This window comes from Scardinius erythrophthalmus, assembly GCF_964197995.2.
Source record: "Scardinius erythrophthalmus genome assembly, chromosome: 4".
NCBI lineage: Eukaryota > Metazoa > Chordata > Actinopteri > Cypriniformes > Leuciscidae > Scardinius > Scardinius erythrophthalmus.
Window position 1 is genome coordinate 35,298,281 of NC_138224.1, and position 144,179 is coordinate 35,442,459.

The following is a 144,179-nucleotide window of genomic DNA, read 5'->3' on the forward strand; positions in this document are numbered from 1 at the left end:
CATCTTGGATGGCACTGGGGTGAGTAAATTATCAGAAAATTTTCATTTTGAGGTGAACTAATCCTTTAAGCCTTTTGTGGCATCACAAATGGAAGGGAATCCAAAGAGCTCGTTTTCAGGCACAGCTCCTTAATGCAGGCAGTGCGTGTTTGTCTGACAATTGACAGTGTTGACACTTAGACGGTAAGTACATAGCCCCTTAGACCTTCGTTATGATGACAAAAGCCAGGAGATTTTGATTTTAACAATATGGGACCTTTAAAATGTTACATTACGATTCATTTTGTCCATTACTTGTACATATGTTACTGAATAAGTACAGGTTTATACACTAATTCACTTGTCTACCCTTGTGGGGTCCAAATATCAATATGGGGTGGTACATGCCTTCTAGATTTCTGAATTCCTATTCATTTTGTTGTTGTAACCTCAAATAATACTTTCAAATGCAGTCTCTTGTAATGCCAAAACATATTTTATCCATAACTTGATCATACTGTATCCTATGTTAGAGTAAAAGTACAGGTTTATACAAACACACTGGTCTACCTTTGTGGGATCCACAGATGAACATGGCTGATTAATATATTCTAGAATGTTATAGAAGGAGGGAAAATTCCAGAGTAAATAAAACATTTTTAATATAGTATTTAAATCTTACCCTAGGGCCTAGACTGATTAATGTCATATACAGTACTTTTTCTGCCATTTTTTCCGGAAACAGACGAGATTACAGTTCGGGCGATACTATACCGGATTTCAGTTGAATACTACAAGGTCCAGAATTCAATGTGAACTTTGCGCCTGTGCCCTGCGAGTCACTTCGTTGACACTGACTTTAGCGTAAGCTAGTAAGAAACTAAACTACTAGCTAGTCATAATAATACAAAACTTTTAACATTTACAACCTGTCACAATATAGTTCGAGAGCTAGCCTATGTGTACACTTTGGCATCAGCATGTACAGACTTAACCATAATCTGTCACAGTTACATTTTAAAATGAAGAAAACAAGACATGCTCACAAGCTTAGTTGATATGAGCTATAATATGCCCTTCAGTGGGAACTGTACAGATTTAACCATAATTTCGAAATGTATCGGTGAGAGATTAAGTTAAGAGGTAGTTTAGCCCTTGGTAATTCACAGATGAACATGGCTGATGAATATCTTCTAGAATGTGAAATTCCTTCTGTACAAAATCAACAATAGTGTTGAATTTGTTCAAAAGACAAGTAACAACAATGTTACTTTTCTTTTCCAGTGGTCTACACTTGTGGGGTCCAAATAACAATATGGCTGATAAAAGTCTTCTAGAATTGTGAATTCCTATTCATTTTGTCTTTGTAACAAGAAACATTCTGTTTAATTGGAGTTTCTTTTGGTAATGACAAAAACAGAGTTCATCCATCACTTGGTCATACTGTATATAAGTGCCAAAGTACAGGTTTATACACGCATACACTGGTCTACCCTTGTGGGGTCCAAATTTCAATATGGTTGATAAAAGTCTTATACATTTCTTATTTCCTATGCATTTTGTCATTGTAACATGAAACAATCCTTTTAATTGGAGTTTCTTTTGGTAATGACAAAAACAGATTTCATCCATCACTTGGTCATATGTTAGTGTATAAGTACATGTTTATACACACATACACTGGTCTACCCTTGTGGGGTCCAAATATCAATTCTAGAAATTCTGAATTCCTATTAATTTTGTCATTGTAACAAGAAACATTCATTTTAATTGGAGTTGCTTTTGGTAATGACAGAGCTCATCCATCACTTGGTCATACTGTATATTAGTGCCAAAGTACAGGTTTATACATGCATACACTGGTCTACCCTTGTGGGGTCCAAATATCACTATGGCTGATAAGTCTTCTAAAATTCTGAATTCCTATTCATTTTGTCATTGTAACATGAAACAATCCTTTTTATTGGAGTTTCTTTTGGTAATGACAAAAACAGAGTTCATCCATCACTTGGTCATACTTTATATTAGTGCAAAAGTATGTGTTTATACACACATACACTTTTCTACCCTTGTGGGGTCCAAATATCAATATGGCTGATAAAAACCTTTTAGAATGTTTAATTCCTTCAGTTCAAAATCAACAATGCATGTAATGTAATGTCTTGATGATTAAACAAAAGAGTTTGCATATGAATTTGTCATGTGTGTTTTAATGAGTACAAACATGTTGTTCATGAGTTTACTGCTGTAGGGTTCTTTTTCACAATTATTAAATGTAATTCATATTACAGGTTGATGGTGGACATTCTACCAATGTGGCCTTTGAAAACAGCAACAAGGAACTGGTGGAAAGTTCCAACACAAGGGTACAAGACATCAATGAGGTTTCCCCTTCAATTCTGAAGGTGAGTCTCAGGGCTCTACACTAACCTTTTCCACTGGTGTTACTTAGAGCTACTAACTTTTTTAATTACTGGCTCAAAAACATGATTTGGTGTCACAAAGGTTTTCGCTGCGTGCCTATGACCTAACTTCAAATTCCATGAGTGTCATTGCTGGTTGTTACTGACAGCATAGGGGATTTTCTATTAAGAGATTTTCTATTACTCTAGCTCTATATTTTTATTTGTAATTTATTCATGATTTCACCAAACAGTTTTATTTATCAGCCACTGACACGTTGTAGTGTTTTGTAAGAAAATAGCACAATTATTCCTCAGAATCTGTGAAATTTTAACATTTAATTCATTGTTTTTAAGATGGAGGAGACTCTTAATTGGTCTGAAGAGCTTTTTGACAGTCCAGATGAAGAAAATATTCAAACGATTGTGCCACAATTTAAGCGGACAAGAAAAAGTTTTGACTCAAGTACAGATGAGGAGGAAGATAACGTTGTAAATCAAATTGTGCCAAGACTTAGGAAATCAAGAAGCATTTTGGTAAGTACCCACAGTGCAAGGCATGATGTGTAAAAATGTACGTTCCTTGATAAGTAGTGTTGTTTCTGAAAATCTACAATGTTACTATGAAAATGTTTTATAATGTGCATTACCCATGATCAGTGCAACAAATTGCATTAATGAGTAGGTTAAGTATTTTTGCCAGTAAATCCTTAAATGGCAAGTAAACAAGCCTTTTTATTCTGCCAATACTCAGGGCTTGAAACAAGGGGCTCTATCTTGCAACCGGCGCAGTGCAGCACAAAGCCCAACGCAAGCTACTATAAGACCAATGCAGTTGTCAATTTCCCGTCAGGCACTCACGTCGTTAAAATAGCAAATCGCCCTGCGCTCATTTTTCCGGTCATGGGCGTGCTGGTCTTACAGGGAAGTGTGTTCAGGATAATTCTTGGCGTATTGCTATCTTAATACATCGGAAAGTGATCGCGCCATTGACCCACAAAAACCTGGTCTAAAGTCAATAGCGTGCATTCTAGTATTATTTTAACAGCGCATCAGTGAAATGCGCCTCTAGGAGAGAACAACCGCAGACGATTGAGCTGCTTCATCTGTAGCCTGGTAAGAAAGCTCAGTGTGTATGTAAAAGTGCATTTATGTGGATATTTAATCACATTGCATTTTACCTATGTTTTTTTTCTTTTTTTACATTGATGCAAGCTAGGGGATTCGTTTTGCCTTTATGGTGAAAACACTTGAACTGTTACTTCATTATAGAATAAAACAAAACCAAGGACAACAAAAACGTTCTTGTGTTTCTGTTTTTATTTTGAATTCTTAAAGTGGTGTCGGCCTTCTACCAACTCGGTTTCACAGGCGGGGAAGACAACGGGTCATCCAAATCTTTCCTGACTGCTTAGCAAATCCGCCATCATAATAGCAATATGCCATGGTACAAACGTGCCTGGCTCTTAAAGGGAATGGGAGATGACACTCTGATTGGATTATTGCATGTTACGCCCAAACCACACCTAATTATTATTTATGCAACGGAGTACTACCCTTTTAAACCATACGCCCGGCGCACGGACACTTTTCTCCGCCGTCAAACTAGCAAAAGTGGATTTGGACATGCCCAAATGTGTACTGTGCTAAGCTGTGCACTTAGATCGTTAAAATAGGGCCCAAGGTCTGTCAAAACAATGAAGCCATTGAGAAGCTTAACTTAGCCAGTTACTATGAGCACAATTGTAATACATTCCTTTTGTTTAAGACCCACGTGATTTTTATTACATTCAAGACAGATATATCAAAAGCGAACAAGTCTTACTCTAAAATGCATTTTTATGTACAAAATTATTAAGAAATGTAGACTTGCAAGAATAAAAAAACCAGACATCAGAGATGAGAATGCGCATGATAATATAAGGTATTCTTACATAATAATATTTGCATTCCTTGACTTTGTTGTGAACAACAACAGGCTTCAGCCATGAAAATGGAAAACAATTCTAACCAATAATATTTAGATTTATACATTATCAGTGTAGTCATCTGTGTAGCTATAATTAACCTAATCCTGTTGTATTGGAAAAACTTAGTTGTGTTTTATGTAGCTTATTTGTTATTATGTTTTTATAGGTTAATCAGAAGATTTCTGTTGGATCTGAAAAAATAAGTGAATCAAGCCAGGACAGTGGAGAAGAATATGTTCCATCCACAAGTGGGGATAGTACGGATAGTAACGCGAGCCAAGAACTATCATTAAAAAGTCGAGCTGATGCAACAGTAGGTTGTTCACTTCCATGCAAGCGCAAATTAAAGACACCTCTTGCTAAATTCCAGGACAATGACAGAATTGCTGCTATAACACAAAGCCAACATAATGCTCCTGACAGCACCACATCAAGTAAAACAACAGTTGGGGATGTATCAGTACTTGTTCCTGCTGTCGTCAGAAAGAGTAATGGATCTCGAATGTACAACAAGTGACAGTACTGCCTATATTGTAGATCAGCGGTCCAAAAAATAGCTAGACACTTGGAGCGTGCTCACTTAAAAGAGATTGAGGTTTCAAGAGCACTGAGTTTTCCAAAGCGATCCCATCAAAGGAAATTGCAGCTTGAATTTCTGAGAAACAAAGGAAACTTTGCACATGATGCTGAAGTTATAAAAACAGGGTCTGGAATTCTTGTTCCCTTCAAACAACCAAAAGAAAAGTGTGAGGGTCAAGACTTCATTCACTGTGTGTACTGTCAAGGGTTGCTTATGAAAAGAGTGCTTTGGAGACACATGCAGAGCTGTAAATTCCAACCTAGCAGTGTTAAATCTAAACCTTGAAAAACTAGAGTCCAATCCCTCTGTGCGTTTGCTGAACCTACACCCTCTGCGGTTAGTGAAAGTGTTTGGAAGCTGGTGAGCAACATGACACAAGATGATATCTCTCTTGAAGTAAAAATTGATCACTGCATCATGGAGTTTGGAAAACATCTATATAACAGGCTTGGAGCCGATGTCAGCAAGCATGAATACATTTGTCAAAAGATGAGGGAGCTTGGTCGGCTGCGTTTACATGGTAGAGAGGTCACATCACTGCAAACTATCAAAGATTATGTCACACCAGAAAACTTCATGCTAGCAGTTACTGCAGTAAGACACACAGCGGGTTTCAATGAGGAAACTAGCAAATACAAAACTGAAACACTTGCTCTAAAGCTTGAACATGGACTGAAAAATGTGTCCATGCTCCTTGAAACCGATGCAATGATGAAAGGTGATAATGATGGTGCAACAGCGGCTCGCTGCTTTCGTCAAGTGTATGATGCCAGGAGGAATGAGTTTATATCAGCCAAAACCTTACAGGGCCTCACAGAGTCCAAGTGGAATTCCCCACAGCTGTTACCTTTTACAGAAGATGTAAAAACTCTGCATTGCTACCTGGATGACAAGCAGCGCCAGTTCTACAGTGACTTGACATCAGAGTGCTCATCTTGCAACTGGGCTAACTTGACAAAAGTGACTCCAAAATGCTTGTTTCAACATTCATCCTAAGAGACAAATCAGATCCTCATGAAGATGTCAATGTAGCTCTTTCTGAGCTAGAGAAAAGTCTCTGCAAGCATTTTGTGAGACTTGAAATAAGAGGTAAGAGAGGGCTTCCTTAAGGGGATTCCCTTAATTTGCTTGTGGAGAAGAGAAAAGAATGTGGAGTGGCTGATAACAACTCATACATGTTTGCACGGCCATATGCAGTGTCCCACTACAGAGGGTCAGATTGCATTTGTTACTTTGTGAAAGCTTGTGGAGCCAAGAACCCTCTCTCACTCACCTCTACAAAGCTCAGGAAGCATGTTGCTACACTCTCAAAAGTACTCAATCTCAATAAAACAGAGCTTGACCAACTGGCAGATTTCCTTGGCCATGACATCAGAGTCCATCGCCAGTTCTATCGCTTACCTGAGGGCACTCTCCAGCTTGCGAAGATCAGCAAGATTATCATGGCCCTTGAGCAGGGGCGTTTATCAGAGTTTAAAGGAAAGACCCTAGATGATATCAACATCGCCCCAAATGGTACCAATGTCGTTTTATTAGACAAATATAAGAAAATGCAGATATTGTTTTTCCAGTACACTCCGAATAGTGCTGTGATGGTTTTGTTACCTGCCTTCTTTTTATTTTAGAGACAATCCTGTGTGACAAAGAAATCCAAGAGGCCAGGCTGGAGGAGAACATGCCAGGTATCTGTTTCAATACTTGCTGTACTTGTAGATGCATGTCTGCATCAGTTTTTCCTGTCTGAGGTATTTGCTTCCAGAAAGATATGATTTGAGTTTGAGTATGATTTTTACTGCTCTTTTAACAGAATTTGGGTTATCAGAAAGGAATGTTCTCTTTCTTTACTAAGCCAAATCCTAACTCCTTCATGCTTCGACCTAGAATGGGGTGTAAACTAGCTTTAAGGTAATATAAAGCAGCAGCTTCTGAATTCCTTTCCAACATCATAAATTAGGCTGCGTTTATCTATATCATGATGGTCAGAGCATGAAGGTGTCACGGTTCATGAATTCATAGTTTCCTTCTTGTCTCGTGTTATGTTGTTATATGTGTGTGTGGATGGGCGTGACCGACCCATTCAGCTTTGATCAGTCTCCAGCTGATTTCACTCACTCACGCCAGCTGCAGCCAATCTACTCTCTTTTATATACTCACCGTTCACTTGTCAGATCGTTGTATGAAGTTCTCTGTGTGTTTGGTCCTGTTCGTGCTCCGTGTTCCTGTTCGGTGTTCCGTGTTCCGTGTCAAGAGTTTGTCTTCACCTTCACCAGTGCACCTCATCTCTGCACTCATCTGAACATCTGACCATCGAAGTCCCTGCATCACAATCCTGTTCTCCGGGAAATATTCTGACTTTCTTCTTCACCCACTAATAAATATTCTGAGTTACTTGCAGCATTGCTTCCGTGTTTCTGTCATGACAGAAGGAACTTTGGTTGAGATTCACAGGCCTTACATGACCAAAAGCTGAAGTAAACAAATATGTTTTACAGTGTAGGGCTGCCAAGATTTTTTGCAGATTTGTTTTTGTAAACAGAAATGAATCTAACCTCTCAACCAATTGACTAGTCAAAATTGAAAAGTTTCATGTCTGAGACTTTTGTGTATTTCTATATGGGAGAAGAGAGTAATGTATTCTCTTGTTGGGGTGGGAAATAACTGTGACGAAATGGAAATGTGTTTCTCTGTTACCTGTCTTGTATAATCAAAAACAAACACATTGTTCAAAAAAAAAAAAAAAATTGAAAAGTTTCAAGTTTTACTGTCAAATGTACAGAAGACTGCAGGTATTCTTGCATGTAGAGTGATAATATTGTTCCCGGCTCCAACTCCAATAATGCAGTAATAATAATAAATAACAAAAATGCAGTGTTTGCAGTAAAATAATGTATAGTGCCTATAGAAAATCATCATACCCCTTTGAAATAGTCAGTTTTTGTCTTACAGCCTGAAATCAAAACCCATTAAACATGTTTTTGTTTTGTTACAACTTCATTTACACATTCTGCCTTACAACATTCAAATAACGTAAAAAGGCAGTTCGGATACGTAAAAAAAAAAAGGATAACAGTTGGAAAACTGGTCAGTCCCATGATTTAATACATTGTAAAACGAACGTTTGCTATAACAATCCATACCCAAACGCTATGCTACATGGCCTCTCTGTGGGGGGAGTTTTTAAAATCCATACCCAAATTCACATAGTCCACAACCCAGGGAAGTTAGGTAGGAGAGAGCAGCACACAGGACAGAGAGGGGAACAAACAGGGCAGAAGAGAAGAGCAGGCAGGTCAGAGAGTTGAGGACACAGGTCAGAGAGAGCTCGAAGCCTGACATTGTGTCATTACAGCATGAACTATGGCAATGAAACCCGAATAAACATTTCCTTATATATGTCTTATATGTCTATATATGTCTTCCTTATATATGTCTAAACCCAAATAAAAACTAAAGAACTAAACAGCCCCCTGAACACGTCGGTGTTTTACATTGATTATGTGTACCTTTCCCTACATCTGTCTCGCCGTCATTACTATGTAAGGCATACTGTGTTTCATATCTCAACACATTTCATTGCCACACATCTAGAGATTACGAGAGGGATTTAGGTGATAACAACAAGACAAACAACGGTTTACAGACCTCTAACAGAACATTTTTAGCTTGTCATATAGCCGAGAAATCAAAGAGAAGCCTTGTCCATTGCGAATGCCTTCATTTTTGTGCATGCAGAATCGTGTTTCGGCAGCAGATGATGGTGTACGTTCAATAATTACAGCCCTAATCCCATTTTGATGTCTCTAACTTTGTACACCTAGATTGGGGAATATTTGCCCATTCTTCCTTGCAGAATTGTTCTAGTTCAGTCAAATTTCATGGTGAGCGGGGATTGACTGCGGTTTTCAAGTCCATTGTGGCGGCAGTGGCTCAGTGGTAGGTTGTCTACAAACCGAAAGGTTGGTGGTTCCATCCCCAGTTCCACCTGACCAAGTGTTGAGGTGTCCATGAGCAAGACACCTAACCCCAGCTGCTCCCCACGAGCTGGATGGCGCCCCGCATGGCTGACACCGCCGTCGGTGTATGAATGAGTGAATGAATGGGTGAATGTGAGGCAATATGTAAAGCGCTTTGGTGGCCATGGGTCTGTTGAAAGCTCTATATAAATGCCGTCCATTTACCATTTACAGATCTTCAATTGGATTTAGGTTAGGGCTCTGACTTGGCCAAGGACGTTCACCTTCCTATCCTTAAGCCACTGGATCATTTTTTGTTGTTGTTGTGTTTAAGGTCATTGTTGTGCTGGAAGGTGAACCCAACTGCCTATCTCAGGTCGGCCGCAGGTTTTCCTCAAGAATTTGGGTGTACTTGGCATCCATTTTCCTTTCAATCCTGACCAATTGCCCAGTCCCTGCTTGATGAGCAATGCTTACAAAATAATGTTGTCACCACCATGCTTTACAGTAGGTGTGGTGTGTTTTAGGTGGTTTGTTTTAGGTGTGTTTTACATTAACTGTAACATAATGCTTACAGTTGTCCAAAAAGTTAAATCTTGTTAAATCTTGGTCTCATCTGATCAGATCAAGTCATGGTCCATCTGATACCCACATACAAAAATGTGGAGCAGCGAAGCAACAGAGGCTCTGCATACTTGTCTAGACTTGACTGATTGGGACATTTTCAGGTTTGCCACTAATAGTCAGGATATATTTTATAAAGATGCTGTAATGTCTTACATAAGTTTCTGTGAGGAAAGCTGTGTTCCAAAACAAACTAGGGTGAGCTACAACAATGACAAACCCTGGTTCACCGCTAAGCGCAGATGTCTGCGTTTGACAAAAGAGTAAACGTTCAGGAGTGGGGACAGAGATGGGTACAGAATGGCCAAATACAGATTTGGGAAGGCGATAAAGTAAGCCAAGCGCATGTACTGTATGCAGAGAAATTACAACAACAGTTCTCAGACAATGGACCCTGCTGCTGTTTGGAGAGGCTTACAACTGATCACCAACTATAAGCCAAAACCCCCCACTCCGTCAATGACCTGAATGAGTTCTACTGCAGATTTGAAAGACAAAGTTCCTTGTGGGCATAAAACAAAAATAGGCTATTTCAATGTAATACAACGAGAATGAACTAAATGTTTTAATTGATTGTTTTATAACTCATTCTAACCAGCAGCTTTACCCACCTTGTTCCTTTCTTTTCACATGTGCACGCAGGACACTATCATGCTTGCCAGATATGTATTTTGACATTCCTCTAAGACTCTTTAGTCATGGCCACTACATCACCGCACTCACTTTCATGCTCTTGGTCCCTTTCATTTCTGTAGATAATCTTGATTTTTGCACCTGTATGTTAGTCTCTTGATTAAATTAGTTTATCGAACTCCAAGATGAGAGATTAACAACGCACTAGCCTAGCAAATACCCGACACACATATAAGTTATTAGGATGGGCATGTCCTGACCACGTGAAGTGAGTGCTTCTGGCGTGGTACTAGAGCGATAACAGCCTTCTGTCCTGCTCAAATATCACTCCGCGCTCCAGTCAATCTCGGTTCGCTCCACTTCTCGCTCCTCTCCCACTCCACTCCGCTCACATACTCTGGTCCTGACAACATCCCTCCTGCTTTTGTGTCTGGCCATCTACAGCAGCCTACTGACCCAGTCCTCCAGCCCCACATCGACACAACACAATCACCCATCTCAATATCTGCCACCCCTGCCACTTCACCCTCTCTGTCTTGGAGAGAGAAGGCAAAAAAATATCAACGTTGAAGCATTGCACAGACCAGCTGTCTGCAGGGTTCACTGGCATTTTTAACATTTAACATCTATGTTCCAGCATGTTTCAAATCCTCCAGCATCATCACGGTCCCCAAAAAGACAAAGATCAACTGACTTAATGACTACAGGCCAGTCGCCCTGACCTCTGTTGTTATGATGTCACTTGAGCGCATTGTGATGTCAAACCTCAAAACCCTCACTGACACACACCTTGACCTACTGCAGTTTGCCTACAGAGCCAAAAGGTCTGTGGATGATGAGGTCATCATGGCTCTGCACTCCATCCTCCAGTACCTAGACTCCACTGGATCCTAAGCCAGAATTCTGTTTGTGGACTTCAGCTCTGCATTTAACACCATCATTCCGGCCCTGCTACAAAATAAAATCTCTCAACTGGGAGTGCTTGAACCAACATGCCAGTGGATCACAGACTTCTGTCCAACAGGAGGCAGCATGTGAGGCTGGGGAAACACTTCTCTGACCCCCTGACCATCAGCACTGGATCCCCTCATGGCTGCATCCTATCAACCCTATTCTTTCTTCTCCCTGTACACCAACAGCTGCACATCCAGTCACAACTTAGTCAAGCTTCTAAAGTTTGCAGATGACACCACCCTCATCGGATTAATTACTGATTAAGATGAGTATGCCTACTGGTTGGAGATCGACCATCTGGTGTCCTGGTGCAGTCAGAACAACAGGGAGCTCAATTCCCCAAAGACAATGGAGATAGTAGTGGACATCAGGAGCTCTGAACGGTACTCAGAGGGATGGTTAAAGCCTTTGACATTTGTATCCTTCCCCTAACTTGTGCCTTTCCACAACTTTTTTCCGGAGCCCTTTTGAAAACACCTTTCCAACCATGGTGTATTATTTGCATTGCCATGCACTACTAGTAATGTACTTATCATGGAACAGTCAGTTATGAAGTAAACAAAAGCATTACAACTTATGTCATGTGGGGAGCAATTAGCATGGTGTGTGATCTGGGAAGTGACTGGTTGTACCTAACCAAGTTTATAACAGTTAGTCTAATGGGCTGACCACTTAACCCAGGGGTGTCCAAACCCTTCCATGGAGTGTATGCTGGTTTTTGGTCTTTCCCTTCAATTAGAGCATAATTAGGACCTAGACTGCCAGGTGAGGGGAGATCCTAACCAATTAGTGAGCTACTCCATTAGCCTTGTACAAGGTAAAAGTGAAAACCTGCATACACTAGGCCCTCCATGGAAGGGTTTGGACACCCCTAACTTAACCAAACCCGGTATTTCACTAATTAAATTGTAAGATTTATTCTGAATTTTTCTAAATGTTATTTTTGCTTTGATGTCAAGGGTTATAATATGTACATGGCAATTTTTTATATATATATTTCAATTTCCAGGGTGTAATGTGACAAAACTTAAGGATTTCAACAGAGTATGCTGATTTTCTATAGGCACTGTATACTTATGAAGACTATACTAATCACAATAGGCTCAAGTGCAATATTTGTTCTTTTTTAATTAAACGGATTGTGTGGTGAGACCACACTTGTGCAATGTGACATCTCAAAATGAAAGTCAGCATCCAAGGAACAAGGACTGTGTTGAGGACACAGCCGAGTAACCATGTGCTTCAGGCAGTCGGATGCGAAATGACACAAAGAAAAACTCTCAAGCTATCCAATTCTCATCTCCAAAAAATGGTGAGTGACTTGTGTGAATGATCTGATTAGCTGAAACACAGTGCTACTGTTCTCTAACAGTATTTGTAGTGAAGAACTCACAATACTGTTTTGGCAGGTGATTTATTTATGGGTTTGGTTATTGGGTTGTGAGAATGCTAGCAAAACTTTATAAATTTGTCCTGCTTTTAAGTTCAGTAATTTCATTCTCATTTAGGTCGCAAACCAGTCAAGAAAAATAATTGGCAGAAGGTGGAGGCTGATGCAGTTGAAAAACACATGATGCACTTCATTGAATCCTGTCGTGTTCCAGGAAAGGCTGCCTGCGATTTGTGCCTCAAATCTGAGCCGGAAGCCCTAAAACGGAGTGGACTGGCTGGCTATTAAATTTTACATCAAAAACAGGTTCTAAATGTAAAGGATTCAGAGTGAACATTAGCAGCTACAGTATCTTGGACACAAGGGATACGGAACGAGAGACTAGTGACCGAGAAAAAAAAGACAGACATTTTTATTATTATGTTTTTTGCATTTTACCAAATATATTATCTTATGCAACACTTGTGCTCTTATTAATATTTGGGAGAGGATAAAGTTTGATGTAGTTCCAAAATGCATGATGCACCTCATTGATTCCAGTTTTGTATGATCAAAGGCTATTTCAGGTCATTGAGTCGTGATTTAGGAAATCAGGTCATTGAGTCTTGTTTTAGGATATCAGGTCATTGAGTCTTGTTTTAGGATATCAGGCCATTGAGTCGTAGTTTAGGATTTCAGGTCATTCAGTTGTGGATTAGGATATCACGTCAATGAGTCGTGATTTAGGATATCAGGTCATTGAGGATTGAAATCTATAGTAGTTGTCAGTTGTTGTTGATTCTTCAGTCAACTAATTCTTCAGATTCCAGCTTGTTCTTTTACCGTCTACAGATATAGACGAGTGTTTTCCTGTCCATTTATGTCGTCATTAGCTTATGAGCGAGTGTTACATTGTAATGAGTTACTGATTGGTAGTTTAGTCTGTGAGAGGTCAGTGATCACTTGGGAGTAAGAAGGTGTCACAAGGAAATCCCAATGCAGATACAATTTTATACAATGCTCCGTCCCCATTCCCACCCAGCCTCCCTCTCCCCGAGCCTGAGTCTTCCGTCCCCATTCCCACCCAGCCTCCCTCTCCCCGAGCCTGAGTATTCTGTCCCCATTCCCACCCAGCCTCCCTCTCCCCAAGCCTGAGTCTTCCATCCCCATTCCCACCCAGCCTCCCTCTCTCCGAGCCTGAGTCTTCCGTCCCCATTCCCACCCAGCCTCTCAACCATTCTTCCACCACTGCCTGTCAGCCCCTCAGCTCCTCTAACCACCTTCGGGGAGGTGGAGTCGCTGTGGGTCGCTCCAGCCTGGTCGGTGGATCCCCGGTCTCGGTCTCCACCTCCGACCTCCGCGACCAGGACTCCTCACTCCCTCTGTCTCCACCGTGCCCTTCTGTGTCCCCAATCGCCAGAGCCGGCGGCTTCGCCATGTCCTGCCGGATCCTCGGTGGCACCTGGGCTCTCCGGCTCCATCCTGGTCTCCTCTCCCACCTGCTCCGCCCCCGTCATTCGGCCCCCCCTAGACTCATCGGCCTCCTCATCTCCGTCGTCTCCACCCTGGCTGCCTGCACAGCCTGCTCCACCCTGGTCCCTCCTGCCTTCTGTCTGCCCTCACCTACTCTTCGTCCTCCTCCTGAGTCCCCTTCCTCCGCAGTTGGTATATCTACGGTGCGAGGACGTGCCTACCGGGAGGGGGGAGTAATGTCACAGTTGTGTTCTGTTTAGTTTGTTTTCATTTGACTTGTCTGCCTTTCTTCTCATCACGTGTCATCTTCACAGTTATTATCTGTTCATCTGTGTCTAGTTAATCATCATCTGTATCACCTGTGTTCTGTTATTCAGTGTTTGTATTTAGTTCCTTTCAGTTCAGTCAGTCTTTGTCCGTTCTCAGTTCTATTATGTGTGTGTGAACCTTCTGCCTGTCTGTACCTGTTGGATTATATTGTAAGTAAAAGTTTGTATTTGAACTTTTGACTCTTCGTCTTCTTCTGCCTGTACCACACTGTGACAGCTGGTAAGAGAGTCAGTCAGAGTGAGAGTTAATGGATTTAAATCACCTGATTAGACTTAAAAAAACACTCAAAAATAACTATCAAATAAAAATTAATAACAGAATGCAAATTATACAAATTCTTTTTTGTTATGATTTACATTTGGTATGTAATTATTTGTGAGTTATATTTAATACTAAACTTTAATGAAAACATTAGCAGTTGGTTTGTATAAGTTGTTATATTGTTCATTTACACTGTTTTGAACAGCTTGTGACGTCAGTGCGCGGTGATTCGAGCGATTCGAATCAATGAATCATTTTGCATAGAAGTAGATTCAATTCACTCAGAGTTTTGAAAAACTCGTGTTTATGACAAACTGATTCACGATAAAGGGAGCGAAATGAGATGCAACTTTTCTGTTACTTGTGTGGATGCGATTTACTTGACAAAACTGATGTTCATTTATGTTAGATAAAGTATTACAATGTTAAATTAAATAATTAAGCTATTTACATCGCTTATAAAACAATAAAAATGCCTGAACGGGTCGTATCGACACCGTAAAATGCATAAAAATACAAACCTTTCTTCAGCTGAAATCATAACAATTGAAGGATTGCGGCGCAGCCTTATGACATCACATCGATGTCACACACCCTGTTCACCCCCCGCTCTGCTCTCACACTGTATATTTATAATTGAGTTGAATATTTAAATCCATGTTGTCCAAAGATTTGATGAAACAGAAAAACGGCTGCTGTGCCTCAAATGTCAAGGCAAGTCACCATGACTGAAGCAACTCCATCAAGATTTGTGGAAACTGCTGAAAGAATTGAGGTGAGTACAAGGTTCTAGATCACAGAAGACTTCACGCAATTACAGTTGGAAACATGCTTTCTTTATTTTACTATTTTAGTAATAGTATGGTATTGTTATGCTTTAGTAGAGTAAAAAAGTTACATACAGCACCTTTAACATTCCACTAGGTAAAAGTGATCATCCTGTAATGAGGATATTTCTCAAGGACAGAGTGATCAATGGAGGATCCATTCCAGGTTATCACCAGCTTCAAGAGAGATATGTAGGAGCATTATATAATAAGGAAAAAGAGGAACTTGTTTGGAGATGGTGCATAGTTGCCATTCTTTAAAATGGATGCATTGTTTGCCTAAGTTGATTCACTGTTTGAATTTGTTCATGATGATACACATCCTGTTCACATAATGCATTGTTGGCATGCTCTAAAATTGATGAATAGCTTGTGAAAAAAAGTAGCTTGATTTTTATTTGGTGTAACATTTGAAATGTTTAAATTATATTAAGTTATTATCTGTGTTTTCTTTTTATAAATTACAGAGCCAGATGGTTCATGAGGTAAGAAAAGTATAAAAAATGTTGTCTGTGGTATATTTTCTCTGCAAAACAACACAAGAAATGCTGCAAATATTGCCACAAAATTTGAGATAATTTTGAGAAAAGCCGCCGCAAAATCAGTCAGTTTAGGACACAAAAATCTGAAAAAAGTGCCGCAAAAATCCTGGAGAGACTGATTAATAGTCACATATAATAAAGTCACGTTTACATTAATCTGTTTTTGTTTGTGAAATGGGTTTGAAAACAACAATTATTATTTTTTTACATTCCATTTGGAGACACACGTAGAAAGTTGCACACTTCTCCTGAAAATAATCTTTTTGTTTTTGAATAACTGTAATGATAAACTGGACAGAAGCAAATGCAAGTGCAAAGATGTATTTATTAGATAACAAATACTCAATGGTAAAGACAAATCGATGCAACAATATCTCCAGCGCTGAAGGCAGTCTCTCCTTGGGGGAAGCCGATGATCAGGAACACAGCCAGCAGGAGAGCGTGAAGCAGGGACTGAGAGAGGCAATCCCCAAGTGCAGAGTGAAGGTGATGGTGAATCCGTGGTGAGATCAGAAGTGAAGTAATCCAAAGTCCAGTACACAGGAAACACGAAGGAACAGGAACAGGTACGAGGACAGGAAACTCAAACAACGATCTGACAAACATGAGAGGAAAGACAGGGCATTAAATAGGCTGGTGAGATGACATACAGCTGCCACTGATCACTGATAATCAGCGGTAATGCCCACATAAAACAATCAACGTAACGAGACAATTAACACACACACAAACACACAAGACAAGAATGAGACAGCGGATCTACCAACCGTGACAATAACACACTCTCCCATAAGTGATTGCTCATCAGCAATGCAAATATATCAACTCTTTAGAACTAGATTTTCATTAAATCACAGAACATGGGAATAGCATATTATTATGGGAATGGCATAGATAAATGGGGGTACGAGCAACTAAAGAGAGTTAGCATCTCCTTTTCTCTCTCCTTTTGTTCAAGAGGAGGAGGATTGTGAAAACAGTTGAGCCATGCAAACCATCTTAAAGGATTAGTTCACCTCAAAATGAAAATTTCCTGATAATTTACTCTCCCCAATACCATCCAAGATGTCCATGTCTTTCTTCAGTGGAAAAGAAATTAAGTTTTTTGAGGAAAACATTTTAGGATTTTCTCAAAACAATGGAGTTCAATGGCAAACCAGCATGTTGAAGTTCAAATCAATGCCGTTTCAAAGGGCTCTGAAGTGCTTCAAAGGGCTCTGCACGATCCCAGGTGAGGAATGGGGTCCCAGCATTAGCAATGGAGGGAGAGGCGAATATGAAAATAAAACTTAGTAAAGAAAAGGAAAACAAAACGGAGAAAACTCCCTATTAAGGAGTTATGGAACCGGAACCTCTCACATGACGAAGTGCTCGGGCGTGCTTCCTTAAAGAAGAGGAGCTGGTCGCGGGAATTTCAAGAGAGTCTTTTCTTTGAGTTGACGTTGCCGGCTACATTCGCTTCACTGAACGTAGGTAGAGTCGGAAGACGAAAATAAAGAAAAGACTTCAAGAAAATAAAAGAGAAACGGAGAAAAGCTCCCGAAGGAGCCATGGATCTTGAAAACCTCTCACAGGAAAAAAAAAGTGCTCTCTGAGAAACTTCGGTGTCAGTCTCTTATGGAGAGGATGGGTTCACGCCTATTTCGCGTACGTGAACCAATCACCTTCAGAGATTTCAGAGCGGGAAGAAGTTTCTTTGTCCTGTAGGCAACGCCCACTGGAATGAGTCATGAGTGAGATCGAATTTGAGAAGATTTGCTCAAGACATATGAAATGTGTCAAATGATACAAATTACTGCAGTTGGTTATCGAAATTCAACTCCGTTAGATTGAGAGAATTACAGAGATATGAAACACGTCATTTGGAGATTATGGGAACACAAAGTTACATATGGTATGCATCTTACAAACATTTTAAAGTTTGATTAACACACGATAAAATTGTCAGTACTTCCAGTATGGCATGTGAAAACATCTAAGCACAAAAAGGAATATATTTAAAACATTTAGAGGTACTTTTCTCCGAAAAGTTCCATGGATGGTGTTTGTGTGAGTGTGTGTTAATGTGTGTTTTGGAATGTGTGTGTGTGTGTGTGTGTGTGACTTCTCAGTCTCCTTCCAAGTTCCAAATCAGAAAATCATAACCATCGCATAACAGGGCTAACCAGCTATGCAACGCACAAACCTATCAAAGACATCTTAGTAATGACTTACATGATGAGTGTAAAGAAACGTTTGTGTGTGTGTTGGAATGTTGCGCTCCCCATTATCTCTCTTGCAGAGGAGCTGGATGAGCTGCTGAAACTTTATGACGTCCTAGTCCGAGGTCGGGTTACAAGACAATATTGGGGAACATTCTTTCAATAAACACTTAGAATTCAAAACTACACATTAGAAAACCACACCTCTATTATAAGGCAAAACTAATCACACATGCATATAGGAATGTACATATATTAAAAATGATATTTCTATCCTAAGTTACACCCAAAGGATGTTTGTGTGTGTGTGTGGTGTCACATAGAAAGTTTCGTTATCTCTTTGGTGCAGAGAGGAAGGGGGTTTGGAATGCAGAACGTTGTTCTGGAGTGTGTCTAGAGGCTCGCAGTGTCGTAAAAGGTGTCAGAGAGCCATCTAAACCGAGCCATGCTGGCACCAGGCCGGTCATTTAGCTTGCAGAGAGTTTGATTTGCATGCATGAGTTCAGAGGCTAAAAGCTTTAGTAAGCTTAGCAAAGAATGTGTTTGGAAGAAATGTGTTTAGAAAACACAGAGAGTCCGAATTTGTTAATTCAGACCAAACGAACAAATGATTCAATAGCCCAGTCGTTACACGATCGTTTCGCCAGATAAGATCCCATTCCTCAGCTGGGATCGTGCAGAGCCCTTTGAAGCACTTCAGAGCCCTTTGAAACGGCATTGATTTGAACTTCAACATGCTGGTTGCCATTGAACTCCATTGTTTTGAGAAAAATCCTGAAATGTTTTCCTCAAAAAACTTCCACTTAAGAAAGAAAGACATGGACATCTTGGATGGCATTGGGGTGAGTAAATTATCAGGAAATTTTCATTTTGAGATGAACTAATCCTTTAACCCTCTGAGGTCGCGCCCGCGCGTTTTGCTGGATTTTCTTCACATTGTAGAACTATAAACTTAAATTACTCCGTCATTTATGGTCATACAGAAAAAAGAAATATAAAAAAAGAATCTGTGATATTTCTACTTTTGTATGTGTCCACTTACAATCAAATCAAAACATTGTGCTTTTGTCAAGTCAAGTCAAGTTTATTTATATATTTAATTTGTAAAATAAAGAAAATAAACAGGGTGTGCGTTCTGCCTCTCCGTCGCGGTGAACTTTTTTTTCTTGAACACGTCTATAAACTGAAACAAAACTCAGCGAATACTTGTCACACATTTATGAGCCATATACCTTTATAAACATTTAAGTGTGTACTTTTAAATGATCGGATTCAAACTGAAAACAAATATTCTCTGTTAAAACAAGATGTCCAGCTTCTCAAACGCTTCCTAATTACTTTTAATTTGAACACGCCCACTCGCACAAAAGACATTCACATGCAAATCTCCACATGGAACGCGATCGCGCTCATTACCTCAAAAACAAAACACCAAAACACTTCACAAGTCTCTGCTTTTCGTCGAGTTTGAAAGGCGCACCGTGAGCTTACATTGGATTTAGGCTACCTTAAGAAGAAGAATGCGATTTGAAGACAAGAAAGATGTAAGGTAAGAAATTCTTACATATTAGTTTGTTATTGTTGCATAAATTTCACATTGCAGTTGAACTGTTGCTAGAAATATGGTGAATATTGTAATATTTAGACCCGTGTTTACTGTTACTGTGTTTGTGGATATCTGCTCAAACGTAGATATGAATATGGTAACCATAATGTTTTATATTTGAGCGCGATCGCGTTTGAATGTATCATATTTGATACATTCAAAAAGCAAAACGCACCAAATATATAGGCTTCATGTTTTTACTATTATCTCATTTCATATCATCATAACGAATGGAAACATTTGAAGTAACATGATAATCAATATATTTTTCTCTAGCTTAGTTGTAACTGAAATATTTTGGAAGATTTATAGGCTGCTATGGTTATTGTTATTATTATTTTATGCAGCACAACAAACCTGGTGTTCATTATATTATTGTTGGAAACATTTGTGTGCGTGTGTATTCTGTGAATTTTAAAAAGCAATTTTAACCAGAAAAATCTAAAATGTATTCCCAAAATCGTGCAGGCCTTTCTCTTGATATCAGTATGTTCACTTTTTTTTTTTTTCAGGGCCCAGATGCCACTGAGTCCTGCTGACTTCAACATTCACACGAGTCTCTGTACATGAACATGGTAAAGTGAAAATCAAACACCTTGGAAATGAAAGGTATGTACAATGTTTTTAGGAATGGCACAAAGGTCTCTGTCTTGGGATCATTGGTTATCTTTGGATTATGTTGTGTTGTAAATAAATCAAACAATCTAAAAGCCATTCTTTTTTAAATCTCCTCATTCTTTGTGCAAGGTTGCTCAGAATGATAGGGGCCTGATAGCTCCTAATAGGGCAGTTAGAGGAGGGTCTTTGTCTTTCTCAGGTGTGAAAAGCTTACATATTAATGAGCTCCCGCATAAAGCTTTGTGGCACAAAACACGTCATAAAAGTTTTAAATCAATATATTGTCTTATCTGAATGAGCAGTCAGGGTGATTTTCACATCGTTTTAGAGCAAATATTCTAGGCTACGTCATACAATTTTCAAAAGTCTTGTGAAGAAATAATCAGTATGGGTTTCATGACCTTATTTCAGTGAGATTTTTTTTTTTTGTATTTTCACAAACCACGCATAAATGTCATTATCTCAAAACTACAAATTTTTACATACATGCTGCTGATATATTATTGTAGCAGAGTTTGTGCTGAATACAGTGTAATTAGACTTTAGACATGAAAATGTCACAAGTAACAGAAATAACCAGAAATGTCAGAGCATGTCAGAACACCTCCAGGGCCCAGAAAACAGCTCAGACCTCAGAGGGTTAAGTAAGGTAGATCAGCTGACAGAAAAGAAATGGTGGACTGAGCTGATCTTTGCTGTCAAAGGCCTGAGGAAAGTGGTACAGGCCAAGATCAAGCTGAAGCACTACACGCATCCTCTGAATTATTAAAATAAATAAAGAATATAGAAAAAGTATTTCTTCACAGCTAACAATTAATCAGATAGAGTACAGATTCTGGTTAGGAAAGTAACAGGCGAGTGTGAGGAGACGGGGTGGTGGAGGGATGCTGAAAACTGTCGAACATAGGTGGGCCAGCTGCCTACATATATGTATATATATACAGTACAGGCCAAAAGTTTGGACACATTACTATTTTTAATGTTTTTGAAAGAAGTTTCTTCTGCTCATCAAGCCTGCATTTATTTGATCAAAAATACAGAAAAAAATGTAATATTGTGATATATTATTGCAATTTAAAATAATTGGTTTTCAATTTATTATACTTTAAATTATCATTTATTTCTGTGATGCAAAGCTGAATTTTCAGGATCATTACTCCAGTCTTCAGTGTCACATGTGACATCCAGTCAATCACATGATCCTTTAAAAGAAATCATTCTAATGTTCTGATTTATTATGAGTGTTGGAAACAGTTCTGCTGCCTAATATATTTGATGAATAAAAGGTTAAAAAGAACTGCATTTATTCAAAATAAAAAACATTTTTTTATATATAAATCTTCTTTATTATCACTTTTTATCAATTTAACACATCCTTGCTGAATAAAATTATTTATTTATTTTAAAAAAAAAAGAAAGAAAAAAATTACTGACCCCAAATTACTGACCAGTAGTGTATATTGTTGTTATAAAAGATTTCTATCTTGAAAACATGTGCTTCTTTTTTTTTCTTTTCTTTTTTCTTTTTTTTAATTCATCAAAGTGTCCTAATAAAGTATCACAGGTTATGAAAAAATATTAAGCAGCAGAACTGTTTCCAACTTTGATAATGAATCATCATATTAGAATGATTTCTAAAGGATCATTTGATAGACTGGAGTAATGATCCTGAAAATTCAGCTTTGCATCACCGAAATAAATGATAATTTAAAGTATAATAAATTGAAAACCAATTCTTTTAAATTGTAATAATATATCACAATATTAATTTTTTTTCTGTATTTTTGATCAAATAAATGCAGGCTTGATGAGCAGAAGAAACTTCTTTCTAAAACATTAAAAATAGTAATGTGTCCAAACTTTTGGCCTGTACTGTATATATATATATATATATATATATATATATATATATATATATATATATATATATATATATATAGGCCTCTACTCATGCTGATTAGCTAGACATGTTGATTACTGATTGTTGAGAGCTGGTTGGAATGACGTGATGATTGGATAGATCATTTGAACGTGTTCCTCCCGAACTTTGTTAATAAAACATAATTTATACACAACAGGTTATATATAAGTTTTAGAGGGTTTTTATTGTGAAACTCAACATCAGACAGTCCTGACATTGTGTGTGACACTCTGAGGTGATGTACTAAACCAAAAACTATAGATTTTGCAAGCAGTTTTTGAGATTTCTGGATTCCCCCATTCAAGTAGACAGGAGCTGGTCTTGGATGCCCAAAACTGAACAGAAGCAGGAGTATAAATACACACGGCTGAACAAATAAAAAACAGCTGACAATAATCAGAAACAAAGTAATAAAGATTAAAAGAAAACTCAACAAAAAAACTAAACATAACCCTGACAATAATAATAAAATGATAAAGTGTGTAAATCAAATGACAGATACATACATGACTAATGATTATAAATTATTGATCTGAATATAAACTCAAAGAAAATAAAGCACAACACAGATGTAAGGTTAACCTGTTAAGCTTCACCAGTGCGTCGGCGCACTGAAGCGTTTTTTTTTTTATTTAGTTAAAAATTACTATCAGATTTAATGTTATACATTGACAAACTATACATCATTAAAAAGATATAAGACTCAAGTTTCAGTATTTGACCACTATTGTATTCTGAAAAACTTATAGTGACAGTTATGTCTTAATTTGTGTCAGGAGTTATGAAATGAAAAAATGAGTCGATACCTTTAATATGAATTATGCGCGTCAGCCGCTTTCATTCATAAAAAACTCCCGTGCCGTCGTCATGACAGCGATACACAAAACAACGTCCCTCAGGGCTTTAGCTCAAAAATGTGTAGATTTGGAGAAATATTGATATATTTTCATAAGTTTTCATCAGATTTCTATAGACAGGAATAATATTTATTGAATTTATGCCCAAATGCGTCGATGTAATCATTATGAGCGCTGGACACTGTGATGTATTGTGTTTTCAATCCATACCAACAGCCTGAGGGCGCTACATTCACAATAATAGTCCATTTATGTAACATGAAGAAGAACCATGATCATGTGACAATCCAGGAAGTTTCGAACACACACAAAGCTATCAGAGATCGTTGTTACATGCAGAAAAAAAGACTTTTTGAAGACAATAAACATGATTGAAATGATATTTGGTTTACCTGTGTTCTTCAAATAATGTCAGGTATTTCCATAATAATAGATTATATTTATAATGTATTGCTAATCGATATAGACTTTATCATTGTGCAGAATAATAAAAAATATATATTTTCTTTCTGATTTTTTAATCTGAAGCGAAATTATATCACAGAAGATTATTTAAAACACTCTACTTGCGTTATAAATTAAGTTTGAAGCACAAAAATGGTTTTAATCTCATAAATTGTCGTGTATTGATGGTGTGCTAAGCTAACATGCTAGCTAGCTCTAGGTGCACCTGCCACATATTGCAGTTATCCTTTTATAATTTTTTTCTAAATATGCTTACTAAAATGTTTCATTATTCAAGCAGGGCATTTGATCCAGTTTTTAAATGTTAAGTAAGAACTTTGATAAAAGAAATTAGGGATTGAAACCCTATGAATAGCCAGTCGTTAGTAACTATAATGCAGACAAAAGAAATGCATATTTCGAGCCATAACCAGTCTGGAGAGGTGTTAATGTGTGCAGGGGGAGACTGAGACTGAATGGGGCTCGTTTGCACCACAAAACAATAGAGACAATATACTGGAAAGATGGTTAGAAGATGGCAATAAACATCATAAGCATCTTTAACGTCAAATCAAAATAAAGTCAACTGACATGGTCTTGAAAAACATGTAACTAAATACAGAGTTTTGGACTTATTATCTTCAGATTTTAAACATAAAATGTTTAGACATGTGGCTTTAGCTGTAGTGCATTTCTAGATTGCTCCAGTGCCAACTTCAATTTTATTTTCATGAGGATGTTTCATAAAAAATAATTTCTAATAACTTTACAAAACTTTGAAGCTATTTATAACAATTTTTTTCATTATGACAATAATTAATTCTACATTTACAATAAACTGCCAGGTGTCAGCTTTCAAATGAGATCATACTTGTGCTTTTAGTGCAAAGGGTTCATGAACTGTATCTGTTTAAGTTTGGGTATGTCATTTCTGGGTATTTTTCAAAAGTGGCGTTGCAGCTTAACAGGTTAAAGTAACACGCACAGGTTTCTATTGAGATCCTTTGATCCTTCATTTACACAGGAATTGATCAACAAAGTGTGCGACTGATTCATTCTCTTGAATCTGTGTCTTAATTTCCTTGACTTTGACGTTTAGTTCCTGTTTTTCTTTTGTTGTTGCTTCTAACTCTATGTCTTCCTTAAACTCTGTAAATTCACTCTCCATTTGTCTTTTGAGACGGTCTTTGAATGTCTTAAATTCAATTTTGAGTTCATCCAGACATGTTTGCAGGGAGTCTCATTGTGTCTCTCTTCTTCTGTCTCATGTTTCCTCTCTCTTCTCTGTTAGTATATATGCCTGTTTTTTCTAGGTTTCTCTTGCTCTTTGCCTTGTTTCCACCACTCATCCTTAAACTTTCTCTCACTTTTATTATAATTATCGGGTATATTATATAAACTTCAAGAAAGCTCATCGTTTACTCAACCAATACAACTCTAGTGCACGACCCGAATTTCAGCTGTAGTATTAATGTAATGAAGTGAAAGTAAGAGACTCTATAACATCTCACTGTCAATGTCATGATTACCTGTATGTCTCGGTCTTCATGGACTCTTATTTTGAATTTCTGTTGTCTTGTTGTGTCTGGTTTTCAGTTTTTGGTTCCTGTGTTACCATTGCTGTCTTGTTAATTTCCATAGTAACCCTTGTTTGTAACCATGACAACTTATCACCATCACCCAATCCCTTGTTATCTAGTGTATTTAAACCCTCAGTCATCTTATGTTCATTGTCTTATGTTAATGTTTTGTGCTGGTGTTGATTAACTATGTGTTCATGTCTTTCTGCATCAAGCCTCTTATCTTGGATTATTTAGTCAAGCCAGTGTGTGAGAGTCACTGATTTATCATGCAGCTCAAAACATTATGGGTAGAATCTCTCTACAGTCTGTTCTGATTCATAAATACAGTTTCACTGATGATTTATAACCAACATTAAACCCAGGATAGAGCGGTTGAGTGAATGTGGTCTGGACTGTGTGTATGAGGCTCACTGTGTCAGAGACGCTGTAGAAGGACAGAGTTCCTGCACTGTGATCCACATACACTCTTACTCTACTGCTAATGGAATTTACAGGGAGTTTAGTCACTATATTATTGTGTATGAATGAGTAACTGGAGGAAGAGCAGATCAAACTCCAGGACTGATCATTATATCCAAACTCACACTCATAACCCCGTCCCTTCCTGCTGATGCTCTTATATGACACTGATATATACACATATTCTCCACTCCACTCAATCTCCCAGTAACAGCATCCACACACACTCTCTCTACACAACACCTGACACACATCATCAAATCTGTCTGGATGATCAGGATACGGCTGATCTGTGTCTGTGTAAATAATCACTCTGTTCCTCTCAGACAGATGGAGGCGTTTATTCACTGTGTTCAGATCCAGAGTGAGCTGATGGGAATCTGATGGAGAGAAAACACATCAGAATCAGGATCAGTCTGATCTATTATTATAGCTGAACTCTTCATGTTCAGTATTAGCAGTGTCTCAGTACAGTTTACCAGATACAGTATGTGTGAGTGTGTAACACTTTATAATAGCTTTCACTAATAAATCATTAACAAACATTATATAATGCTTAATGTATCATTAGTTAATATATATATCCAATTAGCTAAAGTGTTTTGCATTAAAAAAAATTTTTGCATTAGGCAATAAATGAACTGAAGTCAGGGGTTAAAGCCAAAAAAAATAAGCATAACTTTAACAGAAGTTTTTATTTCTCAAATAATAAAAGCCAACAGAGCTTTTGCCGCAAAGTTAGCTAATATCACAAACTATATATAATAATAATATCTGTTTTTAACCTAGCCATTATACCCTGGACATTATTATAATAATAATAATAATAAATTCAGTTTTAACCTGAGCATTATAATAAGAAATTATAACGCATGTTCTAACTCAACCTGTTAACACTGAACAGAAGAGGGAAACTAATATCACCAGCATCAGAACAAAAAGTGCATTTATGGTAGGGATGGGCATTTCAACCAAAAATAATATTCGATGATCGCTGGGAATCATTCGAAAAATCGCACCCCTCCCCCACATCCTCACCGGCAAAACGCGTTCATTCAAATTCCACTACGACATTCATCACTTGCATTGCTCGTGAACTGGAGCGCATCTCATAAATGAACCGAAACTCAGCGTATAGGCGCACAGGCATGAGAAATATATCTATAGAAAGCTTGAAATGTCTACTTTTAAACAAAACAATTTCAAAACGAATAGTAACAGACTACTCTCTTATGTAATCCGTATAAAATTTAGATTTCTCTCTATAGGACGCGTTCACTACATTTGGACATTTTTGTGTAATTCTATTTATTAAACGTGAAGAATACTTTCCAAACCGTTACATATAATATTATAAATGTTGTGTTTAGATGTTCATGATATAAAAATATATGTATTAGAATAACTTTTAATATGGAGTGAACATGGAGCCGTTTTTCCGAGAGCGGGAATGGAAAACCCGGAGTGGACCCAGAGCTTTCGCTCCACTCCAGGCTTTGATCACATCCCCCTCAGCAGGGTGAATACACCTCATCTTTCCTTAATTTAAGACCTATTCAAACTAAAATTAAGACATTTAATTTTAATACACTATTTTAGAAATGTAAGCCTATTTACAGCCTTAAAATTATGAAAAGTGAATTTAAGACATTAAGGACAGACGGGAACCCTGCAATTGACGGAAATCCGTCGTAGAACTTTAATCCCTGTGAAGTTTAAAGACATTTAGCATTCAAATATACATTACCAAATAAGCTTTTAATTATTGTATAATTTCTTTTAAAATCATTTGTAGATTTTCAATCTTGATCATGTGAATTGAAAGTTTAATGGGCTTTGTAAACATTTAAATTTACATTAAATAATGATCTGTTAATCATTATGTAAAGTTTAATAAGTTCATTAATAAACAATAACAAGCACATTATCTCATATATCTAGCCATGTGAATATATATTAACTAGTGATGTATTGAGCATTATATGTTTGTTAATGATTTACTAATGAAAGTTATTACAGTGTTACAATGTGAGTGTGTTTGTGTGTGTGGGAGTATGTGTGTGTGTGTGCGTGAGAGATTTTATTTTTATTGTTAAAAAACAACTTTATTACATTATCAATTCGTATTTAACACCACAAAATATCAAAACACAACTCTCCTTCCACCACTGAACAAATACCGTCATTATAACACCACTGTTGTATAAAAGTTTCAACATCATTCATAGCTCTATAGTACCTAAAATCTATTTTAAGTCTAGACTTTACAAAAGCTTTAAAAATAGGCAAAAGCTCCTGACCATGTGTATTCTCAAATGTATTTCTCCTTGTAGTAAGTATTGCAAGTTTTGCCTGACCTACCAAAAAATGTATTAACTGCCATTTTACCTTTTGATTCTGACTATAGCCAGATCACAAAATAAAAGAACTTTGAGTATATACCTCTCCACATTTATAAATGCCTTGCTTAATATGTCAAACAATTGCATTAATCTTCCACATTCCAAATAGCAATGAAATACAGTCTCTGATTATCCACAAAAAATACACTTAAAACTATTAAGAATTCTTTCTGTACCATTTATAGGGGCATACACATTTATAAACGCCATCTTATACTTTTCAAAAGTAGCCCGTATTATCATAAGCCTGCCAGCTATTACCTCTTCCACCTGATATGAAACAGGCAAAAATCTTTTTGTAAATAAAACAGCCCCTTCTCCTCTATTAGAACTCATATGTGTTAACAACACTTCTCCCTCCCATTCCCTTTTCCAATCAATTGCATTCATGCAGTCACTATGAGTTTCCTGAACAATGGCTTGTGTCAGTGTATGTTTGATTCCTGTTTTCCTTTGTTCTTTCCCGCCACTCCTTCGTTACTATGGTTACTGTCATTATCAGTTCAGTTGTGTCACCTGTTTAGTCAGTCATCGTTATCTGTATCACCTGTGTTCTGTTAATCAGTTTCATCTGTGTTTCTATTTAAGTTCCGACTGTTCAGTCATTCATTTTCCGATCTCTGTCTTTAGTGTGTTGCTACCTGTTCTGCTGTCATGTTTTATTACATTAAACTTTCGTTTTGGAATTATATCCTCGTCTCCGTCTGCCTTCCTGCAACCCACTGTGACATACATACATTACATCTATATTCTTTTGTTTTATTAGCTCATACAGCAACATCATTCTCTGAATATCTTGCACCATTTATATTAAGTGATCCCACCCTTACTGCACTCATTAGTAAAAGTGTAAGAAACTGCCACAAAACATTCCTTAAAAAGAAGGAACACAAAGAATTGTTTCAATCATTTTGTTTGTAGTTCTTGTCTCAGTTTAGCAACACACTTTTTTTTGCCTGTAGATTTCTTGCACAGTGAATTGTTCAGTTCCTTTACCCCTCATTAGTGTTCCAACTGACTCAAACATTCTCTGATCAGAAAACTAATTCACAACCTGTAAATTTTCCATTTTTTTAGGGTTTTTTTTTGTACAAAAGCCCTGAATTTCACAAATGAATAGTCAATCTTTTTTTCCTCTATTTTTGCTGTCAATTGCCTCTATCTGAATCATCCACTGTGCTATGTTCACTTTCATCATGTTTGACATCACTGACACAATTCCTGGATCTTTGCATCTTATCTTAATCCTTTCCCTCTTAATAGAAGGGGTTCTGAAAACCTCTTCTTCGTTCACTAATTCACTCTCCATTCCTTCTCCTTCTAGAACAGTCTCTATAGCCTCAACCACATCACTACATTCAACATGCACTTCTCCCCCATCCCCGTTCGTTCCTTCTATCTCCTTTTCATTCACCTGTTCACCCACATTTTCTTTTGTTTTTTCACCTTCTGTCACATTATCCTGTACTGTTCTTCAACTACACCTCGACCACCACCATCCTCAGCAATTACAACATTAGTAGCATCAGTCTTCTCTGGACATGCACATCTTATATGCCCCTTTTGTCCGCATCCAAAACATTTAACACTAGAAGTGCCAGAATTCCATAACTACTAGAACTGCCGCAAGCGGTCATTTTGACCGCTAGATTCCAAACTAGGCTATATCTTTAATGATAAATACCCAATTGAGAGATTAATGCATTTATTGTATTAGGATGTCTTTTAAAAACAAAACAACACCAAACTGTACATTTAAACAAGTTTAATTATACATTTATAAATAAATAATATCCGTAGATGTCCTGAACAAAAATGACGGCGTATAGCCTATGTTTTCATGTTTCTGTTCGATCGCGACCCGCGACCGCCGACACACACACCATATTCTAGCATTGCAATATTGACATTGCAGCCTGTTCATTATAGCTATAATAAAATATAATAATAAAATAGTCAACCTAACATATAAAAATTCCACTGCTCTGTTTGTCAGTAGCCTACAATTCGTACCATTTTGTGCGTGTGAAGAGGATGATTTTTTCCGTCGATACTGGAACATGAGTGAGTTTACCATTACCAAGAATAGTTTACCATTCAAATACATCGCAAATGTTGAAACATTTTGATTCTAATTGTATAACGTTACGAGTTACGTGAGCCCAACGCCGCTTACTTTCACTTTCGCTTATAAAGTAGGCTTAGCCTGTTTCATTTTGGCTTGTTTATAGTTATTTTTTTCATTTTTGTTCTGTTCTGAATATCATTACATTTACATGATTTGTTGTTGAATATGTTTAGTGTATTTTTTACCACATTTTATTGTTGTGTATATTTGTATAGCCTATAATAATACCGCGAAATTCAGTGCGGTCAATATGACCGCCTATGGCCGAAATAGGTAAATATGTTCATTTGTTTTTTTGCCTTATGTGTAATTTATATGAAACACTTTTTAAATGAAAATACAGACACTTTTAGGAAAAGTCAGGTACCAGCAGGATTCTATTTATTTTTTCAACAAAGTTATTGCAGATATAAAATTCAAAACGGTCAAAATGACCGCCATGGCCGTTCTAGTGTTAACTGTTTCAGATGATGCAAAAACAATATAGTCAAATCCATCCATCTCTAAAACTTACAAAATGTTTCAATAGAAGTGATTTACAGCCTAAGGGAATTTTTCCATACCTTGATAATTCTGCCAATAATAGATCATCCTTTATGAAATGGGGCACATTTGACAGTGTGATATTACTTGCTGGCTGAACCAAAGGCATTTCCAGGGTAAATAAAAGTATATTTTATTATTACCCCACTTTGAACCACACTATTCACTTTCTCTAGACTAGAGTATCGAGAAAGATAACGACAGCAGCACTACTCATTCGTGACGCTGACATGATACTCTCATACCCGACAGCCTTTCCAACCGCCAGACTACACTCTTCAACTGAACAATTCATCACCGGCACAATCTTAACTCCATGGCTGCGTGAGAGTCACTCAAATGCTTCTTTACCTTAAGCCGCCGTTCTCAACTGATAACCTCACAAAAAACGTTCTTTCTACACAACGACTCAAGTCTTAAAATTCCTTCCAAAAACATCTATAATCAAACAGAAAGAAATAAAGTTTTAGAGGAAAAAAGACAGAAACTCATTTCGCACCACACTCTCACGATCACGTTGCCTCCACCCACTCACTCGAGAGAGAGAGTGTGTGTGAGTTTGTGTGTTAATGAAAGCGTGTGTGTGTGTATGTGTGTGAGTGTCTGTATGTGTGAGAGTGGGAGTTTGTGTGTAAATTATGTGTGTGTGTGTGTGTGTGTGTGTGTGTGTGTGTGTGTGTGTGTGTGTGTGAGAGAGAGAATGTGAGGTTGTGTAAATGAAAGTGTGTGTGTGTGTGTGTCAAGTAAACGTTTCGGTTACTCACGTAACCTCTGTTCTCTCTAGAAGAGGGAACGAGTATTGCGTAGTTGCTTACGCTACGGGAAAGCCTTTCTTTCTCGAGATACTGAAGCCAAAAATTATCCTTAATTTTTATAATCTTGTCAACGCAGTGCGGCAGCCTGCAGACCTAGGGCAAGCTAACTAGCGCGCCCATTGGCTGCCCTGCGGCAACTGCAGCAGCCTACCGCTGAGCCCTTGGCGTGACGTCACGACCAATGAGCGCGCTTGGCGCGCTTAATGCGTCACAGCCCGCGAAAAGGGGTGTGGCTTAGCGTATATAAACAGGGCTCGGAGGCTGCTTCTCTGGTTTCTGTCGCATGAAGCGAAATGAGCTCGTGGCGCGAGCACGGCGGGCTACGCAATACTCGTTCCCTCTTCTAGAGAGAACAGAGGTTACGTGAGTAACCGAAACGTTCTCTTACGAGAGGTTCTCTCGTATTGCGTAGTTGCTTACGCTACGGGCCCTTGTCAACGCCGTGCGCGCCCAGCATCCACTGAATGAGTCCCAGGGAGAGCCCGGGGAACTTGATAGCGGAGAGCCGGGCAGCCCGAGAGGGCTAGCGCCGTACATAAGCACACACTAGGGGGTTAGGAGCGGCACGGCCGGTCCTAACTGACAATTCCCTGCATAGTGCAGCTCAACCAGCAGAGCTAAATCACACAACGTATCCCGCGCACAGATAGTGGGCTGGCATACGCGAGACTTAGACTGATAACACTTTCGCCTGCAAGGCGGGAACATCCAGGTTGTAAAACCTAACAAATGTGGAGGGGGAGGCCCAGCCTGCCGCTGCACAAATGTCATGAATGGGAATCCCGCTGGACCATGCCCACGACGAGGCCATGCCTCTAGTGGAATGAGCTCGAACGCCCAATGGGCACTGCAGGTCTTTAGACGCATAAGCAGCAGCAATAGCGTCCACTATCCATCTGGACAGGCTGTGTTTCGAGGCAGCGAGACCCTTGGTGCGCCCACCAAACGAAACAAAGAGCTGATCCGAGCGCCTGAAAGCGGCGGACCGTGAAATGTAGTTTCTCAACGCCCTGACCGGGCAGAGGAGATTACTATCGGCCTCGCTGCCGTGCGTCGGCAGGGCTGAGAGGGAAATGACCTGTGCTCTGAAGGGAGTGCCCAAAATTTTTGGAACGTACCCATGCCTCGGTCTGAGAATGACTTTGGAGTCATTAGGTCCGAACTCGAGGCACGCGGCGTTAACAGATAACGCGTGAAGGTCTCCCACTCGTTTGACTGACGACAGAGCTATCAGAAAAACGGTTTTGAGCGTGAGGTATTTCATATCCACAGTTTCCAAGGGTTCGAAGGGATGCGCTCTCAGGGCCTCCAAGACCAGAGAGAGATCCCACATAGGAACCGAGGGGGGTCGCGGGGGGTTCATCCTCCTGGCTCCCCTAAGGAAGCGGATGACGAGCTCGTTCCTTCCTAATGCGCGGCCCTGCTCAGACACCGAGAGCGCTGAAATGGCCGCAACATAGACTTTGAGCGTGGAGGGGGACCTGCCCGCGTCCAGTAGCTCTTGAAGGAAACACAGTACTCGCGACACCCCACATGTCTGTGGATCGAGCCCCTTAGCAGTGCACCATGTGTTAAACACCGACCATTTCGACATGTAGAGCCGCCTCGTAGAGGGGGCTCTAGATTGTATGATCGTGTTCATGACCCCGTCTGGCAGATTAGCGTGTAATCGTTGAGGCTCCACGCATGCAGAGACCAGCGCTCTGGATGGGGATGCCATATCGATCCGCGTGCTTGAGAGAGAAGGTCTCTCCTCACCGGTATCGGCCAGGGGGCTGAGTCTGCCAGCTGTATTAGATCCGGGAACCAAGCTTGGTTCTCCCAGCATGGGGCTATGAGGAGCACTGAGTGGCGCGCTTCCCTGATTCTCTCGATGACCTGAGGCAGCAGAGAGACCGGGGGAAAAGCGTACAACGGGCCGCTGGGCCAGATCTGGGCCAGCGCGTCCTCATTCTTCGAGAAGAACTCTGGGCAGTGAGCGTTGTCTTTTGACGCAAAAAGGTCGACTTTCGCTTTGCCGAACCGTCGCCACAGTGACTGGACTGTTTGGGGGTGTAGAGACCACTCCCCAGGGGGAACGTTGTCCCTGGACAGTCTGTCGGGGCCCTCGTTCAGGTGGCCAGGCACATGCGCGGCTCTCAGCGAGCGCAGAGAGTGCTGAGCCCACACGAGGAGGCGTTCCGCCAGGGTGCAGAGCATCTTTGATCTGACACCGCCCTGGTGATTCACGTAGGCCACTACCGATGTATTGTCCGTGCGGACTAGAACATGGTGACCGTGGAGGAATGGGAGGAAGTGTTTGAGCGCTTTCTCGACCGCGAGCATCTCTAGACAGTTTATGTGTAGGAGATTCTCCTGGTCTGACCAGCGGCCATAGACCGGTCTGCCCTCGAAGAGCGCTCCCCAACCTAGGTTGGAAGCGTCTGTCGAGACAACTTTCCGGTGTGAAATCACTCCCATAGTCACTCCTGTGTGATACCATTCGGCTGCCAGCCAGGGCTGCAGGGCTGAAATGCATCCCTGATTCACTCTGACTCGCAAGCCGCCGGCCGCCCAGGCTCGGTGGGGCACGCGCATTTTCAGCCAGCGTTGGAGCGGGCGCATGCGCAGTAAACCCAGCTGGAGCACTGCTGCAGCTGAGGCCATATGCCCCAGGATACGCTGGAATGTCCTCAGCGGAACCCGGCTGCCTATTTGGAGGGATGCGGCGAGGAGGCGGATGCGGCGCGCGCGCTGCTCCGACAGTCTGGCCGTCATAGCCACCGAGTCCAGTTCTATTCCAAGAAAGGAAATTGACTGACGGGGCGATAGCGAGCTCTTGGTCCAGTTGACCGAGAGACCCAGCTCCTCCAGATGGCTGAGAAGCGCTGTTCTGTGAGACACAAGTTCCGTCTCTGACTGCGCTAGAATAAGCCAATCGTCCAGATAATTCAGTATCCGCATTCCCTGTTTCTTCAGGGGAGCGAGGGCCGTGTCCATGCATTTCGTAAATGTACGGGGTGCCAAAGACAGGCCGAACGGCAGGACTGTGTACTGATATACTCGACCCTCGAAGGCGAATCTCAAGAATGGCCTGTGACGGGGAGTTATCTGGATCTGAAAGTATGCGTCTTTTAGATCGAGAGAGATAAACCAGTCTCCTGGGCGAATCTGCGCGAGGATTTTTCTGGTTGTGATCATTTTGAACGGCCGTCTCATGAGGGCTTTGTTCAGATGTCTCAGATCTAAAATAGGTCTGAACGCTCCGTCCTTCTTGGGCACGAGGAAGTAGCGGCTGTAAAAGCCTGACTCGCTCAAAGAAGGATGAACCTGTTCTATAGCCCCTTTGCGCAGCAGCTTCGCTATTTCTGCTTGAAGCAAGTGCGCAGCTTCTGAACTCACTCTCGTCTCCGTCTGTGCTGTATAGCGCGGAGGACGACGAGCGAATTGAAGCGAATAGCCGTGTTTTATAGTTTTCAGCACCCATTCTGACGCGCCCTGAATCGCTTCCCATGCTTCCGCATGCATAGCTAGGGGTCGAATGGTCTCTGGGCTCAGATCGTCGCGCTGCGCGGGATGGGGAGCCTGTATCAGAGAGAAAGGGGCGGCGCGCGCGCCGCTGGTGCTCGGACACGGGGGCTGGTAAACAGTATTGGCCGACTGTACAGCGTTCAGAAGCTCGGTCCCATCGGATGGAGCGTGATTTGCTGTCAAACATCCCAGGCGCGAGAGTGGCGTGGGGATTATAATGTCTACAAGTGAGTGCGCGTGCTCGTGAGCGGGCGCAGGGTTTACACTTATGACACGGCCAGTGTTTGGGAGCTTTAGAGGGTCCGTGACCCAAGGTAACTGGCTGGCAGAGCGAGCAGCGGGTAGGTGTGAGCACAAGGTTGTGGGCACATTTCCTACATTTAATACTCGAGCGGCTTGCGACCGCTTCATGAGAGAGCGCTCTGTACGCGTTACCATGGGGACCCTGTTTGTGTGAAGCAGTGAGCACATGGGAGTGGGCACATTTTCTACACTTATAACACCCTCGGCTTGAGCCGCTGTTGCCCGGGGTAACCGAGTGGCAGAGCGAGTTACAGGTAGATGTGAGCACAGAGTTGTGGGCACATTTACTACACTTATTACTCGAGCGGCGTGTGACCGCTTTATGAGAGAGCGCTCTGAACGCGTTACCATGGGGACCGTGTTTGTGTGAAGCAGTGAGCACGTGGGAGTGGGCACATTTTCTACACTTACAACACCTTCGGCCGGAGCCGGAAAACCCGAATTTACACTCTTTCTGAGATTTATTTGGGCCGCCGTAAAAACGGCGTTTGTGTGCAGGCGAGCGAGTGGTATTACTGGCTCGTTGGCTGCGGTGTAAGCTGCTGCAGTAGCCTGCACTGAGGGGACTGACAGAGCTGGGCGTTTTGATGGCGGTCCGGCCGCAGCGGGACTCAGCCATCTCTTCCTCCCTGCGGGTGCTAGGAGGACTTCGCGGGCTCAGACTTCAGCGTTATCTTGGGACGCGGACCCCGGGGGGGCGGCGGTCTGTGACGGCTGGTCGAGCGCGACCTAGGGCGGCCGCCCTGGCGTCGCTGCGAAGTGGTTGGTGGCCGAGACGAGCGCTGTGTGGAGCTGCGCGCAGGAGGCTGAGCTTGAGAGCGGCCTGCGGCTGGGCTCGAGCGGCGAGGCAGGAAGAGATTCATAGCCTGCGACGCCTTCTGCACTTCAGAGAAGCGGTCCACAATCCCGCTGACCGCAGGGCCGAAGAGGCCGGTGGGCGAGAGCGGGGCGTTGAGGAAAACAGCGCGTTCTGACTCACTCATATCCGCCAGCGTCAACCATAAGTGTCTGTCGATGACGGTGAGCGCGGCCATAGATCTGCCGATGGCTTGTGCAGCGGTCTTGGTAGCACGGAGCGAAAGGTCCGTCGCGCTGCGCAGATCTGTTAAGGCTGTATGATCCGAGCCCTTCTCGTCCAATTCGCGGAGGAGGTCGGCTTGCAGGATCTGAAGAACAGCCATCGAGTGCAGGGCAGAAGCAGCTTGGCCGGAGGCGGCGAATGCGCGGCCGGCGAGAGCTGATGTGGTCCTGCAGGCTTTAGACGGCAGGGCAGACTTTGAGCGCCATCTAGCAGACGGCGGGCAAAGGTGCGTTGCCACCGCTTCCTCAACGGAAGGGATGCCGGTATAGCCTTTCTCGGCGGCCCCGTCCACCTGGGAGAGAGCCGAGGAGACAGACGAGCGGAGTCTAGCGGAGAAGGGCGCGTTCCACGACTTCGATAGCTCCTGGTGGAGCTCAGGCAGGAAGGGTGCTGACCTAGAGGCTGGCGCTTGGCGGCGGCTAGGCAGAAAACACCCGTCGAGTCGGTTAGGCGCGGGCTCCTTGGGTGGGGACCAGTCCAATCCCAGTCGGTCGACCGCTTTGGTGAGGAGGCGGATAAGCTCCGCGTCGACACTGGAGCGGGACCTGCCAGACTCAGGAGTCGAGGAGGCGGAGCGGTGAGAGCCCGACCACTCCTCGCTGTCCGAAGCAAGCAGAGAGCAGCTGTCAGCGGCGTCATCTGCTTCATCCCCTGAGGCGACGGCAGTGCGGGCAGTAGCCGGCCGCTGCGCGTCGGTGAAGGGCGGGGGAGAAGGAGAAAGCGAGGCTCGCGGGAGGGGCTCCGGCGAGCGCTCAGCTATAACCACCGGCTCGGGAGGCCTTTGAGAGCGGCGTTTCTTCTTACGCGGCCCTGAAGAGGCAGCCGGGGAAGGTGGAGGATCGTCAAACATGGCGAGTCGAGCCCGCAGGGTCGACATCGGCAAGTCCTCACACTGTTCGCAGCCGCCCGAGGAGAGGGCGCGGGCTGCGTGGTCGAAGCCCAGGCAGAGAGCGCAAACCACGTGGCGGTCTCCATCGCTGAGCGGGGCTCTGCACGAGCCACAGGATGAGCGAGGCATTTGCAACAACGCCTCGCGCTCTTTTAGATGCAAAGTGTGTCGCGGGGCGAACACACAAACACATACAACACAGAGCAGTAAAGGATATGGTCGCCGGATAGCGAAGCAGGCAGGGAAAGCTGAAGGCGGCGAAGGCGGCCGGCGTCCTCAGGCTGAGATCCTCGGCGTGCTGGTCGCTTGTTTCGACGGCGGCTTCCTCAGAGAGCAGCGATGCGAAGAGCTTCGCTGAAAAGACAGAAATCAGAGAAGCAGCCTCCGAGCCCTGTTTATATACGCTAAGCCACACCCCTTTTCGCGGGCTGTGACGCATTAAGCGCGCCAAGCGCGCTCATTGGTCGTGACGTCACGCCAAGGGCTCAGCGGTAGGCTGCTGCAGTTGCCGCAGGGCAGCCAATGGGCGCGCTAGTTAGCTTGCCCTAGGTCTGCAGGCTGCCGCACTGCGTTGACAAGATTATAAAAATTAAGGATAATTTTTGGCTTCAGTATCTCGAGAAAGAAAGGCTTTCCCGTAGCGTAAGCAACTACGCAATACGAGAGAACCTCTCGTAAGAGAACTTTATTTATATAGCGCTTTTTACAATATTGTTTCAAAGCAGCTTTACAGTGATAAAAGGAAAATAATGTAAAAAAGTTTGTTTCTAGAAAAAAAAGCATTATAGTCCAGCTTAAGTAAGTTCAGTGATGGTTCATTTTTGTTGTAAAAAAGTTATTTAGTTAATTTATATACAGTATATAGGCACTCTGGAGAAAACCGTGATGTCATCGTCCAGCTCAGGTGGTGTGGTCTGTGAGTAAGTGTGGTGTGTGTGTGCGTATACATACACTTGTGTAGTCCTGCTGTAATCCTGATCTCTCCTCCATGATCCACACTACAAAACACACACAGTGTGAAAGTTAATCAGAAAACACTCACACACATAAACACACACACAGATTTGTCTATATTAGTGACAGACACAGCATTGCAGGGCTATAAGATGATTAATCACAATATATTTTCAATTATGATTTGTAATTTCATCTGTAAGTTGCAGTTGGTGGTTAGTTTGTGCGTAAATGTATGTTTTTGACTAACTTTTTCACATTTGATGTGATTTCTAGCAAGAAATGAGTACTGAAATAATAAAGTATTGTCTTAGTTTATCATCAAAGCTCTGTCTGTTTAGTTGTACATCTTTAGACGGTCATAGGCCTTTATCACACCGGAATTTGTTACAGGAAGTGCTGGTCGAAGCAGTGTATCGATTCTTCCGGTTATGTATATTTTCATATATAATCATATTATATTTTCATTTTTTGTCACAGGCAGGACAGACACAAACAAGAAACGACAAGGGACTGAACAGAACAGAGTATAAATACACAGGATGAAATGAGGGAACTAACTACACACAGGTGGAGGAAGATGAACTAATCAGGGACTAACAAGAACAGGTGCAGACTAGACAGAACATTATTGTGACATTACGCCCGCCCTCGTAAAGGCGCGTCCTCAGGAGGTGGTGATGAGGCGGAGGCGGAGGCTTAAGTGAAGGGCATGGAGCTGGTGACGGATGGTGATGAGGAGTCGTCGGTGGAGTTGCCAACCATGGTGGAGCTTAAGGTGGGAGGAACTAGGGAGGAGTCCAGATAGAGCGGGCGGACGGAATCCCAGAAGTCTGATGCGGAAACCCGGGGCGTTGACCACAGGAGGCTGACCTAGAGAGACAAGTGAGCCCAGCGGAGCTTTTGAGCAGATGGTCCGTGGAGGCGATGAGGAGGCCTCATGCCAAGCTGGTGGAGGGGAAGCCCGAGGCGAGGAGGATGAGTCGCATGGAGTGAGCGGTGGAGGCAGAGCCGAGGAGCTGGACCACTCCAGTGGTGCCGACGGATCCAGGAGATTGGCCGTGACCAGCGATGGAGACGGGATGAGGACAACAGGCAGGGATACGGGCAGAAGACTTCCAGACGCGACCGGCGAAGAAGATGATGATGCGAGGGTGGGGAATTGGGTGGGAATAGTATCCACGGACCACAGGTCTATAAGGTCCAGGTCCGCTCCTGGCTCTGAGGTGGACTTACCTGCCTGCGTCAACTCCGAGGCCTTGATGTTCTTCGGCTCTGGTTCCACGATGTGGAACCTAATAAATTAGTGTGGAATTAGTGTTCGACAGACGCGGCGGTGCTTTCATTTGGATTTATTTTTCTCATAACAGCTAAAACAACTTAATATACTCCGCCATTTTTTGGTCTTACAGATGAGGGTACATCATTCAAAACTGTAAACTTTTATTCATGTACACACACAATAGGCTAACGACAAAACGTTTTCTGTCGTCTCTGTCTCCGGGAACTGTGCTTCACAAAAATTGCCTCAGCTCAGTCACAATAAGAAATATGTCTAAAGCTTTAAATGATTAAATATTTAATAAATGTTATCTGATTATGTAATCCATATAAAATCGAGAGGTACAGAGGATCTGCTCAAACATGTTTATCATGTGTATCATGAGCACGTCCCAGTGAGGAAAGGAAAATCCAAGAGTGAAAATCTAGCTCTAATTAAACGTAAATCGCCCTGAATTAAAATGTAAAAACAGATCAAATAATTTCTTTGTCGAAATGTTGCGATATTGTTTCATTTAAGTTCATAATTATTCTATAAATGTTATTTAGTTTAACAGCAGCACGAAATACCCACTGTGGTTCAAGATTTATTTGAATAAATAAAAATATTGCCTCTACTTTATTCACAAATCATTTTGAACATTTTTTTTCATGACAACAAATGAACATAAGTTTGTATTTCGTTTTGCTTGTAAAAAGCTGTCCTAAACCGAAGTAGAGTTTTAATTCTTCAATTAGCCTATTGCATTATTGAAATAATGAAATATTTAGTTAATAAACTTTTTTTATGATAGAAATATTACTACATTTAGCCTAAATTATTTAATTCCTTCATTATCAAAACACTTTAATAATGCTAATGTCTAGAATAGCGATTTAAGTCAGAATTGTGACTTTTCTTTGTCTCAGACGCTACTCACCTCTCAGAAAGTGTCACGGTTCATGAATCGGCTGTCTCATGCTGATGTGTCTGTGTGAATGTAATTGTGTGGGTGTGGTTACTCGTTGTGTTATTAGTGTCGCCAGCTGTCTTCAATCCCAGTTCCCTTTATATGCCCAGTAAATTCCCTCTCATGTTGTCAGATCGTTGTGGTTGTTCCTCGGTGTGTGTCCTGTTCCTGTGCCTCGTCTGAGAAGTTCTTCGTCTGGATTTTCGTCAGTTCTTCGTGTCGTCTGATGTTCCACGGTTCCTGGTTGTTTCACTCGAGCACGCTGTTCACCGCACCACCACCGGATCGCCATCTCGTCCCTGCTTCATCTCCACCTGAGTGTTTGTCCCCGACCTGTGTCTTCATCTGACCGCTTTCAAATAAACTGAGATTTTACTTGCAATTGCATCCTCCCGTTATTTTCTTCACAGAACGATCTGACCACATCATGGATGCAGCAAGCACGTCCCAGATCAACGATTTCATCGCCCACAGTATCTCACGTATGGACCAACAAGAGGAAAGCATCTCGGGCACAGGTCGTGCGGTGCAAGCACTCGTGAAGCAGGTGTCCGAGCTCACCCAACAGGTACAACTTCTACGGACTCCCACTGCGCCCCCCACGCCGCCCGTTCCCCCACCACCAGCGCCTGCTGCAGCTGATCGCCCAGAGCCACGCCTACCCACACCTGAGGGTTATTCCGGCGAGCCGGAGTTTTGCAGAGCGTTCCTCACGAGATGTTCCATGCATTTCGCTCTACAGCCACGCACTTTCCAGAGTGAACAGGCGAAGGTGGCATTTGTATTGACCCTGCTGTCAGGGAGAGCAGCGCTTTGGGGAACGGCGGTGTGGGAGAACGGAGACAACTGCTGCACCTCGTTCCAGGCACTCTCCGAAGAAATGAAGAGGGTATTCGATCGTGCGGTGGCGGGTAAGGAGGCGGCCAGATTACTCGCCGAACTGAGGCAGGGAGAAGGCTCGGTGGCGGACTTTTCCATCCGGTTCCGCACCCTGGCCGCACAGTGCCGTTGGAACGAGGAGGCGCAGTGGGATATGTTCCTGCATGGGCTGGCTGACCGCGTTCAAAGAGAAATTTATGCTTTGGACTTACCCGAGACGCTAAATGGATTGGTGGAACTTGCTTTGAGAGTAGACGCTCGACTGAATCGTGTGACCAGATTGACGCGTACCAGCCATCCACAGCCCAGCACGGAGGATTTCCAGCCCAGTGGCGCGAGCGCGGTCAGCCCAGCATTCGATCATGAGCCCATGCAGGTGGGGAGAGCTCGGCTTTCCCGGGAGGAGAGGGAAAGGCGGAGATCCCAAGGACTCTGTCTGTACTGTGGCCGGGCGGGCCATTTCATCCATGCCTGCCCGGTAAAAGGGCAAGCCCGGTAGTAAGTATGAGGCTACTATCGGGTGGGATCTCCGCCGAGAAGACCTCATCACCATCATCGACCCTCCTCCCGGTAAGACTGAGATGGCGAACGTCGTCGCACTGCACCAACGCATTACTGGATTCGGGAGCAGAGGGTAATTTCATGGACTTCAAACTTGCACTTAAGCTTCAGATTCCCATCACTCCTCTCTCACACCAGATTACTGTCAACGCACTCAATGGTCAAGAACTCCCCCGGATTACTCATTCCACTGAAAGAATCACCCTCATCACTTCTGGCAATCACACGGAACTCATTTCATTCCTCCTCATGGACTCACCACTTGCACCAGTGGTTTTGGGACACCCGTGGCTTTCCAGACACAACCCCCGTGTCGACTGGTGCACTAACACTGTTTCCACATGGAGTAACCACTGTCATGAGTCCTGTTTAGTGTCTGCCTGTCCTTCTGTGTCTGGTTCTGTGTTTCAGAGTGAGGCGGCGGATTTGTCTAACGTGCCCGCAGAGTACCTCGACCTGAAGGAGGTGTTCAGTAAGTCTCGTGCTGCTTCTCTCCCTCCGCATCGTTCCTATGACTGTGCAATAGATCTACTGCCAGGTAAATCTCCGCCTAAGGGCAAACTTTACTCTCTTTCTGTTCCCGAGAGGGAGGCTATGGAGAAATATATTTCTGATTCTCTAGCCTCTGGGTTCATCCAACCTTCCTCTTCTCCTGCGCAAATTACCTTCAGCCAAGGAGACAGCGGTCACAGTCATAGATCACGTCTTTCGGTTACATGGCCTCCCGATGGACGTGGTCTCTGACAGAGGTTCCCAATTCGTGTCCAAATTTTGGCGAGAATTTTGTAAGTTACTGGGGGCCACGGTCAGTCTGTCCTCGGGCTATCACCCCCAGAGCAATGGCCAGTCTGAGCGAGCCAATCAGGACCTCGAGAGAACGTTGCGATGTTTGGTTGCCAAGAATCCTTCGTCCTGGAGCCAACAGCTTTCTGTGGTGGAGTACGCCCACAATTCGTTACCAGTGTCATCCACGGGCCTCTCGCCATTTGAGTGTAGTTTAGGTTACCAGCCACCAATTTTTCCTAGTCTGGAATCCGAAGTCGCGGTCCCCTCCGCTCACGCATTCGTCCAGAGGTGTCGCCGTACTTGGACTAGAGCCCGTGAGACTCTACTCCAAGCAGGGCGGCGCATGAAGGCCAAGGCCGACCGCCACCGGTCAAAGCCTCCCGTTTACGTCGTGGGTCAAAAAGTGTGGCTTTCTACCAAGAATATTCCGCTCCGCTCCGTGTCTAACAAGTTAGCTCCCAAATTCATTGGCCCATTTCCTGTCACCAAAATTATTAGTCCGGTGACAGTCCGACTCAAACTTCCTCCTGCGTACAGGAGAATTCACTCCGCCTTCCATGTGTCTAAAATCAAGCCCGTGTTTTATTCTCACATTAATCCGCCTGCCCCGGTTCCCCCCCCGCCGCGACTCGTAGATGGGGAACCCACCTATTCGGTACATCGCATTCTGGACTCGAGACGGAGGGGACGCGGATTTCAGCACTTGGTGGACTGGGAGGGTTACGGTCCGGAGGAGAGAAGTTGGGTACCTGCTAGAGACATTCTGGATCACTCCCTTATCGATGATTACAATCGACAGGTAAGGTTGTCTGGGAACGCCAGGAGGCGTTCCTAGGGAGAGGGGTACTGTCACGGTTCATGAATCGGCTGTCTCATGCTGATGTGTCTGTGTGAATGTAATTGTGTGGGTGTGGTTACTCGTTGTGTTATTAGTGTCGCCAGCTGTCTTCAATCCCAGTTCCCTTTATATGCCCAGTAAATTCCCTCTCATGTTGTCAGATCGTTGTGGTTGTTCCTCGGTGTGTGTCCTGTTCCTGTGCCTCGTCTGAGAAGTTCTTCGTCTGGATTTTCGTCAGTTCTTCGTGTCGTCTGATGTTCCACGGTTCCTGGTTGTTTCACTCGAGCACGCTGTTCACCGCACCACCACCGGATCGCCATCTCGTCCCTGCTTCATCTCCACCTGAGTGTTTGTCCCCGACCTGTGTCTTCATCTGACCGCTTTCAAATAAACTGAGATTTTACTTGCAATTGCATCCTCCCGTTATTTTCTTCACAGAAAGCCTATGGTGTTTTGTTCAGTGGCTTTATCGTGGGGGTGCAGGACAATATACACTCAACAAAATTATAAACGCAACACTTTTGTTTTTGCCCTTATTTTTCCTGAGCTGAAAGATCTAAGACTTTCTATGTACACAAAAGGCCTATTTCTCTCAAATACTGTTCACAAATCTGTCTAAATCTGTGTTAGTTAGCACTTTTCCTTTGCCGAGATAATCCATCCACCTCACAGGTGTGGCATATCAAGATGCTGATTAGACAGCATGATTATTGCACAGGTGTGCCTTAGGCTGGCCACAATAAAAGGCCACTCTAAAATGTCCAGTTTTACTGTATTGGGTAGGGATGGGCAAATTAAGCCTCATGAAGCAATGAGGCTTTCCCCTGATTGTTCCGGGAAAAGATTTGAGGCATCAAGAGTGTCGAAAACAGCGCCATCTTGTGGCAGGTCAAATTTATAGCAGCCATAAACCCGAGTGCGCATTTCACCTCCGTTGTTTTATCCATTAAACACAAATAAAAGCCTGACTATGCTAAATGTTCAGTTTTCTGATAATATAATTTGCATATTAAAGTGTGTCAATAAATGAATGTACGGCACTTTAAATGCACATACCTTAGAAAGCATAAATCTGTATTGAAGATGACATAACTTGCCCACACTTTTACTAAAAAACCTTTACAAAGATAGGACATTTGTGTTGTAAGAATGTAGAGCGAGACTTCCTATATAAAAACACTGATTTGTTAGGTCATGTTTTCTCAGTAAAATCAGATGATTTTCTATTAATTCAGTAGAATGTGTGGGAATACCAATATGGCGGCGCAGTGGCTTCACTTGTTATGATGTCATGAGCTGTCCAGTCATTTATTATAGATCATTTATTATAGATCTTACACTTTTATTTCATCAAACTATGCTGTGAGCAACTGTATGATCTGTGTTTCACTGACCATTATTCAGTATGTATATTGATTTGTCTCTTGTAACGCAAGTTGCATTTTATATTTACTAATTTGTGTTTGCTTTTTAGTAGGTTGATTCATTTTATTGAGAACGTTGAGGTTAGGGTTAAAGGGATACTTCACCTCTGGAAAGATGAATGTGTATTTAAAATAGGTCATTTATGTAGAAGAAATGTGAAGAAATTTTTTAATTTGGAGCTTTCTAGACTGAGAAAAGCCAAAAAATGTATTTTTGGCTTATGTGGATGAAAGACAACAACTCCCAGAATGCACTTGCTTCGCTGCCCTAGGAGGCCACGCCTACCGGTAAGACAGCACAGTTGAAAACAAAGTTAGGCTACCCTATGAGGCTACCAGTGAGTCTCCGTGACGAGTCTGCCTGGGATTTCGGGATCGCCCAAAATGTCCGGGATTCGGCTTTTGCGTTCTACAGTCGCCATTCATTATGTTTACTGTGGTGAGCAGGACGAGGCTGACGGCCGCGGGAGAACGGCGCGAGGCCGGTGGCGTCATTACTGAGCCGGTCTCGCAACGGAGGTGCGAGAATTTTCTTAGCAATGTTTAAAACGCACATCAACCGATCACTTGTTTAGCGTTCATGTAAACACTACATTCAGATTCACCAATCGGAATGAATTCAGTTAGATTGAAACAAGAGGTGTGCATGTAAACAATGAATGGCGACCGCAGAAAGCAAAAGCCGAATCCCGGACATTTTGAACGATCTCGCCCGCCGGACAAGTCCGTGAAAAGGAGGATGGTAACCCCTACTTACTCAGCTTTCTCCTACTACTCAGCTTTCTCCACAGAACAAGAGCCTGCTAGCTTAGCTTCCAAAAAAAGACAGCTGACTGTGTGTACATTCTGTGAGTAAGATCCCACCCTCTATGGGCGGGCTGAAAACATGCGGAACAACGCCATCTACTGGCTGTAGTCTTTAGCCTCTGGCCAGAAAATCCTCCGATGACGCAAAATGACGATTTTTGCGTCATCGGAGGATTTTTTCCAGACAAAAAATACATAAATCTCTCCTCTCAGGGGGATATGAGGGTGGAAAGCATGGTAATTCGAAAATACTACAGGTTTTCTACTAATACAAAGCTTAATGCTAAATCCTGAAGTATCCCTTTAAGATTATGCCAGGGTTCCTCAAATCCAGTTCTGGAGGGCCACTGCCCTGCCGAGGTTAGCTCAAACCCAGATCAAACTCACCTTTCCTATGATTTTCTAGAGATCCTGACGACCTTGATTAGCTTGCTTAGGTGTGTTTTATTAGGGTTGTAGCTAAGCTCTGCATTGGCCCTCCAGGGCTGCGTTCCACTCCACTTTTAGACAAACACTCGCAAACTTCGCTAAGCACTTCCCCTCTGGGAATCCCTGTCACCATTTTGAAGTGAAATTTCATCAATAATATATTTATTTGTGCTCCAAAGATGAAGATGAACGAAGGAATTATGGGTTTGGAACGACATGAGGGTGAGTAATTAATGACAGAAATTTCATTTTTGGATGAACTAACTTTACTGTTTGTAACCAACCACAAAGGTTAAGGAGTGTGAAGAGAAGGTGTTAAACCACAAGCGCAGATAAGGCTGAAGACAAAGGCTATGTCTACATTAATCCGGATACATTTGAAAAAGGTGTTTCCGTTTAAAAACGCTCTCCTTCCACACTAGCATTTTCCAAAAGTTTCTCATCCACACTGAAAAGTCGGAAAACGCTTAATTCACTGATGCGTCCAGTTCGCACTCACTAACCATATGTTTGGTCTAAAATGCATGTATTTGGTCTAATGGTGTCATGTATTGCCACAGGACAGCAAATGTGAGTAAATTTTCTGTCATCTTTGCAGGACTGTGATATGAAGAGTGTGCAAAGTAACAGATCTTAGCAACAGTGTGAAAGTGAATAGCATATAACGGGCACAGTACCCGTTACAACATAAACATGTTGGTACAATATGTATCACATGACTAATCTCACGTCATCGTTTTTAAGAGAAAACCTCCCCTTTCTTTTCAAGTAATCCATAGCATTTATAGATGGCTGCTTTATTTCAACATGGGTCCCATCCACGGCACCAATGCACTGAGGAATGCCATGGGCTCGGTGAAACCCTGCTACAAGTTCCTTTACTTTGGACTCAGTGACAGGTAACTGTATATACACAGGGCCCAAGTGGACAGTAATTGCTTCACATACATGCCTTACTATTTTCGACACCACCTGTCTTGATAATCCAAAGGCGTTTGCCGTCCTGCGTAATCTCCCCTCGTCTGCTAAATAGTACAGTGTGCAACTTTTTTGACAACACTGACAGGCGATCTCATTACAGTTGTCTGCCCTTCAATGTGCAGGCGATGCAGCTCACTCAAAGTCAACAGGCATGGTCCTCGACAAACTAAAATTCTCTCTCCATTCTTCAGCAACAACCACTTCGTTCTCAAAGCTGTCCCACCAACTAGAGGTCCGACTGGGTCTCGTCCAAAACCGGCGACGTCCAAAATACCCGTGTGGAAAAGGCCTGTCAGTCTCTGTAAATCATGTTTAATAAGCCGGATATCCTTTTTGCTGTCACCTTTTAGTGCTTTTCCCCTTCTTCATTTTAAGCTCCACTGACCGCAAAGGCTCAAAGGGAGCTCTCTGCAGGGCTGATAAGACCACTGCGAGGTCCCAAGAGGGTATGAGAGGAGAGCGAGGAGGATTTAGACTCCTCACCCCCCTCAGGAACCTGATGACCAGGTCATGCTTTCCCACCATTTTTGACTCCACAAGGTCGTGGTGCGCAGTGATTGGCAGCCATGTAAACCTTCAGGGTGGAAGGAGACAGCCTTCATTCCCAAATCAGCTGAACCGTCTGGGGATGGAGTCTCCATTCCCCAGGAAGTGACTAAATCCGCGAAAGCTCATCGGATGCACGGTTCAACTCTTCCGGGATGTGAATGGCTCGAAGCGACCTCAGAAGCTTCTGACTCGAGTTGCGACATACGGTGGGATTAATTGCATTTGCGATAATATCGCGATATGATGAAACACGATTTTTTTACCGCAAAAGCTGCGATTACACTCTGGTCATGTGACACGCGAGAGTAAGCAGTCTGCACTGCAGATGAAGCATCAACTTGGCATGCTACATATAGGCCTGGCAGAGATTACAGGTAAGAACAGTTTATGTTTAATTTATATGATATTGTGTTATAGATTCTCTCCAACGATTCTTTATCGATTCAGATAATTTCAGAATCGAAGCTGAGCTTAGTTTTAAACACAGATGCGTGATGACGCTGCGTGTGCTTTATAAACAACCGATTTCTGCTTGCTTCTAATTCCTCTTTCTCTCTCTCTCTCACACACACACACACACAACACCACTCAAACCTTCTGAAAAATATTCTTTCATAAAGTTCGGAAAAGGTTAAGCGAATTACAAGGACATTCACGGGCTTCATTGCACAAGATATACGCTGTGAGATACGCGCGCGCATTGCTTGATGTTAAGGCTGATTTATACTTCTGCGTCGGACTTACGCCGGAGCCTCTGCGCTGTAGACTACGCATTGGTTTTCATTTATACTTCTGCGTCGTTGTCCACGTTGACGCGCAATAACACATGGAGAGGGAGTATGTGAAACCCGAGGGAGGGGTTCAAGCAGACCAATCACAGCGCTTGCCGTCTGCGAGGAATTGTCGCGTTGTTACATTTTTGGAGAGGTGCACGCCAGGGTACGCCGAAGGGTACGCGTGCTACACACAGCCTACGACGTAGCTACAACGTGAGTTCGACGCAGAAGTATAAATTGGGCTTTACTCTTGCCCGCCGGTATTTTCCTTAAAAATGCTCTACGAAGGCATCATATGTCTTTTGGAATGCAGTTGGCTTATATATTAAAAATATAAAAATCACCAACAGAAACTGCGTTCAATTTCAAATACTCACACACGCTTTGCGAAGAGCACTTGCGCATGCGTCTGTGAGCAACTCCGTCTACGTGGTTAAATGTACTTGCATCTCAAAATGCTTTTATGATGCAAAATTTATGTAAACACAGTATTAAGTTATTAAACAGACAGCACAAACCAAATCTTATATTTCAAAAGAGATCTGTGCACTAGTGTGAATGCAGTTTATCGTATCTAAACTGAGAAAGAAAAATCACTTACAGCTCTTTAATGGAAAACGTTCAGACAGCCTACTCTTAAATACTGAAGGCACTCTTTGTTTATTGCTTGTAATGTTTTTTTCCCTCTTTGTTATTTGCTAGCTTTAATGTTTTGGAGCTATATTAGTTTATATAGCCTATTTAAAATTCTTAACATGTAATTGTATTAATTTAGTTTTTTAAAGTTGGCTTACTTATAATTACATATGTAATTAAATAAATATTTTAAGTTTTATTAATAAGATTAATTAATAAGGAAAAAAGTAGATCGGCTCATGAGGTGCCTAAAGATTCCCATCCCTATTTTACAATGATTTATTGCTTGTCTTTGTTGAATAATAGAAAGTATAAAGAGCTTAGAAAATAATCGCATATTAAATCGCAATCGCAATATTGGTAAAACTAAATGACAATTAGATTATTTTCAAAAATTGTTCAGCCCTAATGTACGCTACTGTGGCCGTGTTGTCTGAACGGACTAGTACATGTTGGTCCTTGAGCAACGCCCGGAAACGGTGCAGAGCCAAGCGTACTGCCAGCAACTCAAGGCAAGTGACATGCCAAAGGCACTGGGGTCCTATCCAGGAACCCGTGGCAGCATGTCCATTGCACATGGCACCCCAGCCCGTGGTGGAGGCATCTGTTGAGACAACAACATGCCTGAAAACTCATTCTAAGGGGACTCCAGCCCATATAAAGGAGAGGTTCGTCCACGGGGTGAAGGTCTGACTGCAGGCCCGAGTAACTGGTAACGATCGCAAAGCCAGTGCTGAAGCAATCTCATATGAAGCAATCCGAGCGGAGTGGCTACCACTCCGTACGCCATATGCCCCAGGAGCCTCTGAAATAACTTCACTGGAACCGTACTCTTGTCCTCGAATTGACTCAGCAGTGACTGCGCGCGCTCGCTCGTAAGCTGCGCCGGAGCACCATGTCCCTGTGTTCGCAAACCTGGTCTCGAGATGAGCTAGAATCAGCCAGTCGTTGAGATAGTTCAGGATGCGAACCCCGTGTTGCCGGAGTGGCACAAGGGCTGCCTCGACGACTTTCGTGAAGACGTGAGGGGACAGGGCTAACCCGAATGAAAGAACCGTGTACTGGTATGCCTCACTGAGCAGTCCCTAAAGGTCAAAGGAGACAACCACAATCTCATGACCTCTTCATGCACTTCCTGGAAGAAAGGAATTGGGGACACCTGTCAGCACCCGCCGCCCCCAAAAACCAATCATCAAGCCTTGAGCGCTCGGTACATGGCGGAGGGTTCCACACAAACACGATTCTTGTGGCTGCCCAGGAAAGCATGGCAGTCAGCTCTGGATTAGACTCGGGCAATGCTGGCACCCCCAAAGGAGGCAGCACAGCCGAGTCTTCATCTCCAAATGACTCAAGACCACCTTGTGATGCGCTGGAATGAAACGCTGGACCCGCCATAAGACTGGCCAGCGACCTCATCCGGAAACCTCACGGGTTGCAATATGCAAGAGGAGGGTGTGGCCCGAGGTGAATTTGTTGGGTTGTTCCACACCAACAGCCTCAAATCTCCCTGGCCACCAGCCAAAGTATCCCCTCTCGTGGAGAGAATAGATTGGGGTATGGCAGAGGGGACTCTACCTCTAAGGAGGTCATTGAGTCTCGATCACAACATTGAGATGGTCATGTTCCTGCAATGAGAACGAGAGACATCTTTAAAAAGATGTGCAGCTCTTTTAGAGAGGATAAAATTCAGCAGCAGTGCTGAAGCGCCCATGGAGAAACACACACTGTCGGCAGATCACTGCACAGACCAGCAGCAGGAATGCGATCTCGCTGGAACACGCCGCAACACCAACACCGCTGAAGAGTCGCTCGTCTCGTAATTCAAAACTCGTAGACAGCTTGCAGTGAAGTGAAGTGAAGAAACACTCGGCTCCGAAGCAAAAACATAATGTGAGATTGCCACGCTGCTCCTTTTATACCCACGCGGTGGGGCGGAGTTGCGCTATGCAAAATACGCAGACCCATGACATTTTCCTTGCCATTGGCTCGTTTTGTAAGAACTCGAAGGTGATAGGCTTCTAAGCGAAACCCCCATTTTGTCATTCACTGACGTAACTTGTAGTGACTGAACGAAAGGGAACAGTACATACACACATATTGTGAATATGGATTAACTGTAAAGCTCGTGTACAGCTGCGTTCTGTATGAAAGATACCAGTGTTAATAACAAATAAACCTACTTTGGATGAAGCTGATTGGATCCAGTGTTTTGACTGACACCCCTTGTGGAAAGCTAGATATCTGACCTCACCTAATATGGTCCCGTTCTCAGTCATACTACATAAGTTGCGAAACTATTTTACTGATAGGCAATTAAGACTGATAGTCGCTAGGCAGAACTGACAAGTGTGTGTGTGTGTGTTTATATGTGAGAAAGAGCGGGAGAAAGCAAATAAGACGTGGAAAAATTATGAAAATAGTTTGTCATTTTTATCCTATTTGTTATGTTTATTTGTTTGGTCAATATCTTTGTGGGTTTCGGTTCTTTTGCTGTTGTAGGCTGTAAGGACCTTTGAAATAATTTGGCGAAAGGCTATGAAACTCTAATGCAGTGAAGACCTGCCTGGAACTACTTTAGCTGTGCATTTACTGGAAAAAATTCCATGCCATAGAAAGTTCATCAACCAATTAGAATGAAGCATTTAACAGCCCTGTAATATAACTGCTAACCCTCTGTACATTCTCAATAAGAACTTTTGTAAATGTATGAAAGTAATAACGTCTAACTGGTTTGCGGGGCCGGCAAAAGCTCAACTATTGCTCTAGGCAGGGGCGGGATGGAAGTGGCACTACTAGGAAGAATAAACAAATTTCTGCCCTGACTGTGCTGCCACCCTAGGCGGCTGACTAGTTCTCCTATAGGCAGAGGTGGAAAGTAACTAATTACAAATACTTTCGTTACAGTTCTTGAGTAGATTTTTTTATTTTTTTCTACTTTCTTGAGTATAATTAAATTGTGGTACTTTTACTTTTACTTGAGTTGAATAAAAATATAGTATTCAACTTCACTACATTTATTTTTCACCAAAAGTACAAAGTATTTTGACAAAGGTGCCGACGAACAACAGGGCAAGTTGACATTTGACAGACACTTTTCAGACTACAGCAGTGGAGCCCTGCGCATCAGCCAATAACAGAAAGTTCTGAAGCGCTTCAGCCAATAACTGGCAGGTCTGACTTGGGTGCAAAACCAATCAAAACTTCCAGTTTGACTGGGGGGCGGGGCGTTCAAACCGCACTTTGACATTCAATTACTGGCGCTCGTGTTTTGAATCAGTATCACTAACGTTTCAATATTTCAGTGAATGTAAGTGAGCTATGCTCATATTCTGATTTTAAATTTTAATTATGGCAACTCCTGAAATGGGTCATCCCATTGATAATACCAGAGCACTGAGCAGTTGAAGTAAATAAAAAACGTGGCTCATAACATGGACGCAGTTATTGCATGGACAGAGCAAGAACAATGTAAGTGTCTAAAATACATGCACACAGTTCAATGGTAAAGCTCGCCATCTTTAACAATACAATTAAACTAAATGTACAAAGCAAACTTTGTACAAAGCTGGAAAAACCTCAACTCGATTTTTCTGTCAATCAGATGCATGTAAAAGTATAGTTCGTTACTATAGCAACAGGAGCCCACAAACGGAGCTCAGCACATTTTCGGTAGAATGAAAAAAAAAAAAGAGAGAGAGAATTTAATTTAACATGTTAATCATACCCCAACTGATTATTTTTATTTTTTTCACTGGGACTTTTTTATTCATACTATTGTAGGCTAAATGTCTCTTTTTTTATCAGATCTCTCACTTAACCTTCTTTGCTTTCAATTATGAAATGATTCAAATGAAATCATTCAAAGAATCTTACCTGGACTTACTTTTCAAAATTAGTAATAAAACAAATTGCTCTTGACTTGCTTAGCATACTGTTAAACACTACAATTTATGAGTTTAATATCATGTTTTGCTCCAAAATCACAATACATGAAATTACTTCTGTGGTTTCATGTTGCTTCTTAACACAGAGTGAGAATATATTATTTATTAAATTCTACAAGCTATGTTGCATTGCATTAAAGGGTTAGTTCACCCTGAAATGAAAATTAGCCCATGATTTATTCACCCTCAAATCCTTCTAGGTGTAGATGACATTCTTCTTTCAGACGAATACAATCAGAGTTATATAAAAAAATGTCCTGGCTCTTCCAAGCTTTATAATGGGAGTAAATGGCTGGAATAAATTTGAAGAAAAAAATAATTACTCCACACGGCTCCAGTGGGTTAATAAAGCCCTTCTGAAGTGAAGCCATGGGTTTTTGTAAGAAAAATAGGCTACCCATATATATAACTTTATAATCTAAAATAACTAGCTTCCGCCAGACGACCGTACGCATACTACGCAATTCTTGCGCCACAAGAATAACCCGTGACGTATGTATGACGTAGGATGTAGGAGTATCGTAAGCTAGACGCCTCTCGCTGTTTAAACAAATAGGGCTATGCAGCAAACTGAAGCTACTTCTTCTATTATACATAAATCCTCCGACATTTCTCTTCAAAATTGCTAATTCGCGACCAGGGTTTTGTTTAGCTCTTTCCTCTGAGCTTCCACGTTCGTCATATTACGTTGTGCGTTGGGTCAGGGGTTAGTCTTCCACCCTAAATCAATGCGTACGGCCATCTGGCAGAAGCTAGTGATTATAGTTTATAAAGTTTTAAATATGGGTATTTTCCTTACACAAACGAATGGATTCACTTCAGAAGGCATTTATTAACCCCCTGGAGTAAAAGTGGATCACTTTTTTCATGGATGGATGCACTTTTTTGGGCTTCAAATTTTCTCCAGCCATTCACTGCCATTATAAAGCTTAGAAGAGCCAGGACATTTTGTAATATAACTCTGATTGTATTTGTCTGAAAGAAGAATGTAATTTACACCTAGGATGGATTGAGGGAGAGTAAATCATGGGCTTATTTTCCTTTTTGGGTGAACTATCCCTTTAAAGACATTCATCATTCTTATGAAAATACCTGAGATAGCTTGATAACCACAGATATATTATCGCTATCATCTGTTTGTCTTCATGTAGTCACCAGTCATCATGACTTCATCAGTCAAAACGTCAATATTTGCATGTTATTATATCCATATAAGGCATTTCCTGAAATGTCATATGTTTTATACTTCTATGAATCTTACTTGTGGACTTTCTGCACGAGGGATGAATCAGTATGTACTGGGCTTCCAGTATGGATTAAACAGATGACATGAGTGTTTAGTGCTCCATATCGCCATCATCTCCCCATTTTGGGTAAAAATAGAAAAATAATACCAAAGTACTTTGTAACGTAGTTACATGATTAGTTTTTAAGCAAACTACTTATTTACTCTTACTTGAGTCATATTATTTTTCAGTACTTCTACTTGTACTCAAGTAAATTATTACTTAAGTAGCAATACTTAAGTACAATTTGTTAGTACTCTTTCCACCACTGCCTATAGGCACTTGCCGGCCCTGCTGTTTTGTAATAAGTGAAGATTGTAATGTTGTTTTGGAGTTTTTAATCAAAACTCTTCTTACTCTACATACTTGAGTGTATCTAGTCTGTAGTCTGGATGGTTGAGTTTATCAGAGAGCAGCTTGACTCCTGAATCTCCTGGGTGATTGTAGCTCAGATCCAGCTCTCTCAGGTGTGAGGGGTTTGAACTCAGAGCTGAAGACACATAACCACAGCCTTCCTCTGTCACCATACAGCCAGATAATCTACAAAGACACAAGGCAACAGTCCACATGACATTAGTTTGGAAATCAGTTACTATTACACACTGACCTGAGCAGTTTGTATTTGCAACTGTTGTCTTTTGTAGATCCAGTCACAAAAGTAACAAGAGTCTGTGGAAATGTGACAGATTAAAAGTATTCATTTGCTTCTTCTAAATGTTTAGAAAAAAATCCCCAGAAATGGCAAACCCAAACTAAAACACTAAAAGCACAAGTATGGTCTAATTTGAAAGCAGACACTTGGCAGTTAAATTATTGTCATAATGAAAAAAATAGTTATAAATAGCTTCAAAGTTTTGTAAAGTTATTAGAAATGTATTTTTATGAAATGTCTTTATGAAAATAAAATTGAAGTTGGCATTATATTAATTTAGAAATGCACTGCAGCTAAAGCCACATTTCTGACCATGTTAAATCTGAAGATGATAAGTCTAAAACTCTTGAGTTTTATTAAATGTTTTTCAAGATCATCTCATGTGATTTTATTTTGAGAAGACTTTAAAATGCTAACTAATGTTTATTGTCATTTTCTAAGCATCCAATCAGTGTATTGTCTCTCTTCTTTTGTCTTCATTATAATTACTAACTACTGTCTATTCATGGTGTTTCAATCCCTAATTTCTTTGATCAAAGTTATTCTTGAAAAAAGAAACATTTCAGTGAGCATTCCTATTCAAAATTATTCCTAAAAATAACATCTAGGTGGCAGGTGCATCTTAGGCATCGTTAGCATGTTAGCTTAGCTCACCATAAATACACGACAATTTTGAGATTAAAACCCTGTTTTTGCTCCAAACTTACGCAAGTCAAGTGTTTTAAATAACCTTCTGTGTTTTGATTTGGTTTCAGATAAAAAAAAATCAGACAGAAAATATATTATTTTATAGTATTCTGCACAAATGATAAAGGCTATATCAATTAACATTGCATTAAAAATATAATCTATTATTATGAAATGCTCAACATGGCTTGAAGAACACAGCTCAAGAATTGTATTTATTGTCTCCAAAATGTCTTTATCTGCATGTTACAGCGATCTCTGTTTATGTCAGGGAGTTCCTGGAATGTCACATGACATGGCTCTTCTTCATGTTTTCCATATATGGACTAAATGTGCATAGGGCACCCTCAGGCTGCCAGTGTGAATTGAAAACACAGTACAATATTATTCTTCCCTATAGAAATATGACGTACAACTATGAGAATCTATCAAAATTTCTCCAAATCTGCACAATTTTGAGCTACAATCCCTGAGGGACGATGTTTTGTCAAGTGCTTTCATGACGACCGTACGGGAGTTTTTTTCTGAATGGATGCTGCTGACACTCATAATTCATAATAAAGGTATCGACTCTTTTTTTTATTACATAACTCTTTACACAAATTAAGACATAACTGTCACTAAGTTTCTCAGAATAAAATAGTGGTCAAAAACTGAAGCTTGAGTTTTCGATCTTTTTAATGATGTATAGTTTGTCAAGGTAATAACATTAAATCTAAAAGTAACTTTGAACTTATTTAAACAAAGTACGATTCAGTGCTGAAGGGCGTTGTTAGGCACGACACGTTTACCAGTTACCACAATACAACGGTTACCACACAATACAAATATTTAAGCAAAAGAATATGAATCAATGCAAATTCATGAAGTACACTCACTAAAAGCCTTCCTTCCGCTAGAAAAAACAGTCCCTAACCGTGAACCGCAACCGAAGTTATATTATTTCGCCATTAGATGGCAACAAAGACTGTATTTATGAGCGAGTCTGTCAGTAGAGAAGACTTTTATATTGAAAGGACTGAAACTTGTGAACACTGAGAAGCAAGATGCAACTGACAAATGACTAGAGGGCACGGAAAACCCCTTAACTATGGGGTTAGAATTGTTGCATTATTCCAATTAAATAGATTGAGATTCACAAAAATGTATCAAATTCACAAATAAATAGATTAAGATCCACAAATAAATGTACAGTTTCACAAAAATGTATCAAATTCACAAATTAAAAAAAAAGATTTGCAAATAAAAAAATATTTACAAATGTGTTTTATGTCACAAACACATCTCTGCCTGGCATTTATTTGTGAATCGCTTCATGTGCATTTGTAAATCGCTGCACACATTTGTGAATCGCTTCTTGTGCATTTGTAAATTCCCTCGCATCTCAAATTTGAAATTCGCATTTCAAAACTCTCCAGTGATGAAATGTTTTCTGTGTTGACAAATCTTGTGCGATATAGCAGCACCAAATACAACAACTTCGCGATGATCCCTAATGATCCAGTGATGCACATTTGAGGATGAGCTTAACTTTTATTGGAAATATTTACGAACGCTCGTTTTAAGCGGGCGGGAATGCAATTCATTTGCTCATGGTAACACCGATTTGACCAATTGCACAGATGCAAATAATAATAATAATAATTATTATTATAGCTAATTATTCTTTTTTTTCCCGACCAAATGTGACCAAAAAATTTATATATGCTGTCATTATAAAAGGTTTCTAGTGTCAATGTATTGCTTGTTTTTTCTGTTTACATTTCATGGTGTACATTTCACACTTCTCTTCTCCCATGATCGAACATAGAATGCTGCTACGTCAGAGCGGCCAAAGCGTCAACAGGCTTCTCCAAACTTTTTGACAAGCGTCCTTGACAGGGCGGCCAGAGCTTCTTTGCAGCTCAAGTCGGCGGCGGTGTGTACGTACAGTTAGGAGCATCTTACACGACACTGTTCTAAAAGAAAACCCCTAACGCGCTCCGGCCCGCTCTTTGGCACAACAACAGTGCCTGGTGGCTTGAGAACGCAAACCTTGAAATAGGTTCAAAGGTGTAAGTCTTGAAGAAAAAAACCCCCCCACAATATTACACAAACTCGCGTATTTATCACGAGATTGAATCCAGTTATTCAATAGTCAGCAACTTATATAGGCCTATGCTTTTCTGTTCTATCTTGAAGAGTGTGACGCTTCCATAAAGCGTTGTTCCCATAACAGAGATGTAAAGCGCTGTTTCTATGGCATTTTCAAAGGCTCATAAAAATGTCCCTGATTGCACAGCCAAACATGACTGATTGTAGCGAGAACATGCTACGATTGGTCAGCTCAATGTGGCCGTTATCTGATTGGCTTGAGTAAACGGTGGGTGGAGTCCACTTATTTGTGGATTTGTCTGTACGTTGACGCTAGAAGTGTTTCAAAATCCACAGATGTGTGAGGGGATTTACAAATACACAAGAAGCAATTCACAAATGCACAGGACGTGATTCACAAATAAATGCCAGGCAGAGTTGTTTTTGTAATTTAAAACACATTTGTAAATGTCTTTTTTTTTATTTGCAAATCTCATTTTATTTATTTGTGAATTTTATAATTTTCTGTGAAACTCTTTACATTTATTTGTGGATCTTAATCTATTTATTTGGAATAATGCAACAATTGTAACCCCATACTTAACTGTTAAAAGGACAAGATATCGCAGCGGACATTCAAACGGATTTACTTTATTACGAATATAGGACTGACCTGAAGGAAGATGCTATATCTACTGTAAATGCTGCTACACTCACTTATTCAATCTCTCACAATATTCTACTCTATAAGCTTCAATGAACAATATCAATGAGAACAAACATATATTTACGTTGCTAAGAGTGGTTGCTAGGGGTGTTGTGTAGTTATACATAGAACTGTTGGTTGAAGCGGTCATAGCCGTGTTTTATCGTGAATAAAACACAGCTATTGACCAATCAGAATCAAGGACTGGAACTAACCGTTTTATAAATATAATAATCCATTAAGTATTTGAGTATAATAAATCACAAAATGATTAAATGATTAGTTTCAAATTAAATTACTTGTAAATGTAATATATAAAGAATAATATAGCCAAGAAAGCATGCAAAGAGCCCTCTCCTTATAATAACTAAAAACTCACTTCAGTTCATCATGATCTCGGAGTTCCGTTATAATCAATGAATCTCTTATTTACAACGTGTCTATACTTTATTATAATTAGAGGATTCACGAGCGCTGAATAAAAACTTTTGAGTGGCAAGTGAATTCTGGATAACTTAAACACCTCTGATTGGCCATTGCGAAATGTCTGTGATTGGCTACAAAATTCAAAAACATAAAAAAATTCAACGCTACAAAAACATGTTGGAAATGCAAACTTGGAACATTTGCTAAATATGTTTAGCCAAATCAAATGGGGCCCCCTGATTCCCTGGGGCCCTAAGTGACCGTTTACCTTGCTTATTGGTTAAGTCTTGATTATAGAATATTTAATTATTTTTAAAACCATTTACCTCATTATCTCCAGCTGACAGTTTGGACTCTTCAGGCCATCAGAAAGAAGCTTCACTCCAGAATCCTGCAGGTCATTGTTACTCAGGTCCAGCTCTCTTAGAAAGGAGTTTGGGGATTGTAGAGCTGAAGACAAACTCTCACAACACTGAGCAGTGAGAATACATTTGGGAAATCTGAAGAAGAAAAACACATTGTAATTGCATACAGAATAAATCTTAGTAGTGCAATTTTTTTTTTTTTTTTTTATAATTCACTTATTGCAAAAAAATTAAGTATTTGAACTCAAACCTCAGTATCTCCAGCTGACAGTTTGGACTCTTCAATCCATCAGAAAGACGCTTCACTCCAGAATCCTGGAGGTCATTGTTACTCAGGTCCAGCTCTTTTAGGACACTGTTTGTGGATTGTAGAACTGAAGACAAACTCGTACAACAATGAAAAGTGAGATCACAGCTACGTAGCCTGTGTAAAGTACAAAACAAACAGCAATATTAATGATTATCAGGTAGGTTTTATAAGGGATTATAATCTGCATAGATAACTTGGAAAAACCTTTGACTGTAGTGATGTAAGCAAAGTCAAAACAATTTTCTCTTCATAAAACATCAAAACAGTATTTCCAGTTACTTTCATTTACGATAACTTTAATTGACCTCCATTCAAGACATTGAAGTGAACGGCCACTATTTTGTATGTTAAAATTATTTTCAATGGCCTGCCATTACACGTGGAATTGTTTTGAAAACCTCTGACATAAGAATATCTGTGTATAATTATTTTTGTATATATAAATATACTCATATGCATGTATATATTTAAGAAATATTTGCATGTATATACTGTATGTATATTTATACATAATTTATATTATATAGAAATATTTTATATATAAATAACAAATTTTTCTTAAATATATACATGCATATGTGTATGTACATGCATATGTGCATTTATATGTGACCCTGGATCACAAAACCAGTCACAAGTAGCACGGGTATATTTGTGGCAATAGCCAACAATACATTGTATGGGTCAAAATTATCGATTTCTCTTTTATGCCAAAAATGTATAGGATATTAAATAAAGATGTTCCATGAAGATATTTTGTAAATTTCCTACCGTAAATATATAAAACATTTATTTTTGTGAGTGAATGCAGCACAATCATGAACGTAAATTGACAACTTTAAAGGCGATTTTCTCAATGTTTAGATTTTTTTGCACCCTCAGATTCCAGATTTTCAAATAGTTGTATCTCGGCCAAATATTGTCCAATCTTAACAAACCATACATCAATGGAAAGCTTATTCATTCAGCTTTCAGATTATATATACATCTCAATTTGAATTTAAATGACCCATGTGACTGGTTTTGTGGTCCAGGGTCACATATATACAAAATAATTAACCATTGCTTAGCACTACTCATTATATAGTTGAAACATTTGCCAACAATGTGAAACATTTTTCTTTTTTAAATAAAATTAAATAAGTTTTAATGTCTTACTGGCGACAAAACAAAATATCTCATTGTAAAAACTATTACAGAGAATGGCTTAGATCAAAACAATAAAAAAAGCCGCATTCTCTATGTGCTTGCTTCCCTTCCGATAATCCAATGTATTAACCCCATAAATTCAGAAGCAAAGGAAAGACCAGCAAATCACAACTTTTACATTTAACTGCAGCTCTATAGTATAAATACTCAATACATATCGAATAATCTGTAACAGACAAAGCAATAGTAACACATGGTAAAAACATTGTTACTCTAACTTGTGTGTTGTGACATTGGTGTTGGATCAAATATAGTCTAAAAATAGTCTAATTTTCACAATTTGACACTGCAAAAATATCTTGTAATCCTAAGAGGTATCTCTATGGTTTTGTTTGCTGGAGTAATCCTGTTTTTACTACATGGCACGTGCGAATCAATGGGATGGGCGAGAAGTAGGCATTGATCTTCTTCTGCAGAGATGGTCTTTCATCGCATTATGATGCAATAATGTAACAAAATCTGAAACTAGTTGTTTTCTGAACTTGGTTTCAATAAAAGCTTTTTTTGGACTAACAAGAAAGTTTTGAGTTCAGAAACATACAGGATATTTTTATAGTATATGTCAAAAGATTAATGAAAATTTTATTTCTCAATTCACGACCCCTTTAAGAAAAAAAAAGGGTAAAACTCAGACTCAACTTGCCTGATGATAGAGATACATTGGCATTTAATATTATCACATACATTGAAACATTTAAAGTCTCGGCCAATGAGTTAACCGAGTAAAATTAAGCCCCAATTAAAATGACTAATAGTATATTAATGTAAAGGAGACTCTTACAATGCTCTTCTGGTGTTTTTGATCACTGGTAGTAGTCTTATCAGTGCATGATCAGATCTTCTGTATTTCTGCAGATCAAACTTTTCCTGAGTCTCTTCAGACATGAGGAGCACAAACACCAGACCAGACCATTGAGCAGAGGAGAGATTCTGTGCTGAAAGATTTCCTGAGCTCAGATTCTCCTGGATTTCCTTTACAAAGTCATCTTTCAGTTCATTGAGACAGTGGAAGAGATTGATGGTCCTCTCTACTGATTTCTCTGTCTCTATTTTCTTTTTGATATAGTCAGCAGTGTTTTTCATGTTCTCTGATTTGAGTTTTAGTCCTGGCAGTAGTTCCTTCAGCTCATTCTGACTGGACTCCTGTGACAGACCCAGGAGGAACCGGAGGAAAAGGTCCAGGTGTCCATTTTCGCTTAGTAAAGCCTTCTTGACTGCAGACTTATGAAGCTTAAACAGTGGCTTTTTGGACAGCTTCCATGTCAGTTTTTTTGTCCAGGATTCAAGAAAGGGGTTTGTTTTCTTGTTTTTGCCCATCAAAAACACATAAAGAGCTGCCAGGAATTCCTGTACGCTGAGATGTATGAAGCTGTAAACATTTCTTCGTAAAAGTATTTCTTCCTTAAACATTTGAGTGCATAACCCAGAGTACACTGACCCTTCGCTGACATCTAGTCCACATTCCTCAAGATCTTCTTTGTAGAAAATCAGGTTTCCTTTCTCCAGCTGTTGAAAGGCCAGTTTCCCAAGCTTCAGAATAATCTCATCAAAAGACCTTGTATTAGCTTTAGGTTCAGGGTCATCACAGTATTTTTTTCCCATCTGTTGCTGCTGAGAAATTAAGAACCTTGTGTACATCCCTGTGAGAGTTGTGGGAGTTTTGTCATTGCTCTCTTGAGCCAGTAGAGGCTGAAGAACAGTGAGCGAGATCCAGCAGAAGACAGGGATATGGCACATGATGTACAGGCTCCTGACTTTCCTGATGTGATGGATAATATTTTCAGAAACCTCAGGACTGCTGTTATTTTTGAAGTATTGCTCTTTCTGCTCATTGTTAAATCCTCGCACCTCTGTCACTTGATCAATGTAGTCACGGGGTATCGGACCGGCTGCAGCTGGTCTGGATGTGATCCAGATGAGCGCAGAGGGAACCAGGTGTGTCTTGATAAGGTTTATTATTATCTTACTCACTGTTGTTTTTTCTTTAACATCAGTACATTTGTCATCCTCTTTAAAGTTCAAAGTGCGGCGACATTCGTCCAGCCCATCAAAGATGAACATGACCTTACCATCACCTTCAGGAAGAGAGGGCAATTCTTCAGGACTACTAAAGAAGAATTTGTTAAGCAGTCCCATGAGACTGTACTCTTCTTTAATCAAATTCAGTGTACGGAATGGAAGTGGAAATATGAAGACTATATCCTGATTTTCTATTCCTTCAGCCCAGTCAAGGATGAATTTATTGACAGAGACAGTTTTTCCCACTCCTGCGATCCCCATTGTCAGCACTTTTCTGTTTCGTCGACTCGTGTCACACTGGACTTTAAACATGTCATTACACTCGATTGGCTTCTCCTTGGCAGTCAGTCGGTTGTGATTTGATTCGATCTGTATCACCTCATGGTCATTGACTCTTCCTCCAGTTTCATTCTCCACCACATATAAATCAGTGTAAATATCATTTAGGTATTGCCGATGACCCATCTGTGAATTACCAACCAAGATCCGCTCGTAGTCCTGTTTTAATTTGTCCTTCAGTTTGTGGCTGGTCTTTATATAGTCATGAACAGTAGCTTGACTTGTCTTTGTATAGTCATGAACGGTAGCTTGACTGTCATCTGCTGTTGAGCCTTTAAGGAAGAAGGGAAAAAACAGCACAGACTAAGTGATTGTGTTTTTCATAAATTCATAATAAAACCTATATGTAAATTATAACCTAGTCTGCAGTTCCTATTACAAAAATAACTACAGCACATTGTCAAGAGAAATGGAGTGTTCTATTCTAAACAATTAGATAAAGAGCTAAATTATAAGAAAAGATTTAATAAAAAAGCAGAGAATTACAAATCTTGGATAATCTGTAGGGGCCATGAAGTTTTCATAAGGTGACAAAAACGTACTGTGTGTGCACATGTGTAGACCACATCCTGTAAAGATGACGTATGTTGCATTATGTGTGTGGGTGAACATGGGTTCTGGGTAACAGGAGCATTTTTGTGTGTAACTGCTAAATATAAAGACAGTCAGGCATTAAATGTCTATAAAGGTAGAAAACTGATAAAATGTACAATAAAAAATGTGTGTATTGCTAATGCCATTGACGCAAACAGGAAAAGCATTTTGTAAAAAAGCAGGTAAAACCAAGCATTGACGCTAATAATGTAAAAATTAAATGCACACAGTAATTATGTTGACGCAAGTAGAAGCAACGTGCGCAAATGTAGAGATATTGTGCGTCATTAGTGATTATAAAATGGGGCCTTTTTGAGCTTTCTCGTGTGTTTGTGTGTGTGTGTGTGTGTGTGTGTGTGTGTGTGTGTAAGATCTTCTGGAGAGAGAGAGAGCAAGCAGCAAGCGGAAGCCAGCCACAGACCACAACCTTCAGAAGAAGACAACAAATTTTCTTACAGAGCGTATATATTGAACAAAGACAGGGTAAGCATTAAAATGTAATTGTGTATTCTGGCCCATGGAACTTCCAGCTTATCCACCATATAGTGGTGTATTTTTGCTTTTGCCTCTGCAAGAAATAATAAATTGAGAATGAGGACTGCAATCACTCAAAACTTAATGTCCAAGTCTGTTTATTGCTGAAGAGTAAGAACCCTTTTGGGGCATCATGAAATAACTGTCTGAAAAAGCTATTTCCCATGGATTTTACAAAGTCAGTCAAGGTTGACAACCAGTCGGCAACAGAGTGGGCCGTGGGAGTGCATGAACAGTTATAGCTGTTCTCTGGGGCGGAGAGCCAGCTGTGGACTGTGGGCCTGAACGGAAGGCTAACCCACACCACCCAGGTAGGCTTGGTTGTTATCTGAACTGTAGGCCTAGGGGGAACGGCAGTGATCAGAGTAAACCCTGAGATAATATAATGAAACAAGAGAATATTATACGCCTACCTGACTCCTCCTGAATCTATAAAGGTAGACCTTTTACAGGAGTTGAGTAATATAAATAGAAGAAGTGGCTCGTGACAAACATAAGAGTTACATGGTCGTGGTAGAAACCACCCAGGAGGTGACAAGGCACAACATGTGTGATAATAACTACTATATTCAAATTAATCACACTCGTACTCCAAGGGTGCTTCTCAATATCCCTCCTCTTTCCTCGCTCCTCCATCCTCCATTCTATGACCCGGAAACCGTTCAAGCTCAGCCATCTTGTAGGACATCTCAATTGCATCTCTAATTGCACCGGGAGGAGGCGAGGATCAAGGAGTGAGGAGGCTTCCAGAGGAGTCATGAGCGAGGATACACAGGTGTATCCTATGCGGAAGAGTTTTATCGACTAAACATGATCGATGTAAAGTTACTTACACAATGTGTATCTGATATGAATAAAACGTGTCTAATTATAACGGAAAGGATTTTTATTGCCTCTTCCTTTGACATCAGTGTGTATTTTACAAACTCTAAATGTATTGTTTTTTTAGTATTTATATGTCTGAAACCTAAAATAAATATTATGTGGTTGAAAACACTGAAAAGTTGTGATATATGACAGCACTGAGCGTGCCTGTCTCTGGCTCAGCGTCAGCCGACGCGCGAAAGCACATTTGAATTTAGCAGTTGATCACTTCATGCACTGACCGTTCTAATCACACCGGTGTGATCGTGCGCTCCAGGGACCAGCCTAGACTGATCACACCGGTGTGATTGTACGTGCGAAAGGGTTAAGGATTGGATTGAAATGGTTTCGTAACCATTCCTTTTTGATTGTTGTTTTCTTTTTTTTGGCACAATCCAGTTTCCCCCTTTGTTCTCCCCAGTTCCTAAAATTTGCCGGTGTGTTTAGTTTTCTTTTGTTTCTTGGTTGGTTTATTTGTCTTTGTGTAAATATTGATTTTCTTTATCCATTTATTAAATTAAGTTAATTTGACTTTTCGTCTCGTGTCTCTCGTTCTCATCTCATTCAGTGAATATTGGTGTCAGGGGTCCGAACTGCATCATCTTTCAGTTGATATAAGATACTGGATGCCTTCCAGTATCAATCAAAATCTATCTTTGCACAGAAGCCAAATCTGAAGTGGCATAAAACCTTGAAGATGTGGGGATAGTTCACCCAAAAATGAAAATTCTGTCATTGTTTACTCCCCCTCAAGGTGTTCCAAACCTGTATAAATGTCTTTGTTCTGCTGAACACAAAGGAAGGTATTTTGAAGAATGTTTGTATCCAATCAGTTGTGTGGCACTATTGACTTCCATAGTATTTTTTTCCTACTATAGAATTCAATGGTGAATAGCTCGCTGCTGTTTGGTGGTTTGCTACACAATGAAATTACAGGACAAAACAGTATCAGAGTTGGATTTGATACTAGGAGCTGAGGTGGATCAGACCCAGCATGTTTTATGTCTGCTTTTATGCGGCATTGCATCTTTAAACAGAATTTTGTGCCGACATAGAGCAGCCTTAACTCCGCTGTGTAAAGATGCCTTAAGGTCTGCCGCTGTTATTCTTGGCCCTGTAAATGTTTTTTGCTGTTACATTTAATCTTGTTTCCATGTACAGGGAGTGATTTGTTATTTACCCCATTTCTCTTCTGAATGAGCTCCAACAGCAGCAGATGTCTTTATATTGCCTTCAGCCTGACCTGCGTTTGTGTGTGTGTGTGTGTGTGTGTGTGTGTGTGTGTGTGTGTGTGTGTGTGTGTGTGTGTGTGTGTGTGTGTGTGTGTGTGTGTGTGTGTGTGTGTGTGTGTGTGTGTGAGAGAGAGAGAGAAGATCACTCACTGGGAGATATAAGTTACACAAACACATCAGCAAAGTAAAGAGGGAAGATTTAAGTCATACCATCACACTGGTAAACAGTCGATCACATTACAGTCACAGTAAATTTAACATTACCTTGCTTGTGTTTGTTCTCCAGCTGATTAGCCAGTTCATTCTGGTTCATCTTTCTCAGGATCTCCACTGTGATCTTCACAGCTTCTTCTGGTCCAAAACACTCCACCATCTTATCCACAGTTTTTAACCTATCTGCATTCTCCATTTCACAATTTGATATATGCTCATGATTCTGTAAGTGCCACTGAAACTCCTTTAGATCAGCTTCTACCAGTTTCTTCAGTGAGTTCAGAAGCTGCTCTTCAACAGATGCCATCGTCCTTCACCAGTTCACGGCTAAGTCTTTAAATGCAAATGAGCTGCTTCTCTCAGCCCCCTTTCCAGAAAAGGGTGGTGCTTTTACAGCTTGTGTCTCAGATACTCTGCCAACAACAAATAAAACAGGAAACGTTTATTTTTTGCATGTGTTTAAAGGCCTTGCCATTTTAAACTTCTGAAATATTGTTTTCTGAGTGCAAAACACACAAAGCGCATGCAAAGAAAGCATCAACTTTCAAATACAAACAATTCACATACACAGTCAGTTAAATTTATGAACATAATTAGCTGGGAAAAAAATCGGATGTATCTCAGTATATAAGATTTGGGAATTGGCGTCTCTTGGACATGGCGACAACATGATACTAATGCTACTTAACCAGGCCTCGTCCCTGTATGCCTTGTAGTCTTGAGTTATCTTTCAGTAACTTTCACACAAGGCGTTTCAGGGAGTTCAGAAACAATGCGCACTGATGTTGTTTTGAATATTGATATTGTTATTGCTTTTTACCTGTTTTGAAGAAAAGTTACTTTGCTTGCTTTAAAGGTAATGCCATATATGCTGGAATATAAAAACGCTTGAATGCTATGTGATTGGAAAGTACCTGAAAATACTTGAAATGATGTTGATGTAGTAAACCCCTAGATTGTTATAAGTAATAAATAAATGTTCCCTTTTGAGGGAACTCGCACGTTTTCGATGACGTTTTGGAAACGCCCCTGCATGATTGCGTCTGAAGCACTTATGTCAACTAGTCCAATGGCAAGAGTGAACATCGCGGGCGGGTGACATCCAGTGTTGGGTAAGTTACCTTAAAAAAGTAATTAGTTACTTTTTGTGAGAAGTAACTAGTAACTATAACTGAGTTAGTAACTGAGTTACATTATTACAAAAGTAACTAATTACCAGGGAAAGTAACTATTGTGTTACTTTAAAAAAAAGTTTAAATATGTGAAATAACTTGGATACCGCCAATATTAAATATGTTAAATGAATGAAATGGACACTAAATAGAATCAATTATTATTATAAAACATTGTACACTAATCTACACTATTTTAATGTTGCTGTGGGACAATGTGAGAGACACCTATTAACCCTCTGGTGTCTGAGGGGTTTTCTGGGCCCTGGAGGTGTTCTGACATGTTCTGACATGCTCTGACATTTGTGCTTTTTTCAGTTATTTATAAACATGTTAATGGCAAAGGTGTAAATTCACTCTATATAGCACAAACAGGGCTACCATAATATGTGATCAACATGCATGTATATGTTTGAATTTTTAAAAGAATATTGTTTATGCGTGGTTATTGAAAAAAATAAAAATGAAAGTTGCTGAAATAAGACCACAAAACACATACTAAATATGTGTCAACAAGACTTTTGACTAATGAATGTTGTCGCTTCGAGCTCTGGCTTCAAAATGAAGTGAAAATCATCCTGCCTAATCGTTAACACACAATTTAAATCAATGTATTGTTTTATAAGACAGGTTTTGCTTGGAAAGCCAATATGCGAGGGGGGCATGAACGAGGAGTGGTTTACACCTGAGAATACAATGTCCCACCCAGTATGCGTAATGACTCTGCATAATGAGCCATTCATTCAGGTGTGACACTGACTGAGACCCACAAGAATGAATGCAAGGACAAAAGATATATTTAGAAGAAGACTTATATTGACCATTTAAGATTTTGCTTACATCTATCTTGTAAATATGTTTTGCTATTTTATTAAAAAGGTTACAATTACAACAATAATTACAATTTCAACAATATTTCAAGTGTAAACTCTTTACTCTTTCTTTGTAAAAAAATGATTATAGGCCTACATTTTATCATATGTATTCATTAGTTTGAATATAGCCAACATTGGAACATCTAACATCTTAGTTTATTACTTTATTTTTGACAAAAATAGTATTATATATATATATATATATATATATATATATATATATGTATAGAACATATGAGCAGAAATTGCTAAACAAAAGCTTATTTGATGTGGCAGTATATTCTACAGTAAAAACTGTACCCAAATCTAGTCAACAAAATGTTGTCTTTCATATTTCGCCTGACTGTAACGTTGTTTTTATGAAATATTAGGGAATATAAATGTTAATTTGCAGTTTAATACGTTGCTTATACAAAGACATTTTATTTCAACATATTTCAGTCGATTTTTACTCATCTCAGTATAGCAAAGCATTTTAGTTGATTAAAGCGGTTTATTCTTTCACACACAGACACGCGATTCATATTTAGGCTAAACAGTCTTTACAAATATGTACCCTTCATTCATCTCACAGAAACGCAATTCATATATTATAGAAACGCGATTCATCTTTTTGCGGTTTACATAGGCCTACACTAACGTTATTCCATATTAACACTAGAGAAAAGATAACTTAGCCTACCTCACTCCTCAGCGGGATCTATTGCTCCTCATATCAGCACTGTTCTGAGGAAACTTTTCTCCAGGATTATTATGCCTCACTCGTGGCGCGCTGTGTTTACAGCTGATGGGCGTTTCACAGGTCTGAAATGGTTCTCAGATTTTGCGTTTGAATAGCGCGCGCTCTCCGGGGCGTGGTCACATTACATTTGAATGAGCTCTAATGAGCTCGACTGGAATCGCTCTCTTTTAATACAGATTTCACAAGATGAGAATATTTGTTTTTTATATAAATTACTTCATTTAAAAGAAGAGAATTCAAGCTTCATGCCTGTGCGTCTGTATGCCTGTTTGACTGAGTATTCGCTGAGTTACAGTTAATTTTCGGACGCGTTTCAGAATGGACTTAACTGACAGAGAGAAGGCAGAACTCGCATCACGTTTATTTTTCTTTATTTGGCAAAAAGCACAACACTTTGTTTTTATTGTGAGTATACACAAAAATAATACACATTTAACAGGATCGATTGATGTATGAAACGTGTTTGTAATATCAAAGTCAACAGAGCAAAATTAATCTCTTTTGAACTGATAAAAAAAAAAAGCGAGCAAATCACGCCGGCATGATTGCCGACCTCAGAGGGTTAAGTTAAATATTAAAATATTATCATTACTATAGTGGAACAACAAAACACAATAGATAGTCGAGCGTGCTCTCGGACACATTCTGTCTCTCTCACGCACTGTCGAGCGTGCTCACAGCATTCGCCTCGCTTTTGTCCAGTCCGGTGCCTCATAAATACACCCACACCAGAGAAAAAACTTTGCAGGTCCTATGGCTGAGATAGAGCCTACTCTGACAAAAACTGCTTCAGTGAGCTCAATTATAGTAACGCCGCATTTTATTGTCAGTAATGGTAACGGCGTTGTAACAGAGGAAACAGTAATTACACTGAACAAAATTATAAATGCAACACTTTTGTTTTTGCCCCCATTTTTCATGAGCTGAACTCAAAGATCTAAGACTTTTTCTATGTACACAAAAGGCCTATTTCTCTCAAATATTGTTCACAAATCTGTGTTAGTGAGCATTTCTCCATATTAGACAGCATGATTATTCCACAGGTGTGCCTTAGGCTGGCCACAATAAAAGGCCACTTTAAAACGTGCAGTTTTATCACACAGCACAATGCCACAGATATCGCAAGTTTTGAGGGAGCGTGCAATTGGCATGTTGTCTGCAGGAATGTCCACCAGAGTTGTTGCCCGTTAATCGAATGTTCATTTCTCTACCATAAGCCATCTCTAAAGGTGTTTCAGAGAATTTGGCAGTACATCCAAGTGGCCTCACAACCGCAGACCACGTGTAACCACACCAGCCCAGGACCTCCACATCCGGCATCTTCACCTCCAAGATCGTCTTAGACCAGCCATCCGGACAGCTGCTGCAACAGTCGGTTTGCATAAACAAAGGATTTCTGCACAAACTGTCAGAAACCGTCTCAGGGAACTTCATCTGCATGCTCGTCGTCCTCATCGGGGTCCTTGTGCAGGATAGAGTGTCGCTTCCCGTGCTCCCCCTCAGAAAGTTTAGGGACTGGGACAGCATTCTCAGTGGAAGCCTCCGAAGCAGAAGTTGGATCTGAGGACCGTTCTGCTTGCGAAGAAGTCTTTGGTGAAGAAGAGGTCCTGACGCCCATGGAGTCAGCCTTCTGAAGGCAGCCCCCTCCAGGGCGGAGCGGTGTTCACCTCATTATATGGAGGCACCGCTCCTCTGTGCCTCGGGGCGCAGCGGGTTCCAGCAAGCCCCTGATCCAGCGCCACCACGATGCTGCGTCAGGCTTGCGCCCTCCGAGGAGGGTCGAAAGTCAGTCAAATCGGTTGTTTCCTGCCAGTATGCTTCAGGTCACCAACGTGGCTGCTCTTATTACACCAGAGACCACCCTCGGGAGACAACACATTGGTGGTCTCTTATATAAAGCATCAGGGGGTCTGTGTCCATGCAAGCTATGCAAACTGGCAAACCAGATCCTCCTGTGGTCCCAAGGAAAACAGCTCTCCCTGAGAGCAGTATACGTTCCAGGGTACCAAAACTTAGAAACAGACATCCTGTTGACCCAGGGGCTGAGGCCCGGAATGGAAACTTCATCCAGAGGTGGCGAAGCATATATGGGAGGTATTTGGCCAAGTGGAAGTGGATCTTTCGCGACTCAGGATACGACGCACTTTCCACTTTGGTTCTCCTTCATACACCCACTCCCTTGGGGTTGGACGTTGTGGTATAGACATGGCCGAGGCTACATCTGCATGTTTTTCCCTGATTACTCTGCTCCCAGGAGTTCTGGAGAACTAAGTCTAAGTCTACTACTAGTAGCGCCTAATGGCCGAGCTGACTGGTTCTCGGACCTGGTGTCCCTCCTCGACGGCTCTCCCTCTGAGATTCTGATCAGGAGGGACCTTTGGTCTCAATTGGGAGGGGTGACCCTTCACCCCAGCCCAGAGATATGGAACCTGTGGGTTTGGCCTCTGGGGCGGCCCAACTTATAGACTTTGGTCTCTCAACTGAGGTTGTGGAGACCATACTTCACTCCAGAGCTCCCTCCACGAGGAAACTGTATGTATTGACAGTAGGGCCCAGTAAACTGCCCGATTGGTACAGTGCTGGAGTTACTGCAGGTTTGTTTTTCCGCAGGGTCATCCCCTTCCACACTGAAGGTGTACGTGGCGACCTTAGCTGCTGACCATGTCCCTTTGGGTTATGTATCCCTGGAGACAAACCATTGGTGCATGTTTCCTCTGTGGTGCTTTAAAGCCAGGAGGAGTATGGTGGCTAGAAAGCCTTATTAAATAAGGAGGTATCCATAAAGGATGTGGTATGCAGCAGGCTGGTCCTCTCCGCTCACATTCGTACGGTTTTACAACGTCGACCTGGGTGCTTCCCCCAGGTTCACAGGTGATCTTATCTAGGTTGTGCTCTCAGTATTCACACAGACAGGCTCTTGTTCGTATGGCGTTCAGGCATTCTCGTTCCCGTCTCAGGTTATGACTGTAACCCTAGTTCCCTGAGAAGGGATCGAGATGCTGTGTCACTTTGCCATACTCCCTGCATCCCTGTGATCGACTTGCTTTGGGTAAATCGAAGCTGACGCCGGTCAGACCAGATGTACTTTTATCCTTTCCTGGTCGTGACGTCACCCGCCCGTGACGTTCACTCTCTCCATTGGACTAGTTGAAACAAGTGCTTCAGACGCAATCATGCAGGAGCGTTTCCAAAGCGTCATCGACACTGCGCAAGTTCCCTTCTCAGGGAACTACAGATGTGGCCTTTAAAAATGCGCGTCTCAGAGAGAAGAATGCTGCGAGCACTTCCGAAATTCTGCGGGATCCTGCAGAAGGGGGATTAGGTGTTGGACGCAGGAAATACTAAAACCTGTAGATGGCAGTCGTGTTTCATGTAGGCCATACTGACGACAATACTGTATGTGTGCTCGACTTCATGTTGAGCTATAGTTCGCACAAGTAGTATGATATTGAAGTAACATGACAGGGATTCTCGGTGCTTTGGCAGTACTTTGATGTCATACACATGCACGCTTTTTGGCAAACGTTTGGTTGGCGAAGTTTTCTTTTGCCAGTTACATAAACAGTCACATATTCTTCATAAAAATCTGACTCAAATGTGCATCATTTGTCTTATTTTTTTTTCTGTGTACTTACAGTAGAAGAGACGTGATGTAGGCTATGATAACTGAGTCTTATAACACAATAATTCGCGAAGACCTTTGAAGAGACCGAGAGCATTTGCGCAATATCATTAACTAGTTTATCTAATTTTACATTTAGTTCCTTTTTGCATCTGAACGTTTTTAATAGCTTTAACATGGGTGTAATGCGCTTTTCTGCATTACTGTACAGTACTTTTTATATTATCATGTTTCCCTTTACATGGTATGAAACACATAGGCGTCGATTTCGGTGGGGACGGTGGGTACGCGTACCCACCAGATTTCGTCATGAGTCATTTTGTACCCACCACTTTTAACTTCCGTCCATATTAATTTTACTTTTGGCGAGTGAACTGGAGATCGTCTCTTAAATGGACCGAAACTCAGCGTATAATGCACGTTCACATTCACAGCGTATTTAGACACATTTAGATGCATTCATCATTAATTTTACCGGTTCTTTGTGGCAAGCTTTATGCGTGCAGTCGTGCGCTTGAGTGCGGCTATATTACGTAAACGCTCATAACCTGTAGGCTATATAAGTAATTAAATTAATATAAAGGGGCGATTTGTCCATGAATGACTTAAATGAACAACTAGCCTACTAGTCGACCAGAAAAAAAACTTTTAGTCGGAAGCAGCCCTTATTCCACATTTTTTCGAACCAGGCAACAGGAACGAGCGGAGCGGAATATTCAGAAATGCGCTCTCCACTCATGAGCTCTGATCGGAACAAACCCGAACCTCACTGTCTGCTGAACTTGCGCAGAAACATCAAAATATAACCAGCTTTTTAAAATGGTTTTTAAAACTAAACACTATTTTAGCACAAATTATGAGCTTATTGGCGATTTTTTATAATTATTGACAAAATTAGAATATATTAAAAGTTTATTTTTTTTTTTTTTAAGTTTTAGGTGGGCCTGTTGAAAAGTGGGGCAGTGCCTGAGTTACAGGACATCGTCTTTCAAAACATAACCTGCGCGAAAGAGAGAAAAAAAATGAATGCGTCATTGTACCCAGCACTTCTGAAAATGCACTTCAGAATGCACCTCAACAAATAAATCTTTCAACAAATAAAAGCTTTTTAATTATATTCTCTTTTTGTTGTATTTTTGTAGCCTATAGATTAGATTGCATGCCAGGAAGAGGCTTATGCTTTGTATGAACATTTTTTTATCACATGAAACGTGAAACGTTCCATTTCTTGCTGTAAATGTCAGCTGGTTATATCAACATATGTCAAATTAAGTTACGCAATATCAACTTTAAATTTTTATAAGTTATAAACATTAATTTGAAATAACAAAGCGTATGTATAGATCTGCTTAAATAGCATTTAAACAAAGGAACTGCAAGGGTAGGAATTAAAACCCCACACACTGGTGAAAACTGGAAAAAACGGTTTTCTTTTGATTCCCTGAGAGGAGATCGATTATCATTGGGGGTTGGCAAAGAATTGGCAGACCTGGGGGGTGGGTGGTTTGTAATTTCTTGACTCTGTGTCAATTGGTAGCAGCTAAAACAAGCAGCTAAAACAAAGACTGTGCAATTAATTACATTTTGGAATTAACTTACTTCATGTCGTTTTATTTATACACTGTAAAAAAATATTTTTTTGAATTTGTAAGTAAAGTTAGCATTAAATATGTTTTACAAACAACTGGTTTACAAACTCTTGGAGGTTTGTGGTTACCATCATTCAGAAGAGTGGTGCTTGTGTTTAGACTTGTGTTTTACGTGATTAAATCAGGAAGATTACATTGGTTTCTTTTCAGTGTAGGACAGTTTGTTAACAAAATGCAAAAATATAGTGTATTTATAAACATCGCTAAAACAAAGAGTGAGTAAGAATTAAAAAAGTATTAAAGTTAAAGCTGCTGATAATTTTGTTTAAATTTACTAGCATTTTCTGAGTGAAAATTGTTTCCTAGCTTTTTTTTAAGTAAATCCTACTCCGATTTTTTCCAGTGTAGGTTTCTCATTTTTATCAGCTTTCTTTTGCTTTTCAAAGGGCCGTCTACCTTTGCTACCGCGGTCTCACTCGCTGTAAACACGGATTTTGTTTCAGATGCAAAAGCATTTTATGTGTAATTTAACCTATAAATTAAACTCATTGCGTTTATATTTTGGGCGCATCTGTTTGCCCTTACATGATTTACTAATAAATGTATATTTTAATTGAATTGTCTTAATGGATTAAGCATACAGATTTTTTCACGTTAGTCCTAGAATGTCTCAGGGGGCTTGATGTCTTGCCAACAGTTTGACAATTTGTTAAATGTTCACAAAATCTATATAACGGTGATTAACAGATGACTTCTGAAATTAAATAAAAATGACAAGAGGTTTCTGCCCGACAGCTACAATATGTTATTAAAAAAATAAATTACATCATTATGGAGAAATGAGTACTTGCAGAATATGTAACTGTACTCATTTTTTTTTTTTTGACGAATGCTTACCAGCACATTACTTTTTTGTTTCTTCAACTTAAAGATGAATATACTCATTTAGAGATGGGCAATTTTCAGCAATAGCACATTATATTCATATTTTTGAGCTCATAAAAAGATTTTTAGTTTATTTAAATGACGTTTTTTATGTTTTTATGCACTTTTAGTTTTGTTGCAATTTCACCAAAAGCTTATAATTAGCATTTTCAGAAGTGATGGGTACAATGACGCATTAATTTTTTTTTCTCTCTTTCGCGCAGGTTATGTTTTGAAAGATGTCCTGTAGCTCAGGCACTGCCCCACTTTTCAACAGGCCCACCTAAAACTTAAAAAAAAAAAAAAAAAAAAAAACTTTTACTATATTCTACTTTTGTCAATAATTATAAAAAAATCACCAATAAGCTCATAATTTGTGCTAAAATAGTGTTTAGTTTTAAAAACCATTTTAAAAAGCTGGTTATATTTTGATGTTTCTGCGCAAGTTCAGCAGACAGTGAGGTTCGGGTTTGTTCCGATCAGAGCTCGTGAGTGGAGAGCGCATTTCTGAATATTCCGCTCCGCTCGTTCCTGTTGCCTGGTTCGAAAAAATGTGGAATAAGGGCTGCTTCCGACTAAAAGTTTTTTTTCTAGTCGACTAGTAGGCTAGCTGTTCATTTAAGTCATTCGTGGACAAATCGGCCCTTTATATTAATTTAATTACTTATATAGCCTACAGGATAATGAGCGTTTACTAGGGGAAAGGCGGGACGATTGAAACGCGGGACGGATGAAACACTGAGATTTCCTTGAAAACCACTCACGTCATGTACGTCAAATTTCGTCAGCACGTACAGCACGCAATGTCTACCATACCCGCGAAAACATTTCTTCTTTACGTCGTGCCGTTTTGGAGTTAAAGCCGCAAAGCTGTTTTTGAGTGCTGTAAGTGAATTCTTTCGTGCTGTACTTTTTTTTGACTGACAAGTTGGATTTATTGTTTCATGTGCCATTGTAATGATAATACAGCAGGTGTATTAGTACTGCAACACACCCTTAAGTGTGCCTTATCAGAGTTTTTTAGTTTAAGGCGAGACACGGCAGGCAAAAACATCGTTTTTTTTTCACTAGTCAATTTTGAGATTTTGGGTTATTTGTCTTCAATAACATGTATTCTTTCAGACTTGTGCTGAAAAAAAGCCCAAAATACACATTTAGGTCTTTATTTTACTACACTTTGTCTGTTTGAGTGTGCAGATTTCGCCGAAATTCATCAAAAGTTGGCATTCTAAATCTTCCCGCTGCTCCGCGATCGCTGTCTCTACCCCATCATAAAATACACCGTTGGAAAGCTCTCTCTTTATTGTACAATGCTGTCGGATCCAAATATGGTCATTTCCTGTCTATCAGCAACCAATCATGCAAGTAAAACAGGCGATTTAACTTGAAATGCGCAATCTCATTGGCTATGCCAATTTCTGAAAACGTGATTCGTCCAGAATCATCACGTGACGTGCTCTGATGTTTCCGCGGTAGTTCAAAATGTCGAAAGATAAGCGTGTAAAATTCTCTCAGAGAAGCCGAAAACAGTTGTCATTAGCTAGAAGACACAAGGGATTACCAACAAAGACAAAAGATGATGAAATGCCATATGGGTCTTCACAATTTTTTTCATGAGAGCCGCACTGATAGGACAAAGTCAGTAGGAGAGCCATACGTCGTCCTTTCAGTTTCGGTTCTCAATCGATCAAGTATTTACATGTTCTCTCGATAATCCACCTCTTTCAATCCGATCGAAATTATTTGTAATATAGCTGACACTTTGAGTTTGTAATGGGTTATGTTATAGCCCTACTTATTTTTAAGGTTTTTAAGAAATATCTGTAGTGACTGGCTGCATGATATCGCCGTATTTTTTACAGCCATGCGAGCCACAAATTAAAGCTTATTGGCGGGCCGCACGAGGCTCGCGAGCCGCGCAATGAGAACCCTGACATAGTGTGTCGGTGTCGATGCGTTACGAACAAGCTGTAACATTTTGAACACATCTAAATGTAAGTCAAAAAGACACATTACATTTCAAAGCACTCAAAACCCATGAGCCAAATCCTGAAAACAGTCCCCTCAGTCAGCTGATGGTGAAGCTAACCAAACAGGCTCCCTTCAGCACTGGTTCAAAACAACTCAACAGGACAAAACTAATTATGAATCATTCAAAATATCAATATTTAGAACATTGGAGAAAGCAAACAAAGTGGACTAAATTGTTATTTGACAGAGTATCTGCACACTGTCAGAGAAGAAGAGACGGATCCTGACTAAATACAGGCTCAGTGACCACCAACTGGGTCAGACAGAGATGCACTTCCTCCTTCACTGGGAAAAAGTATCATCATCACTAAGTGATTTACACCTTGGACAAATAGCCAAAAGAATAAAACTTCCCAAAGTTAGCACCAGAAAAGAAGCTGGAAGTTCTAGAGGGTACAGCAGCTCCACTGACAGCTAAATGTATCTGCCTGAGGGACTGTGATACCGGTATTTAGTTTTTCCATTCCACCTGTGTGATGGACTGTTGATGTGTTGTTTTGGATGTTATAATCAGTGATGGATGAAGCAATAATGAGTTTTGGATGTTAAACAGTGTGATACATGGATTTTACTTGGACCTAAAGCATATTTTGTCTGTAATTCATGGCTTTCAATAGAAATTAGTGGAATTTTGCCATAAAAATCTTTAAAGGCCGTTTTCTCAAAATGAGTTTTTTCTTGCACTCCTAGTCACGATTTTCCACTTCTGTAGCACCTACATACACCAAACTTTACAGTTGTATTCCTAACTATATTGTGAAGATTTGTTCAGAGGGATTTGTTGATATATCATTCTTGGCCTGATTTATATGACATTTTATGTCATTGACATACTATTGCCAGTATTTTCTGATTTACAGGGTAACAAAAGGGTATATTCATAATCCCCTCTGAACATGTCTTTACATTGAATATATCAACAAAATGCAAAAATAATTTTGAACCTTGTTTTTTTCAATGGTCAGATTCGTCACTTCAAATTATATGCAAATTAGCGCATATTTAATTAGATATAGCCTCATTAGCATATTTAACAATAAAATTATAGAAAACTTGCAATGCATTTTTTTCTCCTATTCATGTGAGTAATCAACTGGTAAAGTTTGATGGTGATATCTGTAAGTTAACAATTTTACCCTATTCACCTGTAGTGTCTCGCCTTAAGGGCAAAAGAGGTTTAAATGACAGGAGGCGCTGTCGGGAAACAGTTGAAACAGTGTTTCAACCGTCCCGACCGCGCATCCTGCACGTTAAACCTGGTCATAGCCTATACTGTTCATAGATTCATATACTGTTTCTAGACTTGTGTTTCTTTTAATGCAAATTAATTTTCAATTACGCAACACATGCTATCTCTGTAATAATCATCAATTGTCCAATCTTCAATAAATTTAATTTATCGTCTTCTGGTTGACCTCGTTTTCTTCATAATAACAGGCTATTCAACTAGCAAACACGCAATATGACTCAAGGAAGAAATGTAAGAAAATTAACTGTGAACGGATTTGTCTGTCTTCGTCAAAATAGCCTATTAGAAAGATTACAAAATGCGCATAGGCTTATCGCATATTGTTTGTTCGGCGACAGAACAAAAATGCTTAACATGAACCTTTAAATAAAAATAAATTACAAAATATGTTTGTAACAATATGTACATAAGTTACTTGTCAGGTATTGTTCACAAAAATAAGCATTAGATGAATAGTTGCCATTTAAACTGTTATGTTTCATCCGTCCCACCCCTGTGTTGCAATCGTCCCGCACATATGTGAGTTGTTAATCACAAAAAAATAAAAAATCTATCTGTAACCTTACCTTAGAAAACGACATTTATCTGAAAAGTGTTTCAACTGTCCCGGCTCTCCCCTAATATAGCCACACTCAAGCGCACGACCGCACGCATAAAGCTTGCCACAAAGAACCGGTAAAAGTAATGATGAATGCGTCTAAATACGCTGTGAATGTGAATGTGCATTATACGCTGAGTTTCGGTTCATTTATGAGACGATCTCCAGTTCACTCGCCGGCGCCTCCATGTCGTGATTGTCTGCTATATTTACTTCTTATTTATTAAATCCAGGCAATTGGTTCATGAAACATTGATTAAAATGAAGATATAATTAATACAAAACGAAATTCAATTTAAAGAAAGGCAGCTGTTCTGTTTGAGGTCTCTGTGAAAGTTTTAAAGCAGTCTTTTAGTGCCGCTTTCAGAGCCCTCACGTCCGTAACCGAGAACTGACACGTTGTTTTTTCCCTCATAAATGCGAACACGAAAAATAAAATAAAATGAATATTATAATGTGTTTTTTGTTGGGTCAGACAATGATTACCAAATTTCTCTCTCATATTGCTCCTACTGAAAACGGTCAATAAAAAGCGAACCAAAAGTCAAATTAATATGGACGGAAGTTAAAAGTGGTGGGTACAAAATGACTCATGACGAAATCTGGTGGGTACGCGTACCCACCGTCCCCACCGAAATCGACGCCTATGGCAGAGTCACGTGTATTATGCTCACACTAAATTCTCTGTTGCACTTAGTATAAATGCGCATTGCACGCACAATCATCTTAATAGTTGTACAAAAAAGTTATGCGCTGGCAAGAACGTCACTTTGCTGTTTTAATAAAAGCAATGTTAAATATTCTGCATGCACTCATCTTCTGGAAACCACAGAAATGACAAAGCATATAAAAAAAATTACGTTAACGTAAACGTTGTCCAATACCCCTTCATGTCTTAAGACAACTTTGAGGAACCTTTTGGATTTACAAAGATTTTCAAATATCTGTATTATACAGTACTGTAAATATTTGTGTGTATTACCATTTATAATTTATATTTTATTGTGGATGTTTTCTCACAATCATGATGTAATGTGAAGTAAAATAAAAAATCTAATGTAAAGTAATAATCTATAAACATATGCGCCACCTGGTGGATATTCTGTGAAGCGAAACACATTGAGGGAATTTGTAAGTAGTGCCCCCCGAAAGCACTTGCAGAATTCTGCGAGACGAATTGCCGAATGCCGCAGGACAAAACGCGCGTTTTTAAAGGCCACATCTGTAGGGTTACAGTCGTAACCTGAGATGTTTTTATTGTATCTATTACTATTGCCTCCTGTGAGACTTTACCTATAACTACAAACTGAGCTTCAAAAAAGAACCACCACAAGGAAGTCTTCTACATCATTACATTCCAGGATAACTTTAACCTGCTGCGTGTGAGTACTCCCTGGGGTTGGCGGTCGCGCCAGCGAAACCAGCTCGCTTTTTCTAATCAGTGCAAAAGAGACTCAAAATACTCTGTTGATTTTGATCATATAAGTGTTATACATCATTCGATCCTGTTAAGTGTCTATTTTTTTGTGTATATTCACAATAAAAACAAAGTGTTGTGCTTTTTGCCAAATAAAGAAAAATAAACATGATGCGAGTTCTACCTTCTCTCTGTTAGTGAAGTCCATTCTGAAACGCGTCCAAAAAAAAAGATAAAAAGATATGTCACTTTTTTCACATAAAAAGTGAAAGATAAAAAGTATTTTTTATCAGACAAAAGGCTGACAAAAATACAGCCGTTGCATCGGCATTCAACTGCGTGAATAGCAGTTAGCGCTCTGCTTTTAAATTGTTTATTTAAATAATTTTTTTATCTATTATTCTCTCTTACTGTTATATGATTCAATGACATGACAAAGTGAAACTATTGTAGGTGTTTTTCATTGCATGGTTTTCAATTTAAAAAAAATCTTTCCCATATAGTTTCCCAATAATTCCCATTACGTTCTCAGAATGATCCCAGTACATTCCCCTAACCTCTTTACTCTGATATCATGTACCCTGTAGTACGTCAGTAATCATCCAGCACTGCCACGTCTCATATAGTATAAGCGGCATGGAAGACGGATGGATGGATGTCAATGATCAGTAACCTTCAACAAACCACGTCTTGTTTTAATCTGTTGTTGACTCAATAGAAATGATCCAAGCACATAAATCATTATGTGAAGGATTAAATGTGTCCATTAAAATGTAAGATTTCTTAGAGCTTGGATCCAACCACAATATCCCATATTTTACTACTTTTTTTTTTTAGCACCAAATAACATGTTAAACATTTTCTTATTTCTTAGGCTTCACTTTTGATTATTCTTGTGTAAGACTGCATTTGTGTAACTTCTTCCTGTTATGTTGTGTGCACATCATGGACATACAAAGAAAAAAGAAGTACTTGCACACACTGAAACTGGCAAGAAACCATAAGTTGAAGATACACACACACATTTGCGCACAAACATTGCTTCCTTGTTTCTATATTTCTTGAAATGCAATATATGATTAGGTTGATCTTTAATTACTATGATTGGATGGACTGAACATCCTGGATGATTTTGCCATATCTTGTGTATAAATATGACTCTTCTTCCTTAATAAACTTGAGAATGTTATGGTACTGCACTGTATTTGCCTGATCATTCTCCCGAGATCTTGTGCTGCTGCTCTTTTTCACTTTGTTAAGGGGTATAATAGGCAGAAAAGTGAGATGATAGAGATCAGATGGCTGTTCCATTAAACAAGATTAGAATACACGCCAGGCTTATTTTGGTTAGTCAGACTTATTGTCAGTTGATTCGGTTTCATAAAGCAAACTTAAAATAGTTCAAACTCAGTTACTCTGGCAACTTATGCTGGAAAACTGGTCCAGGGCAGGCTAACTGTCAGGCTAAGCCTCAGTTGTTACACAGATCCTCTGACACTGACTGTCAGGAACACAATGATATTACCACTGACCCTCTCGCATACCATTATTTGACTTTATTAACCACTATCAATCCAAAAATAAATATACAGTATATAGAAAATCAACTTTAAAAGGCTACAATGATAAATGAGACAATATATATCTACAAATGTGTGCTATATATATATATATATATATATATTATTTTACTTTCATTGAAGTAAAATAATTGAAAATGGGGGGTAAATCACATTATAAAATAAATGCTTTCTCCAAAACATGCTGGCCATAATTATTGGCTCCCTGTTATTAAATACTTTATCAAATACTTTTTGCAACCGCCTTTTGCCAAGATAACAGATCTGAGTTCCCTTTCGAAGGGAACTCAACAATACGTCATCATGACGCTATGGGGAACGCCTCAGGCGTGACAGGTGTCTGAAATCAAATATCAACTCACAGCAATCATGTTGACCGGCGACAGCCCGTGAATCATCAGCTTGATTGATTAACGCGCGACCTAGATGTATAAAAGGGAGCCTTGCACACATGACAACATCTTTTCGTCTTCAGGGACTGTTTGTCTGATTTAGAATATCGCTTCAGAGAGGAAATGAAACGCGCAGAGAAAAAGCAGAGCTTTCGCAAATGTGCAGACCCGTGCCCAAGATATTTGACGCCGGGTGACACACACGATCTGTGCGTCTTCTGCTTGGGTGAAGAGCACGCACAGGAGGCTCTCGAGAGAGCTTCTTGTGCAAACTGCGAGAGTTTTTCATTAAAGACTCTCCGCTCTCGTCTGACCCTTTTCTCGAGGGAAGAGGTGTCAGCATCTGAGCCCCGTGGTACGGGTCCCGCTCGGGCTGAGGCTCAGCGGCGACTTTTATCATGGGGTTCTCAGATGGAGCTGGCCGATCGTCTTGAGAGGGAGGTTAACCTCTCAGACAGTTCGTCCACTGACGAGGGTGAGCTGCAGGTAGATGATGATGTTTTATCATTATCCCCTAATGCGTCTGCAGCTGGTGCTCTTCCGGACGGGCAGGTTATGGTTGATGATGCCGTCAGTCAGGCGGAGACCGAGCCATCTCAACCATCCTGCCCTGTGTATGGTGGAGGGTGAGCTGGTGGACGTTATGGGGTGCGCCACCGACAGATTACAGCTGCCGTGGAGGCGCGTTATGGAAGAGACCGCTCGTGGTCGGTTTCTTCCCAGCCATAGGCCACCAGCTCAGATGAGCCTTCCATTCCTTCCGGATCTCCATACTGAGATCAAGGCGGCATGGAAGAACTCATACTCTGCCCGTATTCATCCACATCAGCGGGGTAGTTTCGCTGCTGTGGATGGAATCGCAGAGTATGGGTATGTGTCGATGCCGCCAGTTGACGAGACGTTGGCTAACTATCTCGTCTCTGGGCATGCTTCAACACTAAGGGCTCCTACCCTGCCATCCAAGCCGCTAAAAACAACTTCGCGCTTGAATGGCAGAGCATACACAGCAGCGGGTCTGGCTGGTGCTGCTCTGCACACACTTGCGGTGTTACAGGCGTACCAGGCCGACCTGCTGCGGGATCTCGACCAGGGGACAGGACTATCCCCTGAGGCGGTCACTGAGCTGCGCCGTACCACGGATCTTGCTCTCCGGGCCACCAGACAATCTGCTGCCGCATTTGGCCGGTCAATGGCGGCTATGGTGGCCACGGAGAGGCATCTATGACTTAACCTGGCTGACATCGGGGAGAAAGAGAAGACCTTTCTTCTCGATTCGCCGGTTTCGCCCGCTGAACTTTTTGGCCCCTCCGTTCAGACGGTGGTTGAAAAGTTCAGGGAGGCGAGGGCACGCACAGCTGCTTTTAAAAGCTGCATTCCGCTGAGATCCGAGTCCGCACCCAAGCAGGCGGGAAGGCCTGGTCCGTCTTGGTCTGAGGGCCATAGACAGGCCCAGAGGGCCAGTGTCTCCTCTCGTGCGCCTCCTCCTGCCCGGAGCAGATCACAGAGGAGACGCAACTCCCGCAGGAAGAAGGATCTGAGGGAGTTTATCCAGGAAAAGCGCACTCAGCGGCGCTAGGGTTAATCTCCCCGGATGCCTTCTCCTAACATTCCCCAGGCGTTTTCTTACATCAGGCCTGGGGTTGGGCCCATGATGAGTATCATGTCTGATGGCCCTCTTCGACCTGGTTAGTAGGAGTGCCTCTTTCAGGCATGTAAGTGGTGAGCCCAGGTGCTCTTTGGAAGAAGGGATTCCTGACGTGTCTTTACTCCACACGCCGCAGGTGTACTGTCTGGTCTTCTTGTGAAATGTTTTTTGTGCGCAAATAACATATTTCTGTTTCTCTTACAGACCGCGTCTCCTGTATAGAGTTTGGGGCATGTTTTGGTAAGAAGGTAAAAATCTAAAGTTTTTTTTTTGGAGGCTGTATGGCAGGTAGTAGGCCTTAGCAGGCCTCCTTGACCAGACAGTCCCCATTTAAAAAAAAAAGAAACAATGTGGTGTTCAGGTAATAGGCTTTACCAGGCCTTCCTGAATATGAGCCCCCATATACTGTGGTTATTCAGGTTATAGGCCTCACTAGGCCTTCCTGAATATGAGCTCCCACATACTGTGGTTACTAAGTTATAGGCCTCACCAGGCCTTCTTGAAAATAGTTCCCAGGTAATGTGGTTATCAGGTCGTAGGCCTCACTAGGCCTTCCTGAATATGAGCGCTCACATACAGGGTTGATTATGAGCTCCCACATACTGTGGTTATCAGGTCAGAGGCCTCAACAGGCCTTCTTGAATATGAGCTCCCACATGCTGTGGTTGAATATGAGCTCCCACATACTGTGGTTATCAGGTCAGAGGCCTCACCAGGCCTTCCTGAATATGAGCTCCCACATGCTGTGGTTATCAGGTTAGAGGCCTCACCAGGCCTTCCTGGAAGATGGGCTCCCACATATAGTGGATGAATTTGAGCTACTACATACTGTAGTTGGTTATCAGGTCAGAGGCCTCACCAGGCCTTCTTGAAGATGAGCTCCCACATACTGTGGTCATCAGGTCAGAGGCCTCACTAGGCCTGCCTGAATGTGAGCTCCCACATTTAGTGGTTGAATATGAGCTCCCACATACTATTGTTGAATATGAGCTCCCACATGCTGTGGTCGCCAGGTTACAGGTCTCTCCGCCCTCCTGAGTACTAAGCTCCCACATTCAGTGGTCACCAGGTTGCAGGCCTCACCAGGCCTTCCTGAATGTGAACTCCCACTCAGTGTGGTCGCTAGGGTATAGGCCTCACTGGTGGTGAGCTTCCACATGTCAAGTTGCAGGCCTCATCAGGCCTTCCTGAATGTGAGCTCCCACGTATTGTGACTATCAGGTTACAGGCCTCATCTGGCCTTCCTGATCATGGGTTACCACATGCTGTGGTTGCCAGGTTACAGGCCTATCCGGCCTTCCTGGATACGAGCTCCCACATTCTGTGGTCGTCAGGTCACAGGCCTCAGCGGCCTTCCTGAGGATGAGCTCCCGCTTACTGTGGTCATCAGGTTATAGGCCTCACTAGGCCTTCCTGAATATAGAGTGATGAAGTACATGTACCTTTACTTCATCTATTTTTTCTTCTTGGTACGTATGCTCTGTACCTTCTTAGACTCATACTTATGGTAAGTCACACGACTGAACGTCTTGTGTACTTTCTTAAATCCATATTTTATGATAAGGGTCATGCGCTTTACGCTTCGGTCCCTTCCTATGTAGCTCAGACCCTGGTCTTTCACCTCGGGTCTCACTTTAGATGTGTCCTGTTGTCAAAGCATGCTACGACAGACGCCTTTCTCTAGCTAACTTCCACATTCTGATGGGCTCCCACACACTGTGGTCACCAGGTTACAGGCATCACCAGGCCTTCCTGGAATCGGAATGGCTAAGTACACGCACTTTCGTTTCATGTACTTTCTAAAATCCATACTTATGGCCTTTCTGAAAAGCCCCCACATGGTGTGGTTGTCAGGTTACAGGCCTTATCAGACCTTCCTGAAAGTAAGCTCACACAGGTTGTGGTCACCAGGTTTCAGGCCTTATCGGCCTTCCTGAGTATGAGCTCCCACGTGCTGTAGTCGTCAAGTTACAGGCTTCATTGGCCTTCCTGAGTATGAGCTCCCACATGCTGTGGTCACTAGGTTACAGGCCTGACCGGCCTTCCTGATGTAAGCTCCCACCTACTGTGGTCGCCAGGTTACAGGCCTCACCAGGCCTTCTTGGATTTGGAATGGCTAAGCACACGCACTTTCGTGTCATGTACTTCTAGAATCCATATTTATGGTAAGGGTCATGCGCTGTCCGCTTCGTTCCCTTTTTTATGTGGCTCAGACTCCGGTTCTTCGCCTTGGGTCCCACTCTAGATGCGTCTTCTGTCGCAATGTTTTACGTCAGGCGCTTCCCTTTCCCTTAGGTTCCCTAACCCACATTATGTGGTTACAGGTAGGCCTTTCTGAAGGTAGCCCCACATTGTGTGACTGTCAGGTTACAGGCCTCTCCGGCCTTCCTGAATATGAGCTCCCACATGCTGTGGTCGCCTGTTTACAGGCCTCACCGGCCTTCCTGAGTATGAGCTCTCACGTACCGGAGCTCCCCACATGAGGGCAGTTTTCGGAGCGAGCACTGGCGGGCCGAGTGGCTTACTGCTTGCTTCGCAGTCCCTCGGGTTGGATGCCTTTCCTAGAGGCAAGTGTCCAGAGGCTCTGTCCTCAGACAGACGGGAAGTGGCCAGACTGTAGTGTCTATGTATTGACACCAGGTCAGGCCTGCCTGGTGGCATTTCAGTCCTAGGCCCTCAGGCCTCCTCAGTGTTTTTGAAGTACAAACACTGGGTAGATCCGTGGATTAAGTAAAGAACTCCCCTCGCTGGCAAGGGTTGTAAAGCACTATGCGGAGTCATACTCTCCAGGATATCCCGTCTCTGAGATCCGGGCCGAGTGGTTTACTGCCTGCTTCGCAGTCCCTCGGGTTGGATGCCTTACCTTAAGGCAAGTGTTCAGAGGCTCTGTCTTCAGACAGACAGGAAATGGCCAGACTGTAGTGTCTTATGTAGTGACACCAGGTCAGGCCTGCCTGGCGGCATTTCAGGAGGCATGATCCCCTGAATAGTGACTGGCTGGGGGTCCCTTGGGTCCCCTAGCCACACTCCCTAGAAGTGACCTCTTCTATTGGAAATTGTGGTCCTAAGCCTTTGAGCTGGCCCAGATTACCCCCCATTAACTATGTTCTGGCGGTTTCTTGGTTCATTAGCTTGGGCTATGACCGGTAGGGAGTGCTGTCACTGACAGCCCGATGTGACCTGAGGGTGAGTGGTTCCAGTGTTTTCTGAATTACTGGTTCTGACAGTTGTCACTGCCTTTTGGCATGCACTCCCCTCAGCATGGCAGAGTGGGTATTTCGTTCCCCATAGCGTCATGATGACGTATTGTTGAGTTCCCGTCGAAAGGGAACGTCTCAGGTTACGTATGTAACCTATGTTCCCTGAGAACAGGGAACGAGACAATACGTCTCCCTGCCATGCCTCAGGGTCTGCCTGCAACAGTCCCTTCAGACGATAGGATGTTGTCATGTGTGCAAGGCTCCCTTTTATACATCTAGGTCGCGCGTTAATCAATCAAGCTGATGATTCACGGGCTGTCGCCGGTCAACATGATTGCTGTGAGTTGATATTTGATTTCAGACACCTGTCACGCCTGAGGCGTTCCCCATAGCGTCATGATGACATATTGTCCCATTCCCTGTTCTCAGGGAACATAGGTTACATACGTAACCTGAGACGTTTTATTCTATTATGCCTGATGAGTTTGGACAATAACTGACAAGAGATCAGAGACCATTCCTTCATACAGAATCTCTCCAAATCCTTCAGATTCACAAGTTCATGTTGGCAGTTCTTCTGTTCAGTTCACCCCACTCATTTGTTATAGGGTTCAGTTTAGGGGACTGGGACGGTCATGGCAGAAGCTTCATTTTGTGCTCAGTTACCCATTTTTGTGTTGAGAGTCTTTGGCCACTCAAACTTTCCTCCTCACCGCGCATTAAGACAATATAGACACATGTCCTCTTCCTGGCAGATTCGTTACATCTTTAGTTGATTGTAACTTCTTAATTATTGCCCTGATGGTCAAAATTGGGATTTTCAATTCTTTAGCTATTTTCTTACAGCCACTTTCTATTTTGTGATGCACAACAATCTTTTGATGCACATCAGAACTATATTCAGTAATGATACGTTCTCTGTGACGGATTATTGTATTGCTAATCTCGTATTGTTAGTCTCTTTTTGCGACTGCTCCTGATCGATTGCTCCTGTCTGCCTCGCTGCCTGCTGTGAGTGTGTTTGCTTCGGTGCTGTAAGCTCCGTTTAAGCCTCGTATTTCTTTGTTTTGAACCATCATTTACTACAATTTGTAGTTGTTTATACTACTAAAATACATCTTACCCAACATCTCAGATTAACCTGACATCGCTAGCTTCCGTTACTACTAGCACAACACGCTAGTAATTTGCTAGCCTGTTAACGCGCCACCCGTGCGCTATGCTATTTTTATTTATTTATTTTTCTCTCGCACGCCAGCGCCTTTGAGTTCATAAAAAGCTCAGGTGAGTAAGAATCAGTCAACAAACACGGTGAGTAATGTCTTGTCCTGTTATTGTCACCTGCACTTCATGCCACATGTTTAGCATAGCCTTCTCTGTCGGCAATATAGGATTTATATGTGATAAATGTAAGGAGACAGTTAGGTTGACAGAGAAGATTTCAGAGTTAGAGACACGCATCCAAACGTTAATTGAGGATAGTAAGAGTGCAAGAGATTTAAATACTGCTTTGGATGCGCCTAGCATAGTGAACTCTTTACATGAGTCGGTTCTGGCTGAAGTAGAGCCTGCGCAGCCGGGCAAATGGGTGACAGTGAGGGATCGCTCTAGTTGCGGATCTAAAATCTACTCTTCCGTTCCGATTACCATAACAAATCGATTTGCCCCGCTCAGTGAAACACCCACTGAGAATGACTGTGCCCTAGTTATTGGCGATTCTATTACACGGAACGTGAAAATAGAGACACCAACCACCATAGTCACATGTTTGCCGGGAGCCAGAGCGCCTGACATCAAAGCAAATTTAAAAGTGCTGGCTAATGCTAATCGTAAATTCTCTAAGATCATTATTCATGTCGGCACTAATGATGTTCGACTCCGCCAGTCGGAGATCACCAAAATTAATATTAAAGAGGTGTGTGAACTCGCAAGTACGATGTCAAGGACTGTAATTTGCTCTGGCCCCCTTCCTGTTAGCAGGAGTGATGAGATAGTTAGTAGATTGTGTTCGCTTAACGGTTGGCTGTCTAAGTGGTGTCCGCAAAATAATATAGAATTCATAGACAATTGGAAAAGTTTTTGGGGCAAACCTGACCTGTTGAAAAGAGATGGTATTCATCCCTCCTGGGATGGTGCTGCTCTTCTCTCTAGTAATATGGCACATAGTCTTAGAGCTCAAACATGACAATCTGGGGCTCAGGTCAGGAAGCAGACAGACTGGCTTAACCGACCGTCTGCTAGCGGCCTCGCGTCACCAAGGTCAGATAAATCCCATCACATAGAGCCTCTTTCACTTAGCTATCATCATATAGAGACTGTGTCTGTTCCCCGAACTTGGAAATCCAAAAAACGTTTAAACCCATCTAAGGTTAAAAATGTAATTGATGTTCAACAAATAAAAAACAGATATAATACAGATGAGCAAATGCTAAAGCTCGGGTTGCTGAATATTCGATCGCTTACTTCAAAATCACTCATTGTTAATGATATGATTTCAGATAATAACCTAGATGTGCTGTGTTTGACAGAAACCTGGCTAAAACCAAACGATTACATTACTTTAAATGAGTCCACCCCGCAAGATTACTGTTATAAACATGAGCCTCGTCTGAAACGCAAAGGGGGTGGTGTTGCTGTAATTTATAGTAATATTTTCAAAACCACTAAGAAATCAAGTTTTAAATATAATTCTTTTGAAGCATTGGTGCTTAATGTAAAAATATATAGTGTAAACGATAAATCACGTTTGAGATTTGTGCTGGCTACTGTATACAGGCCACCAGGGCACCATACAGACTTTATCAAAGAATTTGCGGACTTTCTATCAGAATTAATATTGATTGCAGATAAAGTACTAATTGTTGGTGATTTTAATATACACGTAGATAACGAACAAGATGCATTGGGATTGGCATTTAAAGACATTGTAAACTCAATTGGAGTTAGACAACACGTGTCAGGACCTACTCATCATCGTAATCATACTCTAGATCTAATATTATCACACGGAATAGATGTTGATGCTGTTGAAATTCTGCAGCAGAGCGATGACATCTCAGATCATTACCTTGTCTCGTGTAAATTACATTTATCCAAGGCTGCAAAGCCGACTCCGTGTTTCAAATATGTTAGAACTATCACTTCTGCCACTAAAGATTGCTTTATTAATAATCTTCCTGATCAGTTTCATCATCTCAGCATCCCAGATAGCTTAGAAGAACTTGATATAGCAACAGAAACTTTTAACTCTCTCTTTTCCAGCACTTTAGACACAGTTGCTCCATTGCGCTTAAAGAAGATTAAAGAAAATAGTCCAATGCCGTGGTACAACAAGCACACTCAGGCCCTTAAGAGAGCAGCCAGAAAAATGGAGCGCAGCTGGAAGAAAACAAAACTAGAGGTATTTCCCATTTCATGGAAAGAGAGCTCGATTACTTACAGAGAGGCTTTAAAAGCTGCTAGATCTGCTTATTTTTCAACCCTATTAGAAAAAAATAAACATAATCCTAGGTATTTATTTATAACGGTGGCTAAACTAACGAAAAAGAAAGCTTCAAGCACCGAAGTTTCCAAGCAGCACAGCAGTAATGATTTTATGAACTTCTTCACTTATAAGATTGATAATATCAGGGACAAAATTATAACTATGCAACCGTCTACTACAGTATCGCATCAGGGAGTGCATTGTAGTCTCCCTGAGGAAAAATTTTATTAATTCGTTGCTATAGGAGAGGAAGAATTTACTAAACTCATTAAATCATCTAAATCGACAACATGTATGTTAGACCCTATACCGACTAAGCTACTGAAAGAGATGCTTCCAGAGGTCATAGATCCTCTTCTTAATATTATTAATTCGTCTTTGTCTCTAGGATACGTACCAAAAAACTTTAAGCTGGCTATGATTAAACCGCTTGTTAAAAAAACGCAACTTGATCCTACAGAATTAGTCAATTACAGGCCAATCTCGAATCTACCTTTTCTGTCAAAGATATTAGAAAAGGCAGTATCCTCACAACTGTGTTCCTTTCTTGAAAGAAATGATATCTGCGAGGATTTCCAGTCCGGATTTAGACCGTACCATAGTACCGAGACGGCTCTCGTTAGAGTCACAAATGATTTGCTCTTATCATCCGATCGTGGTTGTATCTCTCTATTAGTGTTACTCGATCTTAGTGCTACATTTGACACTATTGACCACAACGTTCTTTTAAATAGACTCGAACATTATGTTGGCATTAGTGGAAATGCACTAGCATGGTTTAAATCATACTTATCTGACCGTTATCAGTTTGTAGCAGTAAATGAAAAGATGTCTCATCGATCACAAGTTCAGTATGGCGTACCTCAAGGCTCAGTACTAGGACCACTGCTGTTCACTCTGTACATGCTACCATTAGGAGATATCATTAGGAAACATGGAATTAGCTTCCACTGTTATGCTGACGATACTCAGCTGTATATTTCTTCAAAACCTTACGAAACTTATCAATTCATCACAAAATCACAAAATTAACGGAATGCTTAGCTGATATAAAAAATTGGATGACTCATAATTTCCTACTTCTAAATTCTGAAAAAACAGAGATTCTAATTATTGGACAAAAAACTTCCTCACGTAATAACCTAGAATACTGTCTAACACTTGATGGCTGCTCTGTTAAGTCTTCGTCGTCGGTTAGGAACCTGGGTGTGCTCTTTGATACCAATCTTTCATTTGAAAGTCACGTGTCTAGTATCTGTAAAACTGCATTTTTCCATCTTAAAAATATATCTAAATTACGACATATGCTCTCATTGACAAATGCGGAACAGTTAGTTCATGCGTTCATGACCTCAAGGCTAGATTATTGTAATGCTCTACTGGGTGGTTGCCCTGCACGCTTAATAAACAAACTACAGCTAGTTCAAAACGCAGCAGGCTCGAGTTCTTACCAGAACCAGGAAGTATGACCATATTAGCCCGGTTCTGTCAAAACTGCATTGGCTCCCTATTAAACATCGCATTAATTTTAAAATATTGCTGATTACTTACAAAGCACTAAATGGTTTAGCTCCGCAGTACTTGAGCGAGCTCTTAACGCATTATAGTCCTTCACGTCTATTGTGATCTCAAAATTCCGGCCAGTTGATAATACCTAGAATATCAAAATCGACTGCTGGCGGTAGATCCTTTTCCTATTTAGCGCCAAAACTCTGGAACAGTCTTCCTACCATTGTCTGGGAAGCAGACACACTCTGTCAGTTCAAATTCAGATTAAAGACACATCTCTTTGACCTAGCATTCACATAATACATTATAGACTCCTATAATTCAATGTTAGGCTGCATAGATTAGGTCAGCCAGAACCGGGAACACTTCCCATAAATCCTGATGTACTCGTTACATCATAAGAAGAATGGCATCTACACTAATTTCAGAGTCTGTGTTTATCCCGAGGTTTTCCCGCAGCCTGCCGGATCCAGGCCGTATACATCTGACGAAGGACCTTCGCCTGGACCCGATGACAACGCAGTGCTGAAGTGCCAACTAGTCTCTCCCTATGGAGGATCCCTTTACCACTCTACAGATAAGGCGTTGTCGGGAAAATTCGTTTCGCGTTCCTACCCCGAAGAGACAAAAAAAAAAAAATTCTTTATCAAAATTTACAAGGAAAGACAAGTACTTTGTTTAGGCTTGGCTTGTAGGGAATTCCAAACTTGCGCACGTATATTCAAACGCACATAACTATAGAACCCATTCTAAATGCGCAATGCCCATCAGCGTTTCTCACAGGTTCGCGTTTAAAGTCTGTGTAGAGAGAATGGTGTTGTCTTAGCGGCCCCTAATTTAATAACAAATGATCGTTGCGACGGAAGCAAATCAATCAAAACTAACTTTAGCTGGAAAATAACTTTATTAAAGAACCGCTATAAAGCCAAAACAATCTCTGTTATCTTAAATGATACGCTTATCTATGTAAAGCTGCTTTGAAACAATCTACATTGTTAAAAGCGCTATATAAATGAAGCTGACTTGACTTGACTATTATTTGGTTTTACTCATTGTGATGGATGATTAAAGAAATTTGGCCTTTGTGTATTCATCATATTTAAACTCCTGTGAAACAAGAAGTCATAGCTAGACAATTTCATGTTCCTAGTCACTCTGGTGTGCTAAATAAAGGTAAATATTAATGGGAACATACTTCAGAGATATTTTACTCGTAAAAAATTCTAGGGGTGCCAATAATTGTGGCCGACGTGTTTTGGAGAAAAACATTTATTTCATAATGTGATTTCCTCCCCACTTTCAATTATTTTACTTCAATGAAAGGTTAGATTTTTGCTATTTTTTTTAGTGAAAGATCAAAATAAACAAGATAAACAATGCAGATTAATTTTTTTACAGCCATTTTTTATCATATTTACCAGGGGTGCCATTAATTTTTTTTTTTTTTTTACATAAACAATTGATATTATACAATATACTTTAACACGTTTGTAGGTCTTGTATCATTTATCATTGTAGCATATATAGTCCCTTTACATTTATTGCTATCATTAAAATACACTTACTTGTTGTCACGGTTGATTTATGCACTGTTTCCTCTGTGTCTCGTGTCACTGTTTGTTTACATGTCTGTGAGTGTGCGTGAGTGGGCGTTGTCCCGCTCGCGTGGTTGTTCAGTGCTCCAGCTGCGATCTATCACACTAATTACCCGCTGCAGCTGCAATCCATTTCCGCTCTCCATATATACTGACTCAATTCTCTATTCCAGTGTCCATCCGTTGTTTGCAGTCCTGTTCTGTGTGTGTCGTGCCGTGTCAGCCGGATCCTGTTTAAGGCGGGCATACACTGTGCGATGTCTGTGCGATTTCAGCAAGGTACCTACTCACACTGAACGAGTAGATCGCATGCGATGTAAAGCCAAAGCTCAGGATTTATGTGCTCACACTATACGGTCCGATCATCGAGCTGCGACTTCACTGCTCACACTGTACGTGTGAAAAATGCGTGAATCAGCGCGATAAACCCTGGGTTGCGCCTATAGATGATATCATGTATCCAGAGATATTATCAAAACACGCATCAGCTATCAATATCAAGATGATTTAGCATTTCTAATTTATGTATTAAATTGGTATTATTATTATTATTATTAGGGAAGGACTAGGCTATTTTTATTATAAAATTTATAGGCTATTATAATTAAATTGCCACGCAATAATTTCATAGCGCATCACCGCATAACCAACACGCTGTGAGGATAATAAAATATTACATAGAAGCTTCCTCCTTTTTGTCTAAAACATTCCCAGCCAGCAATGACATGTGGGGCCCAGATGAGGGCTTCATGGGCGGCAAATGTGGGCCCCATTATGGGCTTGCACCCGGGATCCACATTGGGGCCAGCCGTGGAAGCCCAGACGTACTAAAAGTGGGACCTGTAAGGGTACTGCATGGGTCTTAATTGGGCAATTCATGTCAGACCCATTTGGGCCCCACCTGCCCAATGGGGTCCAAAGTGGGCTTTGCAGCATGGCTACACAGATGGGTTTTAAGTGGGATCTGTAAGGGTCTTATGTGGGTCTTAACTGGGCAATTCATGTCAGACCCATTTGGGGCCCACCTGCTTAAAGGGGTTTAAAATGGGCTTGCACCCGGGATCCACATGGGGGCCAGCCATGGATGCCCAGATGGGTTTTAAGTGGGATCTGTAAGGGTCTTATGTGGGTCTTAACTGGGCAATTCATGACAGACCCATTTGGGGCCCACCAGTCTGAAGGGGTTTAAAGTGGGTTTGCACCCGGGATCCACATGGGGGCCAGCCGTGGATGCCCAGATGGGTTTTAAGTGGGATCTGTAAGGGTCTTATGTGGGTCTTAACTGGGCAATTCATGACAGACCCATTTGGGGCCCACCAGTCTGAAGGGGTTTAAAGTGGGTTTGCACCCGGGATCCACATGGGGGCCAGCTGTGGATGCCCAGATGGGTTTTAAGTGGGATCTGTAAGGGTCTTATGTGGGTCTTAACTGGGCAATTCATGTCAGACCCATTTGGGGCCCACCTGCTTAAAGGGGTTTAAAATGGGCTTGCACCCGGGATCCACATGGGGGCCAGCCATGGATGCCCAGATGGGTTTTAAGTGGGATCTGTAAGGGTCTTATGTGGGTCTTAACTGGGCAATTCATGACAGACCCATTTGGGGCCCACCAGTCTGAAGGGGTTTAAAGTGGGTTTGCACCCGGGATCCACATGGGGGCCAGCCGTGGATGCCCAGATGGGTTTTAAGTGGGATCTGTAAGGGTCTTATGTGGGTCTTAACTGGGTAATTCATGTCAGACCCCTTTGGGCCCCACCTGCCTAAAGGGGTTTAAAGTGGGCTTGCACCAGGATTCAACCGTGAATGCCCCTATGGGCTTAAAGTGGGCTCTGTAAGGATCTTATGTGGGTCCTAACTGGGCAATTCATGCAAGGCCTATCTAAGCCCAACCATGCCAAATGGTTTAAAGGAGAACTCCGGTCAATTTTAGAGAACAACGACAAAAATCGGTGTTGCCTACACCAAGTTATCCTCTTTTTAAAATTTGCACCCTGTTGACTTCAATGGGGCAAGTTTTAAACCTGCTTTTTGTCTCTTAACATCCTTGATGTGTCATTACAAGTGCACAGGTAATGTGAGTGATTCCTTCAGAGTAAACACGGGTGAATCTGACTGCAGTAGATGTGAAAGATATGAATAAAAGTGATGCCATTTCAGCAAGCGCACATACCTGTATTTACATCCTGTTTTCGGTCAAAGTCCATAGTAATCGATTGTCCTGTTCACGCGCATTGGTTTAGTACCTATGATCATGTGCGTGAACTCGACAATTGATTACTATGGACTTTGACCGAAAACAGGATGTAAATACAGGTATGAGCGCTGGCTAAATAAATATAATTTTTATCCATATCTTTCACATCTACTGCAGTCAGATTGACCCGCGTTCACTCCGAAGGAATCACTCACATGACCTGTGCACTTGTAATGACACATCAAGGATGTTAAGAGGCTAAAAGCAGGTTTAATACTTGCCCCATTGAAGTCAACAGGGTGCAAATTTTAAAAAGAGGATAACACGGTGCAGGCAACACCAATGTCGTTGTTCTCTGTATTGACAGCACTCCAAATGTACAAAAAAATGAGCTCAATGTTAAAATTGACCGGAGTTCTCCTTTAAGGAAACAATCTAAGAAAACGCTTTGAACTGCAAGAAATATATTGTTAAATTGAACAACAAAAATTATCTTTAAAAAACAATTTAAATGTCACAATGTAACGGGTACCGTAGCAACGGCACCGTGGATAACAGATTAATTCCTGTAAAACAGGAGAGAAACGAGGAGACAGTATTATCAGTTTCGAGCTCTCTGCAGTCATTTATTTTCTGAATTTTCTTCAGCAATCACATCTCTATTGTTAAGTATCATTGTGTGTTTCATATATTACATGTTCAGTGTCTTTTTAACATTACAGTTAATTTTCAGTGTCCATGTCAATGCAAAATCCATATTAAAATAAACCTCTTTCCACCAAATGCATGTTCACTTACTCTTCATGCTTGTATTTTATACTATTTATCAAAATGAAATGTAAAGACAATGGTAATATTCACCAGCTTTTTTTTTAGATACTTGGAATCTTCCATTCACAGTATTTTATCAGTATCATGTTAATACAGTACTGCAAAATCATGCTCAGAACTCATAAAGTGCTTAAAGTGTAACTTTTAACCTCATTTTAAACTGTAAACATTTTTGTATAAACTCATTGAGCAAAAAAACATTTCCAACAGATGGTGGGAAACTTACATACAGTGAGCTAAACATATCTGTTAACATTACAAGCTCAAAAAAATATCATATACACGGGGAAAGTGTGTGTTGAGCTGACTTGCTCGACCGTTACTCTGTAGGACTTTGCCCTCTCGTTTCAACTCATTTCAAACTAAATCAAAAACAGACCCTAACGAAACTCATTTCACTAAAAACAGTTCACTCATATCCCACATACATTCCAGCATAGATAAATGCTACTTCTGGGGTGTTTTTATACATTTACCCACCTGTAAAAAAGGAGAGAAACGAGGAGACAATGTTATCAGTTTCGAGCTCTCTGCAGTAATGAGAAACCCGCTACTCACGCAGCTACAGTAACTCGTCACTCTACACTGCCCCTACTGGCCTGGAGCAAACACTACACAATTCACTTTAAGTCACGAAAATTCACATTAAAAATAAAACAATTGGGATACTTGTTTTTTTTTTTTTAAATACAATCTCTTGTTTCAAATAAAAGACAATAATTGTGAATATTCTTAAAACACAAATACAACACTTTTGTAGTCGTCACAACAATATACCGGTAAACAAATCAAAAATATATTTAAATTTAAAAAAAAGTCTCTGAAAAAAAACAGCTCTCCAAAAAATACATTAATACAAAATTGTTACATCGAACAACAAACATAATCTTTAAAAAACAATTCAAATGTCACAACATACCGGTAAATAAATCAAAAATATATTTTTATATATATTATCCCAGTTCAAACCCATGCCCACTTTGCCCATAAATGTACCATTCAAGACCCATATATGTGTTCCCAGTTCAAACCCATGCCCACTTGGCTCATAAAAATTCTATGCAGGACCCATATATGCATTCCCAGTTCAAACTGGGGTGGTGTGGCGCAATGGATAAGACACATGCCTTTGGTGTGAGAGACCCGGGTTCGAATCGACTGTGAGACACCAATGTGTCCCTGAGCAAGACACTTAACCCCTAGTTGCTCCAGAGGCGTGCGACCTCTGACATATATAGCAATTGTAAGTCGCTTTGGATAAAAGCGTCAGCTAAATGAATAAATGTAAATGTAAACCCATGCCCACTTGGACCATAAATATGCCATTCAAGACCCATATATGTGTTCCCAGTTCAAACCCATGCCCACTTGGACCATAAATATGCTATGCAGGACCCATATATGTGTTCCCAGATCAAACCCATGCCCAATCGGCCCATAAATATGTCATGCAAGACCCATATATGTGTTCCCAGATCAAACACATGCCCCCTTGGCCGATAAATAAATGTAAACCCATGCCCACTTGGACCATAAATATGCCATTCAAGACCCATGTATGTGTTCACAGATCAAACCCATGCCCACTTGGCCCATAAATATGCTATGCAGGACCCATATATGTGTTCCCAGTTCAAACCCATGCCCACTCGGCCCATAAATATGTCATGCAAGACCCATATATGTGTTCCCAGATCAAACACATGCCCCCTTGGCCCATAAATAAACCATGCAGGACCCATATATGTGTTCCCAGATCAAACCCATGCCCACTTGGCCCATAAATATGCTATGCAGGACCCATATATGTGTTCCCAGTTCAAACCCATGGCCACTTGGCCCATAAAAATTCTATGCAGGACCCATATATGTGTTCCCAGATCAAACCCATGCCCACTCGGCCCATAAATAAACCATGCAGGACCCATATATGCGTTCTCAGTTCAGACCCATGGCCACTTGGCCCATAAAAATTCTATGCAGGACCCATATATGCATTCCCAGTTCAAACCCATGCCCACTTGGCCCATAAATATGTCATGCAAGACCCATATATGTGTTCCCAGATCAAACCCATTCCCACTTGGCCCATAAATATGTCATGCAAGACCCATATATGTGTTCCCAGATCAAACCCATTCCCACTTGGCCCATAAATATGTCATGCAAGACCCATATATGTGTTCCCAGATCAAACCCATGCCCACTTGGCCCATAAATATGTTATGCAAGACCCATATATGTGTTCCCAGATCAAACCCATGCCCACTTGGCCCATAAATATGTTATGCAAGACCCATATATGTGTTCCCAGATCAAACCCATGCCCACTTGGCCCATAAATATGTTATGCAAGACCCATATATGTGTTCCCAGATCAAACCCATTCCCACTTGGCCCATAAATATGTCATGCAAGACCCATATATGTGTTCCCAGATCAAACACATGCCCACTCGGCCCATAAATAAACCATGCAGGACCCATATATGCGTTCTCAGTTCAGACCCATGCCCACTTGGCCCATAAATATGTTATGCAAGACCCATATATGTGTTCCCAGATCAAACCCATGCCCACTTGGCCCATGCCTGTCCCTTATGGGGCCCATGTAATCAGCTCATATGGGCTTCCTATGTGGGACTCGTACTACAAAACCTACATGGGACCCGCTGATTTCACCCAGCCAAAGCCCATGCCCACACAGTACCCATGGAACCCGTAGTTAACCCATCTGGGCCCCACCTGTCATTGCTGGCTGGGTTAAGGTCGATTACAGTGAATTATAGCCATATAATTAATTATTAACAGTCTATAATATGTCCGAGTCCGAACACTGCAATAATTAGTCATCAATGAAAGTTAAAAACAGCTTTATTTCAAAAACATTGTTTAAGAAATTAATAAAAAAAAGCACGGTGTAGATCGCTGGTGGCTTGGAAGACTTGGGTAATGGTTCATCCATTTTGCAACACGAACTGGAGGTAAGCAACAGTAATTTGTAGCTAGAACTTATAGATCTCCCTCTTTTCGTGTTTTTTTTTTTTTTGCTGCATTTGAAATGGTTAAACTTCTGTTTTCGCGCAGGTGCAGTGAGGGGAAAAACACTGAGTTTAGGGCGATCAGTTCGTAGCTCTGCTTCAACTGTGCGATATAGTCACGAGGAGCGACCAAAATTTCTAACATGCCAGAAATTCATCCGACCATCCGATTGCCGGTCGGGAGAGGTTAATCGCCTCTCGTTTCCCCCTGTACACTGCACGAACACTGCACGACAAACGACGCACGACAAAGCTGAAAATCGGCCCGACCCGAAAAAGAGTCGCACGAGTCAGAATTCGGCTCAAAATCGGGCGAAAATCGCACAGTGTATGCCCGCCTTTAGTCTGTGGATTTCTTCTTCTTCTCTGTTTCACCGCACCCGAGCACCGAGCACTGGAGATTACCACTGGTTTACGCATCCGAGCACTTCTTCACCTGACCATCGAAGTCCCTGCGAGTTTGAGTCTGATTGTCTTCCCCCTGAGAGAGCCTGATCGCCTGTTCCCTGAGAGAACCAGCATCCTTGACTTTTGAGTGATATTCCCTGTCAGTTTTGCTGTTCTAATAAACACTGTTTTCACCCGCATTTGCTTCCAGTAATCTATCATGACACTTGTAGGTTTAAAATTCTAAAGGCCCATCTAATGTCCAACAACTATATACAGGTGCTGGTCATATAATTAGAATATCATCAAAAAGTTGATTTATTTCAGTAATTCCGTTAAAAAAGTTAAACTTGTATTTTATATAGACTCATTACATGCAAAGTGAGATATCTCAAGCCTTTATTTGTTATATTTATGATTATGGCTTACAGCTTGTGAAAACCACAAAATCAAAATCTCAGAAAATTAGAATATTACATGAAATCACACAGAAATTACACAGTAATCCCATGGTCATTGAACCAGGTTTTGGTTCTTTTGGCAGTGTGGGCAGGTGCAAATCCTGCTGGAAAATGAAGGAAGCATGAAGTGCTCTGAAAATGTCCTGGTAGACGGCTGCGTTGACTCTGGATTTAATAAAGCACAGTGGACCAAAGTCCTCTTTTCTGATGAGAGCAAATTTTGCATCTCATTTGGAAACCAAAGTCCCAGAGTCTGGAGGAAGAATGGAGAGGCACACAATCCAAGATGCTTGAAGTCCAGTGTGAAGTTTCCATAGTCTGTGTTGGTTTGGGGAGCCATGTCATCGGCTGGTGTTGGTCCACTGTGCTGTCCACTCAACGCAGCCGTCTACCAGGACATTTCCAGAGCACTTCATGCTTCCTTCAGCAGACAAGCTTTATGGAGATGCTTCCTTCATTTTCCAGCAGGATTTGCACCTGCCCACACTGCCAAAATAACCAAAACCTGGTTCAATGACCATGGGATTACTGTGTAATTACTGTGTGATTTCATGTAATATTCTAATTTTCTAAGATTTTGATTTTGTGGTTTTCACAAGCTGTAAGCCATAATCATCAAAATTATAACAAATAAAGGCTTGAAATATCTCACTTTGCATGTAATGAGTCTATATAATATACAAGTTTCACTTTTTGATTGATCTTGCACAGGTTTGAGTGTGCGGCTGCTGTATTTGTACAATTTTGAATGGAATAACTGAAACAAATCAACTTTTTGATGATATTCTAATTATATGACCAGCACCTGTATATATTATGTACTTTATAATGTCTTTCAATTCAAACACATTTAACACAATTATACAAATGGACAGTCTCTTTAAAGACATAATTTCCCCCCAATAATTATTCCTTATTTTTCTTTTTGTGATAATACCCACCAACACATAAAAACCACATAATTAGAACAATAACCAATAAGTATATAGTTAGACACTTTTACATATGAAAAAAGGAAAAAACGACAAAAATGTATATAAATGAATATGAATATGTATAAAAATTAAACATGCACATTTATATAAAACACTTATGATACATACTTCCTAAGAAGTTATTCAAGTAATATTATTTAAATATCAAATAATAACAATATTAAACAAGTAAATAAATAAAATAATTAGAATTAAAAGGAAGGGAGGGTTGTATAAAAAAATTATTAATATGTATTCCTTTATTTTATGGAATATTCTTTGATTTTAGAGTTGCCTATATCTTTTCAAAATGTATACTTTTGCTCTTAATTTCATGTTATCCTCTCCATAGTATACTTTAGAAACTAAGTCTAACCAATCATTTAAAAAGGGGATTCTTTATTTCTCCCAAAAAACTGTAAAACTGTAATTCATATAATTGTAAATAAGTATAAATCACCTTTATTAAGTAGCATAGGTCCTATACCCAAAACTATATTTTGTATCTTTATTATATTTGGTTAAAAATGTATTCCCTGAATTACTTCGGTTACATTTAAAAAAAAAAATTTAAGTATAAAATATAGGCTATGAGTGTAATGACCCATAAGTTCACCGCAACTTATTCAACATCCTAAACATAAATGATTATAGTTTGAAGATATTTCTGGTGTTAAAAATATCGCATATTAATTTTTCAAGCAAAATGTATATATTTCAGTCAAAATTGTTGCACTCCTATTTGGTGCGCATGTGCGCAGCAGCGCTTGTTAAATGTGAAGTTTAGCAGCAAAATGAAAACTTTCCAATATTTACAGATGGAGAATATACCTAGGAAATGTAAGTTTTGCACGAAAAAAAAAAAAACATGTCTCAAATGCATAAAATATATGAAAAAAAATATATAATGTTTGATGATCGATAGATAATTCATTTGATCCATGATCGATGCTTAAGAAATGCGTGCACGCAATTATGTAGACTAGATAAACCTGGATCAAATTAGTGGGATTGCGTGAACTTCAATTACTTTTTATGAAACCGCTTTAGCCCCAACTTCAAGGTTGGGGTAAGGTTCATTCAAGTCAGGTGTTGGAGTTTAATCCCCGCTTTTCTTAGCGTCTTTTATGAAACAGCCCTCTGGTGATATTAATCCCAACATATTTAAAACTAGACCTACTCAGCCTAAATGGAATATCAGAATTTTTAAGTCACAGAGCCAATGCATTTACGGGATAACTTAATTTATTGAAAATTTAATTTATTACCAGAAAATGAGCTAAATTTATCATTATATTCTTGTTTTTCTTTAAACTTGATGGATTATGTTGATTTTGGCCTTAATCTGGGAATCTGTTTATAATATGTAAACAATGCTGTGTCAAAAAATATGGATGTCAATGTTTGGTGTATACAGTGAAGATGGTGAAGCAGACTCAAATGTAGATGGCAATTTTTCTCCTTCTCGCTCATCTTTCCGTGATGTTATGGAAATTTTAATATTCAGTTATTTGTGGTGAGTTTGCAATACACCAGTTAGACAAAACAGAGTCTTTTTTCAAGTTGTATTCTCGCAAGAAGGTCATTCACATATAGATAATGTTCTGTAGAGAAGAACAACCTTGTTTATACACATCACTCACCCTGCAGTTTTCCTGTTATGTTAATTACATTTAAGATTTAAACCATATAAAAACAAAAACATCTCTCTCTCAGCCTCTGAGAAAGAAGGAACTGCTTCTAAAAAAAAATAAGTGTGTGGGGTTCTTAAGTAACACCTTTTGTTGCAAAGACACTTTCAGGTCGTTTCAGGTGACAGAAATAGCAGTAATTTTCCACTTAAATCAGTTGTCGTCATGCAAGTATATACATTACATGAAGAAAAATGAATTGCCACTACAGTGATTTCTGAAGTCTTATATTGAACAATGTGCATCCACCATTTTCACTGCATGTTAATGAACTGGGGTGTTTGCGCACATGATATCAGGAAGCAACGTAATGTGCACATGACGACAGGGAGGTGATGGGAGGGGTAACTCGATTTACACACCACCACTTCTGCTAGTTTTACTAAGATATCCCGTGCGAATTGGCCATTATTATTACTGACGTCCTGTGGTAAAATTACATTACACCACATCTCTGTGTTAAACTAGTCCCATCCAAATAGGGCTTAACAACGAGTCTATCATCAACCTTTTAGTCATGAAGTGCCATTTTTAAGCTTCCAAGTTAATCACAGTGCACCAACCCATATATCCCTTTCATAATAAGATGATTTTTCATAAAACAATTGGTTTCACCACCACTCAAAACCCAAATAAATAGTGTTCCAACCAATCACCGACAGGGGTGGGTGTTGTGAGGTTTTGCGCTCGTGCATAGCTGCCTATGACGGCTGCATGCGAAAACCTCACAACACCCACCCCTGTCGGTGATTGGTTGGAACACTATTTATTTGGGTTTTGAGTGGTGGTGAAACCAACTGTTTTTGTGTGCAGATCTCAGAGCCTAGGCTGTCTACAGAGACACGTTTTTTTGACGGCCTGCTTATGGGGCGGGCAGCTAGCGGATCGTTCGGAAATATTAGATGAATGTGATCATTTATGTTTGGGCCTGAAATCGCTGATACAACCTTTAATTGCTCTGACGTGTTTATTTATCTTAAATAAATAAAACCACTTTTCATAAAGAAACAAGAACATGATTTTCTTTTTAATTAATGATATGTGCATTCTTTGTATCAATTTGCATACAATATTCTTCATTCTCTCAAGCAGACATACTTTTTCAGATGTATCCATTTACCTGCTCTTCTCTTTTTCCTAACCATTTCGGTTTACATTTTTGAACGTTTTATGAGACATGCAGCGAGTGTATGCCAACTTATGTCCTGCCGGGTAGATCAGCAATTCTAATGAGTAGTATTAGTTATCAATTGTCCCTCCCCAACATTTGTCTCGTTTTTAATTTGTTGACAAAAATGTCAAAAGATAGCTTTATAGTTTTGTATAAAAATAACTGGTTTTTATTTAGTTATCGTATCGCCTGATGAAAATTATGATAAATGATTTGTCAATGAAATAAACACTGCTCTAGCTTCAGAGGTTTTCAGCACGTGTGGAAGCACAGATTATGTCAATAAATCAGAATCATTGTTATTCAGCCCTACTTTTCCAATCTCACATTTCACTGATCTGCAGTTAAAAGTGAACAAATGTTATGTATTTATGGAAGATTTATTTTTGCAATTGGTGTTTACTATATTTGAAAATACATAAAAAGAACTAAAGAAACATGAAACGCTCACCTCAACAATATTTGTAGATCTTTCTTTTTTCTCTTCTGAACTATCGAGTTGAACAGCAGCTCTGAAATTTCTTTCACTTCCGTGAAGGAAGTGAAACTGCTTTTCAAGAAGAGATATATGCACATAATATGTCTGTGCACTACAGGGCGTTCTAGTTCACTCCCTTGTATGTTGTGTTGAGTCATAAAAGACGTTCCCAGTAAACAGAAATGAGTTAACACAGCAATCATCTCAGCGTACCATTGTGTTACACACTCACCTAAAAGGATTATTTGGAACACCTGTTCAATTTCTCATTAATGCAATTATCTAATCAACCAATCACATGGCAGTTGCTTCAATGCATTTAGGGGTGTGGTCCTGGTCAAGACAATCTCCTGAACTCCAAACTGAATGTCAGAATGGGAAAGAAAGGTGATTTAAGCAATTTTGAGCGTGGCATGGTTGTTGGTGCCAGACGGGCCGGTCTGAGTATTTCACAATTTGCTTAGTTACTGGGATTTTCACGCACAACCATTTCTAAGGTTTACAAAGAATGGTGTGAAAAGGGAAAAATATCCTGTATGCGGCAGTCCTGTGGGCGAAAATGCCTTGTTGATGCTAGAGGTCAGAGGAGAATGGGCCGACTGATTCAAGCTGATAGAAGAGCAACTTTGATTGAAATAACCACTCGTTACAACTGAGGTATGCAGCAAAGCATTTGTGAAGCCACAACACGCACAACCTTGAGGCGGATGGGCTAGTACAACAGCAGAAGACCCCACCGGGTACCACTCATCTCCACTACAAATAGGAAAAAGAGGCTACAATTTGCACGAGCTCACCAAAATTGGACAGTTGAAGACTGGAAAAATGTTGCCTGGTCTGATGAATCTCGATTTCTGTTGAGACATTCAGATGGTAGAGTCAGAATTTGGTGTAAACAGAATGAGACCATGGATCCATCATGCCTTGTTACCACTGTGCAGGCTGGTGTAATGGTGTGGGGGATGTTTTCTCGGCACACTTTAGGCCCCTTAGTGCCAATTGGGCATCGTTTAAATGCCACGGCCTACCTGAGCATTGTTTCTGACCATGTCCATCCCTTTATGACCACCATGTACCCATCCTCTGATGGCTACTTCCAGCAGGATAATGCACTATTTCACAAAGCTCGAATCATTTTAAATTGGTTTCTTGAACATGACAATGAGTTCACTGTACTAAAATGGCCCCCACAGTCACCAGATCTCAACCCAAGAGAGCATCTTTGGGATGTGGTGGAACGGGATCTTCGTGCCCTGGATATGCATCCCACAAATCTCCATCAACTGCAAGATGCTATCCTATCAATATGGGCCAACATTTCTAAAGAATGCTTTCAGCACCTTGTTGAATCAATGCCACGTAGAATTAAGGCAGTTCTGAAGGCGAAAGGGGGTCAAACACAGTATAAGTATGGTGTTACTAATAATCCTTTAGGTGAGTGTATATTAGGGGTGTAACGATACCCTCATGTCACGATTCTATACATATCACAATACTGAAATCACAATACGATATTATTGTGATACTCCAAGACATATGATAAAAGGTTAACAAAAAGTGTACTGTTTATTAAACTGATAAATTTGAAATTACATTGTGTGTATAAATGAATATTCTTGGACTTGGTGCTGGAAACCCAAAGCACAGGACAATAGAGACACCAGAATAAAAATATTCATGATTCTGAAGCTGAAAATAGAGTTATTTTAGATGAATACGTTTCTCTGTCACTGACTAGATTTAAAATAATGTAGGCCACTTTTTTACACATATATTCCCCTATTGCATTATTATACATTATATTCAACATTATGTATAATATTTGAATGTAGTACTGACACTAAAACTCTGAAAACGTAAATTTTTTCTCATATAGTAATTTTTATTCTAGGGGGTGAACTATTCACGATACATATTGTCACTATTCACGATACATACAGATGGTAGTCAAACAGAATGCCTATTACCGTCGCGGCAAAAATAAACCAGTCGCATTTCAATTACTATTCTATTGAGGAATGAGACGAATTAAGAGCGCTTCTCACTGAGCGAACACACATTGGAACGTTTGGGCATTTTGCAACTTGTAATGGCCGAGTGGTAGAACTTACGTTTCGATCATTTAGATGACACAGGTTCAAATCCCGAACCAACTTGGACTACTGAATTTTTTATATTAGCCTATTAATGCCTTTTATAGCCTATTATTGATGCAGAGAGATTTGTCTAGTTCTAAAACTCTGTTACACCATAGTTTTTTTGCTTATATTTATAAAATAAAATTACCATGCATTTCCATTTTACATTAAGGAACAATTTTTTTTTATTATTTATTTTTATTTATCCTTTATTTTACCAGGTGATGTCCCATTGAGATAGTCAAATCTCTTTTACAAGGGAGCCCTGGGGCAACAATTACACAGGTTACACAGAATCACAAAACAGAATAAATAAACATAAAAGAAAATAACATAAAAGGCTCATTGAAAACATGTGCATTGTTCAAATTTGGATTGTTTAAGTAATTGTTTAAAATGTTCAAGTGGGATAAGAACAGAAAGCTTCAAAACCTTTTGGAGTAAATTCCAACACCAAGGAGCAGCATAACTAAAAGCTGTCTTACCAAATTCAGTTGTTACACGTGGGATATTTAGAGACAGAATGTTAACGGAGCGGAGATTGTAAAGGTAATGATTCCTGGTCAACAAACTATTAAGATGGCTGGGTAAATTACCATTAATAGCTTTAAAAATAAAAATGTGCCAGTGGAACCATCTACGCAGACCTAAAGAGCTAAAACCAGTTGCCTCATAAAGACGACAGTGATGAGTACGTGATTTGGCATTAGTAATGAACCGTAATGCACCATGGTAGACTGTGTCAAGTGTGTGCAGTGTGGTAGAGGCAGCATGCATATAAATAACATCCCCATAGTCCAAGACTGGTAAGAAAGTGGCACTAATCAATTTCCTCCTAGCTTTGATAGTAAAACAGGATTTATTTCTAAAATAAAAGCCGAGCTTTACTCTCAGTTTTCTCACTAATTTTTCAATATGTACTTTGAAGGTTAGCTTTTCATCAATCCACAGACCAAGATATTTATAAGATGAAACATTTTCAACACACTTCCCATCTAGTGTGGAAATGGCTAGGGCGGTAGATGCGGGTACAGTGCGAGACTTTGTGAACTGCATCACTTTAGTTTTACCAGCGTTTAATACCAGTCTAAGTTCAATGAAGGTGGCCTGTAATAAATTAAAAGACTGCTGTAGTGATTGATAAGCTTGAGCTAGAGTGGGGGTGGAACAATATAGTACTGTATCGTCTGCATAGAGATGTATTTTGCCATTATCTGCTACAGAGGCAATGGTGTTAATGTAAATGGTAAATAGGACCGGACCAAGGATAGACCCTTGAGGGACACCTCGCCGGACCCCCAGTGGTGCAGAACTATGCCCATCGACAACTACAGTCTGTGTTCTGTTGGCAAGATAATTTCTGAACCAATCAACTGCCTTAGTGCCCAAGCCAATGTCCCGGAGCCTCTCAAGCAGGATACAGTGATCAACTGTGTCAAAGGCCTTTGACAAGTCGATGAACAGGGCAGCACAGCTCATTTTATGGTCAAGATCACAGATGATGGATTAAGCACCTTGGTAGCTGCAGTAATGGTGCTATGCTTGGCCCTAAAGCCTGACTGTTCTGGAGAAAGTATCTGATAATTTTGCAGGAAGCCCTTAAGTTGGGTATTTACTAAAGACTCTAGGACCTTTGCAAGTACAGACAATTTGGAGATTGGGCGATAATTATCGAGAATGGAAGGGTCCCCCCCTTTCAGCAGGGGCAGCACATGGGCTGATTTCCAAACATCTGGTAAGTCATTTGAAGACAGGGACAAGTTAAAAATGTATGTAATAGGTTACACTATGATATGCGCAGATAGTTTAAGTAAAGCAGGATCTAAGCCATCAGGTCCAGCTGATTTCCTAATGTCAATTTCCTTAAGAGCCTTAAGAACTGCAGATGAGGGAATGAATTCAAAATCGAATCCCTCACTGACCAGAGAAGCAGGTGAATCGTGTTGGAGGGGTGAGGAGACATGGCTGTGTAAGACCTCTTCAGGATATGATTGTTCAAATATGTCACCTGCCTTAATGAAATGGTCATTAAAAGCATTAACAATATCATTCTTGTTTGAGATCCGTTGGGTGTCTTTAACTATATGCTTGGGGAGAGCAGAGTCACTGGTAGGTGATTCCAGAGATTTTATCGTCTTCCAAAATTTGGATGAGTTATTTAGGTTTGAGGACATAGATTTGAGGTAGTAGTCAGATTTGCACTTTCTTACAAGATAAGTGCACTTGTTCCTAAGATATCTAAAGTTAGTCCAGTCAGATTGGAGGTTTGTGGTCTTTGCTAAGGCCCAGGCTGCATTTCTCTCATGGATCAGAGAAGACAGTTCATTGGAGAACCAGGGGTTATCACGCCCTTTAATTCTATAGCATCTTAGAGGGGCATGTTTATCAGTAATCGAGAGAAAAAGTGATTGAAAGTAGTTCCATGCCACATTGATATCTGGTATAAGATTAATTCTAGAGAAATCACAGATGTTTAATTCATGTAAAAAGGCTTGTTCTACAAATCTTTTAAAATTTCTTTTAATAAGGATGCGAGGCTTGGATTTAGGGAGCTTGGTGTCCCTAACACATGCTATGGTGCAATGATCACTAATGTCGTTAGAGAATACCCCTATTCCTTTATATTTCTGAGGAGTGTTGGTGAGTATTAGATCTATTAGGGTTGACTTATCTGGAAATTTTATATTAGGACGTGTAGGAAAGGAAACAAGCTGAGTAAGATTTAGCTCATTACAGATATTTTTCAGACAGTCAGAATTAGCAGAGAGCCAGTCGAAGTTCAGATCTCCCATAAGCACAATTTCCCGATCCCGTAATTCGACTAATACATCAGCTAGATAATTTAAGGCCTCCTTAACAGCAGATGGAGGCTTATAGCAGGCAATGACAGTAAGGAGTGATGTGGAAGAAAAATAAATGTCAATAGACAAAAACTCAAATATTTTAGGACGGGAGATAGATTTAGTTACTCTGCAATTAAACCTGTTTTTAATGTAAATGGCAACACCACCACCCTTACTTTGACGATCACTACGAAATAAATTATAACCAGTAATATGAATAGAAGAGTCAGAAACCGATTTCTTCAACCAAGTCTCAGATAAAACCAAAACATCAGGGTCTGAGGAAGACACCCAAACCCGGACTAGGCCAATTTTTGGCACAAGACTTCTAACATTCATGTGGAGGAAGCCAAGACCATTTCGTTCTTTAAAATCGGATGGGGTAGGTAAATTAATGCATGGGGGTGTAGGCCCAGGATTTGGCTTAATGTTACCTGACATTAAAAGAAGTAAAATTATTAAAAGACGATATTTTAATTTAACAGCTTTGGAACTGTGAAAATCATGATTATGTGATTGGCCAGTTGATATTAAAACATCAAATATTTCCATGACAGTTTTACTAGAAACACAGAAATATATATTAACAGGAAATAAATTAGATTTATTGACTGGTTGATAGAATGCAGTGCACGAAAAATGCATAAGTGCAATATAGGAGAGTTCAGGATGGAAGCCATTTATGTCGTCAGGAACTTTGTCAATTGGAACAGTATAAAATGTGGTAATATTAAAAGTCATTAATAGGAGAACAATGCGAAGCAGGAGGTACATGGAATGCATTGTAGGTCTTCAGCGATGCGCCCAGAGTAGCCTAATCCACAGAAACAGGAAACAGCTGATTGAGTTTGTACTGCGGAAGACCAAAAAGCGGAGTAAACAAACAAACCAACGTGGTTGTTGTGGATTTTACAATGTCATGATGCAAACATTGATGGTAGAAATTTGCCCAAACAACTTTCCTTTTCAAGCAAGTTTGAGTGCGAAGCTAAACCACTCCGGGCAGACGAGTAGCCTTAACTTTGCGTTGAGTGCGAGGTGGAAAATGCTCACGCGTCAGCTGAGCTGAAAGCGGGAGATAAAGCTGTATCAGCACTCGCACTGTTTCTTATCGTTTTCACAACAAAAAATGGTTAAGGTAAGAAGTATAACTTTCCTTAGTAAGAAAAGTTTGAGTGCGTTGATAATTCATCCATTGATAATTCATCCATGAAAACGCGTGAAATTACGTTCAGTCCAGACAGTCTCCATTCGTCCGCTATGGCTGTGATGTCGTCGTAAGCCGTTCGTGCAGGTGTTGTCGAACTCAACAAAGACTTCTTCGATAGAGCAGATGTGTTCTAAAATCATTACAAATCCCAATGGACTGAATCAAATTCTGAAGCTTTGAGTTTACTATGCGATTTCTGAAATCACTCAACTCAAATCTGATTATACAATGACTTTACTTCTGTAGCCTATAATAATTCCAATCGTAATTTCAAAAGCAGTTCTTTTAAAAAAAATTAAATAATAATAATATTTATTATTATTCGCGTCTGAGCGCGTTGTTGTCTTTGGAGCTCCATCGATTGATTTATAATTCTTGATTTCTCTTTAAACTCACTTACAACGAACATTTTCTACTTTTCCTCACCTCATAGTTATAACGCGGATTGTTGAGCAGACGCGTCTCAAGCCTTGTGATCCAACGCTGGATACTCTTATAGGTTACGTCCGTGGATCACGGCTGAACGCGTCTTCTCCGCACTCATTTAAGTTACAAACAAACATTTTTCACCTATCGTGCGTCTACTCTACACCCGTACCACTGAAAAGACGGATTATATCCAAGACTTAAGCCATAAATTAGTATTAATATTGATAGCACCACTGGTAGCGTCGTTGCTAACTTAACTTACTGTCCATCTGTTAAAATGGCGAATATATCAAATGTAAGTAGTCTACCTTTTGGTGCAGGTGAGGACACATTTGAGCTGCACGCGGTGCAGTCTGAGCTGGAAGCTGTTGAGAAACAGATCCACGACCTTTTAGTAAGAAAAGCCGAGCTGATAGACCGGCGTTTGGCTCTCGAAACATCGCGCGCCGAGGCACACAAATCAGAGATTAATGTTACTAACCCGCTGACTCCGACCTCGTCTACTCCGTGCGTTCCTCAACATCGGTCCCGAACGTCGAGGTCGCGATCAGCCATGGTCTCGTTCACTCCGGCTCCAACATGCCATCACGAAGCCTGGATTTTTCCGCAGCGGAAGTCGCGAGTCAGGTCTAGACCAAGAAAACTCTCTCCGACCCTCCCGGTTTTCGAGATATCCACACAAAACCGCTTCTCCCCTCTTCGCGAAACAGAACGCGATGCTGTGATCATCGGCGATTCCATCGTTCGACACGTACACGTTACGTTAAATAAAAGTAAGGTGCATAGTCACTGCTTTCCTGGTGCTCGTGTTTCCGAAGTCGCTGCTCACGTTCCCGAGATTCTGAACGAGCGCGTCGGAACCGTTGTCCTGCACGCGGGAGGGGCCGACATCAGACTGCGCCAGACGGAAGTTTTGAAGAAAGACTTCAGGAATCTGATCGATACGGTACGCAGCACATCGCCTGATATAACGATTATTGTGTCAGGACCGCTTCCCACGTACCGACTAGGTCATGAAAAGTTTAGTAGATTATTTGCGCTTAATGAATGGTTAATGTCATGGTGCAATGAGCAGAAACTTCTCTTTGTAAATAATTGGAATCTGTTTTGGGAGCGTCCTAGGCTTTACCGTGCTGATGGCTTACACCCAAACAGATTCGGATCGGATCTTCTGTCAGATAACATCTCCAAAATGTTAAATACCTTTTGACTAGTAAACAAAAGTCCAAATCATAGTCTCTGCTGCACCAATTTAACTGATATAAATAGTGTAGAACATTGCATAGAAACTGTGTCTATTCCTCGTTTAGTGAGATCAAATCATAAATCTACTGCAGGATCTAGAAAAAATCTAATTGTTATTAAACCAGAAAATGTTGCTATTGGTAATCAAAAACAATTTTTAAAGCTAGGTCTTTTAAACATTAGATCACTCACACCTAAGGCAGTTATTGTAAATGAAATAGTCACAGATAATAGCTTCGATGTACTTTGCCTTACTGAAACCTGGCTTAAACCAAATGATTATTTCGGTTTAAATGAGTCTACTCCATCAGGATACTCCTATAAGCACGAGCCCCGTCTGAATGGTCGTGGCGGCGGTGTTGCAACAATCTATAGAGATTTTCTCAATGTTACTCAGAAAACGGGTTATAAGTTTATTTCATTTGAAGTACTTGTACTAAATGTTACGCTCTTAGATGATAGAAAAACATCCCTATTATCTCTAGCCTTGGCTACCGTATATAGACCGCCTGGGCCTTACGCTGATTTCCTAAAAGAGTTTGCAGATTTTCTCTCAGACCTATTAGTTAACTTCGATAAAGCATTAATTGTTGGAGACTTTAATATCCATGTAGATAATCAAAATGATGCGTTAGGGCAGGGGTCGGCAAGTAACTTTGGCCGAGGGCCAATATTTTTTTTTGCCAGTAGGTGGCGGGCCAGCTACACAGAGTAGGCCTATGGATACAAATTAAATACTCTTATATAGGCCTATAATCGCAGAATATGATGGGTCCGTCACTGTCCGTGGATCATTCGTTCAATCGTTTTTTCAAATTAAAACCAAAAATAAAAAGATGAAAAACTACTTGTTTTTCCATTATTTATTTCCTGAACTAAAATGAAAAAACAAATAACGACGGGTTTTCTGATTGTACTCAGATCAAAAATAGAAAAAATTTATTACTGGATTAGACTAATTTTAATTTTGATTTTTTATTTTGAATTTAACACCTTAAGCATATATCAAGGAAATAATTTAAAACAGATCAAGTACTATTGTGGTAACAGATTACAGCCATTTTAATAAAGGTGTGAATCATGCCTCATTCGCTTACAGTCCGACTTTGGAACTTTATTCCTTTTTTATTATTATTATTTATTCGGGACACACACATACACACCTAAGGTTTAAGGAGGTCTGTCAATATAAATATTACGCTATTTTAACATTGTAGGCCTACTGTCAGCAGAGAAAAAAATGCCAAAGAAAAAAATTATGAAATATAAATAACATAAATTAAATAGGACAAAAGCAGCCTATCACTCAAATTTCTAAGCAACCTAAACGAAAATCATATTGCCCTACTGACAAATGAAGTAGGCTATTTTCTGCCGAACTATTTCAAACATCCTTGCAAAAAAAGAATGTTGTTGGCTGACAATGGTTTCAGTACCAAACAGCTCCTCAGAGCTAGGTGTAGCCTACAGGTGGTCCGAATTAAGTGCGGATACGCTGTCAAAAGGTGTTGGAATGGGCTATTGTCAGTCAGACCGCCCGCTCCGTCCAAAGTACACCAGAGTTCTGACCGCTACAGTCTTTTGACGCGCGAATGGACACAAAGTGGTCAAGCGTAACTAGACGTGGCAGGCGCGAATTTGACGCGCTATTCGCGTCCAGTTTGAACGTACAGTTATACTTTAAAATGTAATCCCGCGCCGCATGATTCCCTATGTGTGTTTCACACAGTATGCGGCGGTGAAATCGCCGCGCGACTACGGCTTTTCTCAAGTATTGGAAGAGTTTTGTGCAGCATTTAGGACTTCCATAATAATCCGGCGGGCCAGAAAATATTGCTGGCGGGCCAGTTTTGGCCCGCGGGCCGCCAGTTGCCGTTCCCTGCGTTAGGGGCTGCGTTTACTGATTTATTAAACTCCTTTGGGGTCAAGCAAAACATTACCGGACCGACTCATCGATTTAATCATACACTCGATTTAATTATATCACATGGAACCGATCCAACCGATATAGATATCATTCCACAAAGTGACGATGTCACTGACCATTACATGGTAACTTGCATATTACGTACTCCTGTAATATATCATGCTGCGCCGCGTTATCGATTAGGCAGAACAATCCTTCCATCCACCATAGATAATTTTTCAAACAGCTTATCGGATCTGTCTCAGCTGCTCAGTGAACCCAAACAAACAGATGAACTTGAGGAATTAACTAGCACTATGAGCACCATTCTCTCTGGATCATTGGATATTGTTGCGCCCATTAGATTAAAAAAGGTCAGAGAGAAAAGTAAAGCACCATGGTACAACAGTACTACGCGTGTTCTAAAGAGAGAAACCCGTAATTTAGAGCGTAAATGGAAACAAACCAACTTAGAGGTCTTTAGAATCGCATGGAAAGACAGTATGTCACGTTATAAAAAGGCCCTAAAAGCGGCCAGGGCTGAGCATCTACGCAAACTAATAGAAAACAACCATAACAATCCTAAGTTCTTATTTAACACCGTGGCGAGACTAACAAATAAACAGATGTCTCCTGAACAAAGTATTCCATTACAGTTTAGTAGTAATGATTTCATGAAGTTCTTCACTGAGAAAATAGAAAACATCAGAACCACAATTGTAAACGTTCAATCCTCAATCGCGCCTTATAATTCAGCCTCAATTATCACGCCGCAAGAACAATTACAGTGCTTTTCAACTATAGAACAAAAAGAGTTAAATAAATTTATCATTTCCTCTAAAACAACAACATGTTTATTAGATCCCATACCAACTAAACTATTGAAAGAAGTGTTACCTGTAGTGGAAGAGCCTCTCCTCAATATTATTAACTCGTCTTTATCTTTAGGTCATGTTCCAAGAACATTTAAATTGGCAGTTATAAAACCTCTCATTAAGAAACCACAATTAGATCCGAATAATCTAGTAAATTATAGACCCATTTCAAATCTACCTTTTATGTCTAAAATACTAGAAAAAGTTGTGTCCGCTCAACTGGGCTCTTTCTTACAAGAAAATGACACCTATGAAAAGTTTCAGTCTGGATTCAGGCCGCATCATAGCACTGAAACTGCGCTCGTTAAAATCACAAATGATTTACTTTTAGCTTCTGACCAAGGCTGTATCTCAATATTAGTTTTACTTGATCTTAGTGCTGCGTTCGATACTATAGATCATACAATACTCTTAGATCGACTACAAAATTATACTGGTGTTCAAGGACAAGCATTAAGCTGGTTTAGATCGTATTTATCTGACCGCTACCATTTTGTTTATTTAAATGGAGAAAAATCTATCATAACTCCAGTAAACTATGGAGTGCCGCAGGGATCTGTGTTAGGCCCTCTATTATTCTCAATATATATGCTGCCACTTGGAAATATTATAAGGAAACATGGAATTAGTTTCCATTGTTATGCTGATGACACTCAAATCTATATTTCATCACGGCCAGATGAAAACGCTAAATTATCCAAATTGACAGAGTGTGTTAAAGATATAAAAGATTGGATGACGCATAATTTTCTTTTATTAAATCCAGACAAGACAGAGGTACTACTTATCGGTTCAAAAAACCACCCACAAAACCTCTCACAATACAACTTTAACATAGTTGGATGTCCTGTTACTTCATCCTCTACAGTAAAAGACCTGGGTGTTATATTAGACTGCAACCTGTCTTTTGAAAATCATATTTCATATGTTACAAGAACAGCCTTTTTCCACCTTAGAAACATTGCTAAGCTACGTAATATGCTATCAGTTTCTGACGCAGAAAAGTTAGTTCATGCATTCATGACCTCGAGACTAGATTACTGTAATGCGTTATTAGCCGGTTGTCCTGCATCCTTAATAAACAAGCTACAGTTAGTCCAAAATGCCGCCGCTAGAGTTCTAACTAGATCAAGAAAATATGATCATATAACACCGATTTTATCATCCCTACATTGGTTACCTATAAAGTCCCGTATTAATTACAAGGTATTGCTACTGACTTATAAAGCCCTAAACGGCTTAGCTCCAGTCTATTTAACCGATCTTCTATCGCCCTATAATCCATCGCGCTCTTTAAGATCACTAAATTCGAGGCTTTTGGTCATACCTAGGATATCCAGATCCACCAAAGGAGGGAGAGCATTTTCACATTTAGCACCAAAACTCTGGAATAGTCTTCCGGATACTGTTCGTTGCTCAGACTCACTCTCCCAGTTTAAAACTAGATTTAAGACGCATCTCTTCAGCCAGGCATTCATATAATACTTTTAATCCTACAGTTAAATCCGGTCTCTAGTTCATAAACGCCAGAGGAGAACTGGCCCCCGACTGAGCCTGGGTTCTCCCAAGGTTTTTTTTTTCTCCATTAGGTCACCTGATGGAGTTTTTCGGTTCCTTGCCACTGTTGCCTTTGGCTTGCTCAGTTGGGGATATTTGGGGATATTTAATTGAATTAATCAATCAACGATACTATTGATCAGCATTACCGAACGTAGACGTTCCACTAGAAACAAACATTGATGTATTGTTCTAATTTATTACTGTGAAGCTGCTTTGATACAACCTGTGTTGTGAAAAGCGCTATATAAATAAACTTGACTTGACTTGACTTAATAATAAAAAAATATATAATATATAAAAAAAATATATATAATTTTTTTAAAGAACTGCTTTTACATTTGCGTGCCTACATTTGAAATCTGCACGCGCAAAAAACGCGCTATGTGAACGACCCCTTATGGCAACGTGACATTAGCCTAATCCAAAAAAATATTTCCGTGTCATTTCCTCCTTTCTTATCAACAAGTGGATTTACAGCCGGAGGAAACGCAGCTTTTTGATATAAAGTTTTTCTTGTTCCCGAATACAAATATTTTTTTAAGTATTTGTTCAAAACACATTATTTGTGCCTTTCCGAATACCGTATTCGGGTTCGGCTCCACCCCTAATATATATATATATATATATATATATATATATATATATATATATATATATATATATATTCTTTTACTTCAATGAAAGGTTAGATTTTTGCCAATTTTTTTAATAAAATATCAAAAGGATTAACAATGCAGATTTAGTTTTTACAGCCATCTTTTGATTATTACCAAGGGGGCAAATAATTGTGACCAGCACTATAGATATGTAAGGGTTAATGCCCAAAGAGGTGTCCATTATCAGGTATTAATGGACGACGGCAGGCGTGAACCGGCCGACGCGCAGCGGAGGTGAGTTGCCTCCGCTGAAGTCCATTAATACCTGACAATGGACACCTCGAAGGGCATTAACCCGCTTATACCATGGTCACTTGCCAAATAACACATTTTTAAAACATTATAGTTTATATTTTAAAGGTACACTTCACCCATTTGCATTAAGCTTTGCATTGTTAGAAACCCAGTCATACTATTGAATGGTCGTGCAACACTCTCTCATTTTCCCCTGAGACGGGAGAAATCCGTTATTTACCTTTTACACTTCCTCCTACAATGACGCAAAAATCGTTTCTGTTGAGACTACAAGCACTAGTTCCTCATCTTTCCCAGGGGGCGGGACCCGCTCACGTTACAGACCTATTACAGATCAGTGGGTGGGACTTTACTCTCTGAAACTGAAAGCAATATCCTCCATCTTGTTTGAAGCTAAGCTAACAGGCGCTGTGGAGGCAGATGTAAAGTTATGACAATAGCGGAGGAGAGTGCTCAATATGATATAGAGGAAGAGGATTTCGGAAGTCTGATGCTTGAATCAGGTTTTTGTGGCTACCTTTACAAGCCGGATTATAGCAAAGAGCAGCCGAGGCAGAAGACCTGCCTGCCGCGGACGAAGAGCCCGGACTGGCTCGAGTTAGGGCGGACTGGTGGCGCCGGTGATCTCACTATGCAACTACGAACCGCTACGAACACAGAGATAGAGTCCGTCTGCTGCAAAGAATTTCAATGATGACAATTTCTCCTGGACAAAATCTCTGAATCAGACGAGGACACGGACGTTTGTGTTGAGAACTATCCTAGTTTCGCACCGCATGTTCTGACTGAACATCCAGGTACCATGCAATAATTCACCTTTTCGAAAGAAATACAAACGAGGAGTAATGCACTAATGAGTTCGCCAACTAGCTAGACATTTTGTGTGAATGTGAAATTAAAGGGGACATATCATGCTAAATCCACTTTTTTAGCACTTAAATGCATTTTGTTGTATATTTGTGTGTTCTGAGTGTTTAAAAGTACAGAAAAGTTGAAATTATTCTCTTCAGGTGCTTCGTTGATATCTTTATATTCTGTTTTGGCCTTATTTTTCAACCTGTTCCGATTTTTCTGTTATCTATGACGTTTTGTGAACTATTACGTCACAGTATTTGCAGCGGAACTGCCAAATAAGGACATTGACTTCCAGCCCAACACTTCGAGCAATCCGCCATTTTTATTTCTCGCTGCAATTTTGTAGTCCAAGCTAAAAGATGCAGAAGTTACGAGAGGGTAAGTTAAAATGTTCGGTTGTTGGATGTAGTAACCCACACGCTTCATTACACCGTCTAATGTAGATGAACTGCCACGCTTGTGACAGGGCGCATGTTTAACTGAAAGAACGAGCAGAGAGAGAGACCCGGTCGCGCGCACGCTCTCTCTCTCCGAAACCAGGCGAAAGTGTAAACAAGACACCGTCTCCAAACTAGACGCTGTCTTGCTCTCTCTCCCTCGCACATATTAAATCAAAATAAATCGACACGGTGGTAAAAGGTCGGAAGACCAAAGTTTCATGTGTAAATACAGTAACACACCATTGCGATACATCCATATGAAGAGTTCTTCTGCAGGTTCGTCGTCTTCATTTTCATCTCGCTCCAGCCTTACATGTTCGAGCCAGAGTCGGAGCGAGATTTACAATCGACACGTTGTTGACATTTTGTTAATAACGTGTGAATAAAAAGTTTCTGTGCCGCTATAATCGTATCTCTGCTATCAAACTACAAAAATGGCTGAACGGGGTGGAGTTGAACCTCTGCAAACTGGAGAGGGGGCGGGGTATGAAGTTTCTCAATTGTATTTAAAGAGACCGCACCAAAACGAGTTGCTCTCAGACGCACATCAGAAAAGGGGTATAAAAGGGGCCTGTGGAGCTATAATAATGAGGAATTCAGACCCAAGCATTGCAGTTCTGCTTTATATAGACTACAAATGTATGATTTATATGTTAAAAGGAATGATTTAAAAGCATGATATGTCTCCTTTAATTTCAAGCTCTGGTGGTAGCTAGCCTTGTAGACGGAAGAGTGATTTCTCTTATAGGCAGATATGCGCTTTATGGATTAGTGGGAGTGGCTTGCGGAGCTGTGCAATGTGGTGCATTGTGGGAGTTGTCTTTCATACAAATGCATCCTGAACTTATTTTTTGTCTTTCCTCGGTCACAAAGGCACCAAATTCAAAATTTATTTTACATATCGACTACATATATGACTCACTTTAAATAAAAAACAATGTTCAAATGGGTGGAATGCCCCTTTAATTAGTTTTACAATCGACATCTAAAGTTTTACAAACAATAACTTGGTTTCAGAGATATTTATAGTCCGCTCAGCTCGTAGAAACCTTCAGTTTTGTTTTGATACAATAAATTGTAAACGGATACTTTGACTTCCTGTTGCTATGGTTACTCACAGCTGATGTATTTGATTTATGACATTTATTTCTAAATTTCGAACGGTAAACAGTCAGTTTCACCAGAACTCCTTTACTTGGTGTCCTCTATCACTTTTTAGCGGACACCCTGCAGCCAATTAGAATCGAGTATTCACCCAGACCATGGTATAAGTATATATACATATACTTATGTATATATACATATACAGCGCTCATAAAGATAATAAACGATATTCGCTTAAATACTGATTCAGGCAAACTATCAGTGCTGGTGTTACTCGACCTCAGTGCTGCATTTGACACTGTCGATCATAACATACTTCTTGACAGGCTGGAAAACTGGGTGGGGCTTTCTGGGATAGTCCTAAAATGGTTCAGGTCATACTTAGATGGGAGAGGTTATTATGTGAGTATAGGAGACCATAAGTCTGAGTGGACATCCATGACATGCGGAGTACCTCAAGGCTCAATTCTTGCGCCACTCCTGTTCAACCTGTATATGCTCCCAATGAGCCAAATAATGAGAAAGAACCAAATTGCTTACCACAGCTATGCAGACGACACACAGATCTACTTAGCCCTATCGCCTAATGATTACAGCCCCATTGACTCCCTGTGCCAATGCATTGATGAAGTCAAAAGTTGGATGTGTCAAAACTTTCTTCAGTTAAACATAGACAAAACTGAAGTCATTGCATTTGGAAACAAAGATGAAGTTCTCAAGGTGAACGCATACCTTCACTCTAGGGGTCAAACAACTAAAAATCAAGTCAGGAATCTTGGTGTGACACTAGAGTCAGACCTTAGTTTCAGTAGTCATGTCAAAGCAATAACTAAATCAGCATACTATCATCTGAAAAATATTGCAAGAATTAGATGCTTTGTTTCCAGACAAGACTTAGAGAAACTTGTGCATGCTTTCATCACCAGCAGGGTGGATTATTGTAACGGACTCCTCACTGGCCTTCCCAAAAAGACCATAAGACAGTTGCAGCTCATACAGAACGCTGCCGCCAGGATTCTGAGCAGAACTAGAAAATATGAACATATCACACCAGTCCTCAGGTCTTTACACTGGCTCCCAGTTAGATTTAGGATTGATTTTAAAGTATTATTGCTGGTATATAAATCATTCAATGGCCTAGGACCGCAATACATTGCAGATATGCTCACTGAATATAAACCCAACAGATCACTCAGATCATTAGGATCATATCAGCTAGAAATACCAAGAGTTCACTCTAAGCAAGGAGAGTCTGCTTTTAGCTATTATGCCAGCCGCAGCTGGAACCAGCTTCCAGAGGAGATCAGACGTGCTCCTACTGTAGTCACTTTCAAATCCAGACTCAAAACACTTCTGTTTAGCTATGCATTTACTGAATGAGCACTGTGCCAATGCTCGTCCGACTGTTTGTACTGTACTGTATTTTATTTTTTATTTTTTTCTTAACTGTTTTAATTATTCTTATTTCTTTTTATTATTTTAATTTCTTTTATGTAAAGCACTTTGAATTGCCATTGTGTATGAAATGTGCTATATAAATAAACTTGCCTTGCCTTGCCTTGCCTACTTATACCATGGTCTGGGTGAATACTCGATTCTATATATACTATATATATATATATATATATATATATATATATATATATATATATATATATATGTGTGTGTGTGTGTGTGTGTGTATTTATACAGTATATATGTGTGTGTGTGTGTGTGTGTGTGTGTGTGTGTGTATGTATGTATGTATGTATGTATATATGTATATATATATTCAGTGTTTCCCCCTACAGAATCTTCAGATGATCAGTAATATCATGACATTCACTAACACACCTAAAAACACTGAAACATGGCGACCGGCGGCGCTGCTAATGCGATGGCTCTGAATCCAGTTGTTGACACAAAAGGAGGAAAGTGCCACAAATGGAATTGATTAGGCTAATGTCATGTTGCCATAAGGGGCCGTTCACATTCACATGCAAATATTTCAAATGTGGGCGCACGGCAAGCGGGCTCATAATAGAGGCGTCGCGGTGCGCCTCTTAATGGTTGCATAGCAACGACAGATGCCACGGGAGAGCGAGCAAGCGTGGAAAGAAGAAAACAGTATGAACTTTTCTCCGTTGATTTATGGGGTCGCTGTGTCCATTTTTTTTACTGTCTATTTGAAAATATGCCGTCCCGGCCCTATGTGTTCGGCGATCAGGTTTCATTCTTGCGCAGCTTGTTTATTAACTTCACGTGCGGGTCTTTTCCGCTCCGTGTTTGCGCCGTGCTCTCCGTTCCGTGTGTGTGTGAGTGTGTGTCGGCGCACTGCTCTCTGCTCAATGTTCCGCTCCGTGTTTGCGCTGCGCGTTCTGCTCCTTAACGGCCCAAATGCTCCAATCATGTAGGCTACTGATCATGCACTGGAAAAGCAAATTCCGCTCAAATAATGTGAAATTTCTCAGTAGTAGACATCTGTTTGCTGAGCTGGTATAGCCATGCTGGGCAACAATGGAAAAATTATGATCACATGCTCTGTTAATAAGAGCTTTGCATGACTATACTTTATTTTGATAATTAGTCAAAAAATAAATCTGTTAAATCTGAGTATGTTGCATAGAACTGAATGAAGAATAATATACTGATGTTTATATTTTAATATAGGGCTATTTTCTATTTTTTCTTTTTTCCCCCTTTTTTTGTGTTGTTTAATTTAATTAGTGATTCTACAAGTTTGGGGGAAATGCGATTAATTGTGATTAATTGTCCCTTTCTTACATTTGAGCCCTTGCCCCAGATGAATTCTTTGCACGTCCCTGGAGGTTAGTGAAGTAAAATAGGCTATGCAAGCTAGTCACCTTTTACAGTAAACTAATGAAAAGTTTTATTTGGACTTTAATGTTCAAAATGTCTACAGGATAAAATAAATAAAGTACTAGTTACATGATGATGTATCTAAGTGCTAAAGTGTGTTACAGAAAAAAAGTTCAGTAGTGCAAGTGAGGGAGAATGAGTTTAATTTTTCCACTATCAATTTCTACCTTACAGCTGAAAATTAACACAAAAGAAAAACATGAATAATCCTATCCTAATCCTGTTTGTGACCAGTTCTACCAGAAAGACTCGGGAGAATAAATACTGTGACAATTATCGATTTATTAGAACAACCAGCAAGCAATAAAGTTCTTTGGCATAGGCCCTGTCCGTAGCTCGCAATCTGAGGGTCCGGACTCTGCATATCCTGCCTGAAGATCAAGGCAGGGGCGCAGCCGACCCCCTGTGAGGTACGGAAGGGACCATCCTGGTGGTGGTGGTGGGGAGGATGGAGGGAAGGATTCGACTTGGAGGTGGTGGGGAGGATGGTGGTGAATTGGAGCGTCAGCATCTGCGAACTCAAACATGAGTAAGTACCGATCTTTTATACCACAAGTGTTGGAATGTGATTGGATAGATAAAAGGTAAAGTGACGTAACAATTGAGTCTTTCCGGCAGAACTTTATGCTAAAGCTTTCATTTCAAGGTACGTGCTGCAATAATCATGCCTTCTGTTGATGGTATGTCAAATTTGTATGTCTCAAAATGTCCATTTCTATCCACAAAACTTGCCAGAAGTCCTGGTTTAAGGGGTTATTAAAAAAAATTATATATATGTATACATATATACAGGGGTGCACATAACTTTTTTAGTGAGTTACTCAGGTGAGTACCAGGAGATGGTGTTTGGTACTCACCCCATATGTAGCGTGATCTTAATAAGTGCAGTCTTCCTCACTGTCCTCCTCAGTGTCGCCACCACTGTCCTCTGCTTCAGCTTCCTTCATGGTAGATGATGAAAATGCTGCAGATGCACCTCCCTGTCCTTGGTTGAGCCTCCGATTAGCTGTCTCCATCCACAGGTCAACAGCTTTCTTTGGGTCAAATGTCTCTGTGGTCTGTTTTGACAGGTGTATCTGCATCAGGGCTGAGAGACGAGCATGTGACAGACGAGATCTGTACTTGGATTTTATTACGTTGAGATGTGAGAATCCCCTCTCACAAGCTGCACTGCTTAAAGGCAGTGTAAGAGACAGCTTAACCACATTGATGATGTTGGAGTAAGCATCTGGGTTACTTGTATTTACTATTTGGACCAAGTCATACACAGAAGAGGCTCCCAGGCGTTTTCCTGCCTGCTTTAAGCGCATCCATTCTGTCACAGTGGTGTCTTTGTCAAGTTGCAATGTGGCCTCATATATCTTGAGAATTCTGCAAACTGTTGTGTTTCCAAAACTGTGGAGGTCTTGCATTTCCTGAGGCCATGTTGAAGGATCAAATACTAAGAAGTGATCACATGATTTGAGGGCGTCATATCTGATTTCAAACTCTTCAATTAACCCCCTGAGTAAGTTTGTCTTGTCTCTGTCAGCATCAGCATTAGAAACAGTGTGCCCTGTGGCCTTCACCATCAAGCAAAAGTGTTAATTGTCCAATGGCCACCATGAGTTCATCCTTACATTCTCCAATGGTCAGCTTTTCCTTCTGAAACCTAATGGATGTGGTCTTCAAAATGTTGCCAATGTCAAGCATGTTTGACATTTCATGTTTGTCAAATAAAGGATGGTTGAAATTCTTTGAGCATTTATAAATTGCACCTGTTTTGTCTGCTAGTTGTGGATTTGAGCGGCAAATCTTGCACCACATTTCAGTTCGCTCATCGTTAGCTTCAAGTCACTGCACATCTTTGAGCCATTTTTCCACGCTCTGACTCCAGTTGACGTTTTTTTGTAGGTGGCTAAACGCCAAAAAAGCTGCTTAATGTCTGTTGCTTTTTGAACATCTCTGATAGTATAACTTAGTTGACAAGCAACATGTCATGTGTAAGGTTAGATGAAAAGATCGGTTAAGTACGCAAAGGCGGGGAGTAACACAAGTCGCATTACGCATTCCTGATTTTTGTCGCTCATGCATACGTGCACTTATGTGCACCCGTGTATATATATATATATATATATATATATATATATATATATATATATATATATAGATCAATATAACAATATATATATATATATACATATACAATATACAATATAACTCAAAGGGGATTGAATTACAGTGAATAAGAACCGAATTTGTCACGGTTCATGAATGCATTGTTTCCTTCTTGTCTCGTGTTATGTGTGTGTGGGTGTGTGTGAGTGGGCGTAATCAGCCATCATTGTCTGATCAGCGGTTCAGCTGTTCTCACTCACGGCGCCAGCTGCAGCTAATCCACTCACCTTTAAATACTCACCATATTCTCATCTCCTTTGTCAGATCGTAGTTTGAGGTCCTCCATGCTGCATGTGTTTCCATTACTGTTTGGCGTTTTCCAGTCTTGTGCTTCATTGTTCCTGTTCAGTGTTTCTCTGTGGATTACGTCTTTGTCTGGATCTGTCACCGTCAAACTCAACTCACCGCCTCATCTGTCCCGTGTTGACCATCGAAGTCCCTGCGCCACCTGCTGCCATCCGGATCTTGATTATTATTATTATCTGTCTCAATAAAGAGTTTACTTGCATTTGCTTCCTGTCTTCCATCATGACAGAACGATCTGACCCACCAATGGAAGCAGCGAGTAATCTATCAGCATCGCTGGAAGAATTTCTTCAACAGCAGTGTTCGTCGAATGGATTCCCAGGAGAAGAATCTTAACGACACAGGTAGAGGAGTACAGGCTTTGGTGGTGCAGGTGTCCGAGCTAACCCAGCAATTCCAACTCCTGCGAGCTCCCACTGCGCCACCCACGCCGGCCGTTCCCCCCACACCACCAGAGAGTCCCTCCCAGTCGGAGCCCCGCCTACCAGTTGCTGATTCATATTCCGGTGAACCCAGTTACTGCAGAGCTTTTCTTTTTTTTTTATATATTGGGTTTTTAACAGTTACAATGCGCTACTTGCACAACTACTTCCGCGTTCTACGTATTACATATCACTCGTTTCGGGTTATGGCAATGGCTACCGTGGCTACCTACTACACTCGCTGTCTTCAGGATCTTCCGAAGATCAGTGTTAATGATGTTAATTGTGTTTGCAAAAAAACAAGCAAAGCCCCATCAAGCAAACTGGCGAAGGGTTTTAAATTGTATGCCGCCTCGTATATACACGGTTACGAGGGTGTAGCGAATGTGCAAGAATCATGATTCTGTCTTTCCCTGCACACAAAACTCCTTAAGCCTTGTCATTATAAATTTTAAGGAAGCTTTTAACCCTTAAACTCATAATTGTAAATTAAAGCATGGCGCTATGAGGCTGGACTGAATTGATCTCTTTTGACGCGTTTGTTACCAAGTGATGCTTAACAGAGAACATTTCAGAACTCGAAGAGATTCTAATCTTCCTCCTTTCCCTGCAAACTAAGACCCAGGTGGTCTGTAAACACACACACACACACACACACACAAACCTTTGTGTGTAACTTAGGATAGAAATATCCTTTTAATATATGTACAATTCCATTATGCATGTGTGGTTAGTTTGCTTTATAATAGAGGTGTGGTTTGCTAGTGTAGAGCTTTGAATTCTAAGTGTTCATTGAAAGAATGTTCCTCAATATTTTCTTGTAACCCGACCTCAGGACTAGGTTATAGACTTTATGACCCCCAGGCTGCAGCCCAAAGCTTCTCTGCAAGAGCGATAATGGGGAGCCAACATTCCAACGCACACACATACACAAACTTTGAACATTAAACTTAGAATATAAGCATGTCATATTTCATACACTCCTGTGTGTTTCCCAGTTTATATTCACTCCGTTTATGACGTTTATTTGAAGGAATGAACCTTAAAATGCTTGTAATATGCATGTCTTATGTAATTTTGTATTCCTATGTATTGTATTCCTATCTTCATATGACGTGATATCTTTGAAATTCTCTCAATCTAACGGAGTCGAATTCCAATAGAAGAATGCAGTAATGTGCATTATTTTATACTTTTCATATTTCTGGAAGCCGAACGGCTTAATTTCATCTCCTCATGACACATTCAAGTGGGCGTGTCTAACAGGACAAAGGAAAAATCTTCCCGCCTGAGATGCTCTAAGATGATTGGTCCGCGTACGCAGAGTAGTCGTGAACCCATCTTCTCCATAAGAGACTGACACTGAAGTTTCTCTGAGATCACTTTTTATGAACCCTCATCGTTCAGTGAGAGAAGATCCAAATGTAATATGTTTTCCACTTTTAGGGAGCGTTCTCCGTTTCTCTTTTCTTTTCTTGAAGTCTTTTCTTTATTTTCGTCTTCGGACTCTCCCTACGTTCAGTGAAGCGAATGTAGCCTGCAACTTCAACTCAAAGAAAAAGACTCTCTTGAAATTCCCGCGACTGCGCTCAGCTCCTCTTCCTTAAAGGTCCCGTATTATGCCCCTTTTCACAAGATGTAAAATAAGTCTCTGATGTCCCCAGAGTGTGTATGTGAAGTTTCAGCTCAAAATACCCAACAGATCATTTTTTACAGCATGTTTAAATTGTCACTTTTTGGGGCTCAGAAAAACGCTCTGTTTTAGTGTGTGCCCTTTAAATGCAAATAAGCTGCTGCTGCACGGCACAGGGGGTGGAGCTTCATGAGCTCGCGCTCAGTCTCTCAGGACAATTTCATCTCACGGAATGATGATAATATCAGAAACTCTCAGTAACGGTGTTCATTTCGAGTTGGACAATAATGCCTACAGAGTCAGAGTGCTGTATAGAGATGAAACAGGTATGGTTTAGTAGTTTAATTACGGTTATTATAACGTATTTGTCATCTGCTTGTATGTATCCATTATTTATTAATAGCCTACAAGTCTGCTGTCTGAATGATGATCAAACATATACTGATGAGTTTAATAAAGTTTATTGTACATCACACAAAAGATGAAGCGTCAGTTTTACTTCAGAAAATCACCGTAAGAGCTGAGTAAAGTTACACAGTAAGTTATTAGAAGTGCGCAAGTACATAAACAAATATGGTAGAGTTGAGGGAGCATTCCTGTGGGCGGAGGTTAGTCAAAGACGGTTCTAGTGACGCCATTAAAGAAGGAAGTAGAGGGATGTAGTCCAATCGAGCCGTTCGATGTAGTCCGACTTCTGTTAAATAAAATATCTCGCTTGGCATTGAACTTTGAGTTTTATCATTTTACAGATATTATTTATACTCTAACAACAACATTACACACTAACTAAAGTTTGAAACATGGGATCATGAAGAACGGGACCTTTAAGGAAGCACGCCCGAGCACTTCGTCTGAGAGAATTTCTGGTTCCATGGCTTAGGGAGCTCTCATCTTCGTTTTTCTTTTCTTTACTAAGTTTTATTTTCATATTCGCCTCTCCCTCCACGAGGGAGATGAACTCTGAATTGTTTCGTTAGTAACTTCACGTTCGGTGAACCTTTAAATCTTCCTGCGAGTCTGCTCGCCCCAGAAGACATGATGGAACACGCACGCTGCTCTTAAGGACACACGCACGAGCACGACTCTGCGTTTTTCAGCAACAAAGAGAACCTTTTTGCAAGTATAGTTTTATGGAACTTTTAATGTGATTGATTTCTTGTTGTCTCTCTCAAAGGTTACCTGGTCTATGATTTTGGCCATACTGTGATCTCTGTCTGATCGCAGATTTTGCTTTCACTTTCTCTCGCTCACCATTTCATCCTCTCTCTCTCATCTGTTATCCGTTTTGTCTTGTATTGCTTTTACTGTTTGTATTGTTATATGCATACTCGTGTAAATTGTAGAATTTGTATTCCTTAGTTCGATGTAGTAATTAGTTCAATTATTAAAACCATTATATGCTTGATTGTTTCTGTCTAAAATGCTCATGTAACAAAGTCAATGAAATGTTCGATCTTAAGCTACAAAGCTTTACGATTTGTTAATTTATAAGGACAGGAGAATAGTTTCACGGCCAGAAACTGTTCTTCCTGAAATTATAAGAAGTGATAACTTTGTTGAGAAGTTGAGTTAATCTTACGGCCGTTTGCTGGACAAACGACTGTTTGATAGTTACGTTAATTTTCCATTAAGGGTTATCTCATATAATGATCTGAAATAGACTATTGATATATGAATGAGGAATTATAATTCGTTGTGATTGATTATTCATATATAAAATTGATCTATTTTCAACTTCGATAATTTAATGTAACTGTAATATGCGATATATATATGAAGAGTTTCGTTGCAAAACGAGATATATCCATTTTGAGAAATGTTGGTTATTTGACATTATTATTTAAGACATCAACAGTCAAGTTCATTCACATTTTTTTGTACATTAAACTATTACTTGAGCTCAGTGAAGGCCAAGGACACAATATTCTTAAAATCCAGGATATTTTTTAATTAATTTTATGTCCATAAATAGTTCATAAATAAGTAAAAAAACATGCCAAAATGCAACATATTTATCTTAACATTGTCAAACATCTTAAATTGGTTAAAAAAAATACATCATAAATATATAGAATAGTATATACAAAGATTGATTAATAATAATAAGATTCTGAGTTAGTTTTGGCCAGGACATACACAACATAATTTTTTTGCAAAACGCTATATATCCACCATAGGCTATATTCTACTACTGTAATACCATCGAAGAAATCTTTTGGATCATCAGTGGGAAAATTAACAATAATTTATCAATTAATCGTAAATATTCATAATATTCAAAAACATAATGCCATAATAAACATAATGTGACTATGGCGTGTGCCAGTAATCCAGGGCAGTCCCTGAATGAAAAGGTCGGATAACGGACGTCTTGTGTGCTTGTGCTTCACATAGGGACAGTGGGCATAAAAAAAACAAAAACAAAAACAAAAAAAACCCGTTGCACTGCCTGGCTAGCTGAGCTGTCAGAGCAGACAAACTGCAGGATGTTTATCGTTTCAACCATCCTTAAACAGCTTCGAACTATTTGTGATTAGTTACAATTTAGATCAGTAAGATTAAGTTAGTTAGATAAACGACTTGTAGTTTGTTACAGAAAGAGTGGAGGCTCCTTCCACACCGCTGCTGAAAACCAAACCTGTATGATCAGATCCATAACGTTAGCTTGACTCTGAAGCTTTGATTCTCTGACTGACAGACAGCTGTTGATCAGTGACGTAGCCTACGTGACTGACAGCTCGCCGCCTACAGTATAAACAATTAAATGGTAAACGTTTTTTTAGTTAGCCTATTGAATCCTCTTTTTAAAAATATATGTTTTATGTTTTGATATTATCGTTAAATCACTGAGCAAACTCGGAGCACTTCACCGGCGCTGACTCTCTCCTCGCTTGACATCCTGAGCTCGCGCAGCATCCTGAACGTTCTATAGCCTACTAACCGTTATATCGCACTTTGTAAAGAAACTGGGCTGGCGGATATCGCGTTTTGTGAAAAAATACATTTTGTAGTAGGCTTAAAGTGTACATTTTTAAATCGTATTAATGGCAGCAATTCACACATAGATTAAGGTACATCTGAACAGTGATTTCCAATAATAAAATCCAATTGTCAAAAAATGGCGTTTATCGCGTTTTGCAACCGAACTCTTCATATATTAATCATATTCCTATATATCATTTGAGCTAATGTTAATGTACCAACCAGTGCGGTTACAAGGGTAAGAAAAGTTTTCAATGCTATGACTGTTAGCTAGCGTCTAACAGCCTAGATTATGTTTAACAGATAACGTTATACGTTTTTTTTTTTTTCAGCTAACATTAACGTCATGTACTTGTGGTGTTATAGTATCAAATAGAGACAAGCTGACCGGGGAAATCAGCATTAGGGCCTGGTGTTACAGGTCGATGAGGAAGAATGAACCACCACACAGTCTAATAGTAGGCTAGAAGCTTAGGGTTAACTGTTCTGAAAACCCAGTACAAGTGTTCAGATGTGTTCAGATGAGTTCAAATGTGTTCCATGTTCTTTAAAAATAATAAAAAATAAGGAGGTTTTGCAAAAGAATCTGAAATCTGTAATTTTGCTATAAATAATCACATAAATCCAAGTAGTTACAGTAGTAACAAGTAGTTACAGTATAAGCTGATCCTGCAAAGCCAGCTTGTTTGACATTCTACTAACATTAACACGCTACTAACATCTACTAACTTTTACATTATTTTCAGTAATACTTTTTTTTTTTAGGTTGGACTTCAGGATGCTTCGCCTGTGGTGGTAGCGCACAGCAAGTGCTCGTGTGTGGCCGGCACTGCTTTGTGTAACCATACTATTGCTTTACTTTTTCAAACTGCCCACTACTCTCAGCTTAATATGGCAGTTGTACCCCCTTTGCTTAGCTGCACAGAAACCGAGCAATGCTGGCATAAACCACGGACAATGGTAATCATTGAACCAGACAGTATGTTCCCAGAATAGTAGAGGGAAAGAGAAGACCACTGCCTTATAGAAAATAACAATTGTGGAAGGGTTTTGTTTACAGTTTTAGCTTTAAGCTATTTCCTCCATAATGACTTTTAGTTGTCTTTAGGGTGTAAAACCAGGACCCATCAATTCCATGGTCATCACAAAACCTGTACCAAATCGTACAGAACCAGGTTGAGTGAGGTAAGTTCAGCTATGGCATTTTGAAACTTTTGTTTTTTGTTACATGTACAGGATACAAAAATAGCTAATAACAATATGAAGACCATATTTTTAAAAGATATTTGCTTTAAACATGTCCATAACAGACATTCAAAATAATCTACACTATTACAGAAGATAGAAATGCAAAGATTATGTATATAAAAATTAACATTATCAACATTAAAGGACAATTCCAGTGAAAAATGAACCTGGGGTAATTAACACATGGTTACCGAGCAGATCGTTCCCTGGGGTGCGTTTTCATGATAATCGAATGTAAAGCGTTTTATCTTTAAAAACAGATTAGCTTATAACACTAGCAGTGGTGTCAAAAGTACACACTTTTGTTACTCAAGTAGAAGTATAGATACTGGTGTTTAAAACGACTCTGGTAAAAGTGGAAGTATCAACTCAACCTCTTTACTCAAGTTAAAGTGAAAAAGTACAGGCTCTAAAACATACTTAAAGTAAAAAAGTATAAAGTAACCCTAAAAAAAAAAAGCTTAACACTAGACTCGTTGGACCTCGTATCATTGATACAACTGTTAGAAATATAAGCTTAATTTAACAACTGATTAGTGCTACATGAATCCCAAGACACGGTGAAACATATCAAACAAAAACAATGCCCTCAAAGACAACAAACTCGATGGGCATGTTTTCCTCAAACTTTATTGGAATGCAAATAGACTTCCAAACTGATGTAGTAATATTCAAGACATACCCTGGTAAAACTATCAGAACATTATTTTAGCAGCAAATGACTGTGACTTGAGTGTCTGTGTATTTAGGCGTGTGCTTGTCAGTGCGTGTTAAGGAGAGAAATATACTGCATACATTTGAGTGTGGGTGGACAAAAAGAGAGACAGAGACTTCAAACTGAGACTGCAAACCTATGCAAAAGAAACCCCTTCAAAACATGGAGTAACTCATATGCTGTATACAGAGAAACACTACCAAAAACAAAAGCAAAGTTTTGCACATCGCACTAGGAGAGTAGGAGAGTGCAAGAATGTACATTTTGTATGTGCAGTGAGTGTATTTGTGGCAGTGGTATACATCTTTGTTGTGCATTATTCCCTGAGTCCCATCAAAAACTTGGGAGTAACTTACTAAAGCGTACCCTAGGTACATATCAGAACAGTCTCTGAAGCCTGAAGTGCTTGACTTGGGACTTTGTGCAAGAACAAAAGTGCATGTCAGTCCATGTGTAACAAAAAGAGTGTGTCTGTTGGTGTGTGTGAGTGAGAGTGAAAGAGAGAGAAAAAGAGAGGGAGAGAAAGAATGAAAGAAAGAGAGAAAGAGAGAGAGAGAGTGTGTGTGTGTGTGTGTGTGTGTGTGTGTGTGTGTGTGTGTGTGTGTGTGTGTGTGTGTGTGTGTGTGTGTGTGTGTGTGTGTGTGTGTGTGTACACGTCAGTATTCCTGTGTTTGTGTATGACAGAAAGAATACATTGACATACCCTATACAATCACCAGAACCTTCTGTTTAGCTTCAAAAGAAGCTGGTTTTCAAAGTTCTTAGAATCAATACGTGCCCTTTTTGGTCTGAAGATCAGTCCTGCTGAACTAAACAGTCTCTCACAGGCTGCTGAGGCTGGTAGTGCTGTGTTAAGCCTCAATGACAGGTTGCATACTGTCGGGAAAGACTTAAGTGTATCTACTGTATCACCTGGGCATCCAAGGTAAGTCTCCAGCTGTTTAGCACTTTCTTGGGAACTGGTCTGTTCGATTGCAGAAAAGAAGTCCTCCTCCTCTGAAGAATGGGAGCTCTCACCTTGATTCTCCACAGTTTGGTCTTTCAAATAACTTTTGATATAGTCAAGGCCTTTGAAATAGAAAAACAAGATTAGGACCAAATTGAACCATGGAATTGGATTACAACAATGAAATTACAACACTGAAAGATGGCACAATGATTTTGATCAACTTCATATGGCTTACATAAGGACACATATTGCTATTTGGATTGCTTGGTATGTTAGAGATCAATTGCAGTTCAAATGCAGAACTTTCCTCTATTAATAGCATAAAGCATGTTCAACACTTACCAAGTTTTATGATTTGTTCATCACTTGTCCAGCACGTCTTGAATTTGAGGACTAGAATAGCCGCGGCTATCAGCTCCGGATCTTTAAGCATTTGTCCAAATCGTTTTTCAAGTCCTGCTAAAAGTGCATCAATCAATGGCCTACAGAACTTGGAAGAAATGTGAAGGTGCTGGAGCTTAGTCTTGAGTAGGGTTATTGTAGGGACCAACCATCCCATTTGCACATTGGTCTCTCCCTGAAGTACGTCAAGAGCCTTTGCAACTGTGCTCATAGTCTTTGCATATTCGGACAGAAAGGCAAGCTCGACAGGAGTAAACCTGTTCAAACAACAACAAAAACAAAACAAAAAAAAAAACATCACATTTATTTCATGGAACAGCTTCAATTGGAAGGGCCTAATTATTAAAAAAACAATCATTAGAGACTACTTTTAGGAAGTTGCACTTGTGTTACAAATAAATAACATTTGTGTTTTACAGTTTTTCATATATAGAAATAAATAAATGTTGGCAGCCAACCAGATATAGTTCAGCTTTTAAAAAATAAAAAAGGGCAGGTACATACATGGGTATCTTCAGTGCACTGCAGATAGCTGCAATGGCCCGTTCTCCATGTTCTCTGGCAATTCTCACAATCCTTTCCACTGCTAAGAAAAGGGAGTTCCTTTTTGGCAGCATATATTTGAATTTCTCTCAGAAGCATATACAATTGATTTGGTACCTGAGCCAAAAGTGTGCATCTTTGGAGATACTTCAAGTATAGGAAATAAATATGTATCTCAGGCTGTTTCATTATGCATGATCTTAGCAAAAAAAGCAATTTTACAGAAGTGGAAATCTGAGTCGGTACCCATATTTGAAACTTGGCTTAGAGACTTGAGTAATGTGTTACCCCTCAAAGAGCTGAGATATAAATTAGTAAATAGACCCAAGACATTTGTAAAGATATGGAACCCAATAAAATCTTTACTTAATCTTAATTCTTAGCTTCATATGGGCTTTATGGTCAAGGAACGTGTGCGCTCTACGTGCTTCGACTAGTCTTAGATAATACGTTCAGTAAGGAACTATAGTGCTTCCGACAATCAGTTGAATAAAATTGGTTACCGTCCTTTCTTTATGTTTAATTATTTATTTTTGTTCTGGTTAGTGTTAAAGTTACAGGGAACAAGAATCATCTTTAGAGTTTGAATTTAGGTGTCATTTGCAATTTCTCCCATTCACATATATATATATGCGATGTATCTGAGGTTACTGAATGTATGTAATATGTGATGCCATTCAGGTATATTTAAGTATTAATGTGTTGGAGTAGGTAATGTATGTGGGGTGTGTAAATGTATGTTATGCTCACGGATGTATAATTATGTAAGTATATATATTTTATTTAATATATGTGTGTATATTTGTACAATTATGTATAAGCATGTATATAGTAGTACTTTGTATTAACAAAGTAACTTTATTCATTCAATTTTGTTTATTTCACTTTTCCTCATGCCTATATGTTCATATATTTACTATAATTGAGCAGTCTGTCACATTGTAGGACTTGTACTTATAGAATTGACCTATGTTTGAGGGCTGGGGGAGGCTTTGTTTTTGACACTTATTGTAGAACATATGCGATTGTTTCAAGGTTTCCCTGTTTATGTAAAGCTAAATAAAAAAAAAATAAAAAAAATAAATAAATAAATAAATAGTAATTTAGTTAAAAATAAGTTATTTCAGAGTCCAGAGGTAATTTGACCTAACATGCAGCACTGCCGCCAACATAAATAAATGTTTTTGTGAAGAAAAAAAAAGAAAAAAAAAAGAAAAAGAAAAGGGAGTTCCATCTTGTTGCATTTGGCCTCAAGAGCTGGAGTTTGCAAGTCTCCTTAATGATCTCTGCTGCTGTGGTGGATCTTGCACTTTTATTCCACAGACTCCAGCACTTTGAGAATGTTGAGCGTGAGACCCTTTTGTAAACCGTGTTACTATTTGCCTCCTCAACATCAGTTGTTGACACCAAGTTGAGTAGGTGGCAGGCGCAGCGATGGTGTTTCGGAAGCTGATATTCCAGGCAGTCGTCCTTATCCAGTATGGCTCCAGCTTCAACAAACTCCATGCTCTCAGTGCTATTCTGCTCTTCTTAATCATATTCATCATCACCAGCATCATCATCATCATCTCCTTTACCACTCTCTGCTGCTAAATTGTTATTTTCATCAGTCTGACCATAAACCCTAAAAGCTTTTACGAAATTTGAGCCATTGTCAGTTGTGGTGGGGGTAATCTTTTCACGGATATTAAAGGGCACCTATTATGCAAAATTCACTTTTACATGGTGTTTGAACATAAATGTGTGTTGGCAGTGTGTAAGCAAAACCACCCTAGAATGATAAAAATCCACCCAGTAGTTTTTTTACTATCTCAATAAATCATAAGCACTGTCTCAGAACACCGTGTTCTAGATTTCCCTCATTGTGACGTAGAATTGAGCTAAGCCCCACCGACGTGATTTGATTGACATCTGGTTTTGGCATAGACCCCGCCCTCGGTGATCTGTGTACACCATCCTCCATTGTTTCAACGACAGCCGGTAATGTCTCCTAAGAAGTGTAGGTGTTCTGTTGTGGGATGTAAGAATGGACATACTAGTCTTCACTGACATTTTATTTATGAAGAAAAGGCACCACTTAAACTTCCTAAATACGAGATTCATTTTCTGACTGACTATTTAGTGAACGTGGGTCAAAGTTAATCCTCAAGTGTGGATCATTGCCTACTGTTCGCGATCCAACGTCACCTCCAGAAGTAAGTGTATTTTATGATTTTTGAGCAAATAGTCATTTCAATCAATGTCAGCCAGTTCAACAACAAATGCGTCTAAAACTATTTATTGTCGTCGTCATAGGATGTCTCAACAAACAACGTCAGACAGTTTTATGTCACGTAGGCATTTTTTTTTTTTGCAGCAGCATTTACAAATGTAAATAAATTAAGGTCTGCTCTATCTCCATAGACAGTATATAAACGTCTATCTCCCTCCCCTTAAGAAATAAATAAATAAATCGTTTGTACTTAGCAAACGTGTGTGTGTGTGTGTGTGTAGTTTCAAAAAATTGCGCGAACGTTATCACAGTTCGTTCGTCTCTGTGCCAGAGTCTCTGTCTTCATCATCTGGGTCCAGCAGCAGGGCGGGGATATGCAGCTCATTTACATTTAAAGTGGTAGACGCCAAAACAGCTCTTTTTAAAACAGGCCCCAAAAATGACATTTTCAAATGGTTATAATAAATAAACTGTGGGGTATTTTGTGCTGAAACTTCACAAATGCATTCTGGGGACACCCAAGACCAATATTACATCTTCTAAAAAGGGGCATAATAGGTGCCCTTTAAATTCACTGTGGATATCGTTCAGAGCACTGGCAAGGACAGAAAAAGTATGAGAACCTTTAAGCTGTCTGCAGGCTAGGGCAGCGCAACATCTCGTCATAGTCTGGGGGTCTATCCAATGTGCTGTGACACCAATGAATCCACGCCTGTAAGCTGTCCAGCAGTCAGTTGTAGTGGCAATGAACTGAAGTTCAATTAGAGCGGTTCTCAGATTGTTTTTCATTTCCAGGGAAGCCTTCTCTACTTTGTTCACAACAGTGTTGCGTGAAATCACTTTAATATTGGGCTGGAGAAGATGTACAAGATCTATGAAACCCTGCTGCTCAACTACATTAGGTGGGTGAAGGCCTTCTATGATAAAATGGAGGACTGATTTATCCAAACTGGCCTGGGACACTCTTCTGGTTTCCCATAACTTAACTTGCTTGGATGGTGGGCTTTCATCTGGTGCTCCTTCTGGCTTTCTTCTTAGGGCGTTTGAAGTGAAAGTTTTGTATCTCTCCAGATGATTAGGGTGTTTTCTCTGTGGGAAAATATGCATCATTGAATCATTTACAAAAACACACATTATCAACCTGATATACTTTGTATATCTAGCTACATTTCTCCCTGTGCTTTCCAATTAGGACGGCCACCTTACCTCACACTTCTCATCTTGACTAAATTGTAAAAAAAAAAAGTTTTATATAATTAGTTTATTAATTAAATTAATAAAGACAAAAAGACCTTGAGATATGTAATTTTGTATCTGAATGAATTGAAAATGAATTGCTACATTTCAGATTAATATATTTGTTTTCCTTAAAATTAATTAACAGTAACAAACACTTTGCAGTTTGAATGATGCCCTAAACAAAATGAAGGAGTATGTTCTAATGTTTCCACTGTTCGATCGCGCCCGCGCCTCACACACACACACACACAAATATAAGTAAACACTTGGCGACTTTTCGATCGCGCCTCTCTCTCTCGGAGCTACAGATTAGGTGTCCATAAAGAACCCCCGTATCTAACAGTAGGTCCGCATTAGATTAATTAATTTGCAAGCGAGTTTTATTTATTTTTATATCGTGTATTCTCCGTGTATTGTATTCATGCACCGAACCGTGACGCCCGTACCGTTTCGGTTCAATATGGATACAATCCACCCCTAATACATATTGAATATTAATAGCTTAGTATTACAGGGTTTCCCGCAGCACTTTGCAGCAACACACGCCAGCATATTTTCAAACATGACCGAACTAATACAGGCTAACGTTAACTGCTAACTTGGGACTCTTCAGTAGGCAACTGCTAACGTTAGCCCCAAAGCATGTCTCAGCATGCTAGCCAAGCCAAAGCAAACATTGTAAATCGACCAATATTAGCTTAGGCCTACTCTAAAATGAATTAATATAATAATAACAAAGAAAACAGCTTACCTCTACATGTTTCTTCAAATTGGAAGGCGAGTTCTTGAAAGCCAAAAGCACATGGTTCTTTGGTTCACAAAGTTTGCAGTGCATTCTCCACGAGTCGTTTTTGCTCCCGACGATTTCGAACAATTCTTTGAGGTAAGGCCAGGGATGTGGAAGGTTTTTCTGGTCGCCATCACTAGAACTACTACCAACGTTCTCTGTGCTTTCAGACGCTTCGGACATTTCGCCAGACATCATGCTTTTGTCAGCTGAATCTCTTTCTGACACATTTGCCGCGGTTTGAACGTGCACTTAGTTTCGTGCCATGCGCAGAAAAGATGGACAGCCCACACACCAATGACATCTCTGAATGTTATGGGTGTCTGTGCCTCATCCAATGACGCTCGAAATCAGTCTATCGGCGTTGAAAAAAAAAAAAACTAGAGTAACGAGCTTGTTTTTAAAATGTAAGGAGTAGAAAGTACAGATAATTATGTTTAAATGTAAGGAGTAGAAGTAAAAAGTTGGCAAAAAAATAAATAGTAAAGTAAAGATACCTAAAAACTCTACTTAAGTACAGTAACGAAGTATTTGTACTTCGTTACTTGACACCTCTGAACACTAGTATATGGGGCAGAGAGTAAGTAAAAGTAAATCGCTAGTTAATACCACTAACAAGGCTCAAAATAGCCTCACACTAACACGGTAGCATAATGAGGGTCCCTACATGCAAACCGTAGCATTGAGAACTTTGTAAGTGTACAAACAGTTTAATAAGAGGACACTTTACAAAGACAGTACATTACGCGAATACAGGCAGGAGCCATCTTGGAAAACAGTCTCGACAAGTCGAGTCACGAACGCCGTGCTAAGTGAGCTGGTCGATAGGAATTAAGTTTGTGAAATCTAATTACATGGAAATGCCAGCAAACCTCTGCAATCCGAAATCGCACTGAATCTGTACCTCCTGTAGCTGCTTCTTCAGCTCCTCGACTTCATGGGAGAGATCTTCTATTTTAGCACAAGCCAAGTCTAATGATGATGGCTACAGTAATCAGGAACGTCACAGTAATCATGATCCGTTGTTATATCGATAGGCACGGGCTCAGCGTCAACAGGGGCAGATTTAGACATTTTGGGGCCCAAGGCAAACACAGACATGGGGCCCTCTACATCTCTTGTTTCCCCCGTTTTGTCAATCCTTATTTTTCAAAGAAAGCCCTACTTGTTACTTCTCTTCCGGAGTCTTTACACAGCAATGATGTATAGACATCTGGAGTTGTATCTGTAAGAAAAAATAAATAAAAACACACAGAACAACATTCTGTTTAACAGATGTATCCTCTGTAAAATTGTATTTACATCAAATTGTCTCTGTACAATAATATGTATTGTCTATTTACACAGGGAAGAGCTGTCATTGGTTGTCATTTTACCTTGGTTGGTCTGATAGTATCTTCTATATGGATCTGCTTGCTGCTACATGTTGTTTTTGGACTTCTGTCTTGTGTAACTAAAGTGAGAAGAAACACACAAGACAATAAGTGATCAATTATGGAGACATCATGTTAGTAAAAATAACTTACCTTTTAAAATGTTTACCTTTTTTCTTTCACTGACTTTCTCCTGCTCTCCCTTTTTTTCTGACCATTTCTTTATTTCCCTTGTCTCTGTTTTTGCATCTTTTTCTTCTTCTCTCTTTGGTCTTTGCCTGTCTTTTTCTTCTTCTCTCTTTGGTCTTTGTCTTTCTCCTTCTCCCTTTTCTATTTGTATTTGTCCATCTTTCCCTTCATCTCACCTTTCTTCTATATCTTTGTATTCTCTTCCTCTCTCTTGAATGTATTTATGTACATTGATTTTCTTCATCCGATCTTTGTGTGTGTGTGAGTGAGTGATGAAGTTGTATTAGTTGGTATAAGAGCTGCTGCAACAGGCTGCCGCATACACACAGCGCCCTCTAGGGAATTTGAGCTGGGCCACGAACATTTGAGATTGAGATGACATTTAAAAAATGACAGAGTCATCTCTATTTCTTGAGGAGATTGAGATCTTTTGGAGTTCGGGGAGAAATGCTCCATTTCTTTTATGAATCGGTTGTGACGACAGTACTTTTCTATGCTGTTGTATGATGGGGAATTAGAATCAGGATCAGCGATTCAAACAGACTGAATAAACTTACAAAGAAAGCCAGCTCTGTGTTGGGGACTACCCTTGACCCGTTGGAGGTGGTGATGGAGAGGAGAATTCTGGCCAAACTCTGTCATTTTGTGTGAAACTCCTCACCCTTTGGTATTGTTGGTGCATAGGAGAGTACATTTAGTAGGAGGTTGATTTCTCCTTGGTGTAAGAAGGAGAGATATTTTAGGACATTTGGTTATTGAGTGTGTATGTGGGCATTGGATGTATTTTTGAATTTGTTATATGAAGTAGGTCATTGTATGGTATTTTGTAATTAATAGATATTGAGATGATTGATTGTATTGTCTATTTTTGCTATGCACGTTGTTTCGATTTCTGTTGCTGCTGTAAATCCTTAAATGGGGGGTGAAATGCTATTTCATGCATACTGAGTTTTTTACACTGTTAAAGAGTTGGATTCCCATGCTAAACATAAACAAAGTTTTAAAAATTAAGTTGTACGTTTGATGGAGTATTTCTGTGCCAAAAATAAAATACTCAAAATACAAAAAATACTCCTACCGGTTTGTCACAAGTTTCGGAAAGTTTTTTTCGAGTATGGGCATGTGTGACATCAGATGCGGCGGAATTTCCTTATAGGGTTCCTAAGGGCACTTCTCCCGGAAGGGCGCGCGTGCACCCGTAGACCAGAGCAAGAGAGCGAAAGCAGTACGCTCATCAAAGCGCTGTGCTCGCTGCAGTCACAGGGCTTTGTTTGTTCCCTGCATTTCGACGATGATTGTTTTATAAACAAGGCCCAGTTCGACGCCGGATTTTCAGATTATCTAATGCGGCCATTCCCAAACTGTGGTCCGCGGACCACTAGTGGTCCGTGAGGGTACTGCAGGTGGTCCGTGGAAAGGCAAAATAAAATATAAAATAATATTTTTTTTACCTTCATTTTACCAGGAAATTCCCATAAAAAAAGTTAAAAGAATATGTAGGCCTATATTGATATACAATTTAAATTAAATTGTCAAGTTATTGTGTGATTACTAAAATACGCTAGTGGCGCTCGGCCGTGACGTTCAAATTCAGTGCCGTTAGAACCACAACATGGATCGGTGAGTAGCAACAGTTTCTCTGAAGAGAAAAGTGGCAGAGGCAGATATGTTCTCATTATCACATCACACGCATAGCCTTTAGTTTATAGGCAGTTTATATGAAACGAAATGTTTATAAATGGAATGAATAAGGCCTGTTATTATTTTAATTTCCAGTTAGTTTCTTGACCTCGCGTATCTGAAATGTTTTGCGGATGTGCTTGTTAAGTGAACAAACTCAAGCCTAACGTTACTTCTAGAGTTAAAACTCTGAAGATTAATAATCCCCTAAAATCGCCAAAGGTTTTGAAATATTGACTATATCCAAGTGTTTTTATTACTGTATAGATTTCATACTTGCTCTCGCTTGAGTAAATAAATAAATTAAATATGTGGCAACCGTTGTGTGCAGTAAACTTTCTTTTAACAAGCCGTATGTACTGATGTGATGACCAGTTATAATTTTAGTGCTAGAACTGCTAAGCCTATTTAGAGGTGCGGATTAATTCAGGTAGGACTGTGTAGACATATTTTATTATGTGTATTATGAGGTGGTCCGCGAAAATTCTTGATTACAAATAGTGGTCCACACACACAAAAAGTTTGAAAACCCCTGATCTAATGCTTAACCCTCTGGGGACCAAGGTGTTTTTGGGGCCCTTGAGATGTTCTGACATGCCTTGACATTTGTGCTTTTTTCAGTTATTTATAAACATGTTAATGGCAAAGGTGTAAATTCACTCTATAAAACAAAAACAGGGCTACCATAATATGCAAGCAACGTGTATGTAGATGTTTGTATTTTTAAGAGAATAATGTTTTGGTTATTGGAAAAAAAATTTAAATGAAAGTTGCTGAAATAAGACCACAAAACACATACTAAATATGTTTCCACAAGACTTTTGACTAATGGATGTTGTTGCTACGAGTTCTGGCTTCAAAATTATGTGAAAATAGTCTTGCTTTATCGTTCACAAAAAAAAAAAAAATGCATTGATTTAATTGGTGTAAAACAGGTTTTGCTTGGAAAGCCAATATGCGAGGGGGGTGTGAAGGAGGAGTGGTTTGAGAATACAATGTCCCACCAATTATGTGTAATGAGCCATTCATTCAGGTGTGACACTGACTGAGCCACAATGCAAGGACAAGAGATTTATTTAGAAGACTTATATTGACCATTTAAGATTTCGCTTACATCTATCTTGTAAATATGTTTTGCTATTTTATTAAAAAGGTTACAATTACAACAATAATTACAATTTCAACTATATTTCAAGTGTACTCTTTCTTTGTAAAAAAAAAAAAAAAAAAAAGATTATAGGCCTAGTCAACAATCTAGTCAACAAAATGTTGTCTTTCATACTTCGCCTGACTGTAACGTTGTTTTTATGAAATATTAGGGCATATAAATGTTAATTTGCAGATTAATACTTTGCTTATACAAATACATTTTATTTCAACATATTTCAGTCGATTTTTACTCATCTCAGTAGGCTATAGCAAAGCACTTTATTCTCACACACAGACGCGCGATTCATATTTAGGCTAAACAGTCTTTACAAATATGTACCCTTCATTCATCTCACAGAAATATTATAGAAACGCGATTCATCTTTTTGCGGTTTACATAGGCCTAC

The 144,179-nt window shown here is 40.3% G+C and overlaps 1 protein-coding gene across 2 annotated transcripts; it reads right to left on the bottom strand.

The window, feature by feature from the left end:
* Window positions 1–22,409: 22,409 nt before the first annotated feature.
* Window positions 22,410–105,471, bottom strand: LOC308689660 (protein NLRC3-like; the record flags this gene model as incomplete). 2 transcript variants are annotated; one of them, XR_014030031.1, is made up of 10 exons in its annotated part: window positions 105,385–105,471; window positions 66,613–66,974; window positions 66,297–66,359; window positions 61,548–63,396; window positions 59,498–59,671; window positions 59,209–59,382; window positions 54,705–54,878; window positions 38,209–38,255; window positions 24,511–25,966; window positions 22,410–22,825 (listed from the first exon to the last, which is right to left on the bottom strand). XR_014030031.1 is itself a non-coding variant. In XM_081363493.1 (8 exons), exons 2-8 carry the CDS (start codon window positions 66,866–66,868, stop codon window positions 25,443–25,445), a joined length of 3,198 nt encoding a protein of 1,065 aa, XP_081219619.1. In that variant the 5' UTR covers window positions 66,869–66,974; window positions 105,385–105,426. The 2 variants fall into 2 exon arrangements, 1 of the variants encoding a protein (XP_081219619.1); XM_081363493.1 differs by lacking the exons at window positions 22,410–22,825; window positions 66,297–66,359 and having other exon boundaries at window positions 25,443–25,966; window positions 105,385–105,426.
* Between the last annotated feature and the right edge of the window lie 38,708 nt (window positions 105,472–144,179).